Raw genomic sequence first — 119,523 nt, forward strand, 5'->3', positions numbered from 1 at the left:
CCGACACACCTTCCCCGATCCCAACTTTTTGCCTTCTTTTACCCCTCATTCTGAGGCAGCCGCAGCGGCGGTCCGGTTTCCCCAGAGTTTTGGTCTCGATTTCGTTACGTTCCCTCGTTCCCCAGCCCTCTCGCCTTTTTTGTGTTTTCTTTTTTACTTCGTTGCTCTCGTTCTCTTGCGGGTACAGGCAGCGGGGGTGACGGCGTTGCCTATCGACATGAGAGGAGAAAGTTCTTTTTTTCTCTCTCTCGCAAGGGACATTTTTTTTTTCTTTTTAGGTGCTCTCTAAGCGCTGATGAACGTGCCGCAACACGCTGCAGAGGCGAGCATCGATGACGAGCCACTGCCGGCGGACGAACAACATCATCAGTACAGCGCTCACTGTTTGCATTGAAGCACATTGCGCGAAGTCATGTACGTAGCGTGCACGCGATTAATTGCGTCATGCTCGTTTGTTTTTCGAGCTCCTGTAGGATAAACTGCGACACGAACACGGGTCGATAAGCCTCGACGAACTCATCAAGAAGTTCCAGGTAGAGAAAGATGTGTTTGTCTGACAATGACTCCGCACCACGCCTCTATAAATGATCGCTGCGAAGATGGAATAATTCTCCCAGAAGAATGCTTTACTAAAGCGTAGATCAGAGTGTTCTACGGGCCACGATGACAAGTAACGCCCAAGCCATCAAAAAAAGTAGGCACGTCTAGAGTCTATCAGAACCATAGGCTCATGGCCGAGAGGCTTCTGGAAGTCCCGGTGCTGTGATGTCACAGGAACGGACACCTGGGATCGGGCTAACGTGGACACATCTGAGACGGAGTGTTGTGCTGGCGGCGAAAATCCCCGCACCGAGTGATTCGTCTGCATTCGCGAAAAGAAGACGTTCTGTGAGTGTTCACGAGCAGCGGATGCAGTGATTCCCCTCCACTGAAGATGCGGGACGCTTCGGAAGCGTCGCCGCGACTACTGGATGCACTGTCGAGCACGCTAAGGTGAGTGCGAGGAAACACCGCCATTTATACTATGAGGCCGTGGTCCTCAGCTGTGGATGTGTCGGGGACCACTTTTGAACTGATGGATGCGATAGAGACATTTGCAGTGAGAGATTAAGGAACGGAGGGTATAAACTCACGCAACGCCCAGCGTGCCTTTTAATGTTACTTTGCAAAGTGCCACGTCAATTCACTACCGTCAGCTTGTGGATAAGTTGTGCAGTTTTCTGCTATAATCAACCTAATCCCATTTATGATTCCTTTACAATTTCACAGGCCATGAAAAAGTATACTAGCGTACATATATCGCAGAAAACTGCAAGAAACTTAACAGCCATCTGATGGCGGGGAAACAAACGTCAGCTCCACTGCAACGTAAGAGTGTAACACGGTAAGCATACCGAAACCCCAGAGGAGATTGTTGTCACGAGACATGTTGATGTTCGAAGGAACAAGCAAAGAAACGCGTTTTTAAATGCGAAGCATTTCTTAGCGAACTTCAGCGATTTTGAGCGTATCTATCTATCTATCTATCTATCTATCTATCTATCTATCTATCTATCTATCTATCTATCTATCTATCTATCTATCTATCTATCTATCTATCTATCTATCTATCTATCTATCTATCTATCTATCTATCTATCTATCTATCTATCTATCTATCTATCTATCTATCTATCTATCTATCTATCTATCTATCTATCTATCTATCTATCTATCTATCCGCCTACGACTTTTAGCTCTGCTGGCCACTTCGATAATAGTATCAATACCAAACTTGGTATGGCATAACATGACTATATGAAGCACATATTTGACTAGTCATAACATAAAAATCATGACATATATGTCATGAATGTCATGATTCACATTTCATAGTCCTGCCGCTCTTGCGGTGGTTTCGTTTACATGGCATGTTGGAAAACCGGTATGGTATGACATGATTGCATGCCGAACACGAGCGAACGACCTAACATAAAAATCATGACGTGCGTGTCATGTAACAACATGACTACATGACACGTTCATGGTGCGCTCGCGGCCATTTCACTAGCGTCAGATACACCAAATTTGGTATTACGGTGTGTGAATGGATGACGATGGTATGTGATTGGTGCAAACACGATAATCATGAGATGCGTGTCATGTAACAACATGACCACATGCCATGCTCATGATGCTATGGCGACTGTTTCGCTAGCTTCACTTATACCAAATTAGGTATTACGGGACGTGAATGGATGATGGAGGTATGATACTGGTGCAAACATGATAAACATGATATGCGTGTCATGTAACAACATGGCTACATGCTACGCTCATGATGCGCTCGCAGCCGTTTCGCTAGCTTCACATGTACCAAACTCGGTATTACGTGACGCGAATGGACGACATAGGTAAATCACACATCTAAACATGATAGTCATGACTTGTGTGTCATGTAACAACATGACTACATTTAACACACTTGATGCGCTAGCGGTCGTTTCTCTAGCTTCACATATGCCGAATTTGGTATTATGTGACATCAATGGATGACGAAGGTATGTGAGTGGTGGAAACATAATACATATGAGATTCGTGTCATGTGAGAACCTGACTACATGACACAGTCAAGGCGCCAATACTTTTCGACTTGACGTCAACGCTACATCGAAGTGTATTGGGCCGTTCATGATGTGCTCTTAGCCATTTTGCTAGCTCCACATATACCAAATATTGTATTACGTGATGTCACTGGTTGATGAAATATAGGACTGGTGCAAACGTGATAATCCTGACACGCCTGCCATTTAACAAAATATCATACCACAGTCATATAGCGTGCCCGCGGCCGTTTCGCTAGCTCCACATATACAAAAATTGGTATCACGTGACGTGAATAGATGACAAAGATAAACGTCACACCCAAACATGTTAATCATGACACGGAATTCATGTACGGCATCATTTACCTCCACCTCGTAACATTGTGCTGATTTTAAAGTGACATATCAACCCTTCTCATTCGTGCTTCGCATATCATCGATGCCCACTGTACGGGATCTGCCACATTTTGTTGTTGTTGTGAGGCAGGGAATTAGTGGACACCAATATGTCCTCTAGAAGGCTCTGCTGTCTCCGGACACCCCTATGAGAGCTCGCCACAGATTTAGAAAATCAGGGTGACGACGTTTAGTTGCGTACGAATGTTGGGATGGTTTCCCGGGATCCTAATTAGGTGGATGAAGGAATGAATTCGCTTAGCAGGGCCCAATATTATGCCACTGTTTTTTTTTTCTCGCCACTTTCTTATCGACCTGTCATGACATTAACGCACGAGTGGTGAGCTGGTCCCACAACCACAACGTCAAGCCTGAAAAAAAAATATAGGAAGAGAGAAACGTAAAAGGATCGCTACACAAAAAAATATAGGAAGAGAGAAACGTAAAAGGATCGCTTCTATTTTGTTTTGTTTGATTAACACCCGCCCCGCCGTGGTGGTCTAGTGGCTAAGGTACTCGGCTGCTGACCCGCAGGTCGAGGGATAGAATCCCGGTTGCGGCGGCTGCATTTTCGATGGAGGCGGAAATGTTGTAGGCCCGTGTGCTCAGATTTGGGGGCACGTTAAAGAACCCCAGGTGGTCGAAATTTCCAGAGCCCTCCACTACGGCGTCTCTCATAACCATATGGTGGTTTTGGGACGTTGAACCCCACAATTAAATAAATATATCGTGGTTAACACCCTTTTTGATAACCTTTTTGTTATTAACGAATGTTTGGGTTTCTACGTCTGGTGTTGACGCCAGGCGGCGGTTTATGGGCGGACAGACATTCTGCGGTCCTAAGGTGCCTCCCCGTTATTGGCCTCGGGGACATACCGTGGCGCCTTCTACGCGATGACGTCACTTATAGGATGCCGGGTTGACTCTTTCTGGTAGAACACCGCCTTTCCTGTGCTTTTGCTGTGGACACCATGCGTGCTGCCTTTTGTTTTGAAACTAAGTACTTAAAGAAGCGGTAAGACCTGATAATACGAGCAAGCAAACTACAAATCGGTGATTCTGGTGGTACTATCGTGTCTAATTTGCATCGTAAAATTGCGACTAAGAACCGGTGCAGCCATGGGGGATGATGCAAGTGGTGTCGCGAAAGCAAAGATGCCGCATTTCACAACTACGCATCCTATCCGTGACGTCAAAACGATCGCAGCGCTGGCCTCTCTAGTGGAGACCCTCGCGGCCTATAACAGTTGATTGCCAGCGTTGTGTACTGTGTGTCACATGCATTCGCACTTAGCCATGCTCAACTTCGGGGAAATGCTTGGGAGTGTTTGTCCACCGCCGTGCTTGAATATAATCGGTGCCTAAGAAGAGCGTTAGAAAATAGCCCGCTGATTTTCTACATTTTCCTTCCCGTATTGGAGAAAATATATTCGAATAAATGTTCTTTTCAGTTACATAAAATATTTACAAGAATCCCTTGAATTTTATGCACGTTCTTTTTATGTGAAAAATAGTAGAAGACTTTCCCCATTCTTAAAGAAACGTGAAAATGTCCTTTCAGTTTCGACTTTAGAAGCTGGTAAATGAGGTGACCGGAAGTTTTGTTGGGGCACAACGCTTGCAATCTTAAAACTGTCTGACCGCAAGATCGAGCAGGGTCGCCACCTTGCGGCAACTGGCCGAAGTGGCGAAGTGTGGATTGCTCCGTTCGCGGTCTGCTAGCCACGTCATGTTTTTATGTGCACGTACGTCATGAACGTTCTCAAAGTGTGGTTTGTACAGTCATGTCAGCGCCAGTCAAACTGTTTCTACGTATGCTTGAAACTACGTACGAAAGCATTTGGTCTTGCTCGACTTATAATGCATTTTAATAAGATCGGCGAGTTCAACTTTCCAGAGTGCTGTTTATTGTCGTCATATATCCTCCATTCTCCATAATAGTTTCAGAGTAGGTGCCACTTTCTGTTTCAATCACATGGCAAAATGCTGTTGGCATCCTTCCAAACATGCGGACTATTAAGTGGTGTTTCAATGCAGCGTTCTATAGCGACTCGGTTGTAAAAAAAAAGGCTCTAGGTCATTCACATACGCGTTGTTGGTAGGTGTACATACGGCACTGTAGTTTACCGACCATGTGAGGAGCCATCTGGCCGTCCTACTACTTAGAAATATTACTATCACATAAACTTGGACACATCATCAACATCATCATCATCGTCAGCCTGACTACGTGCACTGCAGGACAAAGGCCTCTCCCATGTTCTGCCAGTTAAACCGGTCTTGTGCTTGTTGCTGCCAATACCCGCAAACTTCTTAATCTCATCTGCCCACCTAACTTTCTGTCTCCCCTTAACCTGCTTGCCTTCTCTGGGAATCCAGTTAGTTACACTTAATGACCAGCGGTTATCCTGTCTACGCGCTACATGCCCGGATACGTCCATTTCCTCTTTCTGATTTCAACTATGATATTCTCAACCCCCGTTTGCTCCCTAATCCATTCTACTCTCTTCTTCTGTCTTAAGGTTACACCTACTATTTTTCTTTCCACATCTCGCTGCGTCGTCCTCAATTTAAGCTGAACCCTCTTTGTAAGTCTCCAGGTTTCTGCTCCGTAGCTAAGTACCGGCAAGATACAGCTGTTATATAGCTTAATCTTGAGTGATAGTGGCAATCTACCTGTCATAATTTGAGAGTGCTTGCCAAATGTGCTGCACCCCTTTCTTATTCTTCAATTACTTCAATCTCGTGGTTCGGCTTCACAGTTATTACCTGCCCTAAGTAGACATAGTCTTTTACAACTTGAAGTGCTTTATTACCTATCTCGAAGGGCTGCTCTCTTCCGAGGTTGTACATTACTTTTGTTTTCTGCAGATTAATTTTCAGACCCACCATTCTGCTCTCCTTGTCTAACTCCATAATCATGAGTTGCAATTTGTCGTCTGAGTTACTCAGCAATGCAATGTCATCGGCGAAGCTCAGGTTACTAAGGTACTCTCCATTAACTGTCATTCCTAACTGTTCCCATTCTAGGCTTCAGAAAACCTCCTGTAAGCACGCGGTAAATAGCATTGGGGAGATTGTGTCCTCCTGCATTACACTCTTCTTGATTGGTATTCTGTTGCTTTCTTTATCAAGCACTATGGTAGCAGCTGATCCCCTGTAGATTTCTTACAGGATGTTTATATATACTTTATCAACGCTTTGATTACGCAGTGTCTGCATGATGGTTGACATTTCTACTGAATCAAACGCCTTCTCGTAATCTATGAAGGCTATGTATGATGGTTGGTTATATTCTGAGCATTTTTTTATTAGCTGATTGATAGTATGAATGTGGTCGATTGTTGAGTAGCCTGTTCAAAATCCTGCTTGTTCCTGTGGTTGATTGAATTCTAATGTTTTCTGTACTCTGTTAGCAATTACCTTTGTAAATAGCTTACATACTACAGAGAGCAAGCTGATCGGCCTGTAATTCTTCAAGTTCTTGTCATCTCTTTTCTTATGTATTAAGATGATGTTAGCATTTTTCCAAGACTCTGGTACTGTTCCCGCCAGGAGACACCTCGTAAACCGGGTGGCTAGTTTTTCTAACACAATCTGTCCTCCATCTTTCAGCAGATGTGATGTTACCTGATCCTCACCAGCAGCTTTGCCTCTTTGCGTGCTCTCCAAAGCTTTTCTGACTTCTTCTATCATTACTTGTGGGGTGTCATCTGGGTTACTGCTAGTTCTTATAGTATTAAGATCGTGGTTGTCCCGGCTACTGTACAGATCTCTGTAAAACTCTTCTGCTATTTTAACTATCCTATCCATATTGGTAGTTATTTTGCCTTCTTTGTCCTTTAGTGCATACATCCAATTTTTTGCCTATACCAAGTTTCCTCTTCACTGCTTTGACGCTTCCTCCGTTTTTCAACTCTCCTGGGCGTGCCAATGCAGCAGCCAATAACCCAACAGATGGCGACCAGGTAACTGCAAGGGAAGCCATGGACACGGACGATCAAGATTTGAGCACAGAACTGGGCTCTGCAGAAGATTTCGTCAAATACTCCCCATCGTCTGACGAGGCGATACAAGTGGAGTCAGCCAGCGGCGACGCGAGCGAACACCATGAAGCATCAAAGGGAGCTGACGACGAGGCGAAAGACGGTCAGTGGCAGCTTGCTCTTTCATTACGCGAACGTAAGAGACTAAGGAAGCAAGCGCGGGCCACGGAAGATCCCATGCAAGTTGGTGATTTTCAGCAAACTTCACTAAATCTTACAAAAAGAACAACTAATGACTTAGCGTCTCTGGCAGACAGCAGCTTCAGAGACAGCGAGAGGAACACGGGTGGAAGTTACGGAACGCCTGAGCGGGCGCACAGGAGTAGACTCGACGCGTCGAGTGCCATGAGAGGCCGCCGACGCTCACGTGCGACGCCTCTACCCAAGAATGATATGAAAATTATTATACGACCCAAACCAGGGCTCGTGGTGAGAGACTTAAAAACATATGAAGTGGCACGAGCGATTGCACGTGCATGTGGAGACGCGGAAATAGGCAGAGGTGACAAATTCCTGCTGCGCCTCCAGAATGGATCCAACATTATCATTGCAAGTACTCTGCACGAGCACGTCGCCGAGCAAATTTTGAAAATCAAGGCGCTCGACCTCAAGAACACCAGACATCTCGTGAATACCTACATTTCTACACCCGAGGGGTTTCTCAAGGGAGTTGTGCACGGACTGGAACGTGAAACACCGGAAGAAGAACTTCTCAACAACCTTATAGTACGCACACCGGGCGTCACAATCGTGCAAGCACGCATGTTGGGAAAATCTGAGACGGCATTGATAACCTTTGATGGACCCATTGTGCCGCGTTTTGTGTATTTCTTTGGCGGTGAGATGCCATGTCTACCATACCAACCCACAAGACAGTACTGTAAACTGTGTAAAAGCCAAGGCCACAGGACGGACGTCTGTCCAACACCCACTGTGAATGTGTGTGGCGGCTGCAGGCTTAAAGACCCTCCAAACGACCACGAGTGCGTTCCCAAGTGTGCACTATGTGGCGAGGATCATCCAACGGCGGCAAAAGAATGCACTAAAAGGCTTAAGAAAGTCCCCCAACGGGGAAAAGAACGGGTACAACAGCTTAGATACGAAAATGGACAACGATCTCCAGGAATACTGAAGCGTCGGTGGTTCAGCACCGAAAGGCAGGATATGGATTTAACGGAGGGGTCCGACGCGGGATCACGCTCCGGATCTCGATCCAGTTCCCGCTCGAGATCAAGGTCCAGATCGAATTCCCGAGACCACTTCAGCCCCAAAGGCAATCGGCAAGAAGAAAGCAAGACGAATAAGAACAAGAAGCTCAAGAAGACATCGCAGCAACAGCAGCAGCACCACCACCAACAGCAGCAGCAGCAGCAGCAGCAGCAGCAGCAGCAGCAGCAGCAGCAGCAGCAGCAGCAGCAGCAGCAGCAGCAGCAGCAGCAGCAGCAGCAGCAGCAGCAGCAGCAGCAGCAGCAGCAACAACAACAACAACAACAACAGCAGCAGCAGCAGCAGCAGCAGCACCACCACCACCACCACCACCAGAAATTAGGGTAAGCTGGGCAGCGGCAGCCTCCCAACCTCCTCCAAACCAAGCGCAATCAACACACACACAGCTCGCGCGACTCGAGCGAGAACTAGAGTTAATGCGTGTAAGAATGGGGGATTTAGAAAGAGAAAATAGGCAACTTAGAAGCCAACAAAAGCAGCAGCAGCAACAACCACAAGAGAAACCCACTCAATCTTCCTTGGCAGGACAGCAGCAGCAACAGCAACAAAGCGTATCAATATTGAACAGCGACACTGTGGTGACGATAGCTATTCTGAAAGAAGCCGTAAAAGAAATAGTTCCCTCCATCGTTGAACAGGTCATGGGGCAGGTAGACAGAAAACTCGACGTGTTGGAAAGAAAAATTCAAGCGCAACAGATAGAACTCACGAAGACGTTGAGAAAGCATACCAATGGCAGCCACATAAGGGAAAAAGCAGATAAGGCATACAACAGGCCGGGCCTACTTAATATGACACAAGAAGATACTGACAATGCATAAGCGACTAAGAAAAACTAAGGAAGAGTGTGACATATGGCAGTGGAAGTGCCGGGGATTCCGACGAAAAAAGGAACCGCTTTCACAGCTGGTGGCCATGCAGCCGAGGCCACCTGCTGTGATAGCTCTCCAAGAGGTGGGAATAAGGCCAAGCATGCAGAGTTACGACACTCATGGTGAAGCTGTGAATAATAACAACGAATGGAGAGTGGCGACATTAGTCCACAAATCCATAGCCGCAATAGAGCATAAACCAATAGAAAGAATCGAAATCCCACATATCATTACGGAAATCCTATATAAAGAGAATAAAAAGAAAAGCATTTTCATCCTGAACATTTATAGCCCACCTCGACAAAGAAAGGCAACTTTCGACAAACTATTTGAAGATTCAGCAAAACTAGCGAAGCAGAACACGCTCATAGTGGTGGGGGACTTCAATGCAAAAGACCCAAGCTGGGGATACCTCACTCAGTATGCCAAGGGCAGAAACATAGCCCAGAAAATTGAAATTACAGGTATGACACTCCTGACGGATCCAGCAATGCCAACAAGACTAGGAAACAGTAACTCCAGAGACACGACACCGGATCTAACTATGTGCAAAAATTGTCAAGAGGTGGAATGGCACAACACTCTAGAAAATCTAGGCAGTGATCATTACATATTATGCACCACTATACACACAGATCAGATACGTAAAAATATTGGCGTTGCCAAAATAACTAATTGGCATGCGTTCAGAAAATCACTGGAACAAAGGTTGACTGCCTCAGATATAACAAACTTGAGGGATTGGTGGGACGAAATAAGGCGTCAAAAAGAAAGGTACAGTAAAGAAATTACGCGATCAAGCAATGCCCCTGAGGTCGGCTCACACCTACTACATCTTTGGGAAGCAAGAAGAAGCCTTACGAAAAGATGGAAAAGACAGAAACGTAACCGTGAATTGAAAGAAAAAATCAAAAATATCACCCAGCGCGCAGAGGATTACGCCAATCAATTAGCTACAACTAATTGGGCCAATTTCTGTGATTCACTCAATGGAACGCTGAATACGGCCAAAACATGGAACATACTGAAAGCCATGATAGACCCCACGAAGACAAAAAATGAAAACAGTAAAGCCGTTGAACGATTGCTGCACTTATACCCAGGTACAAGAGAGGACCTCATTCAAGCCATGCATAAAAAATGCTTTGGGGGAGACGGAGCGACGCCTTCATACCAAGGAAGGTATAAAGAATCACCGCAACCTGATTTAGACAAGCCTTTTATGGACGCTGAGATAAGAGCAGCCATATTTAGTAACAAGAAGAACACAGCCACGGGTGCAGATAAAATCACCAATGGTATGATCAGGAACCTAAATGACGAAGCCATTCGAAGCTCTCACTAAATACATAAACAAACATTGGCTGGCTGGAACTGTCCCACCAGAATGGAAACATGCGATTGTGTTCATGGTGCCTAAACCAGGAAAAAAACTTGCCATTGAGAACATGAGACCTATCTCGCTCACGTCCTGCTTAGGAAAAATCTTTGAAAAACTGGTGAACACCAGGCTCCTCAACTACCTCGAGAAGAACAACCTCATGCCTGAAACTATGTTTGGCTTTCGCTCACACCTTTCTACGCAAGATGTTCTACTACTTTTAAAAGAACAAGTATTAATGGACATCTCTAAGGTTGGGGAAAACGTCGTTATGGCAGTTGACATGAAGGGAGCCTTTGATAACATCAGTCACAAAGCAATACTAGAAGGTCTGGAGGAAGCTAACTGTGGAGAACGAATGTTCGACTACGTCAAAAGTTTTCTTAGTAACAGGACTGCAACAATCAAGCTGGGAGATTACGAATCCGACATCATTAAACCTCCAAACAAAGGAACACCACAAGGAGCGATCATTTCACCGACACTTTTTAATGTCGCCATGACAGGCCTTGCAGGAAAACTCAAAGATATTGCCGGTTTACAACATTCGATATATGCAGACGATATTACGGTATGGACAACCACAGTCAGCCCAGCAGAGAAAGAAGATAGGTTACAACAGGCAGCTAACACCATAGAAGAGTACGCAAGGATACGGGGTCTTCAGTGCTCAGCCAAAAAATCAGAGCTCATTCGCTTCACGAAGAGAAAAGCACGGAGGATCGACCCGAATCTAAAATAAAGCTGGAAGTCAAGCTCGACGGAAATGTCATTCCGGAGAAAGATACCGTACGCATACTAGGAATGTGGCTTCAAGCTAATCAGAGATGTCTTCACACTAAATCAACTCAAAACATCAGTACAGCAGATCTCACGCATGATCTCGCGAATAACAAACAACCATAAAGGCATGAGAGAACAAGATACCCTAAAATTGGTCAAAAGCCTCGTCATCAGTCGCATTGCATACTCGCTTCCATAAAATTGGTCAAAAGCCTCGTCATCAGTCGCATTGCATACTCGCTTCCATATCAAATTATGAACAGGGAAGAGAAGGAAAAAGCAAACCAAATAATTAGAATGGCCCACAAGACAGCCCTGAGATTACCGCGGAATACTTCAAACGACAAGCTGCTGGCGCTTGGTCTTCATAACACAATTGAAGAATTATCCGAGGCCCAGTTACTAGCGCAAGAAAATCGCCTTCTCCAGACCCCAACGGGCAGAGCAGTCCTAACAAAACTAGGGCGCGATACTTTACTACAAACACACCAAGAAACTAAAGAAGTACCAAGCGAATTCAGAAAATGGTACACCGTATTGCCAATACCAAGCAACATGGATCCTACTCTGCATGCTGGAAGAAGAAAGGCAAGGGCTGACTACATAGAGAAAAAGACAAGATTTTCGAACACGGCCAGATTCACTGGCGCCGCGCCTTATCAGACCAATGCAAAGAGATATGTGTGTGTAGCCACCGACCATAGAGGGAAAATCACAGCCTGCGCTTCAATAGATCAGGCGTCGACAACACAAGCAGAAGAAGTTGCCATAGCACTCGCAATAAAAGAGGGATGGACGCGAAACGCTCCATTAACAATCATTTCAGATTCACAAAAAGCTTGCAGAAACTATCTAAAGGGCAAAATTGGAGCACAAGCGCTCCGTATATTGGTTGGGACGGGATGGGACCCCACAGTGAAATACGTACAGGCTGTGACTTGGGCACCGGGGCACGAGGGCGTGACAGGGAACCTGCGCGCGGATGAGGCGGCTCGAGGCTTCACAAATCACCGAGCCACTCAAGCCAATGCAAGTGATGACCCTACACCCGTGGACCCTTGCTTCGCAATAATTTTAAAGTACTATAGAGAAAATAGGTAGCTGTATCCACGTCCTCACAGCAAGCTCAGCGCTGCGGAGGCAACAGCGCTAAGAAAAATACAGACTAACACTTACATAAATCTGCACACTCTTCACCTGATCTACCCCACGGCGTACAGAGATATGTGCCCGTGGTGTGGAGCCACCCCAACACTGTTTCACATCACGTGGGAGTGTGCAGAGCACGACGAAGAGCACGACACCACTGGCACGTGGGAGGAATGGGAGGCGCGGCTGTCTAGCCCAGCCCTAGTGGATCAGCTACGACTGATCCAAAGAGCTGAACGGATGACTTGCGCCAGTGGGGCCCTGGAATAGGGGCACCACCCTGCCGGACAGACTTCGCTCTCCACCCCGTATATTCTTCGGGGCACTGGAGTTCAAGCCTGTCTGGATTATGTATATAATAAAGTTTTGTACTACTACTACTACAGAGCGTGTTCGATTCTCTCCTTGTTTTACTTTCTTACATCGCATACCTTACGCCTATTAATCAACTTCCAAAGTTTTGCCAGCTATATTTTGTCAGTTGTACTTGAGACTTTCATAATTTGACGCTTCCTAATGAGATTAATACTGGTACACATCGGTACTTAAACTGTACTTAAAACAGAGTTACCGTCAGCAATGGTGTGCTTGGATTTAGGAGAGCTTTAAAGTGCCCAGACGTTGAAAATAATTCAGACGGCATGTGTTATATATAACGTCGTAAGATTGCACTAAAAATTTTGTTTTTACATTGTGTACAGCGTTTGTGTGGCATTGTTAATGACCGGCGGAAAGCAGTGGTCATTTTTTTTTGTCTAAAAACACAAACATGGCAGATACCACGTACAGTGGAAATCGATTATATGCGAATCATGAGTTAGAAATGTTGACATATGTCACTTTAAAATCAGTACAGCGTTACGAGGTGGAGGTAAATGATGCCGTACATGACTTCCGTGTCATGATTATCATGTTTGGATGTGTTGTTTACCCTCGTCATCTGTTCACATCACGTGATATCAACACTAGTATATGTGGAGCTAGCGAAACAGCCACGACCCCACTATGAGCGTGATATGTTGTCATGTTCTTACATGACACGCGTGTCTGTATTATCAAGCTTGCATCAGTCATATATTTTGTGATCTTTTGACGTCATTTAACACCAAATTTGGTATATGTGGAGCTAGCGAAACAGCCGCGAGCACGCTACGAGCTTGGTATGTTGTCATGTTCTTACATGACACGCTTCTCAGGATTATCATGTTTGCATCAGTCATATATGTTGTCATTTATTGACGTCGCTTAACACCAAATTTCGTATATGCGGAGCTAGCAAAATGGCCGCGAGCGCATCATAAAGGGACGAATATACTGCAATGTAGCGTGGACACGCGCGCACGCTGGGCACAGCGACGCTACGTTAGCCAAACACGAGCACTCTACACTCGGACGCCAGGTGCGACTAGCGTTCGTCGGCGCGGCCCGACGGCAACCGGCGCGAAATGCGACATGCTGCATTTCGCGCCTACGCGTTACCCAGACAACACTGCGTCTTCCTGTTTTCGTGAGGGAGGGACGCGCTGATAGGCGCATGCGTCAAAGTAACGCAGCGCGGCGTGCGCCTGCAAATGTATGGCCGGACCACTGCCTGGTGTGGCAACGCCGGCGTGACGTGACGAAATGAACGCCGGTGAGCACGCGCACCACGTCACATCGAAACGTATCGGTGCATTGACTGTGGCATGTAGTAATGTTCTCACATGACATGCGTCTCATGGTTATCATGTTTGCATCAGTCACATACCTCCGTCATCCATTAGCGTCACGTAATACCAAATTTGGCATATGTGAAGCTAGCGAAACGGCCGTGAGCGCATCATCAGCGTAGCATGAAGTCATGTTTCACATGACACGCATATCACGATTATCATGTTTGGACCTGTCATTTACATTCGTCATCCATTCGCGTCACGTAATACCAGATTTGGTATATGTTGAACTAGTGAAACAACCGCGAGCGCAACATGAGCTAGCATGTAGTCAGGTTGTTTCATGACAGGCATCTAATGATTATCATGTTTGCACCAGTCACATACCTTCGTCATCAATTCACGTCACGTATTACCAAATTTGGTATAAGTGAAGCTAGCGAGACGGCCGCCAGCGCATCATCAGCGTGGCATGTAGTCATGTTGCTACATGACACGCATCTCATGATCATCATGTTCACTGGTCACTTACCTTTGCCATCCATTCACGTACTGTAATACTGAATTTGGTATATGTGACACTAGCGAAACAGCCGCGAGCGCCACATGAGCGTGGCATGTAGTCATGTTGTTACATGACACGCGTTTCGTGATTTCCATGTTAGGGTCTCTCGCTTGTGTTCGCCATGCAACCATGCCATACCAGACCACTTTTACAACATGTCATGTGCACGAAACCACCGCAAAAGCTGCAAGACCATGAAATATAAATCATGACATTCATGACATACATGTCATGATCTCTATGCTATGACCAGTCAAACATGTTCTTCATACACTCATGTTATGCCATACGAACTTTGGTACTGATACCATTATCGAAACGGCCAGGAGAGTTAAAAGTCGCATGCGGATAGATAGATAGATAGATAGATAGATAGATAGATAGATAGATAGATAAGCTGAAAGTCGCCGAAGTTTGCTAAGAAACGCTTTGCATTCAAAAAAATTTTCGCAGATCCCACGAATTTGGGAATGGACGTTTTGCGAAGCATGCGGAGGGAAGGTGACCGCGTTGCAATTTTTTTTTATTGAGCGACACGTCATGAAATGACGCTGAATATATGTACAAATTCTGCACGTACAGACATATGTTGAAGAGTTGCGGATTTTTATAAAACTTGTTGTCTGCACTTGCACAACAATTCCAACCAGAACATGCATATTAGCAACACCAGAAGCTGATATCAAGCGCTGATGCTCGCGATGATGCTGGCCCCCTGTACACTGTTACATAAGTGAACTTCAGCGCATGGCAACTAACCTCAACTGACGTGAACCCGATGTGACGGCTGTATAAAAAGAGTACATCATAATCATCATCATCATCATCATCATCATCATCATCATCATCATCAGCAGCAGCAGCAGCAGCAGCAGCAGCCGTAGCAGCTTGGCTACGTCCACTGCAGGACAAAGGCCTCTCCCATGTTCGGCCAGTTAACCCAGTCCTGTGCTTGGTGCTGTAAATTCATACCCGCATGCATCTTAATCTCATCTGCCCACCTAACCTTATGTCTCCCCCTAACCCGTTTGCCTTCTCTGGGAATCCAGTTAGTTACCCTTAATGAGCAGCGGTTATCGTGTCTACGCGCTACATGACCGGTCCAAATCCATTTCCTCTTCTTGATTTCAACTATGATATCCTTAACCTCCATTTGTTTCCTAATCCACTCTGCTCTCGTGTTGCCCCGCCGCGGTGGTTTAGTGGCTAAGGTACTCGGCTGCTGACCCGCCGGTCGCGGGTTCAAATCTCGTCTGTGGCGGCTGCATTTTCGATGGAGGCGGAATTGTCGTAGGCCCGTGTGCTCCGATTTGGGTGCACGTTAAAGAACCCCAGGTGGTCAAAATTTTTGGAGCGCTTCACTACGGCATACCTCATATTCATATGGCAGTTTTGGGACGTTAAACGCCACAAATCAATCCATCAATCAATCTGCTTTCTTCTTGTCTCTTAAGGTTACACCTACAATTTTTTTTCCATTGCTCGCTGCGTCGTCCTCAATTTAAGCTGAACCCTCTTTGTAAGTCTCCAGGTTTCCGTACGTAGTTAAGTACCGGCAAGATACACCTGTTACATACCTTCCTCTTGAGGGATAGTGGCATTGCACCTGTCGTAATTTCAGAGTGCTTGCCAAATGTGCTCCACTCCATTCTTATTGGACTAGTTACTTCATACTAGTGGTTCGGCTCCACGGTTATTAACTGCCCTAAGTAGACATAGTCTTTCACAACTTGGTGTGCACTATTACCTCGAAGCGCTGCTCTCTTCCGAGGCTGTTCTATATTACTTTCGTTTTCTGCAGAATAATTTTCAGACCCACCTTTTTGTACTCATTGTCTAACTCCACAATTATGAGCTTCAATGCGTCCCCTGAGTTACGCAGCAATGCAATGTCATCGGCGAAGCGCAACTCTTAAAAGGAGTGCATATGTAATGTTTATAAAATTGGCTAGGCAGCACTGCAACCGCTATTGAAGTTTCACGAAGATTAGCGTCTATATGAAAAGTAGTTCCGAGACCTGGCGTAGCTCTGTGGTAAAATGCTTCATTGCCACGCAGAATGCTTGGGGTCGATTCCAGCTGGGACCTTGACATTTATTCTTTGCATTCGTCGGCTCAACGCTACGGATGTCGGGTACTTTGAAACGCTCGCGTGTTAAAATTGTCCAGATGTGTTCTCGTCGTTCCTGGGTGGACACTAAGTGTCAATCACCAGTGGCACATACCCGCATACAAGCGGCACATACCCGCATACAAGCGGCACATACCCGCCCGTGGGTATGTGCCAATGTCTGGCGGCTAGTATTTGACGACGTACGCGACGGTATTGTGACATTAGTCGTGTCTCGATCAGTGCGTCATATTCGTCAATCCATACCCTCCCATGCTAATTTTGGTTCGTGGCAAGTTAAGGGGGTTACCACGAGTGCACCCACAGGTAAGCGGCTAGATAGATAGATAGATAGATAGATAGATAGATAGATAGATAGATAGATAGATAGATAGATGGATAGATAGATAGATACGTTCAATGTCGCCAAAGTTTGCCAAGAAATGCTTCGCATTAAAAACAAACAAACATGTGTGTCCTATTAACCAGGCTTTTGTTGTAGCACTCTCGTGCACGTAATCTATCGATGACAGCTTTCTGCTGGACTCTTATATAGCTTTCTTTATATTCTTACTGGCGCAAGAAAATATGCGTACACGTGGTAAACGCAGTGTGGCGTAAGCGCCGTCCGCCATTACTTCTGACTAGACTCATCTACTGTCCCACATTTCATTGTGAACAAAATCAGAGAAAAAAAAAAAATCACGAGCGGGGAAGGTGTGAATGGCGGCGCTGAACTAATCGCACAGGCATTCAGACTTTCTACGATCCTTATTTCTCTCTTTTTTTGTAGTATTCAGATGGCCAACATGTAAACAAGTAGTTCAGTCATGCTACAGCAGTGCGTAACAGGTAGAACACAAGCTAACCACGTAAAAGCAACACAGCAAAGGCGTGACTTAGTGCGAAAGTGTGAAGAGAGTCACTCACGGCGAGCGTCCCTGTGAAAGGCAGAATGCACTTCGCTCGCGAGTAATGCTAACGTTGAATAGGCGTCGTGAAGCGATTCAGTAGTGAATAACGTAGATATTAACAGTGAACTGTAGTCAACGGATTTTATCCGCCGACAAGCGGCTCAGACCGCAAGCAATGAAGCGCCGCTGCGTGTATTTGTACACGCGCTGCCGACCAACTATCCACACTTTCGCGGTAGGGTGCTGCCACCTATAGCCCAGTCTTTCCACGAATAAGTAATTATACCGCCGCAGACGGTGACAAATACTGTGTTGGCAACGTTGTCTCGTTAGAGTAGCGCGTGCTGCTGGCTCCTTTGTGCGGGTACAGTGTCTAGAAATATACGGCAGTATATTTCTATAGACACTGTAGTGCGGATGATCGACGGCGCTTTCGTGGCGTGCGGAAGCGCCAGCCAGTCTAACAAGTTCGGCTAAAGCTAAAGTACAGTGTTCTAGAAGGGGGCAGTGGAGTGAACGAGATAGCCGCACCGTATCTCGGCTGATTCTCCGGCAGGTGACAGTAGTGGCGGCGCTGTAGTCTCATGGTACTGAAGATCTCAAAAGCATCTGCATTGGCAGCGCGCGCACTGAAGCCTGCGAAAGCGTTTCTGAGCGTTCAATGCGTTTCTGAGCCTTTATCAGAGTATGCACACATGCTAAACGCCATGGTGCACGAGTGAATATGCAAGCACGCCGAAATCGCGTTCAGACGTTCACTGTTCCAAGAGCCTGCCGAGTTACAATCGGAATTTTCACGGATCCGCCTAGCTTCTAACTCAAGCAGCATGTCGAGCTGCACTACATCGTAAGTGGCCACTGGTGAACTAAAAAGAGATAAGTATCAAAACCACGATTACATCATGGGCTCAATTTCTCGACAGTTTCTATATCAAGAGTACTGTTCCTCACAAGTCCACATGCGCTCGATTGTTTCATGAGAAACCCGAGTGTAAGTAACGTTGTCACAACATTTATATAGGTGACGACTCATTTATATCATGCCAGTTTTGCGGAAGATAATAATTGATGCTTTCTGAAAGGCTTTCTTGTTTTAAACGCGTGCTTTCGCGCTCACTTTGCTTCTTTTATGCAAGCTCGAAGAGTCTGAGCCAGGGAGCCGAGCTAAAGGAACGTGTGTATCTCCTCGACAAGAACTTTATGCGAAAGGGTTACCTTAAATATAATATAAAGTGCCAGTTGTATATATATAGCCCGTTTGTTAATTTGCGCAAATTCACTGAAACCAGTTCTCATTTTCTGTCGACAGCTTAATATGTGCTGCTATCCACCTATTCTATTGGCGTAACACCATCGCATGTCAGCAAATTTATGACGATGTTTAGTATTATAGGTTTAGTTCTCATTAAGTGTCAAAAGTGTAGGCAGGCAGTGGTTCATTTTGCTTGGGGAAATTCAAGTTGTATATGTACACACACACACACACACACACACACAAACACACACACACACACACACACACACACACACACACACACACACACACACACACACACACACACACACACACACACACACACACACACACACACACACACACACACACACACACACACACACACACACACACACACACACACACACACACACACACACACACACACACACACGCACACACACACACACACACACACACACACACACGAGAAATGCACCGCGTGAAAATTGCGGCTGTTCTATGTTCTATGAGCGTTCAATATATATATATATATATATATATATATATATATATATATATATATATATATATATATATATATATATATATATATATATATATATATATATATATATATATATATATATATATATATATATATATATATATATATATATATATATATATATATATATATATATATATATATATATATATATATATATATATATATATATATATATATATATATATATATATATATATATATATATATATATATATATATATATATATATATATATATATATATATATATATATATATATATATATATATATATGATCACAGAACAGCCTCTATTTTTACGCGGTGCATTTCTCGTCCGACTACGTAAGACTGGAACTAGTTTTGAGCCCTCATACTGTCGAAAAGGTGAAATTTACGGTGTGCATTTGTACAGAGGCACGCTATATTAGGCTTCGCCAACTGTAAGCGTTCGGTGCAGGGCTACCCAGGATCTTTTTTTCAGGAGGGGGTTGCAGCAAGCCGACTAACTTTGACAATTGGTGGTCGCTGTGAAGAAGTATAAGTATTTTAATATACCCTGAAAATTAAATTACGAAAAAATTTTGTTGTGTAGGGGCTTCAGATTCCCTTCCTCTTCCATCTTTAATTACGGCCTCCTGGTTCTCCGTGCGTCTGACATGGTATATCTTTTTTTAAATTTCACAGCTTTCTGAGCACAGCTAACTTCCAATAAGTCGGCTCAGTTATTTTTAATATTGTAGACACCTGCCCAACAAAGAAACAGTTGACACAGAAGAAATCATAATAAAACACGCCATTTCCAGATAATTTTCGATCTCTCACAAGAGATTTTATGGGGCTCAAATTCACCAGATTGGCGTGTCATACTTCAACATTATGACATCATGTGCTAGGCATGAATGATGGGCAGGTGCGAAGAAATCTGCATCTAAAAAGCGCACCGGAGAAGCTGAAGCGCATAACAGTTCCTGCGCGCGGCGCGTGGCTCTTTCAGTACTATTCGACTGCAGCGCCGCCGCTTCGGGCAACGCAGAAGGTATCAGGCGGCGAGGCACGGTCACGCCACTCAACACTTCTAGTACACTCTAGCTAAAGCACAAGCTTGGGATTCGCTCGCAGGATTTCAAGCCGGACGGTCGTGCTCTCGCGATCTCCGACGCCAGCGTAGCTCCCGCAGACTTCGCCCTCCGCGGTCTCCTGACGCCGTGCAGCTCTCGCATTGTGGTGCCCCGCCCTTAGACTGCTTCGACCGCATCCCCACTTTGCTATCTCCTACTATTTTTTGTCGCTTGCCTCTCTATTTCTTCATCTATTTCCTTCTATTCTTTTTATACCCCCTCCCATATAAGGCACTGCGCCGTGTCGCCTATAGGCAGACAGAAATTAGGTGCCTTCTTCATTTTCCTTATGAAGCACTAACCAAGCAAGCTTGTGACAGAAGTTTCTTCTCAAGCAGTTTTGCGGCAGTGTTCCTGTCCGTTACTCCTTAAAGCACACAGGAGGGGTACATGTTGGCGCATATATAGCCATCTCTGGAAATAACCTTGAGGCACTATCCACGCAATCTACTTCCCAAAGGTAGCTGCAACTCTTTTTCCTGTGGCTCAATGAGCCTTTGGACACTCAGTAAAACTGGATGTCTAGGCAAGATAGACACACGGCTCAAGAAGACATCACTTTTTTCGTGAACAGATGAAATCAAGGCAAGAAAAGCTCCTGGAGAACGAGCATTGTAGCTTTTTCCTCGTGCGTTTATTTCTCTCGATGTCTGCTTGTTCGCGCGGAATTGTTTCTAACTCGTTAACGACGTCGCGTATGGTATGGTCACGTCATTAGAGTGTTCGAGATGCGTTTCGTCGCGTAGTTTGATCAACTCCTCCGTTGATATGAACAGTGGTGGCAATTTTTTCACAACGTGCAGTGCCTCGTCTGTTCGAGTTACCTTTGGTGCCGCTGCTGGTTGCAAGGTGACTGTGCCACGCGGAAAGGAGGATAAAGAAAAGAGTGGGGCAGCGCTTTCAAGGCTCACGTCCCAGGCATGAATATTTCCAGGAGGCATTGCTTACACATAACTACATGAAGTCAGGATTCTGTAAATCATTGGGTTGTATTTTCGAAGGCGCAAAATACATTCGACCAATGTCGTCTTGGCCAACGCTGTCCTGGCCTAAAAACAAATGTCTCGGCCCAATCGAGCGTTACTCGCAATTCACGTGGCGTGATCGTTAACACTTTGAACCAACCAGCTGGCTGTATCATGGCGTCGCTATGGTAAGGGGAGAGGGAAAGCTTGAAGGGTGGTCAATCAATGCTATAGATTGGAAGCTATCTCTACGAGGCATGTGCCAATATTGGGAAATTTTGAACACCGAATTAAACAGCAATGTATTCCAGTCGCTACTTGAAGGAAATATTGCATATTTGAAACTATTGCTAATACCGAATATTTTTTAACAGTTTTTGAATAATCAATCAGCACCAATGGGAACACTTCCAAAGAAACCTTCTTGCAACAGCTGAACGCTATTTTTCTTTTCTTTTTTTTAATACCTAATGTGATCTGTACGCAGAGCAACCTTTTACGAGACTACCGATGCTTTATGGATTGCCGCATGAACGTGTTTCTTCTGAAACTCCCCCTGTTGCTCACTTTTCACCATGCAGAAGCTGTATCACGTTAATCAGCCCCTGTCGTCATTCTGTAATTACTGAAAGCGTGGACTATGACTGAATGCAGTTTCATGACTAACAATCGATACAAATGCTACGTAAACCGTAGTGCCTAGTGTATTGTAGTGCTACGATACACTATGTAAATTGTCCTTGCACGCATAGATATGAACGCCGATATTTTCATACTTTCGGTGCGCAGGCTGGGTTGTGGGGACAAGTTTACCCGTTTCATTACATATTTTGCTCTATTCACGGCGTTTGGTTGAAAATCGTTGAGATTCTGTGTCACAATTTCATTTAAAATCAGGCGAAGAAGTCTCGAATTCGTTACGTAAGTAAATGCTGTATTTGAACCTATAATTTCTAAATATCATGAAGCCTCGAGTGCCTGCTGCATATGAGGTTACCTTGTTTTCCAAATTGTAGTATTTTTGAGTCGAATAGAGCTAACCTTTATGTTCTCAGCAGAAAATTTGTTAATATTTGTTTCACATAAAAAGTGGCACCCTTGTAAATAAGTTTTCAAAACACTTGACTTACTATTCGAAAACAATTCCAACGGTATTCGATTACTATATGTATTCGATCATCTATTATCAATATTTTACTAAGCCTGCAGGGCAGGCTTTTCAGTATGGCTCATTTGAATACCAATGATAGCGCAAGGTAACGAGACCCAAGAACAACACGGAGGCTCGCACACAGCACAACACTTTCAACAAGTGGTTTATTTTTGGGCACCACGTGGTTCTCATACACTTCTAACAGGATAGCGTTAATGAGCTTGTTTCACAGGGGTTCCGGCGTCAGTGTCGGCTTCATTCATTTTTAGCGAAAAATCATCATCTTGTCCGGGACGGAAAATTTGAGGATGATGCAAATAAATTAGGCAATGAATATTTCGGGGTTCGAGGGAGCATCAAATCCAAGCCGTTCGCGAGGCAAGCAGTTGTTCAACCTCACAGCCATGAGTCTGTTCGAAAATAGAATGAAAATAACTTGCTCTGGCTAATAAATTCAGTGCGAATAACTGTCGTGCTTTAGAAACACGTCCTTGATGCAAGCTTCACAATAAAATACGCAATACCGCATTAATATTGCGCTGCATCAGCGTACCTTACCTCGGGCGTCGGAACGTGTGATTTCGTCCTGAAGGATCTTTGCCGTCTCCACGTGGTGGCACGTGACATCCCCAGTGCCTGCACTGGCTGATAATTGTTTCACTCACTCACTCACTCACTCACTCACATGTGATTATCATAGCGTCTTTGTTGTTTAAACCAGGCCACCCATTACAAAAGGCACCCACGTCACTGCGCGTATTCTTTTAGGACCATGTAGAGGTCATAGCAAGTTCAAAAAAATGCCAGTAGGTGACATAGGTACAGCCTGCCACCTATTGCACATAATGCAGGCATGTGCGAAAGCTTCACTGACACAAGCCACTTTAAACTTTATCGGTTACACTGTAGTAATCACGAATTGCAATTTCTCGGGTAACAGCATGCAATACGAACCAAGCACTGAATGGTTGAAGTACGCATTAGGGACAGAATATTGCTACCGCGTTAAGCTTTTAAAGGCTAAGCTTAAGAATCCCCAAATTATTTTCACAGTCTTTGCAATACGTCCAATACATTGAGATAGTTGAGCGTATTAGGGGACACGCTGTCACGCAAATGTCGGGGGTATGAAAGTAGCAATAAATAAATTCTGTAGCGGATATAATCATTTACTTAGTTGCTTCCTCTCCCACCTCGGCGTTCGTGTGCACGGGTGTATTCCATGGACTAAAGTTGCATTTCCTCGCGCAGCGGAAGTTGATCACAGAGGCCACGCAGAGCGCTCAGTCGAGACCTGCTCCACCAGCGGCCGTTACGATCCAGCTCCATTCGCTCCTTCGATTAACTCATTCTAATAATCATAATTATCTCTTCAGTTAACCGACGCATGTATTAAGTAGTCTTGTACTCTGATATCATGCGTATCTCTCGCCGCTTAACTTCAACTAGAACAATCGATTTCGTGCCTGTTTATGATTCAGAATACTTTTTACGAATATTAGCCAAACAGGAAACAAGTGCTCGACCGGAAGTGCTCTGATAAAAAGCGTGAGTGTCATTCTCTGTTCGTGCCACTGAAGGAAATTATAACAGCTTGCCAAAGGATGGGATGTGCCAATCTTTACGGAAGAACGGAGCTAGGTGGCTTTCCTTGTTTCTCCTTGCGTTATTTATTTATTTCTTCCTTTTATTTGTCTTTTTTTTCTGTTTCTTGAACATTTTATGTATCCGTTTATTCATTCTATATTTTTCTACTCTCTCTATTATTTTTTTCCCTTTTTCTCGCTCTTCATAGCTTTCTTTCTGCCACTTTTTTTTCTCGGTCTTTGTTTCCCTGCATTTCCCTCTCTCTGTTTTTATATCTTCTTGGCTGTCTTTTGCTATGTCTTTTTAGTGCGTGTATCTATCTCTTTCTCTTTCTGTCCATTCATTTCTTTACTAATCTTTCCTTTTGTCTTTCTCTCTTCACGTGCTCCATTTGGACAAGTAGAGCTTTCGTTTGATGCTCACCCCTGCAGTACATAGTAGGGGCGCATGCCCAGTTTATGTGGTGCGTGAGTAGTGTTGTTCAGCGGAAGTTCAATTCACCGGCGCCCTGAAGAGCTTCGCTCACAATCGTCTAGTCTTAGGGTCTCTTTGCGACTCCGTCTCCAACCACATAGAATTTAAGTGAGGCTCTATGAGGGGGAAACTGGAGCGGACAGTGACGAGGCCCGTGTGCTTTGATGACTTGCAGGGTGTCGTTCTAAACACTGTCAAATTCCGTCATCTCGTAAGATTTTCTAATGGCGGTATTGTAAGCCAATCTGAGAGGTCACAGTAGCCCTCCGGCCCAATCAGAGTTGACCAGTAGCGAAATTTGAAAATATGGCGCAATCAGATCGGAACACAGGTTCAGAAAAACTTGAGGAGGGCGCTCGAGCTTCGCTTTGCAGAGTGGCAGATGATAGCGTAATCGGGCCTCTTCGCATCGCTTTCTCAGTAGCTATTGCATGCGTTGGTTCTCTGCGCATGCGCAACCATGGCGCAAGGAAACGAATATTTGTGCGCGTAAGATTGGCTGTTCGATTCATACAACCCTGGAATGGATGATGTGAGTACAGTTGCGGTGGTGGTAGTGGTTACAAGGAAGAGGAAAAAGGCACCTAATTTCTGTCTGCCTTCAGGCGACACGGCGCATTGCCTTATAGGGGTGGGGGGAAGGAGGGATAAAAAGAATAGAAGGAAAATAGACGAAGAAGACAGGCAAGCGACAAAAAATAGTAGGAGATAGCAAAGTGGGGATGCGGTCGAAGCAGTCTAAGGGCGGGGCACCACAATGCGAGAGCTGCACGGCGTCAGGAGACCGCGGAGGGCGAACCAGTCGGCGGGAGCTACGCTGGCGTCGGAGATCGCGAGGGCACAACCGTCTAGCTTGAAATCCTGCGAGCGAATCCCGTAGAGTTGCGCAGGGCCCAATACGCCGTAATTCTACCTTTTGCGTATCAGCGAAGGGTCATCCAGGCGTCCGTAAGGCAACTTGCGTACCTACGCATCTGCTTACCGTGTTGATGCTTTTGTAGCTGACGACGTTTAAATATGTCTAATCGCTTTGTAATGGGAGGGTCATTAAAAAAAAGACACTTGTTGCACTATTCAAATGTTTTGTCACGTGACGCGGCTCTTCCTTCTATGCAATATTGATTTGTGGGGTTTAACATCCCGAAACCACCATAGGATTATGAGAGACACCGTAGTGAAGGGCTCCGAAAATTTTGACCACTTGGGGTTCTTTAACGTTCACCCAAATCTGAGCACACGGGCCTACTACATTTCTGTCTCTATCGGAAATGCAGCCGCCGTCGCCAGGATTCGATCCCGGGACCTGCGGGTCGGCAGCCGAGTACCTTAGCCTCTAGACCACCGCGGCGGGGCTCCTTCTACGCATTATTACATGGCTTAAGGAGACTCCTGCGACAACATAATAATCATGTGGAATTTTTTTTTCGAGGTTGTTTACAAGCAATAGCGTGGCTGGTCGAACACTTGCTTGTGGCACAAAGTCCGGGTTGGATTCTCACTTGAACCGAATATTTTTTACTTTGATTTATTTTCATCTTTCTAGATTTTTTGGTCATGGATAAGATGATGATTTTGCGCTCACAACCAACGATGCCGACGCTGACATCATAATTTTTGCAAAACATTCTCAATAACGCTATTACATCGACAGCACCCTGGATCTCTTAGACAACAAGTGTATAACGAGCGAGCTCCCGATGAAGTTATGAGTTCCCGTGCATCATTCATTTATTGCAACATATCCTTCAGAGCGGTGACACAATTAGCAGGTGGGCCCGTTAAAGAACACCAGGTGGTCGAAATTTTCGGAGTCCTCCACTACAGTGTCTCTCATAATCATATGGTGGTTTCAGGATGTTAAATACCACATATTATTAATTAATCAATTAATTAATATATAATTATTTATTCAATCAATCAATCAATCAATCAATAAACACTATCAACAGGCGAATCCCAAAGGACACGAAATGGTCATCTAGGGCGCCTCTGACACGACTTTCACGTCATCTCTTTAATGCATTAGGTGTAAACCGGCAGCACCATGACTAAATCACCATGTAACAGGAACTCCAAGAACAACGCTTTATTGAAGAAGTTCTGACGAATATTATATTTTTTTGTGTACTTCGAACATCTTAAATAATGTTCTGCCCAGAAAAGGTTGAGGGTACTACTACTACTACTACTACTACTACTACTACTACTACTACTACTCATAATAATAATAATAATAATAATAATAATAATAATAATAATAATAATAATAATAATAATAATAATAATAATAATAATAATAATAATAATAATAATAATAATAATAATAATAATAATAATAATAATAATAATATTAACAATAATATTAATAATAATAATTATTATTATTATTACCCGGAAACAGCACAAATAACTTTAACCAGACTTGACAGTAATACAAGTACAGTAACGAACTTACTGTAATGAAACTACTCTTTGCTGTAACGAATAACGTAATATATTATTTTGTGGGCTGGTAATTGAGTAATGTAATGAATCATTTGAGCTTGAAGATCATCTAAAAAGTTGCTCATTATCTTTTATTAATTCCTAATAAAATATAGTATGTTCACTTTTATTATCGCGTGAAAGTTCGAGCGACAAGGGAGAGATATGTAACGCGGAAAAGTTGCTCAGAATTCGAGGCCTCAAGCATGGAAACGAGGTAGAAACACGGAAATGTCACCTAGCATCTGAACTAACAGGCATGAATTACGTGGCTTGAATAGCGTTTGTTAAAATAACTTCGAAGGAACTTCCTGATTTGTCATAAGAACTAAATATGTGGTATCATTCTTTTCATCATCATCATCATCATCATCATCATCATCATCATCAGCCTGACTACGTCCACTGCAGGACAAAGGCCTCTCCCATGTTCCGCCAGTTAACCCGGTCCTGTGCTTGCTGCTGCCAATTTATACCCGCAAACTTCTTAAGCCCACCTAACCTTCTGTCTCCCCCTAACCCGCTTCCCTTCTCTGGGAATCCAGTTAGTTACCCTTAATGACCAGCGGTTATCCTGTCTACGCGCTACATGCCCGGCCCATGTCCATTTCTTCTTCTTGATTTCAGCTATGATATCCTTAACCCCCGTTTGTTCCCTAATCCACTCTGCTCTCTTCTTGTCTCTTAAGGTTACATCGACCATTTTTCTTTCCATTGCTCGTTGCGTCGTCCTGAATTTAAGCTGAACCCTCTTTGTAAGTCTCCAGGTTTCTGCTCCGTAGCTAAGTACCGGCAAGATACAGCTGTTATATACCTTCCTCTTGAGGGATAGTGGTAATCTACCTGTCATAATTTGAAAGTTCTTCCCGAGTGTGCTCCACCCCATTCTTATTCTTCTAGTTACTTCAATCACGTGGTTCGGTTCTGCGGTTATTACCTGCCCTAAGTAGACATAGTCTTTTACAACTTCAAGTGCACTATTACCTATCTCGAAGCGCTGCTCCTTGCCGAGGTTGTTGTACATTACTTTCATTTTCTGCAGATTAATTTTAAGACCCACCTTTCTGCTCTCCTTGTCTAACTCCGTAATCATGAGTTGCAATTCGTCCCCTGAGTTACTCAGCAATGCAATGTCATCGGCGAAGCGCAGGTTACTAAGGTATTCTCTATTAACTCTTATCCCTAACTGTTCCCATTCTAGGCTTCTGAAAACCTCCTGTAAGCACGCGGTAAATAGCATTGGAGAGATTGTGTCCCCCTGCCTTACACCCTTCTTGATTGGTATTCTGTTGCTTTCTTTATGAAGCACTATGGTAGCAGTTGATCCCCTGTAAATTTCTTCGAGAATGTTTATATATACTTCATCTACGTCCTGATTCCGCAGTGTCTGCATGACGGCTGATATTTCTACTGAATCAAACGCCTTCTCGTAATCTATAAAGGCTATGTATAGTGGTTGGTTATACTCTGAGCATTTCTCTATTACCTGATTGATAGTATGAATGTGGTCAATTGTTGAGTAGCCTGTTCGAAATCCTGCTTGTTCCTTTGTTCGATTGAATTCTAATGTTTTCTTGACTCTGTTAGCAATTACCTTTGTAAATAGCTTGTATACTACAGAGAGCAAGCTGATCGGCCTGTAATTCTTCAAGTCCTTGGCATCTCCTTTCTTATGTATTAAGATGATGTTAGCGTTCTTTCAAGACTCTGGTACCCTTCCCGTCAGGAGACACCTCGTAAACAGGGTGGCTAGTTTTTCTAACACAATCTGTCCCCCATCTTTCAGCAGATCTGATGTTACCTGATCCTCACCAGCAGCTTTGCCTCTTTGCATGCTCTCCAAAGCTTTTCTGACTTCTTCTATCATTACTGGTGGGGTGTCATCTAGGTTACTGCTAGTTCTTATAGTATTAAGGTCGTGCTTGTCTCGGCTACTGTACAGATCTTTGTAAAACTCCTCCGCAATTTTAACTATCCTATCCATATTGGTAGTTATTTTGCCTTCTTTGTTCCTTAGTGCATACATCCGCCTTTTGCCTATCCCAAGTTTCCTCTTCACTGCTTTGACGCTTCCTCCATTTTTCAGAGCGTGTTCAATTCTCTCCATGTTATAATTTCTTACATCGCATACTTTACGTCTATTAATCAACTTCGAAAGCTCTGCCAGTTCTATTTTGTCTGTTGTACTTGACACTTTCATGATTTGACGCTTCTTAATTAGGTTCTTCGTTTCCTGGGAAAGCTTGCCAGTGTCCTGTCTAACTACCCTGCCTCCAACTTCCACTGCACTCTCCGTAATGATACTCGTCAGATTATCATTCATTGTATCTACGCTAAGGTTGGTTTCCTCACTAAGAGCCGAGTACCTGTTTTGCAGCGACACTCTGAATTCCTGAACTTTCCCTCTCAGTGCTAGCTCATTGATTGGCTTCTTGCGTATCAGTTTCTGTCGTTCCTTCTTCAAGTCTAGGCGAATTCGAGACCGTACCATTCTATGGTCACTGCATAGTACCTTGCCAACCACTTCCACATCCTGCACGATTCCGGGGATGTCGTGCAGGATGTGATCACTATGTAATAAATACTAGACAAGCAACAAGCAATGAAATTGAAGTATCTCCAAGCAGTAAATCTGCAACCTCTGAATAGAACACCAAATCCGAAGCCTCCACGATGTGTGTCTTGAACAGCTGTGTCTTCGAGAACCTCAGGAAACATTTTAAAATCTTCTATTGCGGAGAAGAGGAAATAGGTGAAAGTATTTTCCCGAGATCTAGCGGTGCTTTGGAAGTTGATCATGTATTACTTTGGAGAGAAGTTATCACGTTACTGTAGGCGTGGCACTAAAACAAAATATATTCCACTGATTCTGATGCACCGCTAAATTGTCAGAGAGAGAGAGATAAAGATGCAAGGAAAGGCAGGGAGGTTAACCAGACGCACATCCGGTTTGCTACCCTGCACTGGGGAAGGGATAAAGGGGAGAAAAGAGGTCACAGAGAGAATTGTCAGGTAACTCACAATCATTAGGCTGTGACACTCACTCACCATGGCCAATCTATTTTTTTTAATTTCTTCCGCATTTGATTGCCTGCCCCGCCAATCTCTCTTACGTCCTCTCTTTCTCCTGAATCTCCTATCCCTATACAGAGTAGCATGTAGGCGTCATTGTATATGCCCGCATAATTATCTGTTTTTAATTAAAGATATAATTATTATACAAAGGAATTAAAGCACGAAGGAACGGACTGACAGGCAGACAAATGAACGCAAACATGGACGGACAGACAGAAGCATCGATGCACGGACGGACTAACCGATGGATGGATGCATGGATAGATTGATGGACACACGGACGGACGCATGGACGCTTCTTCCACTCATCCTCATTCACTCCGTGGATACGCTGTGAAAAACACTCACGCCATCATTCCCAAGGACATATACACACAACGCCATCTATTGATCAAATCATAAACAAGAGGCGGCTAGATACTGCTACTACGACTACAAAGGAGGTTCTTTCCCTCCTTGTAGTCGTAGTAGCAGTATCTAGCCGCCTATATATATATATATATATATATATATATATATATATATATATATATATATATATATATATATATATATATATATATATATATATATATATATATATATATATATATATATATATATATATATATATATAGATATATATATATATATCGAATATTTAAGCAGTTAACGGCTCCATAAATGGTGATAGGCGAGACACGTGACCCCTTGGAGTTAATGATGGTAGCTGTGTTTCGATCCCTGCAATCCTTTCATTTAGGACGCTTTTTTGTTTGAATAATGCCAACGTATGGCTCCGGCGCCGACGCAGCTGTTCGTGCTGCGATGATCGACGAATTCTTCCGGCTCCATTTATCGCGCCGGAGCGTTACTTGCATATTTATGCGAGTGCGTGGAGATAGGAGAGACCTCGGTATTTTTTTCTTCCTTCTTATTTTGCAATAGCCGCACGGCTCTCGGAGTACACATACATTAGCGTCTCTTATCTCGAACTTGACCACATGCTCACGTTTGCCTGAAAAGCGTGAAGCGCAGGAACAGGAAACAGTGTAGCGAGCGTGCCATGATAAACGGATTCATATTTAAAGCTTCGTCGAAACTGAAAACTCATTCAGTGCGGTGCTGCGATATGAGTTTCTTCTTTCATTTTGAATCGTTTTCAAAAGTGGCAGAATCCAAGGTAAACAAAAGCTTCACCCTATACTATGTGACTTATTCTCACGCACAGCAGATTGTGAACTGATGGGGGTTAGAAAACAGTGGGTAACAATTTAGAGTACATGTAGGGTACTCTACTATGGGCGAGCTTAAAGCCGTCCTGTGGGCCTCAGAAAACTGAAGCTACTCAGTTGAAGCTCGTTCACACGTCGACCTAAATTGTACAAACAAACGCAGTTCATCTACGTTTAGTGCTTAGTTAATAATATTGTAAACTGGCCCTACGCTCTGACAGCCATTCGGTCTTTTCTTTAGGAGGTGACCGTCCGTCTGGCTTCGAAGATATAGCGAATTTTCTTAGCGGTAATCCCCCCCCTTTTCTCTTTCTTTCTTTCTTTTTTCTCTCTTTCCACCTTAACCGCGTACCACATGCTATATGTTTCTTTTGACTTTGCTTTCACTTTCTGTCTATTTTTTATTTGAGACATTTAATGAGACGTTCGTACCACTGTGTGGCGCTGGATACAATTCTCTTCTCTGGCGCAGTAAACGCTGTCCGTTAAGTTGTGGACAACCACAAAACAATACAAGTATGCATATGCGTTAACCCTGACGCAGGTAGTCCCAGTATTTCTATACAAAAAATATTCGCTCAGTTAAGTTTTCTAAACGCATAGAATATAAACTCCACACCACATCACATCCATCATATAAACGTCCGCTAATGTGTTACCACAGCAGATCAATAGATACTTGCAAATAATCAGTCGACTGACGCATACCTTAACTGCAACTCATGTTGAAAAAACCCGCAAAAATGCTTTACAAACACGAGAACACAGCAAACACGCCGTCAAATAATGGTACCTCTTAATATCAATAATGCGATAAATACTTTTTATCTGATTTTGTCCGCCTTGTCCACGTTTTGATGTTACCATATTTTTCGTGTATCTGCCGCAACCAAGATCACAGAGGGTCGAGGACCCTTCCATGAAATAAGAGCTTTCAAATGTACCAGGATATTGTGCTTCTGTTTTGAACACAAACATTTTGCCTTCAGGCATCTTCTGGCCTCGGATGCGGTATTGGTGCAGTTTTCCAAGAACTAGGCGAAACTGAAGCTGTAGCTATTAGCTTTCCTTTCACGTCAAACAGCCAGTGGTGTATCAGGATTATTCAACGTGCAAAGAGTACATAGAGAAAAAGAGAGAAAGAAAGAAAATTGATAAATAAAAAAGGAAGAAAGTGATAGCCAGTGATACGGGTGCGTTAGTCTGAGCGGCTGTTATTGTAGAGCAGGGGCGATACACTGGTGGCGGCGGCCTACTGCGAAATACATGAAGGGCGTATGTAGTTCGACAGGATAGGAGAGGTTGGGGGGGGGGGGGGGTGCCATGCATGCGCGGCCAAGCGATGCGATGGAGCGTATCCACCCGGGTCACGTATGCCTCCTGGTAACACAGAAAGGGAAGGCTGAAACAGTGCCAGGAAGACACGGTGACGCCAACCCGTGGTCGTCCAAAGGGAGGGTCGCCGATGCGCCTTCGATCACACCACCACTCTGTGGGGTAGTGGAATAGGGAAAAAAGGGGAAAAAAGGTGGGCCGACCCCGTTCCTATAGTATTGTTGTACGCCGATCGATGCGTCAGTCTGTGTCATGTCCAGACGTGGCGGCCTATTCGGCTACCGGTGATTGGCATCTCCTTTCTGTCGGCTCCTGGAGCGCTTAATTGGCTGTCTGTCGTTGGAGGAGGGCGGACGCTACGCGGCCGCCACGCAGCGATGGCGTATATGCGGAATCGGGAGTGTCGGTTTCTGTCTTTCTCGTCGACGACGCAAAACATTACGATTCCCTACATGTGATTTAAATGTTTCTCTTCGATTCACCTGGTTCACTAAGAAATAATGGTACGCGTTTTCGCTTTCCTGCGGGCAAGTTGATGCTTGCCCTTCGATTCGACTGTAAATTGGATCTAAATGCGTGTGTCTGCTCTTTCGAACGAAGCTATGCGCTTTCTTTGCCCATCTATGTTTCGCGATACAGGCTACATCTCTGAATCACGCTTTTGGACATATAATTCTCCAAGGTTCCAGCGCGTACTAATCTCCCTAAAATGGCTGTTGTTGTAGATGACGGCTCTGTACTGATCAAAAGAACTAGAAGAATTAAGAGATAATTAGACCAACGGCGTCGTTGCAGTGTGTAAACTTTCTAGAAGTCATTACATTAGGGCGACAGCCTTAGATGCTTCATCAAGTGCGAGAATTGACCGCTGATATCGGCGGTGTCAACAAGAGTGCGAAAGTATGATAACGTCATAGCGCCATCAAGTGACGTCAATATGACGTCACAAATTGCAAACTTCGTGACGTCACTAAGATATCACGTTAGTTGATGTCACATGACGATGTTATCACATGTCACTATCACTGTGTCAAAGTTGATTCTATCACGGAGGATAGCAAAAGCTGGTTGGAGCACACAAAACTCTCAATGCCTCCGATACTCAAGGCCAAGAGTCACAAACACACCATCCGTGCCCAGACATGTTTTCGTGCAATATCCTATATGACTTTGGGAGTGAACTTTTCTCACTCTCTGACCCGCAGGCAGCGGGATCGAATCTCGGCTGCGGCGGCTACGTTTTCAATGAAGGTGAAAATTCTGTAGGCCCGTGTGCTCAAATTTGGGCGTACGTTAAAGAACACCATATGGTCAAAATTCCTGGAGCCCTCCACTACGGCATCTCTGATTATCGTATGGTGGTTTTGGAACGTAAACCCCCCATATCAATCAATCAATCAATCAATCAATCAATCAATCAATCAATCAATCAATCAATCAATCAATCAATCAATCAATCAATCAATGTTGTGGCTCTTTGCCACACTGTACTTACGTTTTTTTCTCGTCTATTCAGATTGACAACGCTTCGTTTGGATATGCCACGCTGACGTATACTGGTCTAAAATGTATTCTATACTTTTTCGTTAGGCACCCCATCCGGTGGGAAAAAAATTAAGTTTCGGAATCGGTGTTCTGATTTTACTCATTGTGCAGATCGACATCTTGTTCGAATCCTTTGATGCCAAACACCCTTACGATATGACCCTTATAGGAGATATGGAATGGCAACTACTAGCCATTTACAGTGAAACCTGCTATGAGATCACAACAAGGAACGCGTGTGCCGTACCTGTGCGCCGCCGCCACCGGTGTCCGTAGCCATTATCGCACGAAATAAGGAAAAAAAATGGACACGAATATGCACGTTACACTGCCAATGTCGTCGAAAGACGATAGTCTTGCGTCTGGAGAGAGGGAATAAAACGTTTATTTATTGTTCAGCGCAAGAAAATTGGTGAATAGCATTCTGGAGGCGCTGCGTTAGAGTGCCTCGAGTGTAGTGGAGGTGAACGAGCGCATCTAGGCCCGTTCGACACGAGCGACATCTGGCAGTTACCTTCGAAAACGAAGGCGTGCGTTCCCGCGGAGAAAGATGCGCGCCTGTCTCAGAGGTGATAACGTGTAAAACGCAAAGCGATGGGCAGGTGCCACCGCCGTGTCGTCGTACCAAAGCGTTGGAAACACTTACCTTTTTGAGCATCGCGTTGCACTGTCAGCGCAGCGCGATAAGCGATACAGTCCTTAGAGTTACTTGTGTGTGCCTCTTTTAGTGTAAAGGCAGACATACAAAACATCGACGTGTTGTTATGGCGTCTCAGATATGTGCAACAATTGCTTTTTGATTGCCCATCACCCAGCTATGAACGCTAAACCTTGAGCAATATTGGTGGGCGCTGCTGATGAAGTCGGCCGTTTAATGCCGTTTGAAGTAACGTTAAGGGCGGACAAACAAACAGACAAGACAAGACAAGACAAGACAAGACAAGACAAGACAAGACAGACAGACAAACAGACAGACAGACAGACAGACAGACCAAAATGTTTCGGTCGAAGGTCCCCAAGAAAGACTATCGTCTTTAAAAAAGAAGAAAAAAACGCCAGGCCTACGCCGGGTCCCATGCCAGCCAGTCGAGTATTTTACCGCTGAACCACGTCGGTGCTTGTCACTCTGGTCCGAACTGACCTCGAGAGGTTTGATATCAAGAAAGTAATCGCGTTAAAATGAGTAATATAGCGTTTTAGAACAGCAAAGGAACATCCAGGCGTCGCACAATGCGAATTGCGCAACGAGTGGATCGTCAAATGCACCGACCTTTAACAAAAGCCTCAGGCACAATTCTTTATCGTCATCAGCTGCAGATTTTAAAAACTTACTCAAAATTTCTTGCGAGTGTGTAGCGGGCACCACGCATCTCTGAAGAATGACAAAAGATGGCATAATAAATGCCTCCCTAATACACAAAAAGTGCGATGACTTATGACGTAGTCAGTGCCCTGCAAGTGTGCTTGTAGCAGTTACCCACAGTACAGAGTGTTAAAAAAGGCTCGGAAAGGGCGCTCTTCTAACTTTCGCTATGACTGTGCTGCGCGTTCCGCGCAGGCCTGGTGTTTTTTTTAATTGTTTGGCTCAACCGTACCCCCCCCCCCCCCCCCCCCCGCATGTCCTACTTACTGCGATCGACTTCGATGTCTCGGAACTAGCCATCCTCTGCCACATCATGTGGGGCGGGTGTAACAGTGCTGTGAACAATGGGCATGGGCAGTGCCAGGACGCCACGTATTCCGAAGAGGTGGGAGCATGGATACGCTCCGAAGACTGAACGACGCAACGAAGGGCCATCCAGCGGCTTGAGGAGGCCCTGGCAAAGCAGAGGAGAAAGGGAGCCGATGCCCCGGACAACAGGAGCAGAGGAGCCCGAGTATCCAACGCCTAGCCAGAGCACAACGTCCTCAAGATCTAGGCCCTGGGACTATAGGACTCTATTAGCTATAGTCTTCAGATAGGGAATACCCGCGCCCTGCGTGGCCGGTGACTTCCCGCACGCCGGATGCGTGAATAAATGTTGTTTCTCTCTCTCTCTCTCGGTGTTATTTACAAGACCACGTCCAGCTCTCTGAGTTGAGTTGTCGAGTTTGTGCAATACCAATACCTGCTGCGCAATACCAATACCTGCTGTAGGCAGCGCAATACCACGTTAGATCCAAATATTTTTACAGGGGGGCGGTAAGTAGAATGGAGTTATAGAATAGAATAGATTTTATTTCCAGAATTACAAGGGTTCTGGAGGATACCATTGGCTAAAGGTTGTTGGCAAACAGCTTGACTGGGCCGATTCACGTGGTGGTAGTAACAAAAAAAAAAAAAAAATAGCAACATTGGTAGAAACTAAAAAAGGTAAATATTCACAGAAATGTACAAAACAAGATCTAAATAATATAAGAATAATGAAAACAAATTAGATGCAGAAGAAAAGAAAAATATATGTAAAAGTTACAAGAAACTATACACAATTGGCTGTGACATGTGAAACATTGAGAACAATAATTACAAAAGTAGGTCTGACGTTCCATGATCACATATTAACGAAGTGAATCCAAAGTTTATTCACTGAAAAGCAGTTGACATCTTTGTATCGATTTAAAATATGTGGCAAGTTGTGCTGTAATGATTGTAGGCTATATTTATTACGAACTCTAGGAACATACTACTCGTTATTACGTCTGATATTGGCGGAAGTGACACTAGGTGTCAATGATGCAATAGACGCACGAAATTTTTTGAAGGCCATTTTATGAAAACAGAATGATTGAAGCAGGTGAAAAGTGTATAGGTATTCTACTTTAAAAATTTTATGACTTAGGAAAGGTGGCCGTGTTGTCTCCACAAAACCCATATTGTCAATGTGCCCCATCATCTTTTGCAATGAAAAAATTTCATAATATTTGCTACCATAGTAGTCGCCCACAGGAAGCTACAACTTAAATGGGAAGAAAATAAAACTAAATATATTAAGTGCTGTGATGGTCACTATATCGACTAAGAAGTTAAGAAAAAAAAAAAAGATGACTGAGCCTTTGGGTTGTCTCAAGTAAATGTACAAGGGACCGTCTGAGTTTTTTGTGCTTTTTTTCTGGAGATAGACAAGATATCGAATGCTAAGAAGAGTTGTACTGGCCTTTTCATTTTCCTTGATTCATTCGTTCGCCTTTATGTCGTGATTGCTATCTTTCAACTAATAACCACAAATATTGCACCGCATGCTTTACTCGCCTGTATTGATTGTAGGCTTTGGTAGTTACTATCCGGGCTGTTCACACAAATTTAACTTCACTGCCAAACTGCAGTCCATACCAGAAAGAGAAATAATCAAACAGAATTACCCTCCAAACATTCATTTGTAGAACGTGCCGCTCTTTGTAACGTCTTTATATTTTACCCCGTTCTAAGGCAGTGGGAGTCACACCTTGATCTTTAGGATGAGAGGAAAGTATTGTTTTTCTATCGGTACACCTTTTCCCCTCCAGTTGAGTGGCTACGAAATTGCGGATTTCAACAGGAACAAGAACTAGAAGGCGAGATGAACCATAGCACCGTAGCGGGCATCGCGATAGAAATAGGGACGACTAGGTAAGCGCTACATTTACCATCCGATCAAACTGCCTCATTCTGGGCTACAATTTGTCACGATGGCGAACAAACGGTAGAATCCGAACTGCGACAGATACGAACGCATGACGCTGCCGTTTACACTAGCGCGCCTGCTCTGCCTCTGCCCGTACATTGCTTCACGCATAATCAACGACGCGGCAGAGAGCGCGCGCGAACATAGGCGCAAAACAATGAGTGATCATGACAAAACGACCGCGCTGCCTTGCAGTAGACACTCTATGCGCACTATTGCTTCACAGACGCCGTTGGTGGCACGGTCGTACGTTTACGCAGTGCAGAAGAGATCCGCTACGGCGAACGCGATGGAGAACTTTGCGCCCTTGCTGGTGTTGCAGGTGGTGCGCACGATGGGCTGCGGGGTGAGCAAAGTGCACGCGGCCGCCGATCCTTCGTCCCAGCAGCCCAAGCGAGGCTTCGCCGCCCAGGTACGCTGGTCACAAGACGGCTCCAAGCGATCCACTCCGACGGCAGTCGCCGAGAGGCTGGTAGACGCCCAGGTGCAGGTGAGTGGCCCGCCGTGGTACAAGTGTCCATTGTAGAGCTATAGTTCAGTGGTTACTAGTCCAATGGAAGTGTTGAGGAACGCGTCGCAGCGAAAGAAAAAAGATGTGGGTGGGAAGGGGGTGCCACAAATTAAAGCATAATGCAGCACGCAACAGGTGCCCTTTATGACCATTCTTTGCCAGGTGCCCTGGCAATGAATGGTCACCTCAAAGGTTCACGCCGATTCGATCTCAACAGCTTGTCAATGAGTGGTGCGGCCTGCAGCTACAATCAACGTTTTAAGTGCGAATCACTTTTGGGGACCTGGGATCTCGTATGGTGTGGCCGCTTGGGGTAACGCAGTGAGACATCCTATAAAAATAGCAAAAAAAAGAAGACGCAAGCGCGGAATAGAGAGAGAGAAAAAGGGAAAAAAATAGGAAGACAGAAAGAGCTTCTCTTACTTCTTATCTCTACAAGAGGAAGAAAAAGAGAGAAATTGATAAGAAAACCGGACCAAATAAATAGAAAAAAAGGACGAAAAAAGACAGAAGAAGACAGGAAAATAGAAAAAGAGATAGTAGGAAACAAAACAAAGCCGAAAAGAAAAACAAAGGTGGCTGTCTAGTTCCATACTGCTTTCGAGTGGAACCCGTTATTGCGAAGCTGCCCAAATTTTCTTTTCCTTTGTATGCTTGCTCTACAAATAAGCAAGCCTAGAAAATGTGTACTGGCATGCCCAGGTTGCAGAAACTTGCAACAAAAGCTTCACAACCAGCTCATGAGGAAGGAAAGCATAAGCCAACTCTGCCGCAATGCAAAACTGTTATGCAGTGATCCATACAAAAACTCGGAAGGCCCGGGTCATTGTTACGAAACACGATGTGCCTCAAAAAAGAAAAAAAAAACGCCTTTATTTTCTTTCTTTGTTATTCGTGAATGGGTTGCACGGATCCACCAAATAGGCTTCTCGGACTTCCCGGTGTCAGTGGACTCACATTTGAGGGCCGCTGGGCTGGTCGGTGTCACGTTCCATCGTTAAAGGACACAACTATAGTCGGCTACAACTTAACAAACAAAAATGGTAGCTTTTTCCATGTACTTCCCACAGGAAAAGTTCATAAATGTTCTATTCAATAGAGCTCACGCGTTTTTGCTACGACAGGCACCTCTTGAGTGTTTCAGACAGCGCCTTTCCCACACCATTTGCGCCACTCGTTTTAGGTCGGGAAGATGACTATGTTGGCCGGTTTTGATACCCATTAAAGCGTGATGTTTTGGCTTTTACCAATGAGCCTCCAGCTTTTACACTCTTAATATGAACAGTGTTTGTGTTAGTTAAGAAAAATCACTTTTGGTTCCAGCGGAAACCAGCTAGCCCGACTGTCTTGCACAAATGAAAGGCAGGCACAGCACGGGTCTGTGGGTGGAGCCTAAAGGAACCAACAGCTGGTCAGAACGTGTGATTAGATCCTAGTTTGGCTAACCTTCCTGTCCTTCCTCATTTATTCCTCCTCGTCCTAGTAGAAATGAAAAGCCCAGGAAATATAGGGACAAACTCCAGCATCCTTTTCGTGCTGACAGTATAATTCATATATTGAAGTCGTGTTTATAAGTAACAAAAACTAGAGCAACTGTATATGCTCCCTACTGGATAAGAGCAGCGCATAGCTCCGCCACCTTGCCTGGTTAGCAACCATAGTTGCGCGGCGAAGCTGCGCTCTGTCTATTCAGGCGATTCGCTTAAGCCTGTCGCCGATCGGTGAAGCGTGCCGTTGATCGCCAGTCATGTCAATGGCGAATAAAGAAGACACACCTATTTCCGGAACTGTTTCAAAAGCATTTTTAGTCGCTCCGTTCACGAATATAGCGCAAAGGCGTAGCGTGGTCCCAAATAACATGCACCGCCGCTTCCGCACGTTACTGTGGCGCCAGCTATAGAAGATAAGCAACAACTCACAAACACAAAATATAGATCCTCGGAGATTCATAGAGCACCTCACAATGCCTAGGACATTGCTTATTTCAGCATGTTTTTTTTTTTTTGGAAATGGTGCTGAATACCCGCAAATAGTTTGTTGTCGCAGCTTAAGGGGATAAATGCTAAGCAATTAAAAACATCAGTTTCTAGCTAACGGGCTACAAAGCACACGACGGTCACGTGATCGATTGCAATGGGTGACCGGCGACCGGGTGTGGCCTGTGCACCAGCTTCTCCGCAGTGCATGGCTGCTAGCGTCTTTAGAAAACAAATGCGCAACTCTGCTACCTAAAGGTGGCATGTTGAGTTACTCTAACAAAAACCGGTATGTCGCGCAGCCTAGTGGGATAGGCTTGGGGCTAAAATTATGGAATCGATCTCTTTGCTGTACGTATCCACGTATAGCTTGGTGCTGTGATGCGCGCCATAATTATTTCTGAAAATTAGTATGTACATCATTATCTATCCCCACTCCATCTCGAGCTGCTTAGAAGTAAAATGAATGGCGACGATGAGAATTAAGCGACGCTGCTTTCGCGGTAGACAGTGCTCGCAGTCGACCACCATTCTAGAACACACGAAACGTTATCGCACTCACTATTTGCAGCGTTGGTTGTCACCTGTGTTCACACCTAGCAATTTCGCGAGTAAGAAAAAAATTGATTACATTTATTTCATAATGTTTGCCATGTTATCGTTTCGCGGTTAGGCTCCCCCCGGTAACCTTGCCGTTGCACAGAAAGAAATGGCACCATAACTATATATAGGTTGTTGATCCTTCCAAAATTTTTCATAAATTTAATTGAAGAGAAAACACACAGGCCTAAGTTTAAACACGCGTTCATTAAAGAACCTCAGGAGATCGAAATTATTCAGGAGTCGCTCACTATGGCATGTCTCATGTAATAGAATTGACTCGAGTGGCAGCTTCGGCTTATTGAAAACTTATGACACTATACACTTCAGCGCCAGGACAAACGGACAGCGTGTCGTCTGCTTTATTGTCCTGTGTCCTCGTGCTGTCACATTAATAGCGTAGTTTTGGCACGCTATTAGAACTTTGGGAACTCCACTAATTATCGTTAGGTAGCCGCACACGGATTGTAGGGATGCTGTTGAACATGTCTGCTTATTAGATGTGCTTACTCGGTCAATGAGCTGGTCGTTGTGGGCGTGAACGTCTTATACAATCAATGTAACATTATTGTGCGTAGTCCAAACAAAGCAAAAAACAAACATATGATTACTAGAGACGCCGTAGTGGAGGACTCCCTAAATTGTGACCATCTGGTGTTCTTTAACGTCCGCTGACATAGTATAGTATACGGGCTTCCATCATTTTACCGGCATCGAAATGCGACCGCCACGACCGAGATCGAGCTCGCTACTTGCTTGGGTACTTGCTTCGGTTGAGCAGCCGGATACCCAAGCAATGAATTCACCCTATACTCAAATTTGTATTGGTGCCATATTACTACCACGCAGTAATAATCGTCATCTTGCGTTCTTGTGTTTCCTTTATAAAAAACTGTGCACTCACTATTTTACAATTAAGAATACTATGCCTAGAGTTACTCTATATGCTATAGGTAGCCTATACAATAACGCTAGCCATGTGAAGCCCACAGCGCCCCCATGGTTCGTGACCGAGAAGTACCCCGAAAACGGGAAGCTTCCAGTTGCAGCAGTTGAACTCCAGCGGTTGTGGTTGCACGTTCTTTGTGTGTGCGTTCATGTGCGTGCTTGTGTGTGCGTGCGTGCATGTTTGTGTGCACGTGTGTGTGAGTGTGCGGATGTGTGAGGGTGTGTGCGTGCGTGCGTGTGCGTGTGTCTTGCACACTGTTTGATCAATACCATGGCGCACAGACAAGCTTATCAGTGCATAATGAGTAACCTATAATTCAATCCTCATCTTCCTGGTCGAAGCATTGCTTGATACAAGATAGACAGTGTAGAAATCGTGAACACTTTGTATAACGCGCAATCTTCCCTTCATTTTTTTTGTCTAAGTTATGAGCTCTGAAACCGCATTGCGCAGACGTTCCCGTATTTCGCCACGTCAGACATATGTGCACTTCCGAAATTCAGAGACGAGATTGGTTCTCAGAGACTTGTTTTTTTGCCTCACGGAGTTCACATTTCTTTCTCGTCCTTCGAGGTGCGTGAGTACACGTAGTATGCACGTTGCTTCTGTACAGTGCCAGATGTCACGCGATCGTGAGATTATTACGGCAGCAATGGCGATCGATGCCGCTCTAGAGAAAGCAAAAAAAGAAGATTGGGGCACGAATCTTCACGCTTCCGCTTTCGCCACTGCGTGCCGAGTTGCAGTATTGCATAATGATATACCTAACGATGCTTGATAATCTCGCACGTAATGGAACGAACGACGCACTATGCTACACAACATTGAGCTTACGAGTTAGGACATTAAGCGATCATTGAGCGTGAGTTGTTCGCGTCCATCACGATGCTTTCGCCTTTGTTATTAAAGGGGCCCTGCAACACCTTTTCAGCAAGGCCAGAAAACACTGTCGATCGGTAGTCGAGGCTCCCGACAACACGCGAGTCAAATATTAACGCGCAAATCAAATCAAATCAAATCAAAAATCTTTTATTTTCACCATTTCATACAAAGGTGCAAAAGGGAGAAATGGAGAAAAAGCCGATAGTTCTTCGGCTTGACAAAGCTCCGGTCCCCCAGGCAGACAGTGGTGAAGTTTGTTTCGCGGCCTGAAATTCACAATAAATTATAAAATTGGGCTATAAATTGCTTTTTTTTTCTCGACAAATGACGGAAGGCGCTCAAAAATAACTCGTAGAAAGCCATTTATCAGCAATTGGCTAATTGGAACATGGCGCGCTCGGTTGTTACAGCGATCACCACGGGAGGCCGCTACTTGTCCACGCGTCCGCGCGCGATCACACTTAGAAAGCGGCACTTTAGAGTAAAAAAAGAAAAGTGCCCAAAGACGTGAGGCGCCCGTGACGTATTTTCTTTGCCCCTGCCATCTCTCCCTGCTTAGCTTCCAGCGCTTTCGTCGAGACAAGGGCAGGGAGAATGCGATTGCAGCGTGCGACGAACCTTTGTCATCCGCTCGTAGTGGATGGATTCTTAAAATTTTTGCAGCGTGGAATTAGTCAGGTAATAAGCTCTTCCAGTGAATTCATTCCATGGCTACTTAAAAAGTGTTCTAGGGCCCTTTTAAGAACGTATACAAAAAACTAACAATAACTTGAGGCACTTTCGCACTCTCCTGATGAGTGCTTTTGCGTTGTTCAGTGGAACAGCTCTGAAAAAGAAAGAAAGTTGGCAATGTCAAATCGTAATACGTTTCCTTTACAAATGAACGCACCGAATAGCTTAAGTAAGCCTTTTTTCTTCTTTAATTTACTTCAAGAGAATAAAACTCACACTTCAAAAACCTGACGTTTCGCTCACTGCCTGCGTGAGAATTTAGATTGCGTAATGTGCTCTTCTTAGGGACATTACTGCTAAACGCAACCTCTTGTATCACAAAGGCTTACGTTGTCATAGTTGTGTTTCGCTAGCTATGCCAAAGGCAGAAGATTTTCGCTGCTTAAGTGGGCACAAGCATAACTCTGTGGAATGCCCGAAATCAGGAGTGGACGTTTGTGTAAGTTGTGGCTGTATCCAGTGCCAATGTCAAAAAAAAAAGAAGAGAGGGAGGGTGAAAAATGTGTTATAATTTGTGATAGATTGACGTTAATTCAATAGATCAATGTGAACGGGTCATCGTGGAAAAACGATTCTCACAGGCCACTTACGGAGAACCATTTTTTTTTGTAATTTAGCCTCTTACGCCTCCACTTACTATTTTCTCAGTGCAGAGTACCAAGCTGGATATTTATCTTCAGGTTAATCTCGCTGTATTCCTAGTGACATTTGACTCCCTTTTCTTTAAGGACAGCTATTGACCTGGAGGACATAGCATGGCGCCGCCTATGTCATGACGTCACTCATGGGATGCCAGGTTGTGTCGTCTGCTGTTACCCCGCATTTCCTGAGCTTTTGCCACTGCGTGCTTCTGTTGTGTGCACCGTGCGTGCTTCGCGCTTGTCATAAAGCTCATTTTTTTAAAAGATGGGGTATGACCTGATAACAGAGCCAGTGGTTACGTATTCATTCTGAAAAACGCGAACACGGACACAGGAAGGAAGTCGCCTGTGTCCTGTCGTTGGACGTAACCACCACGCCCTGTCTTTCAAAATGAAAGTCCTGATGATTCGGACAAAGAAACCGCGCACGAGCGAGTGTCTTCCGGTGGTACTCATTTGTAGCACACTACGATCCCTGCGCAGCAGATGCCAAAGTGAACGACGCAAGTTATGTCGCGAAAGCTAGGCTGCTATTACGTTATAAATATTTTACCCGAAAGAATTCCGCAGAACAGTAATAACACCCGTCCGTGCGGTCCAAATGAACAGCTGTCAACGAACACTGATGAATGGTGAACGGGGAGAATCGACCAGCATTCTTAGAAGTGCTCGTGGGATCAGCAAGGCCAATTTTCTTGCCCTCCATTGCTCTTTTCAGTTGTGGTTTAATAAGACTAACCGTAATCGGCGTGTCGTTTTTTTTACTTCATCTACTTTTCGCCTTGGCTTATACTTGTCGTTAACAAATGCATGTTAATTTTCAGCGCCTTCGATGTGATGGTAAATGTGACAAAATGTTTGTTTCATAACAATCTCTATTGGTCTTCCTTTTACTTATTTTGTTAATTTGCAGTGAGCCTGTTGATTTCAATCATCAATAAACTAATCAGCAAACGCACGCAATGAGCTGCCAGGAGCCTTCGTGAGCACACGTCAGCTCAGCTGTTACTGAACATCTCAGCAACGGTGGCGTACGCGAAATATTCATCACGAAAGTGCTTTCTGCGGACCCGCGAATAAGCGTTGGCGTCTTATCCCCTTTTCAGCTTTGCCAGTCAATTGTAGCGCATTTCTTCGCAGTTCGGGCAATGAATAAAGGTTACTGGGAGATCTGTCGCACACGTCTGACACTGAGACATAACAGTAGACCAACAAGCTAAAGCTGCTTGCTGGCCGTCGTGGTGGTGTGCCAGTTATACGGTGCTCGGCTTCTGACGTCGCGGGTTCGAACCCAGCCGCGGTGGTCACATTTAAATTGAGGCAACATTGTGCAGGTCCACGCACAATAAAGAACACCAAATGGCCCATATTTCTGGGGCCCTCCACAACAGCGTCGCTCATAATCATATCGTGGTTCTTGAGCGTAAAAACTCAGTTATTATCAAAGGATTCTTGTAAGCAACCTAGCACTGCTTACATCGCAATCATATGTCCAGCAGACCAAATTAAGCTTTACACGCTACGAAACGAATGCCGCCCACCGCAATCTCACCCGAACGTTGTGTTCCACAACGACTAAGCAGCAAGGCGAGCAGAAACATGCTATCTGTGACGTCAAAACGATCGCAGCGCCGGCCACTCCAGTGGAGGCCCTCGCGGCCAATATGCGTACACTGTAACAAAACTGTCCTTTGTGCCAAGGACGGAACATAGGAGAGAGAGGATTAGCATGAACGTTAACCATTTTACTGCCACCCCGGAGAAAGGGATGTAGGAGTTTAAAAGTTACAAGGCAGTATTTTATCGCTTTGACATAAATGTTCACACACAAAAAAAAAAAACAGGACGTAAAAAGCACGAATGATGAGTGGTAGCGTGCGTTTTTTTATCCTTTTCTGTTTTATGTACGCTATGCGCTGTTGTACGTTCAAACTAAGGCCGGTACAGACTACGGGCTTAGCCAGAAATTTTCATGGGGGAAGAGGGGGTGTAAGCAGACTTTATGTTGGTGCGTGCGTTTGTATGTAGGCGTGTATTTATACACAAGCCAAATTAAAATTTCTCAGAGGGGAATGTCACCCCCCCTCTTTCTGTTTATGCCTCCAGCACAGCCTTGCAGTCAGCAGTGCCACAAAAAAAAATGCGCCGTGAGTCTGATCTATTAACTACATGTCTTCACTTTCGCAGGTGGAGAACAAGTACGAGCAGCGTGACCGTGACACCCAGACCGACATCCACTACAACATGACGCGCGGAAATTACGACGAAGACGACCTAGACTTCGACGAGGATGACCTGTCGTCGTTCGGCGACGACTACACAGACGAAGGTGTCGTCGAGAACGGGGCTTCACCCGGAGGCTCGCAGGAGGGCATCCGCTTCGCCGACCCGAGGCTGGTGGCTACCACGGACGGCAACTTGATGAACCGAGGTGGCACACCGGTCACCGTTAACGCGAAGGCGTTCAAGCAGCAGATGCTCATGATGGACGCCGAGCAGAGTATACTGATGCTCAGCAAGCGCATCCACCTCGACATCGACATGACGCCCCGTAGTGTGGCCACAAGCGACGTTGGAGTGCAGGCGGGAAGCGGCCGCAGCAACAGGTCAGTCAAGCTGGGCTTCTGAGTTACAGACACTCTTATCTGCATCAATGAAACTTCTGCTAGACCTAGTTGTTACACAGCATTTTATGTGAAAACTTCAGAGTAAACCAGGACGAACCACACAAGGTACGTGTCGCTTCTATACATTGTCTAACCGTCTTCTTTTGCGCTGAAGATTTCACCTTAATTAATGACGTCATCCACATAATACAAAGCAGACAGGTTCGGGTGAAGTACTCCTAATAAGCTGCTAAGATGATCCGGTATCTTATTCTTTCTTTTTCGTATTATTTTAGAGCGCAATTCGTAGATGCATGGTTCTGCGTTGAGCAGAGTCACCGTCACTGCCCGTGGCGTTACCGATAGACATGAACACACAAAATTATATGTAAGTGCCCACGATCAAATGGAATTTGAACCCGGGCTTTCTGGGGGAGTGAGTAAGTGACAACTTTTATTCATAGAAGGGGTGAGGGATGAGAGAGGCTAAGCCAAGTCTAGGCTGCCAGGCCATGCATTTCGAGTAATTATACCACAAAGCCACGATATCGCTGGAAAGTCTTTTGCAAAAAGACGATATACAGGCGTCATGCCTGCCACTCAAAGAATAGCGGTAACCTATGTAATGAAGCGTGGCGGAAAAGTAAAATAACAATCAATTATCGCACAATGCTAAATTGGCAACTAGTGTATGGCCTAATGATTCCCAAGTGCTGCGAAATAACCAGCCGAAATTCTTCCTCCTCATCAGACAAATGCAGAATACACAAAGCGCACGTAATACCTTGCGAATGTTTAGCGGGCACCTCACTTATCCGCAGAAAAAAAAAACGAGTAGTTCTGCTTCACAAAAGTTATGATACATGGCGTGCTCCATACCTTGAGGAAAGCCAAGACTTCCAACACAGTCAGCCTTGGACCAACACGAAGCTGTGCTCAAAATTCACATTAGGTGTCGTAGTCATGGGAAAACTTTTCGTGGAAGTGCAGTTGTGTAGCGGACAAAAAGAGAGAGGGTGTGACAGGGCAACAAGGCTCGTTTATAGGCTTTCGCATCAGAGTGCATGCTGCGGTCACACTCCAGAAGCAAGTTCGTTTTCCAGCGAGAAACATGTCAGCTCGAGGTCAAAAAAGTAAGAGGCATAGGAGCCCTCGTCTTTCGGCCTCATCTGTTTCGCTCTGGAACAAACTTGCTTGAAAATAAGTACTAAGTACTAAAGTGCACCTCGGTCCCGCTGTGCCGTCATACCCTTCCCTGGGGCCGTTGCCACCTGAACGACTTCCGCAAGAACTGCGAACGTTGCGTGAGCAGTTTACGTAGGAACATTTAGCAAATGTGGTTCATTAGTTGAAACGTCACACACACACACACACACACACACACACACACACACACACACACACACACACACACACACACACACACACACACACACACACACACACACACACACACACACACACACGCACACACACACACACACACACACACACACACACACACACACACACACACACACGCGCGCGCGCGCGCGCGCGCACACACGTGCACAATAGCGATCACTATTTCTCACTTATATGCAGATTCCAGCCGTGCGTCGCCCTAGAGCAATTTCCTTGCGAGGAAGAACAACGGCATGAGGAAAGGAAATCAAGACTCGGTTGATTTCCCGTAAACAATAGGGCTTGTTACACAGGCGATGGTGGTCAACCCACTGGATCACCTGACAAACACTGTGACAAATTGAACGAGCATCCGCTACCCAAACCCAAAAGTGAACATTATATCTCAAACGTGACATTTTCTTCAACGTTCTCCTTTCCGATTACCACATCTTTTTTTCTCTGGGCGCTTTTCCTGGAAGGCAAAAAAAAAAGTATTGCCACTGCGTGCATCGGACTACACCGACCCCTGTCCGTCACTCTTTCCTGAGCACAGGCTGTTGCGTTTTGCTGCGGTCACGCCAAGTACAACACGCGCCAGCCGGTAAACGTTAACGCTGACCAACCTCAAAGAATACCAAAGAGGGCTGTGCGCTGCCTCAATCGAAAGGCGGTAATGAAGAGGCGCCTCTCGGACGTCGGGCGCGCGCGCGCGCCATGAAAACGCGTCTCACGTAGTGCGGTCAGCGTAATCGCTGGTCGGCCCTCTTTCGCCGCTAATTGTATCGGCGCCGCTGCTGGAGGGACGTACCACGTTGGGCTAGGCCACTGGTGAGCGCGCGCTTACATCACATTGTTTCCAGAAGGCTTCTTTGTACGGAGCCAAGCAATCGATTCGTGCTTTGTCGGCGCCGCCAGGTGAAGTTGGAGCCACGAAACAAGGTTAATCGGTATCAAAGTTCCTCGAAAGCCGGGCTTTGAAGTAGGCTTAGACTGCGAAGTTGGGCACACACGAGAGATAAGTTTTCACTAGAGATATGTGCTTGGAAATGTAGAGAGCATAACCAGAAACTTTCACTAAAGCGTTTTAAATATAACGCGATCGGGTAATTCCTTGGAGTACGAGTCTCGCAATGCGCGTAGAATGATGTGGCGTACATGCGATTTCATGAAGATCTTAGTTTTCCGAAATGGTTGTGCCACTGTCTAGCCTGGCTTCGGTTGCCGTAGAATTAAGGGAAAATAAATATACGCTTCTAAAAAACTGTTTATTGGTGACGTTTCGACCAGAGACCGATCCTCATCAGACACTGATGAAGATAGGTCTCTGATCGAAACGTCACCAATAAACAGTTTTTCAAAAGCGTATATTTATGCTATATATAATTTGTTATGTATATTGTTATGTTGTGTAGTTTGTTATTCATGTGTTTATGTGATATATATATATATATATATATATATACATATATATATATATATATATATATATATATATATATACATATATATATATATATGAGATATAACAGACAGTAATGCCAAGGAATGTACAGGGGAAGTTATTAACATTAATGGAATGTAAATAAGAAGAAAGAAAAGTGGATGAAAAAATTACCAACTGTAAGCAGGAATCGAACCTACGACCTTCGAATTACGCGTTCGATGCTCTAACCACTGAGCTATTACAGCGGCACTCCCTCCATCCACTTTTTTGGGTTTATCTGTGAATTTAGAAGTAGGAGCGACAGTCAGCGCCATCTATAAGCCAAACAACGAGTGTGAAAACACTCTTATGCGCATGTAATAGCTCAGTGGTTAGAGCATCAAACGCGTAATTCGAAGGTCGTAGGTTCGATTCCTGCTTACAGTTGGTAATTTTTTCATCCACTTTTCTTTCTTCTTATTTACATTCCATTTATGTTAATAACTTCCCCTGTACATTCCTTGGCATTACTGTCTGTTATATCTCATTATTATTGTGTTAAAAACACGGAAAAACGAGCCCTTAGGTATACACTTCTTTCCCTTATATATATATATATATATATATATATATATATATATATATATATATATATATATATATATATATATATATATATATATATATATATATATATATATATATATATGTGTGTGTGTGTGTGTGTGTGTGTGTGTGTGTGTGTGTGTTAATATAGCCATTAAGAGTCGTTGGTACGTTTCCTGATATTGGCTTACAAAAGCATGTGTAAGAATTTAGGCAATGCCAGCAATAGTACTAGAGCCTTAGGATAGCCATCGAGAGTTACGCAGGTCAGCGAAGCAAGGTTCTACAGCATTTCGAATGACTTTCTTTAAGGTAGAAACTTTTTTTGCTTCAAAAACTGAAGTGCGTAATGAAGTAATTATGGTACATGTCACTCTTTCCCGTTAACTAATCAGCTTCTAGGTTACATTTTCATATAAGCAAATATTACGAATAGTGGCCTCTTCAAAACATGCACTTAAGGCATGGAGGGGTCTGGCAATGGCAACTGCTACATGCTGTATCCGGCATCGTGCACTGTAGCTTTTAGCTCATCATGCAGAGACAGTTTTCTGCATTTCTGTGGAAATAAGCATACATACATACATACATACATACATACATACATACATACATACATACATACATACATACATACATACATACATACATACATACATACATACATACATACATACATTCATTCATTCATTCATTCATTCATTCATTCAATTGCTCCTTCGAGCAATGGCAAAGATACTTCACACATACCATGCAGTAAAAACACCCCATCTCTATAGCTACCTTCTGGTCTCTCAAGGTCTCAGATGATCGGTCGGTTACTAAGCGAAGACAGCTAGCAGTGTACAATTAAGAAGTACTCTACCACAGGGGTTATTTGTCTTGTAGTTTCACAAACAGTGCTAACAGGGCACATGAAGATGTTGCCACTAACATAGCAAAAGCGGATATAGACTCTGGTACCTTCTTATCCGATGTAGGTAGGTATAACATGGAGAAAAATGAACACGCTCTGAAGAACGGAGAAAGCATCAGAGCAGTGAAGAGGAAACTTGTAATAGGCAAAATCCAGATGTATGCACTAAGAGACAAGGAATGCAAAATAACTACCATTATTTATTTATTTATTATTTATTAAGTACCTGCTTCGCCATAAGGCATTATAGCAGAGAGGGTACAGTACACATAATCAAACACATAAAAACATTCATAAAGCATGAAAAAAATCATCACTCGAATCAATACAGGTTATTTCCGGTGACAGAGTGTTTCATTCTCTTATAGTGCGGACAAAGAAAAAGTAGCGAAAAGCATCACCCCCCAAAAGAATCTCGCGTATTTGTAAGTGATGATCACGTCTTTGAGAAACATAGTTGGGTGGTTGAAAATACAATTGCCCAATGATCCCTGTTCTCGAATGATAAATGCTATGAAAGAATTTTAATCTTAGCTTTTGATCATTGTTTTTAAGAAGATCCTAATTTGATGTTTTTCTAATCTCTGTCACACGAAGCATTCTGTCGTAATTTCCAAGGACAAATCGAATTGCTTTATTCTGCACTTTTTCGAATTTATCTGTAAGTTCCTTAGTATATGCTGGGTCCCAGCAGACGCACGCATACTCCAGTATACTGTGGACGTGTGTAAAATAAAGCTGCTCTCTAAGTTTTGGGGGTAAACTACTGAAGTTACGCTTCAGAAAACTTAATGTTCCTACCGCCTTGTTCTTAACGTAAGCGACATGTTTATTGCACCTCAAATCAGCAGTAAAAAATACGCCTAGATATTTATATTTTGTGGCACGTTGAAGATTAGCGTTATTGATCGTGTAATGATTTCTGCAGTGCGAGAGTTTCCTGGTAAAGGTGACGTGGACGCTTTTTTTTCACATTCAACGACTTTTTACATTTATCACACCATGTGGCAATTCAATCTAAATTGTTTTGCAGTGCTTGTTTGTCAAGGTCACTATTGATGTCCCTATATACTATACAGTCATCTTCAAACCTTCTAAATGAAGATGGGATACCAAAAATGATGTCACTTATGAATAACAAAAATGAAAGCGGACCTAAGACTGATCCCTGTGGTACACCGGAAGTCACAGCAACATATGTAGAGGAACAACCGTTCAGAGCCACAGACATCGGCCTTGAGCGAAGATACTCAGCTAATCAAGCAATAACCCTATCATCCCATTTGTAATATCGAAGTTTAGCGATCAAAAGATTATGCGTAAAGACGTCAAAAGCTTTTCTGAAATCCACAAATATACAGTCAACACTTTGCTGCTTGTCGACAGCTGAGGCAAGGTCATGGGTAAATTCTACAAATTGCGTCGTACAAGAAAAGCCCTGCCGGAACCCATGCTGACTAGGATGAAGAAGGTTATTGGCAACAAGGTGAGACATGATGCTGCTATAAATCACATGTTCCATAACTTTGCATACAATACTAGTTAACGACACTGGTCTATAATTATTAACTCTGTCCCTCTGTCCACTTTTATGAAGCGGTACCACGCGGGCCAACTTCCAGTCCCCAGGAACAATGCCGTCATTTAAGAAATTTTGAAATAAACGACAAAATATAAACACAGAGTGCCCGAACAGTAATAAGAAACAATGCCGGGATATCATCCGGACCACTCGCTTTCGTGCGTTTCAAGCCTTAAATAATCTCTCGACTCCCGTCGCACTAAACGCAACCTCAGACATTTTGTCGACTTCGACAGAAAAATCAACAATTGTAACTGCACTAGCATCTGAAAAGTCACACTGAAATGCCGGTGAAAAGAAATTAACAAAAATGTTGACCTTACACGGGTCATCAATAAAAATTCTGTCAGACCATGCAGTGCAATAATGGAACAGAAGTGTCCTTACCGTTTCTTTTAACGTATTTCCAAAATTCCTTCGGATCGCCTACCAGCCTCTGGCCTATGTTAGCGAAGTATGTTCGTTTGGCTAATCCAGCGAACTTTCTAAAACTACGTTTTAACTCTGCTAACTGTATGTAGCGACTATCCGATTTCTGAGTCTTGCTAAGTCGATAGATTCTTCAGATTGTTCCTAATAAAGAACTGCGTTGCCTGTTAAACCATGGTTTACCTTTTGAACTTTTGGAGGAGAACGTTCAAACGGGAACAAATTTAGCATGTAGTTCAAAAAGCTTTTCTTTAAGTACTACTCATAACCCTTCCCGTTTAATTCATCTGCCGATGTGTCAAAAGTGGGAAAGTAAGATTCAAGAGCTACATTTAGTGCAGCGTAGTTAGCCTTGTTATATGCGTACACTGTTCTAGGGGCTTTTTTCGATGCACACACGTTTCGATATGTAGCGTCCGCTACAATAACCTTATGATCACTTATGCCGGGCAAAGCAGATATGTCTGAAATAATGTTCGGCGCATCACAAAGTAACAAATCAAGCACGTTACCAGTGTCATCATTACGCGAAGGAGCTCTTACCAACTGATGCAGACTGCTTTCATGCATAAATCCAAAGATGGCTTTAAACCACCTGTTGTGCCACCTGCCAGACAATTACTCGACTCGCAATCTAAACCGGGAAGATTAAAATCACCTCCCAGTCTGAACCGTCTAAAAAAGTAGTCAATTGAGCAAACTGCTGACAAGAGGCACCAGGTGGTCGATAATAAGAACCAATGACAAAACGCTGACCATTATCAGCCCGCAACTTGCAAAATACAGATTCACATTCCAAAACACAATCGACTCGAACACAAGGGAAGTCTGATCGTACAAGAATAAATACACCACCACCCCTAGATTTACGGTGCCGCCTGAAACAGTGATAACCAACGGGGAACAATTCTCTGTCAAGGATAGTGGCATCGAGCCAGATTCAGTGCCTAATAATACTGCAGGCTGAAGAGAACTTAACAGCAAGTGAAAGTCATCAACCTTATTTCTAAGACTTTTGCAATTGATGATGAGTAGTCTTAGTTGATACGTCACAGAAGATTGCAACGGTGGTCACATTTGAATTACGTCACCTGTAGTGCTGTCAATCCGATATTGCTTATCAGCCAGATATGGGGTATCAAATCTTAAAACGAATTCCTCGCCTTCCTTCCTACTATATTTTGCGTATGCTCAAAGCTTCTTTCTTTTTTTCACGTACTGTGCGTGAAAAATCTTCAGGCATGCCGTATGAAGTCTCCCTTAAGTTATACTCTTTTGTCAAGACTTGCTGACGCGTTTTAAAGGAAGCAAATCTGACTATTACTGGTCGTGTTTTATTGGCATTGAATGACCCTATTCTATGGGCATGCTCTATGTTCACAGAAGTAAGCCCAGGTTTCGTGTGGCACAGATTACGGATTAGCTCTTCAGCCTGAGCATTAGTCTCGCCTGCCACGAAGTTCTCTATCCCGTATAAGTGCAAATTCTCACGCCTTTGCCGATATTCAAAGTCTTCTACCTTCCGGACAAGAAATGACTTCGCACCTTGCTCCTCTTTCTGTTTTTCCTTTATGTAATCTATTGCTATTTCTAATTCGTCTAGGTTCGGGACATTTTCTCTAACGAAGCCAGGCGTGTTTTCAAATCAGTTATATCAGCATTGGTTTGTTTTTGGTTTTCCTCAATTGCTGACAATTTGGAAATAATTTCAGCCTGTTCTTCGAGTAAGCGCTCCATCTGTGCATTTGAAGGCCCTGGGTTTCGTTCGACGTCGCCCCCGCCCAATAACAAGATTAACAAATAAAAGGCAGCGCTCCGGAACATCAAGAACTGCCATCTGCGAATCACTCTGCGTGACATCTCACGATGCGAGCACTTCAATGGCAAAGAATACTGGGGTGGAACCGGCACAACAAAATGACACAAACCACAAAGGTGGTGCGAAAAAACAACCCGCGTGAGCAGCAAGAACGAGATTAAGGGCACTGCCATGTCACCGGTTCCATGCCCCGTCGAAGATTTTCCGCTGCAGTCTATTTGTAGGCATGCACTCTAAAAAAAAAAGGGAGCGAGAATGGAGAAACGGGCTCCGTTCCTCCTTCGGCGCAGCGACTTCCTCCCTTTCGGGCGCTTTACCCGTCGCGCCCTCTCGCGACAAGGACCAAAGGAGCAACGTTCCTCCTTCAGCGTTCAAGTTACTCCTCAATCACGGGGGTCTTGCTCGCGCGCATGCGCACGCCAAGCCTATAGCCACCCGCGGCCAGTCGCGAGCGATTGCTTTAACCTAAGATTGTTGTAAGCAATGCAGCTTTTGTTTTATTAGTATAGAGTAAAAGCCTCTCTTTTTTTTTATCGTCAGGCACTCGCACGATGCTCCGCACACTTCCATGTGTGTCTCGTGTTGTTTCATACTACCAATTTGTCACGAATACAAGGAGCTCTGCTTCCCAAGCAGTCTTGCTTTATCGATTACCTTAGAGTGTAAAAAAAAAAATAATGATTTTTTTCGGTGTCGACATGGTTGGTAAGCCCACGCATTTTTAGTTTCGCACGGCACCAACAGCACTCATGAATTCAACGAGGCGCGTAAAAAAGCATCACACTTATTTTTTCAATAGTGTAGGAAACCTGATACCACTCTACAGTCCATGCGTGAAAGTACGATCATATACAATTGATAGAGTTATACGTGCCACTACCACCATATGGATGTTCTTTGCAGTTTACCCCCATTCGAATACGGCCGCCGTGGCCGGAAGCCGTACCTGCGTCCATCAGCATAGTCACACGACACCCAATAAGGCTATGCTACCCCGGCAGGTGAAAGCACAAAGGGAAACAGGCTGCGAAGTTTCACCGAGCGTTTATTCGCCAGACTAGATTACAACCATCAGAAACTTTTTAAACATCATCATAACTAAACTTTTGTGAAAAGTGAACCAATGACTTCTGTAGGTTAAACCAAATTCTCAATCGCATTCGTTTTGAATTGCCCATGCCAGCACTGAGAAGTAGGAAGGAATTATGCACGCGAGCAGTATGTCTTTCTCGTCCATGATTCTCCTTTGTCGTGAGAAACTCAACACAAAATGCACTTCTAGTAGCAGCTGTGCACAGCAAGTAAGTACTAACGCTCACTCACCTTTGTGAAAAGAGTATTCCGAATCCAGAGTAATAACCACCACAGCCACAGCGCTAACAACAAAATTGTGGCACGCACTATTATTGCAAGTTAACACGCGAGGCGAATCGCGAGAGGCATCTGAAGCGGAAAAGTATGCGGGCACAACATTCTATAAAGTTATAGTAAACTTGCGCACTGCAGCGATAGTTCCTCCACTCAAGTATGAGAGCTCCCGCAACGCCAGCAGCCACTGTCATGGCTCACGAAAAAATACCATCGGATGCGAGGTCATCGCTTATTCATCTCGCAAGACCCGCGTTGTAACGTACGTATACACTGCTAGGACGGTCGTTACCGCATTAAAACATTGTCATTGAAGGGCTAGTGGTGTAATATATCCATGGCTAACGGCCACACTTGTGGTACGCACGTAAAAAGAATATAAGCAAACGTTAAGACGAAACAACTAAACGAGGTCGACGTGACCACAGAACACCTACCACGACGGCGACAAAGTTTGGTCTGCATGCTGCGCCCTCTCCAAGTAAGAAAAAAAAAAAAAACGTGACCTCCGAAATGGCTAACGCGTGGCAAGTGTTTGCACTCTCAGAGGCTTCAAGAAAAAAAAAGTAACTGTGGCAGTGGTCGACAGATGGCGCAGTGTTCGAATTGCCGTGGGCATTCTAAGCACGGTTTGGGGCATCCGCCTTCGTGAAAACCTGATAAGCTCTAGTAATTATTCCGTTCATTACTGTGCAACCATTGATTAACTAAGGTTTACCTAAGCATCAGATACAATATATTTACGTGTGCGCATGTTGTGGTATTGATAAAAAACGTGAAAAAAAGTGTAAGAAAACCTACTTGTAACCTGTGCCACTCAGGTCAGTTGAAATTCATCGCTATATAAGCTGGCGCGCTTTCACAGTAGAGTGTGAGTAAATACGTCGAGGTGTGAGCCGTTAACTTTGAATGGTTGTTTGTGCTCTTGTTGCGTACTTGTTAGAGTATACGCTAGTGTACTTGTTGCGTACTATTTGTGTACTATGTGACCATGTGTGCATGTGTAGCTATATAGATTGCATCAGCACATAATAGGCTTTCGGTGTCCGTAAGTGGTCTTGAATGGGTTGATGCGTAAAATATCCACAAGGGAGCCGTGATAGTGGGTAATAAAACAAACGTCGCGGCAGTCAACTTTTTTTTTTAACTTTGATCAATCCCTCCAGATGGCGCCACCTACCACCTACTTCATTGCTTTGACGCTCTCACACCTCCAGCCATTTATATATCGTTGAACATCTATCTATCAAAGCTGCACTACGGATTCGGAATGGTTTCGCTGCGATCGAGTGTACGGTTTGGAGGCACATCTCGTGACCTGCGGACCCGTAAGCGCATGGATAACGTCGCTACACTATGTGAATCTGCGAGAAATAAATACAGCAAGCCTAGCATGCACTCTTCAGGTGAGGGCTCTGCAGAAACCGTGTCTTTCGGAGTGAACGTGGCTTCGCTGACCAAACAAAACGTACTTGCTCCATCGTTCTCTTTCGCGATGTGTTCACCGCCACAGGTTCGTCTGCTTGTTTTTATAATAATTTCGTTCAATATCAAGCTCAGCGGAACCGTTTTTTGTAACTTTCAGTGCCGTGTACTCCTTACCAGTCGAGAATCGTTGCATTTGCTAAGCCTACTCGCTTCGCCGGGGGGCAGCCATGTTGATTTTCATAAGGAGGAACGTGTTTCTCCGTGGATGAGGGAGCAACGTTTCTCTATTTGAAGACGAACATTGGGGACATCGCCGTTCCTCCCTAAATGGAGAGTACGTCACTCCATTTTTTTTTTAAGAGTGTGTATTCCAGCCACGCCGGCACCGCCCAGTGTCCATGGTTTGTTAATAGATAGGGTAGTTAAATTAGTGGAGGAGCTTTACAGAGATCTGTATAGTAGCCGGGAAAACCATGACCTTACTACAGGAACTAGCAGTTCCCCCGATGGCATCCCACTAGTAATGATAGAAGTAAGAAAAGCCTTGGAGGGAATGAAAAGAAGCAAAGCTGCTGGGGAGGATCAGATTACATCAAACCTGCTGAAAGAGGGTGGACATATTGTGTTAGAAAAACTAGCTGCTTTGTTTACAAAGCGTCTCCTGACTTGAAGAGTACCAGAATCTTGGAAGAATGCTAACATCATATTATTACATAAGAAAGGAGATGACAAGCTTGCTCTCCATCGTAGACAAGCCATTTACAAATGTTATTGGTAACAAAATTAGGAGAACGTTAGAATTCAATCAAACACAGGAACCAGCATGATTTCGGACAGGCTACTCAACAATTGAACTTATTCATACTATTAATCAGGTAATAGAGAATTGCTCAGAAAGTATATATAAACATTCAGGAAGAAATCTACAGAGAATCAACTGCCACCATAGTGCTTCATAAAGAAAACGACAAGATACCAATCAAGAAGCGTGTAAATTAGGGGATACAATCTTCCCAATGCTACTTACCGCGTGCTTACAGGAGTCTTTCAAAGACCTAGAATGGGAAAAGTTAAGAATAAGAGTTAATGGAGAGTACCTTAGTAGCCTCCGTTTCGCCGGTGGCCAGGTTGCTAAATACTTCCATGCACAAGATTGGACAAGGTAGGATGCATGCACTTGTATTAAAAATAATGCTAAGTGGGCGCACTATCTTTAAGCTTGTTGGTGCACCTTGAACTTCGGGTCAACTTTACGTAGACGGGATCAGGAAGGAAGGAAGGAGACAGGCAAACACAAGCGCTAGTACTTGTATTTCGCCTTCTTTCTTTTTGTCTAGATATCGCACCGGGCCTCCAAAGCACCGGCCTTCTTTGAAAGAGTTCTTCATTATACTACCTGAGCACATAGGACAGCCTATGATCACATAACCTCTACCCCCACACACTTTTGTCCTTGCTCACTTGTTGCCAGGACATCTCTCTTCCCGATGGCTGTTTGCTATGCTCTCAGAAGAATTATAGAAAAAAGAGTGGCACCTTCTTGTTAAAGAACATAATGGGGTGTTCGGGGTTCGGGGTGTTCGCGCTGTTTACCTTACTAATATGAATGCCATGTTGGAGTCCTCGAAAGCAGCATATGTTGGTGATGAGAACAGGCATAATATTATTGCAGGTGGACGCAGACTGAGCGTTGTTCAGCGGCGGCGCGAGGGGGCGCCCTGCAGCATCCGCCGATGGGGCTACCTCCCGATGCAAGCGGGTCTGCGCGACTCTCGCGCACCACGGACATCGAGTCGCAGACCGATCCAGTGAGCAGGGCGCCCGCAGCTAACGCTGCCGGAGGAGGACAGAACGAAGTGCGTATACACATCACTCAAACACACGTGACTTTGTTTCTGGGGAATAGCTGCTCACACATTTTGCGCGAAAGTAGCACCCGCAGTCTGGCAATATCATGCACGACAACACTTAGCCACTCATCAGACAAGATGGTTAGAATAATCACCGAGGCTGCACACGTAGAAAAAATACAGCAAGGTTCATGTGTAACCATGTCGTCGCTTGCACTGACCGATAAAGTAAAGCGTTTTTTAGGTTTGTATAATTAGATGAGTAAGCGATTGTTATGAGCGGATGAAAAGTATAAGATATTAACGAACAGTGTTTGTTTTCCCTGTGTATGCTATATATTTCATGCACTGTGGCAAATAAAAATCAGCTACGAGTCAGTGCTCGTGTGCGTGCTCCTTCCTTCCCTGTATTCTTGCGCTGTTCTTTTCCTTACGAGGGTTCCAAAAGTCCCGTGACTTAGTGGTGGCATCCCTTAATCACCTGCTCAGGTGATATTACCACTTGAACAACACATAGTTTGAAATTGTGTGAGGCGCCAAGTTTTAGGAAAAGAAGTGGTGACAATGTAAATGACTCACAACGGTAGTAATTTAACTATCGTCCCATGAGAGCACGCGATTTTAAGGCAAAAACGTTAAAGAGCTCGTTGTGCTCTCACCGGCTTATGCTGGGGTCAAATATCTTTTTCGTAATTTTCACAAAGTTCGCAAAGGAAAAAAAAATTAGGGGACCCTTAAGATTCGCCTCTAATAGTTGAACGCGACAGCGACATCCTGTTTCTTGTGTGTCATCATAATCATCATCAGCCTGACTACGCCCACGGCAGAGCAAATGTCTCTTTTATGCTATACGCCCATCAACCCAGTCCTGTGCTTTCCGTTGCCACGTTATACCTGGAAACGTTTTAATCTCACCGGCCCACCTGACGTTGTCTCCCTTCCGTGCCTTCTTAGGAATCCAGTAAGTCGCCCTTAATGACCAGTGGTTATCCTGCCTACGTGCTATGTGCCCGGCCATTGTCTATTTCTCTTTCTTGATTTCAACTTTGATATCATTAACCCCAGTTTGTTCCCCGGCTTTGTTCTCTTTTTGACTCTGAAACTTAGACCTATCATTTTGCTCTCCACCGCTCGCTGCGTCGTCCTCCGTCGGCTCTGGCGACATTCTGTCATTCTGTGCTCACAATTTATTCACCTATGCGTTGATTGGCCATAGATGTTTTATTAGAGAACGTTGCGTCTCTCTCTCTCTCTCTCTCTCTCTCTATCTATCTATCTATCTATCTATCTATCTATCTATCTATCTATCTATCTATCTATCTATCTATCTATCTATCTATCTATCTATCTATCTATCTATCTATCTATCTATCTATCTATCTATCTATCTATCTATCTATCTATCTATCTATCTATCTATCTATCTATCTATCTATCTATCTATCTATCTATCTATCTATCTATATCTCATTGCTTCAAATGTATACGGTTCGAAACAGTCTCTGTCGGACGAGGAGCTGTCCTCGCCGTTGACGCACATAGAGAAGATGTTCGGGACCGCGGAGAACGGATGCCTGAGCGATGCCGTCGCTCAGATCCTCGAGGACATGGATGCGGAGCCTCGGCCCGCGACGCGGCCGCGCACGCGCCGCACGGCGACTGGCATCACGGTTCGAGCCGCGAGCCGGCGGGACACCGGAGTGCAGACCGTCAACGACCCGGTCACCGATGAGGCGCCCGAGTACGCCGCGCGACCACCGCCCTGCAAGAAGCGCGAGATGATCCCTTCCATGGCCGTCTTCCAGGAGGTCGACAGGATTGCCCTCAAGGTAGGCGGTGACTTCATTCATTCATTCATTAGTTATTTCTCTCTATACGAGAACGCAAAATAGAGGAAAAACGAAACGCTCACTCAAGGTCTTTGCTTTAAAAGCAGTGAGATACGCAGGCCATCATCAACAATTCCCAACTATGAATAGAAATGAGAAGTAAATAGGAAAGGTGCATTGACAGAATAATGCAATGCATATGGTAACAATAACAATAAAGTGATATTAGTAACACACAACATATATATATATTGTAGCGATGCTGAGGCCGACAGGTTAAAAAAACAAGCGTCTTTATTAGGGCGAACTTGTGCCCACAATTCTAAAAACTGGGGTGTTTAAGCCCGAGTAGCCGAGTGGCACAGATACAACTAACTTCCTCTTCCTCGTCGTTGGGGCGCACGAACGCGTGGCGCATGCCAGTCGGGTCTTGCTGGTGCTCTTGCCATGATGATTGCGGCGGCTACTTGAACATGGCCAACCTGTCGCAGCATTATCCCCCTCCTCAGACGCATCGTCCCGATGCTTGAGAGAGTGAAATGATACATGCGCCCTCTCACTCGTTTTCCGACGATCTGTCATGATAGGGCTTCATGCGGACTACATGTACCACTTCCGTGGTATTGTGGCGTCTTGAGCTCACGTGTCCCGCGGATCTGACTTCATAAGTGACGTCGCTGATACGGTTGAGTACTTCATAAGGGCCGAAGTATCGACAAAGAAGCTTTTCAGAGGGTCCGCGGCGGCGCACTGGGATCCATATCCACACTTTGTCACCGGGATGATAAAGTGCGTCACTGCGTCGCTTGTTGTACCGACTAGAGTCGACGCGCTGTTGACGGCGTATTCGGTATCTTGCCATTTGTCGTGCTTCTTCGGCTCTTTGCAAGAAGTCATCTAAGTCAGGTGGATAGCTGTTTTCGTCCTGTAGTGGTAACATGGCATCTAGTGGGGTGGTCACTTTTCGACCGAATACTAGTTCGAAAGGGGCAACGTGGGTTGTTTCTTGAACGGCTGTATTATATGCGAATGTTACGTAGGGTAATATTTCATCCCACTGTTTATGTTCAACATCGACATACATTGATAGCATGTCGGTCAGAGTTCTGTTGAGGTGTTCGGTTAAGCCATTTGACTGAGGGTGATACGCCGTTGTTCTTCTGTGATCGGTATTTGTCATGCGCATCAGGCCTTGCATAAGGTCTGCAGTAAATTCGGTGCCCCGATCCGTAATAACGACGATGGGCGCACCATGTCTGAGCACTATGTTGTTCACAAAGAACTTGGCGACTTGGGCAGCTGTCGCACTGTACAGAGAGTCAGTCTCAGCATAACGGGTCAGATAGTCTGTAGCTACGACAATCCATTTCTTGCCTGCACATGATGTCGGGAAAGGTCCTAAGAAGTCCATGCCGACTTGTTGGAATGGGGCATCCGGAGGGTCTATTGGATAGAGAAGGCTGGCTGGTTTTACGGCTGGAGTTTTGCGCCGTTGACTTTGACAACAAGTTTTCACGTAGCGCTGCACTGATGCGAGCAACTTAGGCCAATAGTACTTCAGGCGAATCCTGGCGAATGTTCAGCTCACACCCATGTGGCCGGATGTTGGCTCGTCGTGGCATGAATGCAGAATTTCCCGTCGCATGGCTGTGGGCACGACTAGTAAAAACGTTTCGCCATGAGGTTCAAAGTTCCTCCTGTAAAGGACACTTCCTCGAAGGCAGAACGTGGAGAGCCCTCTGGAGAATATGCGAGGAACTTGAACGTCGAGACCGTGCAGGTGTTGTATAAGCGCCAGCAAATCCGGGTCATCTCGTTGTTGTTGAGCGATTTCGGATGCGTCGACAACGCCTAGAAACGGGAAGTCTTCCTCTTCAAGTACACTTGGATCGACGGGAGAGCGTGACAGGCAGTCGGCATCACTGTGTTTCCTTCCAGATTTGTATACGACTGTAGTGTCATACTCCTGCAGCCTAAGGCTCCATCTGGCTAGTCGACCTGACGGATCCTTGAGATTTGCTAGCCAGCATAGAGCATGGTGGTCACTGACAGCTCTGAACGGTCTACCATAAAGGTAGGGTCGAAACTTATTTATTGCCCAGATGACTGCGAGGCACTCTTTTTCAGTAGCAGAGTAGTTTGCCTCAGATTTTGAGAGTTTGCGGCTGGCATAGGCTAACACTTTCTGTTGACCATTTTGCCACTGGACCAGGATGGCGCCGAGGCCGACATTGCTGGCATCGGTATGGACTTCAGTGTCAGCTGTCTCATCAAAATGGGCAAGTATTGGTGAACCCTGTAGCCGTTTTCTTAATTCATCAAAAGCTTTCTGTCGTTTGATTTCACATGTGAAGGGCACGTCTTCTTTTGTCAGTTTTGTAAGAGGATGCGCAATCTGAGAAATTTTCAACAAATCGCCTATAGTAGGCTCATAAACCCAAAAATTGACGCACTGACTTTTTGTCTTTGGGTGTAGGGAACCTCTGAACAGCGGCTGTCTTTTCTGGATCAGGACGAACACCGTCAGAACTAATGACATGTCCAAGAAATCGCAGCTCTTCGTAGCCGAGGTGGCATTTTTCAGGTTTGATTGTCAAGATTGCTGGCCGAATGGCTTGTCATACTGTGCGCAGTCGCTCTAGATGTTTGTAAAACGTTGCAGAGAATACCACCACGTCATCTAAATACACTAGGCATGACTGCCATTTTAATTCCGTGAGGACAGTGTCCATCATTCGCTGGAACGTCGCTGGCGCGGAACAGAGACCTAATGGAAGCGCTTTGAATTCGTAGAGGCCTTTTGGTATTACGAATGCCGTTTTTTCACGGTCCCGCACGTCTAGCTACCTCTGTTTGCCAATATCCGCTTTTCAGATCCAAGGAGGAGAAAAACTTTGCGGATCGCAGCCGATCTAGTGTATCGTCAATACGTGGAAAGGGGTAGACATCTCGTTTAGTTACACTGTTGAGTTTTCGGTAGTCGACACAGAATCTAAGCGTGTTGTCTTTCTTCTTAACGAGCACTACGGGGGACGCCCATTGACTATTCGAAGGCTGGATGACATCATCCGAAAGCATTTCCTCCACTTGCTTCTTAATGATTTCCCGTTCTTTCTGTGACACTCGATATGGATGCTGGCATATAGGCCTCGTGTCGTCTTGCGTTATAATTCTGTGTTTTGTAATTGACGTGCGCTGGACCTTCGAGGCAATTAAAAAGCAATCAGAGAATTCTTTTACTAAGGCGTAAATCTGTTTCTTTTGACTGTCCGGAAGGCTCTGGTTGACGGTCACAGATGTGTCGATGTTGCAGGCCACTGGTCGAGTGGTTGACGTGGTTAAGCTGCATGGTTCTGTCGCCATACAGAAGTCGTGTAAATAGGCAATAGCCGTGCCTTGAGCGATATGTTGAAGTTCATTGGAGAAATTCGTAAGTAGGACATCTGCATGGCCATTCGTCAAGTGAACAAGACCCCGAGCTACGCAGACACCTTTTTTGAAAATGTACAGAGGATTCATGGTTTACCAGGTTTACCTCCGGAGCTTCGCCCACTCATCATCATTCACTTCGTGGATATGGCGGAATTTTTTTATATGGGCTCACCATCATGCAAAATATTACTTCACAGCCCGAGAGTAACGGTGCTGGCCCTCGCAGAAACCAGCATCACTGAAACCGAAAATTTCTTGCTACGTAGAATTTTCAAGTTCGTGCAAGACTTGAAAGCACACGAAGGTTACACAAACAGAGCAGCCGAGAAACTATAATAATTTGGTCGTATTGCAGGAGGTCCGGTTCACCTGGTCGTCCAACCACACTGGGTAGACAACGCATAATTTAGTTAACTCGGCCGGATCACTAATTTGTGCACACAGTGCGCAAATGCTTCTGACCTATTAAGTACAATTTCTTTTCGATAGAGGGCGCAAGCACTGCTGCGGTTGGGGGTAGCTGCTTGTTGCTGTACCGAATTGTTTGGAGGCCGTCCATGCGCGCCACGTGCAGCTTCGGCTCAAACCAATGCTTCTGTTCAGCCGTTATGTACAGGTATACGGCGCCGTGAGAAGAAAAGAAATTGAACGCATGGTACGTTGCCAATCAATAACCGTCGCCCCTAGTAGACGGGGCGTGGCTTTGCTCTTGTAGAGCCGGAAAAATAACTGTAGCTGTAAAAAAATAATAGAGAGAAAGAGAACATAGAAAGTACGTATAGCCTGAACTCTGACTCTTGAGGAACGCTGGGAGTCCAATTTTTTTTGACCGGCTATTTAAAACTGATCAATAACGCATGCTTTGAAGCTCCTGTAGAGAAACATAGCTCTATGAAATAAAAAAAATAGAGGTGGTGTTGGGGGAGGGGGTGGATGAAGGCGATGGCGCGAACATCTTGCGTTCTTCCGTTATGAATTTTCGGGGAAGAAAAATGAGCCTTCGATGAACCTCCCTCCCCTCCTTTATTTCTAAAAAAGAGAAGAAAAAATGAATTAACGATAGGAAGAAAGAAAGAAAGAAGAAAAAAGAACGAAATGACAAAAGAAAAAAGAAAGAAAGAACGAAGGAAAAAAGAAAGATAGAAGGCGAAATGAAAGCTTAGATTGCGAGTCACGCATAGCTAAGTCCACGGCGAGGTTAAGCGTTTGTACCTTACTTTGCGCTGTTCTCGTTTTGTTGTGTAGAACTTGTGCTGCCGCTTCCGGCCTGATGACTCTCACCGACGTGCTTTTCGAAGATAAAAAGCGTATTGCAATCAGAATAATCGCTCTCAGCTCGAGGGAAGTTTAATGGATTAGGATAACTTTCAAGTACAAGTAATGATAAAGAGAATCTTGGTAGATTGATCGAAATTTGTAGTTCCCTATGTAGTATACGCCACTCAATTTATTTAATTATAGAACACGCAACTTTCGAGGGCACTGTCAAGATTTGGGCTGTTTTCTCAAGCAGCTTGTAGGTTGTTTGTATGAACATGTTGCGACGTTTGAAGAACACTGGCTCTTTTTTACCAGGCGATTAAAGCAGCATTCATGGCCCTCGCGAAAATAATGGGAGAAGGAATTTGAGAAAAGTTTTCTGCGCAATCTACGATCAAGGAACACCTCTCAGGGAACCCCTTTGAATCAACGGGCTTACTTTGAACCTCTTTGAATCAAGAAACCATCTTTGAATTGAAACAGTTCTACTGTTTTATTCAGAGAAAAAAATTCTCCAGAAATCCACCGAAAAAACAAATTCCGGCAAATTAGTCACAATTTGTTTCTTTTTGTGTCCTTTATATATATGGTTAATTAAAAATTCCTTTGTCAGAAGCCGGGTGACAGGTACAGTTGGTTCCCCTTATCTGAATATGAAACGTTTGATCAAATAATGTGTTGTGTCATCGTGATATTTAGAAGTAACTTTCACGTGTTTCAAAAGCATCATAGTTTCGGACACAGCATTTTTAGGGACATTTTTATGAATAATATGAGCGTTTCTTCGGGGAAGGCACAATTAGAGGGGTATGATTTAATCCTGATGATCGTTGTTATAAAGCTGAGTGAGACGTCAGTATATGTGGTAATGTTATTTATAGCATGTATGTGTGCAGTATAATTATCCCGTAATCGTCATCATAGTCGTTATCATGAATAATAATGAGAAGGCTTTCTTACTTGGTTTTTCTGGGATGAATACAAGATCTGTACAAACTGATGACGCTGGGCACAGTATAAAGTCTCATACTGTACGTATTCCAGTTTGTCCGACAGCTCTGTTAAACGCTTTGGCCATGCCTGGAAGGTCTGTTAAAAAATAATTGCGCTTCCTGCGAAAGCGGCAAGTTAGAGAGCTACTCCAAAGTTGCAACGTTATAGAGAGCGACCGTCACCCGTCCCTCTCCCCGTCATATGATTGGGCACACGTTTTCTGCCATTACAGTGAGTACCACACATTTTTCGTGCCAGTTTACTGCGCTGTGTTGCTTCTTCCAAACCTTAGTATGGCTTCTGTGCCATAAAAATTGAAACCTCCAAGAAATGTGGTTCTGTCATTTACACGTCGTCTACACAAGCTGTTCTGATGCCTGAATGACCGAGAAGTCTTTTTCTTTGCGTTTTTTGTGTAAAACAATCTGGGACATAAACGTACTGCATTTAAATAACAATGCAAAAGTCGTCATCATGCAGAAGTTGTGGGAATATCTTAGTGAACTCATTGCAAACAGTTCAATGCCAATACTTCCGTAAAAAAAAAAGCACATGCCTTGGAAAATCTTGAGGTCCGTATTCCGTAGCACTCTCTTTTATCAGACACGTTGCATTGATTACCTATACTGTCTACCCCGAACGTCCCCACGGCTTGAATCATGTTGTGTCGCTTTGTCGTGAGGTTGGGCCTCGGAAAGTCTCAAGTTCCACCCATCGCCGGTCAGGGGCGAATAAATCTAATAAGAAACCATACCTAAACATTATGCTAAAATGCCAAGCAAAAAAGAAACCATAGTGGCTCCGTTCAAGTCTGCCCTAGGGGACGCCGAAAAATCCGCTAAGGGTACTATAGTAAGCTCAAAATTTGAAGCGAATAGAGCCACCATTTTTGCGAAAAAGTGCTGTTTTCTATATATTTGAAGGGTAACATCTGCATTCCGCTTCGTGCGTAGTACTTCTGAGCACGAAATTTGTTTAGCGATCGCCGTGCCATGTGGGTTCTACTATTGATTCCCTTATCGGTGACAGTGACGAAGCGGAAAACATGCGCTGCCGCTCATCGACGAGGGCAGCCGACACGCATATGCGCAGTTAGTTTTCATCCGATGATTAGCGTGGTTCTCGGCATTTCGTTTTCTTTTAGCACGTTTTTATTAGCTTCGGTAAGACACTGCAGTTATAGTAGGCATAGTCGCTGTATTGCTGTAAGATGCCGCAGGAACTGTTTTACGGCGAAGGCACCAATTTCTGCAAGTTCCGCGGCGATGACAGGTAGAATATTTTTGCCAATGCGCTCATATTTGTTCTTTTTTTGTCGGGGATTTCACTCTCAGACCTTGTTATCACTGTCAGTGTTGTGTTTTTGTGCAATGCGTTTATTTTCACTGATCCTACACGTGTTCAAATGCTTGTGCTTCTCTCGACTTTCGCTCTACCGCGATTTCCTTGCGAAAAACCAAACCTCCTTGGGTCATCAGCCTGACCGCACTATGTCGTAATGCAATAAAAAGGGTGGGTGTTAAGCCGTGCTCGGCGAAAGCAGAAGCTGTAATTCGAAGCTGTTGCTGAAGTACCTCATGCTGATTTTACGACTATTTTGTAATGATAGTTCTTACTAAGGAGACACGCTTTTCTGTTCGTTTTGCCTCTGAAAACGAAGGCTTGCCGTTTACAAACTCGCGATAATGCTTCAAACAAGATAGATTTTTTTTTTGTTTCCATTGAAACATGATTGCTGGTCTGCTGTCAATAAATAATGTTGCCCGTACTCAATCGTGAATTGTTTTTATTGGTGCCAGCAGCGCCCCGCCGCGGTGGTCTAGTGGCTAAGGTACTCGGCTGCTGATCCGCAGGTTGCGGGATCAAATCCCGGCTGGGGTGGCTGCATTTTCGATGGAGGCGGAAATCTTGTAGGCCCAAGTGTTCAGATTTGGGTGCACGTAAAAGAACTTTAGGAGGTCAGAATTTCCGGAGCCCTCCACTACGTCGTCTCTCGTAATCATATGGTGGTTTTGCGACGTTAAACTCCACATATCAATAAATCTGGTGCCAGCTGCCAATGAATGCCTTTCGATTCTATGTAACCTCTGTACGCACAGGTACTGTGTTCTGAAGGGCGCCTTAGTGTGCTTAAAACAAAAGGGCGAAAGATGACGAGACATCCGTAGACCTACACGAGTCCTAGTCTCTTTAGTCCACCTCTGTTTAGAAATGATAGCAATAGGTGAACAATCAGCCGAGGTGACCGCGTAGGGGCATACGCACCCGGTACAAAATAAAAAGGGTTACCATTTGTTTTTTTCTACCTAAAGAACAACAAATTTTGTTTTCCGTTTCCTGTTTACTCAGTGCCATCTCTTGGTCGCCCCCAGCTGTTCCCTGGGCCACCGCTGCTTATCTTGCGTACTGTTGTCTAGGCTACAGTTTACCTTCTCTAAATTGGTTTTTTATTTTGTGGTGAGATTTTTAGTGTGAGGCCCACTGGATGGCTTTCAGCGCTCAAAGTAAAGTAGCCGGTACTCTGAATTATTGCCAACTTTTTCTAAACACACAAACTGGCCCCCATGCTACAACTATATTCACGATATTTAATGAAACTCTTTGCAGCAAGGTGCTAATGGTATGCGTAGAAAAGCCCTGCATGAAACTAGATTGCTTTTTTCATAGAAGTTCTCATCATAGCAATGAACGCAAAGTGGAGGTTAAAGTGCAGTGTATTGAATACGGGTCGGTGCTGAATGGCCCTTGGTAGATTTAAGTAGTCCTTATCAGTCTAATGATGCGTAAGAATGATCAATTCAGGACGTTTTAGTAGGTTGCTATAAAAATTGAATTAAGTCTCAAGTGTTCACTGATCCTGCATTTATGTGAAACTTTGTACATATAACTCGAGATCTGCAGCAAAATCACGATTCCGAGATCAGGCTTTTATTTCAACGCCCTGCGATCACAGGCGCGTTAAAAGTTTGATCCGTGATTTTTGTTTGTTATTTGCTCTCTGCCACGCAGGTTCCTAACACTGCCAAATCCACCCTGCAAACCCTGGTCTATCACCTGATTTCTTACTGTAGGAACGACCTGCAGAAGATTCGCATGTTTTTCCGCTGGATTGCTGAAAACATAACGTAAGTAAAATGTTTAACTGTCGTAGCTACCCTTGTCCCTTTGTCTAAGCTAAAACTGTAAGTTTGAGAAGATTTCGTATTGTTCGCCTGTTTTTCCTATATCTATTCTGCAGTAATTAGACAATATTTGAGCTCAGTGGTGTGTTTAATGCGAACAGCACCCCTTGTTGCTTAAATATATAGAATAAATTCTGAATGATTTTGAGCACTATGCAATCTACTAGGGGAAAGAAGCAGAAGGATAGCAGCTAATAAATATCACCTTGTGCACTGTCCATCGCCAAAGCAGCTTGTTATGTTTGGAAATATTTTTGTCGATTTCGAGTAACATACGTACTCCGTCCCGAAAATAATGAGGAGCGCTTGGAAAGACGAGGACTATGTGTTTACAGCAAATGGGAACTGTTTGCGAACTATCTATAGCTTCTTAAATATTGTAAGGCAACGTTTCAGCTGCAAGACACTTCTTTTACTTGCCGAGCTTCTGTGCCACAACACAGGTCAGACTGATGATGATGAATATGTACCTATGATAAGATGACGCGCATGAATAATGCTCACACTTATTTTCCCCCGACGTGTGGGTGGCCAGACCAGACGCGTCTTAGACGGAAACAGAACATCGAACGAATGGCTTCAGACATGATACGTGGACGATCTCTGAACCACGACAGCGACGATCCGAAGAAAGGTTGGTGGGAGTGACACGATAGTTCACTGGTGACGTCTGTTCATTGATTGTATAGGGTCCAATGAAGCGCGACTGAAACTTGTCGCACAATCCTGGAGTACGAATGGGCGTCCAAAGCCCATTCATCCCCCGGACTGAAGAAGACGTCGCGATGAGAGCTTTGGTAGCGTTGCTTGCGATCTTGCTGATTGGCTTCTGTATCAAGTCAAGCCCGTTGCTGACATTCCTCGAGCCTTGTGTTTAACTGCTCTGATACGGTTGCCGAGGCGTCAGTTGGTACATTTAGGAAAGAAACGTCGATGGTGAATGTCAGTGAACGGTCGTACATGAGGTAGAAAAGCGAGTAGCCAGTAATTTTTTGAACAGCGGTGTTATGGGCAAACGTCACAAAAGGCAAAATTGTTTCCTAGTTGTCGTGGTTTGGTGCGATGTACATCGATAGCATGTCTGTTAGTGTCCGATGAAATCTCTCTGTCAGCCCATTAGTTTGGGGGTGATAGGCTGACGTCATCTTTTGTACTGTGCCACAGGTTCTGAGCAGGGTTCCGAATATGGTGGAAAGGAACGTCTTGCCGCGATCACTCAGGAGGACGCGAGGGGCACCGTGACGCAATACAATGGCGTTGAGAAAGAAGTCTGCGACGTCTGAAGCAGAACTTGTGCGAAGTGCAGCAGTCTTCGCATACTGTGTCAGGTGATCGACAGCAGTCACAATCCAACGATTACGTCCTGGCGTGATGGGGAGAGGTCCGAGTAGGTCTATCCCAACAATGGTGAAAGAAGTCGCGGGACACGGGATGGGTTGCAGAAGGCCAGCAGGAGGCGAAGTTGGTCGCTTCCGCTGTTGACACAGATGGCAAGATGCAACGTACTTGGCCACAAAGGTAGAGATGCCAGGCCAGAAGAAATGTTTCCTCATGCGGCCGCTAATTGAGAGGCTCGTGACACAACTTTTTTTTTTGGAGATAAGCATCGCCAGAATTTTTCTGGGGATGTGGAAAGAAAACGTTTTAAAGAAAAACTTTCATAATATTCCTTCGCCTGTACAATGTCGTGCTTTAGTTGGGCCCGCAGTTTAGATAGTGTTTCAGCATTCTGAGCAGATGGGCGTCGCCATTGCTGCATCCTTGCCCATTTTATTTTCCTTGCCAATTGAACAATATCTTTTGTTATCCAAGGGTTCATACCTTGCCACTGTTTTCGTTTACAAGGGTTGAAATTGTTCAATCAGTGCCAGACAGTTTCTTTAAAGAAACACCACAGGTCATTGACAGATATGCTACCCGATTCATACTGCGGTGTAAATGGAGAAAACGAACAGTCCAATGCATCTAATATATCAACGTCACTGGATTCTGCATAGAAAGGAATTAGCCCCCCTTTCTTTTGTTGCTCAAGGGCAGCGATAGCTGGTACAGTGAGGCATGCTATTTTATGATCCGATGTTCCTTCAAAAAGATGCGCTGTTGACTTTCGCCATAGCGGTCTATTGTTTACAACAAATAAATCTAAGACTGAGGCACTGTTTCTTCAATGTACGTAGGTAGCTTTACAAGTTGTGTTAACCCATGTAGCAGGACGATGTCCACAAAAGGTTCAGTGGAAGCGGAAAGCGCATCAGGGAGCTCGTTTATGCAGCTGGCATCTGGAACATTAAAATCTCCGACCACAAGTAAATTGTCCCTGCTGTTTCTATCTTCGCATAAAAATTCGTGAAGTTTCTCAAAGAAAACAATGGTTTAACTAGGTGGGCAATAAAGTGCCCCAACGAGAACGTGGAAATGCCCCATAACAAATCTCGCTATGACACATTCCAAATCCACTATATTGGGTAACCTCGTCACTGTCACAGATTCACGAAACATGACTGCTACACCACCGCCTCGAGAGCCCCTGTCTTTCCTGAGAATTCCATGCCCGATTGGTGTAGTTTCTGAGTCGTTAATGTCACAGTGCGGCTATGTTTCAGCCAATACTTTTATATCGGGATTATGAGTAACTACAATAGTGTCAAGGCTCACCATTTTATTCGCAACGCTACGCTCATTTATGTTTGACAACAAAACAAAGCTTTGTTGCAGTTTTCTCGTCATTTTGCCTGTGCTCGCCCCTGTCTGTGTCTGTGAATCGGGATGATTTTCACTTCAGCAGAGTTTCATTGGAACAGTTTTATTGTTTATTTTAACTTTGTCTTGAATGAGCCTGACTACTTTACATTCGCGTCTCGCGTCAGCGGTATTATCCCATAGGTGTTTCCTGAGTTGCCTGGTTTCCGCTGAAAAGTCTTCAGCAATGAATACACAGCTTCCTTTTAGCTTAAAACAATTTTTCAGCACCATCAACTTTTCACGGTGATCAAACAGCTTTATTTTATAGGCTATGTTGATAGTGCTCCGTCCGCACAGTGTCGCCAACCAATGTTTTGAAGATACCCTGTGCCAAGATAAAACCTGCACTTCTTTACCCTATAGAACTTCTTTTTATTATCTTAATTTCTATCTTATAAAAATAGCACCGTGTAACAATGATAAAGAACAGATAGCATACACACCACGATGCTCAGACGTATGGGGTGCCTCTGGAATCGGCCTGGTGAACAAGAGTTCTTGTCGGTGCTGTTCTTAGAAATTTGATTGATTTGTTATGTGGGGTTTAATGTCCTAAAACCAACATATGGTTATGAAAGACACCGTAGTGGAGGGCTCCGGAAATTTCGACCACCAGGGGTTCTTTAACGTGCGCCCAAATCTGAGCACACGGGCCTACAACATTTCCGCCTCCATCGAAAATGCAGCCGCCGCAGCCGGGATTCGATCCCGCAAGCTGCGGGTCAGCAGCCGAGTACTTTAGCCATTAGACCACCACGGCGGGGCACTCTTAGAAATTTGTCCACTGTTCGCGAGTTTGTACGATCCATGGCCTACCACGGAGTTCTAAGTTGAAACTGCTGCGCGAGGGCTCGTTGGCACGGGAGCGACGGGACGAACGACCTCAATGACGGCACAGCCAATGGATTATTTGATTGCGTACCACGCAAAGAAGGGCGTCACTAACGTCACTGTCAATTGCACGTGCGCTTGGGTGCGACGCAGAGATCGACGTCAGGGACAACGCAGCCAATGGAGACCACTCTCGAAACATGAGGTGACAACGGTTTTTCGTCTCATCAAGCCATATAAAGCTTTCACTGTAAAACGGCGACGGCGCGCGCATATAGCATCCATAAGCCAACTTTCTCGGACGCTGCTTCCACCCCCTCCCCCCCTCCCACATTCTTCTTATGTTGGGCTCGCTTACCAAGGTGCTCCTGTTTCATCTTTTTTTTTTTTTTATGGCCTGGCTTCAGAAATTTCGTGGGAGACTCCCTTGAATAGTTTTCTTGCTCGTCTTCCTTCATAGTGGCAACATTGTCAGGTCAGATACTGTACGTCTCTGTGTGTCTTGTTTTCCGAAATAAGCCTCGAAGCCTTGGTAAACTTATTCGAGATGATGTCGACGATACCCCCTATTTACAGCGAGAGACAACACCAAAAAAAGGAAGGCGCACAAGACATGGAGCGCTGACTGACTACTTATATTTTATTGAAACCAGCGAGTGTTTTTTTTTTTTTTCATGCCACTGGTGGCCTGACACGCTCTGTAGGCAGGGCGTGTTTCGCTTAGCAGAATAACCACTCGTCCTAAAAAGTAACTGACTGGATTCTATGAGAAGGCAAACGCGCGACGAGTATAGACGGAAAGTTAGGTGGAAAGATTAGGTTACGGCGTTGCTGGCATGTCGGGTCAGCAGCAAGTGCATGACAGGGTTCATTGGCGGATAATGAGAGATGCCTTTGCCCAGCAGTTGGTGTAGTTAGGTAGATGACGATGACGATGAGGCACCTTCATCGCAGGAAGCATTGGGGGGCGGGGAGGAAGCTTGAGGGTGGTCACGTGGTTTCGAAGTATTGCGGCCCGCGAAGGGCTAAGAAATAGTCTACTTTCTGTACGGTATAGTGACCCCAATTCTAACCAGCGTAACCGGCAACAAGGGAGAAAGGTTGAAACGATTCGGCGGCGGCGATTCGGCGGTGGCGACGAGAGGAGAAAGGACACGTCGCTCGGAAAAAAACCTTGACCGGCCTGCCGCTACAGCGTGGTGTCCTATCTCGCTGGGCCCGCATCGGAAACGGCAGCGACACGCTTTGCATAATGCATGAGCCCATCGCGCACGACTGCCCATCGAGGGGCGAGCGTGCGCTGTGCGGCTATATAAGAGCGTTGCATGCGGTGGCACCGACCACGTCGCCTTTTTCAGCGTGTATGTGTGGTTTTCCACGGCGTTTAAGTGTTTAGGCATTATGTTATGGGACAGAAGCTGTTGACAAAAAGGGCTTGCTTGCAAAGATAAGAAGGCAGCGCGCGCACTTGTAGCGTTTGTAGGTGCATCGACGAAGCAATGTGAAACCCGGACATTCTCGCGAAATAAGTACACGAGAAAAAAAAACATTTAAAAAGTGATACCTGAGGAGCGATTACCCAGCGAAGCAAGGAATATGGTCTTTAATAAACTCTTATTTCTTGCCACTAAAACCAACAGGCCGCTTCTGGGAGTGCTTGCGTCACATATACAAGAGGTTAATCCATAAAAAGGGCTTTTCACCATTTCTAATGCTACATTCATATGTGCAATATACAGTTTTTTTACGTGGCTTAGTATGAGTTCACAAAGCTGTTTTATGTTTTATCACAGGGCAGTTGTTGTGCTTATTAGTACACTGACTTATTTAGCAGCTGCTACTATATCTATATTGCATATACAATAGGCTGTGCATACTGGCGCAGCTGTTCTTTTGCTCAAGTTTAACAGTGCAAAAATGAATCATATGAAATTCATACTGATATTGAATCAGCCGAACACCTTCACCAGTGATATGCCCTGCGAGATTATCGGCTAAAATAGTCTTTAGAAGCACTATTTATCGTACGGAGGTTTTGTGGACACCAATGCAGCCGCTCCACGTAAATTATTCTAAATTTTTAAATATTGAAGCAGCCTTGCTACTGAACTGAACCCATTTAGTGTTAAAGTGAACCCATTTACCTCGCTTGCAATAACTAAGGATTACTTATTTACGGGTGAAGCTCCTAAAGCCGTGGGTCTGTGCACCTGCTTGTCTCTATTGGTAACGTGACCGCCTTGTACTATTACTCATTCAGCAGGTGCGGACAGATGGACGGACTAACAGACAGACAGACAGACAGACAGACAGACAGACAGACAGACAGACAGACGGACGGACAGACAGACAGACAGACAGACAGACAGACGGACGGAGAGACAGACGGACGGACGGACGGACATACATACAGACGGACGGACGGACGGACGGACGGACAGACAGACAGACGGACAGACAGACAGACGGACGGACGGACATACAGACAGACAGACGGACGGACGGACGGATGGACGGACAGACAGACAAACAGACGGACGGACAGACAGACAGACGGACGGACGGACGGACAGACACACGGACAGACACACGGACAGACAGACAGACAGACAGACAGACAGACAGACAGACAGACAGACAGACAGACAGACAGACAGACAGAGACACAGACAGAGCTTCATGGTTTAGCGAGAAAACCCTCTGAAGCATCGCCCCACTTGTGTTCATACACTGCGTGGTTATGCTGTGTTTTTTTCCTATCTCGCCTATTTACGCGATTTTCGATGATGATTAACTAGCACATATACGATAACTTGAGTGCAATGACAATGAGAAAATTATGCAACAGCCTGGTGAAATTTCCTATACGGCTCTCTGTTGCTTTTCACACGCTGCAGAAGCACTTTATCAAGCCTGTAAGGAAGCTTGTCAACATTAGAAAACGCAGCAGTGGTCTGTTGAGTATCCGCAGAGCTCTTTATACCTGTAATGTTACAACTAACTATTCAATGAGTACAGACAGGCCTGAAAGCTAAACAGCCGCTAAACGGTTTGATTGATTTTGATAGTGGACCATTACTCAAGATTCATGACGTCAGATAACCGGGCCTAGTCTTTGTTTTTTTCGGAAAGTGTTTTTTTTTCTTCTCGTTAGTGAATCAAAAAGTGGAGCTTTATTACGCGTTTTGAAATATTTTTCGCTCAAATAGTTGGGATGATGGCCTAAATTGCTGCCGTTCCGATACAGAATGATTTTGTTATCGGTTCTGTACAGACAGTTACTTTTAAAAATACATTTATCATCTCTGATATTAGTATACGGTCAGTTTTGTATTTTTCGAACACAGTTATTTAGAAGGGGGAAAATATTCGCGGCTGTTGAAGTGAAAGCGTATCATATACGTGTGCACGAAAGAACAGGAGTGTGTGCGAGCGCCTCATATAATGCCTTTGTGCATTGCGTTACGAACGTAAGGGTCTCGATAAGAGGGTGTAGGGAAAAAGGGGGCAGGGCTCTGGAGAAACGTCACGCACTTCGTCCTCCTCTCCCGTCCTCCCACTTTTTTTTTGGGGACCCTTGCACACGCTTAGGCTTCGCCAATCAAAAGTTTCGTTGGTCGTTCAAAAACGCCAAGCTATTGCTTCGTTGACAGACCACGCTCATTCTGCTCTCTGCGCCTACCGTTCTCACCAGTCTACACTTTCATTTAATTACGCATTGAGAGAGTATTTATGGCCCAACGTGAATTCATGGCACAAGGAAGTCATTTAAGTGAGCTTGCCGGCCGTGCGATGAGTGGTGACCAATTGGTTGCCACCACGGCTGCAGTCTTTTGCTGTAGGTGAAACGCTAGAGATTGATGTATATAGATTTAGGTACACGTTAAGGAACCGCAGGTTCTTTTTGTTGTTCCAGAAACATCATCATTCTGGTCCAAAGAACATGTAAGGGAGACCTCGCGTGATTCCTCTAGTCCCACATAACCCGGTGGAAAAGCCTCAGGTCGTCGAAATTCGCCAGAGTCCTTCACTAAGGCGTCTCTCATAATGACGTCGTGGTTTTTCGGCGTCAAGCCCCAAAATTTATTATTAGTAGGGGCTTTCCCCGAACATTTCGGCCCAGGTAATTACTTCTGCCGGAATATGGTTGTCAATATTCGACAGGAGTGAGTCGGACGCCTCGTGGCAGGAATGGCAGTATTGTCTATGAGGGTGGGTGTCCCTCGCGATTCCGAACAATGGGATGGAGTAACTTCCCGTTTTTTTTCTGCAATTATGCGACAAAGAGTGTGTGTAGCACTGATTTTGTCGCCAGCAACCAATCTCTGCTTCCTCACACCATTTAAGCCACATTACCTTGTATTCCGTCGTGCATCATCTCTAACAAGAATGACGTTTCCACAAAACGGCGTCAACAGTAGCTTTGCATTGCTTCTTCGATCAACGCCTTAAATAAATCTTGAGTCGTGAGGCACAGCGGTAAATAATATGACTTACGAGGCTTCTTTCTACCTGGCGCTTCTTTTCGTGTGACAGAGGGCGAACACCCTTACCCAGCAGGCTGATTGTCATAAATTATTAGGCAGTTATAGTATGCCGGGCTTAACGGGATTCTGGGGCGTACCGTGATACCGGGATGGAAGTGCGCATGTGCAGATACGTACGATACCAGTACCACTTAGCGCACGCGCGCTATTTTTACGATTTAACGTTACCGTGGTAGCGTAGTTGTACGTAGTGTACGTAGTGTACGTAAAACATGGCGGCGCTCTCGGACGCCCACTTCGAAGTGATTTCAGCGTAGTTGTTAAAAGGTTCATTTAGTCCGTAGCAAACGACTGTTTAAAATGGCTTCGCTTGCCTTCAATTAGCTTCGGCGACCGAGTATTATGGATAAGTTGGTGTAGTTTTTGAGATAGCTTCCAATTTCGAACGTGTCTAGGCCCAACTACAAGATCGATGTAAACAAATCGTCAACATAAATGTTTTTGCGTTGTGTGCGTGGTTCTTATTTATTTACTCTTGGTATGACTAAAAGAATCTTGTAACAATGCTTCGCATGGTGTCGCAGGCAGACACTCTCGTTTTCATTTGCTTTTCACTGTTCTTACTTCTCAGCCCTCTGATAGGTGGCGCCACAATCCCAGCTGGGGCACGTAAACTACGTAAACGCTATCTCGCTAAACTATAAGACGCTGTCCACAACGAACGTTTGCTGCACGGTAACGCCATTCCCTTAACCTCCGCTATTACGCTAACGGTAAACTATAACTGTCTATTAACGTTGTTCCGTTCCGCAAACATGTATGTATACGTTTCAGAGGTAACATGATCACCGATCGAGTATCGATCGATCATCGGTACGTGCGACCAGAAGCATTATTCAAATAAAGCAACAATGGTTGCAACAATAGAAAGTCCTGGAAACTCTCAGAGAGGCCTTTAAAAATCTAACAAACAAAACAAAAATATCAAGCTTGTTTAGTCACGGCTGGCCACAATCGAAAGCCTCTAACAGCGCTACTTTCATATAAAAGTCATATTACTTCAATCTACGTGCGGCGTTTGCATGTAGCTTGTGCACTGAGGTAACAAAATCCACTACGACTGATGTAATAACTAGGACAAGGTTGATTCCAATCGGTTGCTGGCAGTCTCATGCAAGCACGTGGATTGAATTGGAGAAAAAATATATTGGTGCACCAAAAATAGCCCCCAGTGCAATGCATCGAACATGTTGCAATCTATGAATAAATTAAATCAGTAACAACAACAAAAAAGAAGCAAGGTTCGGAGAAAATGGAAGCTTGAAGGTTAGAAAATTGTTAGAACAGGAAATGCCGCTGGATCCAAGGCTTCGACAAGTAGACTTGCCTTAGTAAGGGCAGCAAAGAGCATTGCTTCCGATCGAAGGATCGGCTTCAGTTTCAATTTCAATTTCAATTCTGATTAATAAACTTGAAACTAAATTGAGCAATTATCCTACTGAATGTAATTTGTGATAACCATGCGGCAAGTTGTGAACCACACATTCGAACTTCTAAATAGGCTAAATGCAATTGTCATTGCATTAGGTTTGTTAATGACTATGACATTGTTCGCAGCCGATAATCATATTTGAATGATCCATTCAAGGTGATGATATTCTGATAAAAGGGGAAATCTCGAAAACGTAGCTCGCAATGATAATATCTCGGCGAAACTGTCAAGTACGTTACAGGGTAGCATAATGACATAAATATGCATACAGTGATACATCACTGTACGAAAACATGTATGCGTTGTCTCTGTTATGGAATTTCTTTTGTGTATATTTACATCTTCTCTGTCATGAAAATATTAGGCATTTCACTATAATATAGGCACCAGTGATTCCTATTGTTCAGAGTCAGACGGCATCCTTTCAGGTACGACTGGAGGCACATGGAAACTAAGCAAACTCCAGAAGAGGTGTTTGTGTCGAGGCAAGGTGTGTGCAAGGACTACTGCCTTTTGCTAAGTGAGATGTGCAGGTGAGTGTTGGCTCTTAAGTATACCTTTCGTATTTGTGATCAGTACATTGTTCTGGAAAGAATTTTAAAAAAGAAATCTAGTGCTTTGCTAATTGTTTCAGTAGTGTGAAACCACGGCTTCGAGAAGTCAGCGTGCGTGTTAGACGCTCAAGCAAATATCTCAAAACATTATCGAAGTCAAGTTGGCGGTGGTCGGCTGAGTTTCCCTGTTGGAGCAATGTGCACAACATTATGGTATTGTCCAAAGCTAAATGTTCTATGTCATATGATTCCTAAACCAATTCAGCATAATCTCTTTTATAAACTTTGCCTACATAATACGTACATCAGATGCTTCTCGTAATCTTTATTAGAAAAAAAAGTAGTTGAATCTGAATTTCTAATATATTTCATGACGGTATCCTTCCTAGTCCTGAGATTTTTTCCGTGATCCGTACGTAATTAACTGGCTCTGATTTGCTTTCAAATTCATCGTGTGGCAAATAATGAATATGTTATCCTATGTTGTGAATGTTATTCACAACATAGAATAAAAAAAATAGAATAACATAGAAAAAAACAAAAAAATAGAATAACATAGAATGTTATTCTATGTTGTATTCTTTTTTCTCTTGAGATAACAACGTTACGCTGTGGTTTAGTGGCATGTTTCACGTGATTATTAGCATATATCTTGCACGTATACTTGTGCAGATTTCAGTTATGACGCACGAGTCGCTTTGAAAGTGTGGTGCAATGAATGCTCACTTGCATATGAATTATTTGTAGTTATCTATATTTCAAACTGTTATGCCTCAGTCCTGTTTAGTATTAACTATGTTAAGTAACAATATTGTTAACGGGGCACATTTTTTAAACACTCGGCTATGGTGTGTTTCAAAGTTTTGTGGTTTGCGAATTTGGGCAATGTCACATGAGGTTGTGGTTGCTGGCTAGCATGTTAAGAAATCTGGAATTTATCTCGGCGTTTGCAAAATTTTATGAAACTTCTGCGTTCTGTGTTAGAATATTGATCGTTTATGTGGGCGTATTGGTGGTACTGGTGAATCAATTTAAACAGCGAATTACTTCGAATCTAATAACGCATGTGTTGCATGGAGCAAACTCCTACGCCAAGTGAAAAAAAAAAAAAGCTGCTGGGTCACTTCCCTTCAGCATTGCCTCAAACAGAAAATCCTTTCGGTTTCGCTAGTGTGACGCGGCATATTTGTTGTAAAGCTTTGTTGTAGCATTAATTTCTATCGTTTGGGTGTGCAGTGATTTACGCTGTATCAAACACTTGCACGTGCACACTTTTTGACAAGACAGATGTCGTTTGTGTACGACCATTGTGACCTTAAACTAAGTGCCAAAAAAGTTCACCAATTGATTTTTTTTGCAAAAATAGAATCACCGGACCTATTTGTGTTATAATGTTATGATATGAATTTATAGACAATGTTGAATGGCAAATACCTTGGTTCTATTGCTGAATTGCTAACACAAAGTCCATGACGCTGTTTCTCGTCCTGTAGACGATTTTACGTATGGGTTTATATGGTGGTCTGTTAACCTTGTCGTTTTGAATCTTGAACAAGCAAAAGAACAGTGCTACCGAAGACGTATACGCAAGTAAACGATTAGTTTGGTGCATTCGATGCTTCACGACCTTGTCGATTCTCGTCGCGATATACAAAACTAAGAAAACATTTGCAAGGAGGCAGTGCCTATGTCTTACGTAAAATTGCCTAGGGGTGTGGTTCGTCCTTGTGGGCATACTGTTATTTCTTAAATTATCGAGGGGAGGGCGAGCACTTTTTATTCTTTGCATGTATGTTACATTTCTGTATAGGGTGTAAATGTAATTATTTACCTCCGGTTTATTGCTAAGATTTTTTATTATTTGAACTTTTGATATTCTGATTGAATGGGGTCCAGAGCGATGGTTCGCATGGCTGCCGTCACGCATATGACAGTGCTTGTAAATGTTTCACGATTTCTTCAGCCATTTCATCTATTTGAAACTTTCGTTCTGCGTCAAGTTCTGTCAGCTATTGAACATTTAAATTAATTAAACGCAGAAAATTGAGACTGTCTTTATGTGCGAGTGTCCGTGTTCCCGCTTGTGTCACGCCATTGAGGTGATTGGCGAAAGTCTAACCCTTTCTAAAGCGAACAGCCAACTTGATTTGTTTTTTGCGTTGATACGTGTTGACATTCTCAATCAAAAAGAAATAGTGCATATATTTTAGTAAACCATCAGTACGGGGTTATTATGTAGTGTGTTACTTCATTTCTAAAGTGCATAGATACGCAAATATAGAGGCCGCAGTGCTTAATACACGGCGATGGCATTGCGACGCTATGACTGAAACACGAATGTTTCCCAATGTTTACTAAATCAACATGGTGCTTTCATCTACCAGTGGCTTTGCGTTTTAGAGAAAGTTTGTTTCTTCAAATCACGGCTAGATGGCGCCCATATTTAACGCAGCAGCCATTCGCCAATTTTCTCGCGCAGAACGTCCAATAAATATTTTATTCTCCCTCTCAAGACAGAAAAATATCGTCTTTCGACGACCGTTGCCAGCTAAGCATGCTGATACGCCGTCAACTTTTTTTCTTCTTGTTCTTCGACCAACGTCTTTGTTTTTGCTTTTTGTCAACACAGCTGAGATACACGTCAGGAGACACAACTTTTTTTTTCCTTTTCAGTGAACTTTCTAGTGTTCGTCTTATCAGGATATCTGCGCACCACTTTTAATGTCGCTACGGTTGTAGTTTGTATAATAGCAGCGAATTGGCTGTCTCGCCTTCAATATACTTGTACATAATTTATTGCGGATGCTCGCTTTCGATCACTGCACCATAGACATTCCTTAGTCATCCCGTTCAGTGCGCTGCCAGAAATGTAATATGAAGCATTGCCTCTGTTGTTCGTCCATTCGCATTGTCGATCTGCGCTGGTGCTGGTTGCAGTGGTCGTCACAAATTTCGCACGTCAGTCGTGTTCGTACAGTGTGTTTACGTTGCGAACGTAGCAGCGAGGACACGCAGCGCCTGCTGCAGCAGCGTTGTACGTCGAAGGTGACGTCGTTTGTCATTCTCCGTTCAGTTGTCCGAAGATTACTCAAAATCGTCGTCTCAGTGGAAAGTCGTACGTGCACACAATGGGAGCGATAGAGTTTTGGTGCCCCGGTCATTTTCGTAGTTTAGCAATTGTGTCCGCGTTATTATGAACCAGCGCGAACGCGCGTATCGCCACCATGTTACAGCAGTAATGTTTCGATTCCACAGGTAGTGTATTACTTCGGAAATTTTCCTCCCGTTAACAATTGAGGATTGGAATCGGCTTCCAGATGCAATAGCCAACGAACCAAATACTTTGAAGTTTAAAACCTTACTAGAAACTCATTTTACAACCGCACCGTCATAATATCTGTGTAGACGGTTGCCTTTCTCTCATTTTTTAAATCACGCTATTAGTTGTATAACGCGTTCTGTTTTTATTATTGTCCTGTAATTCGAATTCTTGAATTTTAACCTACTTTATGTTCTCGGTCTGGAATTGCCTTTGTGTATCCTTGTTCGACCCCCCCCCCCTCCCCCTTATGTAATACCCCGTCAGGGGCCCTTAAGGAAAAATAAATGATGATGAAAACGCTAATCACGTGAAGGTACACGGTTTGCTACAACATGTATAGCCCGCAGGCAGCGCTCTTTGAAGGCAGTGGTCACGCTACACTACCAATTACTTTGTGCAGCGTGCCACTGTTTGTTTGCGTGCGTGAACGTAGTGAGACGTCACGCGATTCCGTTATACATGGGAATTAACAATGCGGGCGCAGCGCGTTTAGGAAGAGCATTGCGGCTTGGGTTTTACTTCTTCGTTAAGTGACGGTACTACACCCGACGGTACTACATGAATGAGAGACGTCGTAGCCACGTGATGAAACATACGCAGTTCGTGTCCCGAGAGAACGCAGGAAATTACCTATGTGTGCCGCAAGGAACGTACATCGGCGTACCTGCTATACGCAGACCACGTGTATCGAAGAGTGGGCATGTACGGAAGGGTGTTTCAGCTAAACCAACATTAAACCTCGGATGGGGCGAACCATGCAGTGTGTGCCCGTGTTTCCTAGAACAAAGTCTCAACTCTTTGCTGCTTTCAGTGATGCCAACCTGAGTGACTGTTTTATCCCTAGGTTGACCCTCCAAAATACCTTAGATTGCAAAAAAATCTCTAGCTTGACTTTTTAAAGTCATCATTAAATTAATTCACATTTGACGAAGTAAAATACTATTTATTCTTAGTCAATTCATCTGAATATTATTAGAAGTAAAAAGCATGATACCAATAGCCACTGAAGGCTTTTTTGGTGCTTCTTGTTCGGAGGAATTGCACATCAAATGTTTACGGATGACGCAATATCTCCTAATACAAACAAATTCAACCATTTTCACTTTGCCCACCTATTGAAAAAACGGGTGAGATCGTACGGGCCAATCGCAAGTCTGTAGCCCTTCTCGTATACTTGCAGCATGCAGTGTGGCCGTCGATTCATTTTCCACACTTGCTCTCCGCGTTGTATAATGCGTAGGACATACAGGATTCCCTTCCTTTAGTTAGTGGCTGATTGCCATCGTGTGTACTTTTGATCTTCTTTCCGTATGACAAAATATTTTTGTCACCACATTCCTTCTGATAAAAAGGGCACCAGAGAGAGACTGAAAACACTAACAGTTTTAGTGGCTCCCTCCTTTTGCTGTGGTATAGTGCATATTCCCGGCACCATAGCTGGGGGGGGGGGGGGTTGTCACTCGTCGTTGCGCCGGTGTTATGGTGTATACGCTCGTATTCATTACTCCCGCCAAAGGCGCAGCTATGCTCTTCGTTTTTAGAGCGCTCACTAGATGGCCCACCATCGCTGCAGGCGATGCTCGCTCGCATCAGAGCTATTCTATGCACACCACACGAATCAAGTCATGCGCCTCGCGATCACTAAAACGGGACGGAAAACACTATCAGAACTAGGCATTGAAGCCCCCATTGAGAGAAGGGTAAAACAACGTGTCCCACATGAATGAAGGGAGGACTTCATCATCAAACAACTTCCACGCAACATGCATCCTCAATTCCACGAACATCGACGTCGGGCACGGGCAAAAGTTCATGACAACTACTCATATATGTATACTGAGGGCGCCTTCTTTGTCGATGCAGCTGGACCAGTGAACGGGAAATATACAGCGCGTCATTCATTGTGGAAAACAGGTTGATTGTATATCAGCCCAGGACACAGACACAACCAGTATGGAAGAAGCAGAAATCGCCCTCACCCTACGAAACCCAAGGTCCACTTTCGTTCTAACAGATTTTTGTAAAGGCTACATTGGCCCCATTGCGCATCGACTTCTTACACAACTCTCGTCTTCACGCTCAGAGGGTGAATGGAAACAGCTGATATGGATATCCGGCCGTTGTGTAGTTAGAAGAAATGAGCTCACCCATGCCTCGGCCCGAGAATTACTCTTCCGGACCTCCGACCTCGGCATATCGCACCCACCCTCGGCTATGCGTATGGACCCGTTCCTAACATACACAGATATTCTAGAACATCAAAGACTTGAAAGACGGAAACTTCCGCTCCCGGGGCGAAAGTTCAGTAAAGAATCTCAGGTAGCGTGGCGTCGCCTGCAGACCTTGTCTTACCCCAATCCACACATACTGTCCAAGATAGATCTCGACACATACGCACCACAGTGCAGGTTCTGCGTCACTAAAACAGCCGCCCTGTACCACATGGTATGAGAATGCCCACACAGTCCACCTCTACAACCCAGAGCACAGCACAACACTGTAGGGTGGCAGGCAGCTCTGTCCAGCTCGGATCCGAAGACCCAAGGGGCCCTCGTGAGACGAGCGAGGACAGCGGTCCGTGCCAATGGTATCCCGTACTAAGGAGCCCACTCACCGACACTCTTTCCTCGGTCGCAAATAAATGTTTTATTCTCTCTCTCGCTCGCATGAGTGCAGCGGGCGAGGCTCCATGCTGGCTCCACGCAGAGGGCGAGGACCACAATGAGCAGCGAGCAAGAGACGCGTGTTCGAAATGCTGGTGGTGGAAGTAGTGTGAACGCCATGATCGACGCCGCTCCAGGCCTCGCGCGTCGCAGCTTCTTGAGTGCCGACAATGGCGTGTCTGCCGACAGCCCAATGTGTGTTCTACACAGACGACGAGTCGCGCGCTATGCATATAATCGGCCCACTGTAAAATGGCGACAAGGCGATGGATGCGTAGAGAATAGCTGTCCAAGACAGCGGATAGTATCATGCTTGTGGCCTGGCACCATGCAGGGCGTGTGGCATGTCTCTTCAAAAAAAAAAGAAGAAAACATTGCGTATATAACGTGTATATACAATCGCACCACAACAGCTCCCGTGTCACGTCTTTATATTACGATGATTGAACATATGTACAGAGGATTTACGGTTTACCGGATTTAACCTCTCGACCAAACTCCTTCTCCATCATTCATTTCGTGGATATTTGCGAATATGTTTTCTCTCTTTCCACCACGCGTTTTTATAAATTCATAGATCAGACATACTTTCGCTCTTTTTCTCTCAAGGTTTCCTGGTCCAGGAATCATTAGAAATTTACACTTTGCATGGCGTCGATAGAGAGAGAGAGAGAGAGACAGAGAGAAATAACATTATTGGGTTAAAAAGGCAGGGGTTTAGGAGCTAGGGGGGTGGGGCCCTCGGTCCAATGCTTCACTGGCTTGCGCCGCCAGCCGGACTTGGTCCAGAAAAGCTAACTGCACCTCCAGGTTCAAGCTAGCGAGGAGTCACTTCCACTGCTCCAAAGAGTTTTCTATTCTATACATACGATATAAGCTGTAAGCGATTGACTTCATTTGGCCCTTTAACATATAGCTCGACGAGATATGGTAGAAGGTCAGTGGGGAGTCGCAACACTACGGATATTACCGCCCATACAAAGTCCCAAAGTTGGATGAATTTTGTGCAGTCTTAATAATTTGAATGAACTCCGTTCGCGGCGAGTGTAAACGTGGCACATAATCGCGCGCGCTACTAGACAAAGCTTCTTTTTCAGAAAGCAGGAATCATACAGGACGCTGATGATGATACTTGCGTGCATGCTAGACTTTTACAACGACAAAGTTTCACTTGTGCCCCGTATTCAGTATATATTTTCGCTTTGCAGAACTGCGCTCGCCTTCCCTTGACCCAAGAGAACTCCAAAGCTCGAATACATGGAAGCAACAACAAGCGAAAATCGCAGTTTTCATACCAGTTCCAGTTTAAGAAATTGGATTACTCACTGGTGTCTTTCACTGGACTACATTATGTACCATTTTCAGAGCTTTACCGAAATCTCTAGATACAGTTACAAGACAGCCATTCCTTGAGAGATAGAGCGAATTCCTGGGATTGGCATTATTGACTCCACACTGCCCCACTACCGCACCACTCTTTTGCAGATATGTTTTAGGCAGTGGTGCTTGAAATAGATTACTGTACCGTGGAGATGCATGTTTGTGTCTCTGGTTTTAGAAAAGCAACTTTAGCGCATTGGTAAATTTCATCGGGGATTACAACACAGCTGCCAAGCTAAACATAATGTAATAGGCAGTAACGATGAACCTTTAACTCATCATATGCACGCTATGGTCCGGTGGCAAGCAGTGGAATTTGCCCAATTTCTGAGGCGCACACCCGTTCACGGCCGACCGGGACGACGGCATCACACGCCGACAAATCTAGATGCAAAGGTGCTTCGTCCCCTAAGACTGCCATTATTTTATGCAGGCTAGCAGGCATCAGAGAAAAAACCCTGCAAGGCTTCGCCAAGGGTTTCGACTACCGTCCAGGTCACCAGTTCCATCCTGGAGAAGATGTCACACATGCCTGGAACGCCGTCTTCATCCTAGGCGCATGGAGGCTTATCGACGCCACTTGGGGAACAGGTATATATTTTATACCAGTCACTGCACAAAATGTAGTACGGCATTCGGCTGTGCAAAAGGCTATAGAATCACATCAAACTCAGATACGTGCGCAAGATGTGCCAATACCAGCGGCCAGTGGAGCACAAAGGTCATTCGGTGAAATAATGGCATAAACATCACACACACCTATCACATACTGTATTCGACACACCCTGCTATGACAAGTGCTCTCAGAGACTTCTCAGTGGTGTTATTCTGATTAGAAAGCAAGTTTAATGACAATTAATGGTCTTTGACGTCCTAAAACCACCATATGGTTATTAAAGACGGCATAGTGAAGGGGTCCGGAAATTCCGACCCCCTGGGTTTTTTTAACGCGCACTCAAATCTGAGCACACGGGCCTCAAGCATTCTCACCTCCATCGATAATGAGGCCACCGTGACCGGGATTCAATCCCACGACCTGTGGGATTGAATTCCGCAAGTTAAAGTATACGGGTATAGTGACCTTTATCACTGCACATACTTATGACATTCGGGTAGTTTCCAACAGCATGTGTGAGCTTAACACAAAGTGATGAATTATGCTTTGCACAAGTCAAGTGCAGCTCAGTTTGAATGCACTGATGAAGTGTCACGGAGCACACGTGTGGACTGTGCACAGTTTTACACTTTACATTGTAGACCATGCACTCACTTTTTACTTAATTGCACTTTGTGCACTTTAGGGCGTAGTGTGGAACTACCACTTTTACGCATGCCGGAGTGGGAAGCCTGCTGACTAACCAACTGTTTGTGACTGAAACTGCCGTGTGCGCACCAAAACGTCATTTCCTCCAATTCTTCGTAAGATCAGCGACAATATCTGTAATTGCTATGAGATGAATCAACCTGGCCAGACGGTATTTTGTTTGTACCATTGACTATAATATTCCGAAGGATGTTCGCGCAATACGTGCCATTGATATAATGTTTCAGTTTTTTACATAGAGGATGTTTAGAAAATCGTTACTTGTGAGTCGATCGCTGAAAATTACCATAGTCCTAATGGGAATGCGGCAATGTGCGGCTTGCCAGAAAATATCATCATCATCAACGCGTATGTCCAACAGAAATCAGATCCATCCCTCTACTCACGAATAGTCCATTAAAAGTGAGGAGGCAGCAGTTCACCCAATAAAGGGCTAACGTGGGTACGTAGAACGAGATAATACGAGGTAACGGCCAAGAAGGGGAAGAGTAAACTTGGCCGGCAGCATGTTAATTTTTCGTCCACTTTTATTCCTTCAGATTTACATTACACTTCCTTCTAATAATTTAACCTTTACTTTCGTTGGCGTTATTGTCTGCTAGTTCTCGTTGATATTACGTCTCCCTCTGTAAGTGAGGAGATGCACTACAAATAGACAACTACAAACGCGAAACGAGGAGCCCCCCCCCCCCCCCCTTTATCGTGAAAATGGGTGTCTGTCATACGACTTCTCTTGTCTTCTTCTCTCTATATCTGTTTCTCCTACTTTCATCACTCTTTCTCTTTATCGCACTGTGCAATGCTCCCTCCTTTCTTTTTCTTCCATGCCGAGATTTAAACCGCCGTGGTGGTGTATCGGTTCGGGTGCTCGGCTGCTGATCCGAAGGTCGTGAGTTCGTTCCCGGCCACGACGGTCCAACTTCAATGGAGGCGATAGAGTACAGGTCCTGTGTACTGTGCGATGTCTGTGCACTTTAAAGAAAACCAGATGCCCGAAGCCTTTCCCTACCGAGTGCCTCGTAGGTTCATAGAGGCTCTGACATGTAAAACACCCAAAACGTGCTTAGCAAGCACAACACTTTGGTCGCTACAGGAAAGAACGACAGTCACGCATTCATACGCAGGCAACAGTAAAATGGGGCAACGTGAAATGAAAACAGAACTTGGTAACCGAATCAGGTTGCCATATCAGAAACGCCTGATCACCGAGAAGCATCAATTACTTGAAAACGATGCATTGTTTGTGACCGGCGACCATTCGAGGGCTACATTTACGCCCGCATTTCTAGTCACTCGCCAGAGCCGGGTTTTTTGCGTACACTCTTAGCAAGTCCTATCTTTTATTCGAGTCCTGACTTGCTAGCTTGCTACAGTATGCAACTCTGTTTAAAGAGTCACGTTAACTCTTTTTTGTATCACACGAGTCTCCGAAGAGAGTGTAATGACCTCCATAGAGAGTTCACGTGTGCCTTTCGAGGGAGCCGTGTATACGGAGAGTCTGTGGGCTCTCAAAAACAACCAGAGGGCTCTCTTTTTCGTATCTTGGACTGTACGATGCCGCAACTGGCACCGGGATTTGCAATTCATGGAAACATTGCCTAATTACTTCCTTATCCACGCTAATTTTCGAACCTACCTCTCGAAGGTCAAGTGCGTTAATCACTCGGCTAAGTTCCCACGCTTGCTGACCGTCAATATATCTGAACCATAGTCAAAAGTTCGACTGAAAACTCGTTCGGCGAGAAAATAACGTGGTGAAAACGGACACAAAAACATGCTGAGAAGTAAAGGTAAAATGTACTAAAACAATGTGTGAGTTTCTTGGTCACAGTAAAGGCAAACGCAATCGATCTTGTTCAGATATCAGAAAAATGACGCAGCACACGCGCGTAGTTCCAGCAGATTTTCAACATGTCCTGTTTTTTTCGTGTTGCGCCGTCTGAATGTATATGGTGATACCAAGAATAACCGTTTAGGCAGCACTTTTTCCTCGGCGATAGTTGCGGCCGAGTCCCAGTGTAGGCAATGTCCCGTGGTCTCGTCAGAACATCAAGATACCACGGGCTTCGGGGTACTATACGAGGCCCGTCCTGGCTGCTTATAAGTATGTGAATACTAATGATGACTGAACAAACGCTAATGATGTCGACTGTAGAATCGAGGCAGGAGGCACACCACCAAGATGTCCTAAGCGCTGCAGCCGGTGCTTTAGTGGCTCAAATAGTCCCGCTCATGTTCTGCACTCTCTAATGTGTCCCGCTCAAAGTGCCGGCTATAGCCAAGAAACCGTACATTTTTTGTCTCGTTTTCTGGATGTGCAGCATTAAAACAGTGCCTGAGTAAGAGTTGGCCACATACACTATCGGCAGGATCCCCAGTCATCCGACACATGATGTTTTTTCAAGTATGTACCAACAGGCCCAGCAACAAATTTTCCTGATGTCAGTGTAAGAGTGTGCACTCAAAGGAGTAGGTGCGTACACGCATGCTACCTTTGAAGCAAAAAATGTCGCTGCCTTTTAAGGTTGCACCCTAATATAGGGTTGCTATATGCCATTTCAGGAAAATAATGGCAAGTTATGCATACATACTGTCGGAAAATTCAACTGTATGGAACGTATTGTGAACGCCAAGTGAAACGTTATTAGTGTCAAGCATTAGCAATGGTATAGTGCCCACCGTCCAGTCATCGCTATTGACATTAGGGAGCTTATGTGACCGGCCGTAATGTGGGCTCTCTAATTGACAGGCGGCAGGCAGGTAGCACTGCGCGTGTCCTTGCCGATGAGTGGACGACGGGGACCATACCAGCTAATGCTTGCCGCTGTTCGTGTTTCATTGGACGACGATAGCACGCCCGACTTTCGTTTCTAAACACCAATTATGTAGGTAGTTGATGGGTGGTGGCAAGTGCCGTTCCAGTGGCTGACAAAGTCCCGAAGGAAGAGACAGGCGGGCGCCTGCAGGCTGCCTAGGCAGAATCGTGACACAGAGTTGTCACCGATCATGGCCTATGCATGCGATGGCCTCTGGTTGCACGCCGTCGCACTGCCGGAGCAGATCACAGATGCCACGCACTGACCACTGAAGAATTGTCCCGGGACACAAAGCTCCCATACGAAAGCACGATCGTTTCACAGAATAGATGGCGTTTGAGGGCGAAGGTTCGCTTGCACGATAATAAAACGCAGGCTGTTCTTTCTAATGCAACCGAAAAAGACGAAAATGGGATCAGTTCAAGAATATTGCTCAGAAAAAAAAACACATGTCGTGCTTTTGTTTATGGAGGACAGAGCCAGAAGCTAATACGTATACGTGCACGTTTTAAACAGATGGAAATACAAATAGGTTTTCGCTTGCGCCGAGTAAACAGCTCGCGGGTGGGGGGCAAGTGATTTCCAAAGTAATATACATGAAATAAACGAAAAAGGGCTCCCCGAAACTGCTTCTTTCAGTGGAGGACACCTCAGCAGTAGTGCGTATTGAAAGGGATGGGTGATTCAAGGAGAGTAGACAGAAAAGACCGCGAATAATTAGAGGGGATCGCGGACTATGAACTCTCAAACGCGAGCGCCTCAGAGTGTCTCCAAGTGAGAAGTTAACTACTAATGATGTGTATGCAGTGTTCGTAGTCCTTCGCTTCAGTGGGCTCACTCGTATAATAGTGTTCTTGCCATAGCATACCAATGAAGTTCGTTTAGTTTCTTTCAAGGCTAGTATCAAAATGTACTGTATCGTCTATGTGACTACCCTGTCCAGTGTGGTGAAAAGAGCCGACCTGGATACCATAGTACACGCTGTACAGTTTCTGTACAAGCCCCAGCTATTTTTCACAGTTTTTCTCGTTCACCTACAACAGCTTTTATTTTTGTTGAGTCATGTGAGCCGACGTGGTGCACATGTAAGTATACAGCAGCACCATATTTCTTCCAAACTGCAGTGAGGGATTCTATCAGCCGATACCAAACGCAGAAGTGAGCAGTAGCAATTCTTTAGCAGTGAAAAGAAGCAGTGCATTATATTTGTTTCTTTTCTTGTTTTTTGGTATTGCGCTCATGATATCGACGTTCGAAATGTGTCATGTTCACTGCCGTTGCAGACCTAAATACAAGAGGGGTAACATGAGGTGTCATAAAAGGGCTCGCCCCGACCCTGGCAATCTCATCGCCGTTGTTTATTGAAAGCATCTGTTTTGTGTACTGACTATACCATTGGGTACTGATTAGAACAGAGTTAAGCTTAAATTATTCAGTGAGTGAGCACTATATACGAACGACAATTTTCCAGACGTGAGTTATATGGTCCCTTCGCTACGTCATCCTCAGAAAATAACTGGATTATCACAAAGACACAGGGACGCAGGCACAAAACAGGGCGTTTACTTTTGGTACCAAAGGCCAAAAGCACGAACACAAGAGCACGTACCCACAGAACTATACACCTCGTTATCCTCCTCAGAGGCTGGCCACTATAGTTGCCATCCTACCTCGCGTCAATATTCTGACAAAGCGAACTCGTTCCTTCGGAGACCGTATCTTTTTGAAATCAAGTCACTTTTCCTCGTCTCTTTCCCAGGATACACAGATCACACGGGGAAATTTATAAGGAAAATCAACGAACACTTCTTCGTCACCGACCCTGAGGTGCTCATATGGACGCACTTTCCTTACGACGAGATGGAGAAGAATTACTCAAGGTGAACCACGCTTTGATGTCTTTGTTCTACTTCCTTCATTACCACCTCACCTTTGCTCTAAACGTACATCTCGCGTGACAAAGTTTCATTAGAAAGTCACTACGTTCTCTTATTTCTTGTGGCATTCCATAGCCGAAATGGATCTTGCGGTTTGTTGTCATCTCAACAGATCTTCGTAAAAGGCGCAGCTATAAGGGGATTTATTGACTTCTTTCATTTATTACTTCTATTCATCGTGCAAGTCGGTTCAAGTATGTTTGTTGTAGCAATAAACAAGTTGTGGCACCGTGCATGACGCACTCTCACGTGTCAGAGAGCACTGCTTAGAATTGAAAAAAAAAACATTACTTGAAAAATGACGAAGTATATTCATTACGCTCATCGTTTCTAATCGCACTTCTAAGAAACGGGCGGGCAGATGTTAAACGAGGGATCACCTTATTGCACCGTTGTTCGTCAATTAGATATAGAGTCAAGTGTATTTTTCTGGTTAAATTTGTAAGTAGAAGCGATGCCTGCCAAGATTACCAAGAGTGTATTTAAGGGCTTTCGTGTCTTCTTCTATACGTCAGCTGATATCTAAAGCGCTGATTTCTTGATGGAGAATTACGACGCCATTGAAATTATTTATTCTCATAATATGAAATATCTTACAATGAAACAATTCATCAACTGATTTCAGGATATGAGCATTGGATAAAATAGAACCGCCACACTTAAACGCAAAAGATTGACGTTATAAATAACAACGTGCAAGCGCATTGGTGTCAAACAAGTAAATGCAACAAAACCTGCGTTAGAGATACAACAACAACAAAAAATAGTTCGTCTCTCTCATTATTATATTTGACGCACAATACTTGTGTTGTTCTCGGGAAGGGGACTTTTGGCAGAGGATATGCCATCGAAGGAAACCTATATACGAAAAATATATTACCATGTTGACCATATCAGATAATTTAAAAGCAAATTAGTCTCTTTTCCTGAGCCTGCCACAGTAGCCCTTTTGTTTGAGACCTTGTATTATGCGTCAGTAATCTCACACTACACAATAATGCTGTTTACAACACTTACCTGCAGTGAACTGAACAAAGTTGAATCAGTGTTTTTTTTTATTTGCGCATTCACACGTCGCTGTTTCCAGCCATAAAGATAGTGCAAATCGATGACGAATGTCATTGTGTCTCCTTTTACGCCCTCCAGGTGGCAGCTACTGGACAAGCCCCTGACTCTCGAAGAGTTCAACTCGCTTCCAAAGGTGACACCGCACTTCTTCCAGCTCAACATGCGGTTGCGAACGCGGCCGCAGAATCCCATCGTGTTCAAGGTGCGCACCGAGCTGCGAATCGCCTCGCACGAGCCTATGCGCTACAAGTTCAAGCTCTTCCCGTCAGACGAGACGGAGAACGCGGCGCTCAACAACTACGTCTTCTGCCACCTACTGGAAGACCGGAGCGTGGCCTGCTTCGGCGTGACGCCACCAACGGAAGGACGTTACATCCTCAAGATCTACGCCAACCGTGAACGCGACATGCGGGCAGCTGCCGAAGGCAGCACGGCTGCCGCTGGCGTCAGCCTGCAGAACATTGGCGTCTTCCTGCTGGAATGCCTCCGTGCCAAGAAGTACCTCGTGCCATACCCACTCAACGAGGTCCCGTGGGGTCCCACACAAACTTTTTACGACTATAACATGCGGCTCGTCGATCAGTCGGGGCCCGTCATTGTGTCGTGGGGCGCCAAGCGAAAGCTCACCATTGACCTGTCCGAGGCGATGCTCGTCAGCCATCAGCTTCTCGATGCGGATGGCGTCGAGATGGAGCTCAAGGGCATGATAACCCGCGAAGACAAGGACCGTCGCGTCACGTTCCAGATAGTGCCGCAGCGTGTGGGCATGTTCAAGCTCGTCATCTTTGCCATGCCGAAGCCCAAGTTGAAGGGCAAGTGGCGGCTTCCCCTTGTTGCCACTTTTCTTATTGACTGCAAACTCACCAGGTTGCAGCTGGATGAAGAGCTGCGGTTGGCGCACCACAGGCCACCGCTCCCAGAGGACGACAAAGAAAAAGACAACGAGAAAGAGAAAGGCAAGAGGGTACGAACATCCACAGGGCGGTAAAATATTTACGGCGATGGTGCGATTACTTCCAAGACTTACCAGCAGGCGAGAATAACCTGTGCGAGCATCCATCGGATGTACACACCAGGCACAAATTCTCAGGAAAAAAAAGGCGATGAAATGAGGTCTGCGTCCATTTTTCCTAGGATGTTCCACAACATGCGGACAGTTGAACTGTTAGCCAACTATGGTACAGGAGCTGTTCCCTTTCTGCCAAGAAAATGCCACTTGAAGTCTGTCATCTCCTTCATATGGAGCTGTGCCTTGATCTCCTTGGCCACCCCAACAACAGGATGAAGTTTTTCCATTGCCAGGACGACGCGTATTGAGCCATTCTACACTGGTTTCCTAATGTAACGATGCTTTTCAAGCAGTATTACAACGAGTGACTGTTATTACACACAAAATATATATAGTGATTGTGGCTCTTCCGGGAACAAAGAAGAATGCACGACACGCATTACTGAATGATTCTTCCAAGCCTTCGTGACAGATGTGTGTACCAGTGGGACATTTTTCTGGGCTGTTTTCTGGTACAAAGCTAGGGTCTGCTTCTTTGAAGGAGGCCATGCTTGCACTTCCTTGCTCGTCTCCTCAGAGTGTCGTTAGAGAGCCGATGGGCTTTTGTCTGAGGTTCCCGGACTACCTCGTATCGAAGGTTGGTTCTTAGGCCTCTCCTTCTTACTATTACAGGCCAGCAGCAGATATCCGTATGCTGGTGGCGTATGGTATCTCTTTTTGCTGGAAGTCAGTTTCTAGTCTTCGTGCAAGCAATAGATCTTAGTTTCATGTGTAATGCTAGTGTCTAATGAGGTCTATTATGTATAATGAGGTCATGTATAATGTATATTGATCTATCATGTGCAATGTATAATGAGGTCTACCACTCTAATATTGCTATAGTGGTTGCCCTGTGGCAATGAAGTACGACCACTCCAAGAAAAGCGGACATTTATTGAAAGTGAGACACCAATGACGTGGACTTCCGCTGATAGCTATTATAGCAACCAACATATATTTGAACTATATAACGACACATTAACTATTAAAGCATATTTTACTAAAACAGTAAATACGGAGAAAACACTGTCATTGCTCTGTGCATGCTTTTATTCTCAATCTAGAAATAGCGCGAATGATTCGCAATAACCCTGTACTTACTTAGTCAGTACCTACAGGACATTCTGGCCATGCGACGCTGTAAATTTGTCGCTTTAACTGCCGAAACACATCCATATTCATTCAACTCTCACCATTGAGGACTGATTGGATGACTCCAGAAAGGCCTCGTTCCCCGCAACGTATCCTCGTTTACATGCGTTCCGCGCATCTGGCCGGCAACAGTACTGTCCAAGTGCCTTCTGGTAGCGCGGTAATCGTCGTATCTGGACGCTGAGATGTGCTTATTGCACAAAACCTAAAACAATATTCAGCGGGAAGGAATACTGAGCACCTCATTGTGACACAGGGATGCAGCGATTTTTACATTGCTTTTGCACCATTGTAAATGATTCACTTGAAAATAAACTGTTCTTGTTGAGTATAAGAAGTGTCATTCTGGGTCGAAGTGTCGCCATGGAGTCCAATTCAAAAAGGGGAGCAGCAGCCAAGCAACTCAATGATAAAGATGCAGCCATTGTTGCGGTTGAACGCCCCAAAACTACGACGTGAATTTGAAGGATGCCGCAGTGGAGGGTTCCGGAAATTCAGACCACCTGGTGTTCTTCGACATGCATCAAAATCCAGGTACACGGGCTTCTTGCATTCCGCTCTATAAAAATGCGGGCGTGGTGGACGGGATTCAATCTCGCGATCACCATGACCACCATGGTGGGGGAACTCATGAATGGTTGTGTCTTGCTGAAGAAGAGATAACATGAGGGCGAGAATCAATATTTACTCCACTTCATACTTCATAGAACCTTAGGGGAAAAATAGTGCTGGGGTGAGGTGTTAGTCTTTCGAGAAATATTACTATCAGAGTTTAATCTCGTATCTATCGCTTACAGGATAATATGAAGGATACAGGACGCATGGTATTCTGTACATAGAGCAAGATGAATGGAAAGAAAAAAAAACCGAGGTAATTTTAGGGGGTGACAGCCTAACAATAATTATTAGATCCACCTACAAGGCCACATTACCCATATTTTCTATGCCTTCGCGCTACAAAGGAAGTAGTTCCTAAACTTTGGCAATAATTTTTACGCATATAAACGGTATAATGCAATACTTTATTTGTATTGAAATAAGGAACCAAAGGCTAGATAATGAAACTTGTGAAGTCATGAATTTTAGCGCCAGTTACACAATATATATGTCGTTTATATCCCACCACCCGCCACGGGAATCCCGGAGTTTATGAAGAAAGAATGTGCATCTCAAAAGCGATGTTTCTGCGCTGCATCAAATGTGATACTAAAAAAAAAAACGCTATGTCACGTGTAATGTAAAAGCTAAAGGAATGGCTCTTTTATGGCTTCACCAAACAAACAGCGACATTGATCACATTTAATGCGGCATTTGTTTATTTTTCTTCTACAAAAAACTTCCGCTGCTTGGTTTTTTTCATGTCTGCAGAAACCATGGTAACTGTGACTCAAATCGAAGAATGGCGAAGTGATCCGAGATTACCGTCGTGAATTTCGGTTGTTGTGCTGCCATGAATACTGCATTTTCTGCTCGAAACCACCGTGCTTGCAATCGCGTTTTAGGTAAACGCTAATGTTTTATTTGACGTCTTCTTTCAATGAAAAAAAAATCTGGCTTCGTATCTCCATGTTATACTGTAAATGTCGTTGATGGACGATAGTCTTGCGTCTGGAGAGAGTGAACAGAACGTTTATTTGATAATCTGCGCAACAAAATCAGTGAATGGTGTTCTGAAGGCACTGCGTTAGAGTGCCTTGAATCTAGCGTTCGAAACACTTGCCTTTTCGTGCAAGCATTGCGTCGTCAGCGCAGCGTGATAAGCGCTACGGTCCTTAGAAGTACTTGTGTATGCCGTTTCTTGTAAAACGACACACATACAGAATATTGACGTGTTGTTATGGTGCCTCCGATATGCGAAATAATTGCTTTTTAATTGACAATCGCACAAGTATGAACGCAAAACCTCGAGCAATATTGGTGGGCGCTGCGAATGGGGTCGGCCGTTTGGAGTATTGTTTGGTGCCGTTAAGGGTATCGTTCAAGACAGACAGACAGACAGACAGACAGACAGACAGACAGACAGACAGACAGACAGACAGACAGACAGACAGACAGACAGACAGACAGACAGACAGACAGACTGAACGACAGTTGGACGGACAGACAGACAGACAGACAGACAGACAGACAGACAGACAGACAGACAGACAGACAGACAGACAGACAGACAGACAAAAAACTTTTGGGTCAAAAGTTCCCCAAGAAAAACTATCGTCTTTAATAAGAGCGTGAAACGCACACGGTGTTTAACTGTGGAGGTCACTGCACACGTTGCCATTACGTTCATGTCAAGGACGTGTATGCGGCTGAAGTGACGGCGACTGAAAAGTTTACAAGAATTCTTTTCCTGATTCTACGACATACACTGGTGTTGCCGCGACCCCTTCAGGCTCTGAATGTGCAACTTCTGAAAGCGGATCAAGTTTTCTGTAACCGTGGCCCCCTAATTTGCACTGATGAACGCGTATCGGCGAATGCGTCTGTGCGATTGCTATAGTGAAAACGGTTTTCCCTTTCTCCCTGCCTTACGCCGGGCCAAAATATCACCTCTCTATATATTGGACAGGCGTGAAAGTTTCCGGGTACACCAGTGCGCTCTACATGAAAACCTATGTGGAGATTATTCGTGGCCACGTTGTTTCTCTCCGGGCATCAATGTGACGCGTATATTTAAATGTGACGAGGATGGGCTGCTTTGAAAGCTGTTTCTCCACAACAGGCCGTGGCACGGGGTGCTGGTTTTCAGAGGTGGTCTATTGTCCATCTGAAAGTTCCCATCGTGGCACGTTGGGTATGCAAAGCTTGTGCTATAGCCGAAATTCACTTGAGACATACACATCACTGCGTATTCTCCACACCTGGTTCGTTTACTTTTGCTCATGTGTCAGGCCGATGGTTTATGTTGGTCGGTTTCTCTCAATCGCACTTCGTCTACACGTACGTACCACGAAAGATCACCAAGCACAGCGCATATCGCAAAACATCACGAAGATTTCCACGTTGCGACTTCGAACACACGCAGGTGCGGAAATTCCTACGTCATGGCCTTTTGAGGGCGGTAACGTACACAGACGCGCATGTTCCGACCTCACTTCCACAATAGAGTTTCCTCAATATACACTAGAGGGAACGCTGGCGCAAGTGTCTATGGGAGGTGCAACGCATGGCGCTTCAGCGAGCGTGGGAATCATGGGTATGACATGGATTTGCCTAGTTTTGGTACTTTATGTTCGCTGTGGCTTCGCATGGCTTAAAACTGTTTTGTCACGAAACAGCAATCGGCAAATGTTCGGCAGGTAGGCTTCATCCCTAATCTTCTAGACTTACCACTTCAAGTTGTGTCATGAAGTGAAAAATGCTTTGTTCTTTCGAAAAAATAAAATCAAAACACAGTAATGAACGAAGCCACAAGTTTGTCCGCCACCCGCAAGCACGAATTTCGGGCAAATTTATGGCATACCCATAATTCCCATGGTCGCTGAACGATCACAGCGCCTGAGTTCCCTCTATAGTTATTTTAGGAAACTCTACGACTTCCAGCTTCTGGCCCACCAACGAATAACCCTCCGGGGATGTGCTTGGTGCATCCAAGCGAAGGAAAAAACACCCCATTTCATTCTAACGAAGCGACAGAACGTGGTAAATTGCTGTAAAATACTCCAAGCTTCTGCCACTTTTAGGCGGACTTCAAGCACTGCACGATCACAATTATCTGCATCCAATGACGGCCGCCAAGAATGATGTTGAGTGTCAGACAGAGAACTTTGTTGTGGTCCTGAAGAACTGCTTTGTGACGCCCTTTTCGTGCAGAGAACAGTACGAAATTGGTTCATCTGGACGACACAAACACTACAGAAACCCCAAGTTGGCACCGCCCGGTCTCGGTGCAAAGGCACGTTGCCTCTCATCGCGAATGGCGCCATGTTCAGTTTTAGGGGTGAAACTTCTTGGGGCATAGGTCGTTCCCTCGTAGATATATGTTGTAGTAGCCACCGTTACTAGAATAAACTCAGTTTCAAAGCTCCGCTGGTGAGGCGGGCTGCGTGGCGGTGGCGAGAACTAGCGGAGCTGTAGTTAAATTTATTCCCACGGCCCGGGGAGCGCGTGTTGTGATCGGCGGCGGCGACGTGCAAGCGATTACCACGAATGGTACGCTGTATTCTCACGTCACTTCTCGGAGCATGTTTGGCTGTGCGTAGTTTCGTGTACGAAAACAGGTTCGCCATGTATAAAGCGCAGTGAGGAGGAGCAAATAGTTATCTTCAGTTATAGGTACACGTTGGCTTGCTTTGCGCCGGGCTCAATGAGCGGCAACTGCAATGACGGGCAAATTGTTTGTGTTTTTATTCATTATCTTTGTAAGCATGATTACACAGTGGCAATGGCTAAAATAAAACATGCTATACGAAGCTTGAGAAGCTCGTATATATGTATAGCCCCCGGTGTCTTTCGCCGCTTACGGGATATCAAACAGACGATTGTAAGAAAATTTACTCTGTAGCCTTGCCAGTTATCCTAGGGTTTATATTGTCGTGCAAATTAAAATTATCATTATAATATTAATATATTTACATGCGGCAGCAACTGGTGGATATGGCGGAGGTTACGCTGTTGGGAATGTATATTGTGTGACATCAATTGCATAACAGTTACAAACACAGCAATTACAAAATTTGAACGACGTTTGAGCTTGGCATTAAGTGTAGACTGCGGCAGCATAATCAGACCCTGTGCGAATCACCTTCTCAGCTACTAGCCTAGCTTTGGTCTCAATAAATGCCTTAAACGTACACGTGAGGAAACGAATGACTGTGAGAGCAGCACTGGCCGTTTCTAACTGTCATAGAGTGTCTACGGCAAGTAGAATTGGTGAGTGCCAACTACACCATAATTGTTCCTACTGCGTATCAGCGAGTGCCCCAATGCGCGTGCGTAAGGCCACCCGCGAACATGTATTTGACAGTGCTCTGTTGTAGGAGGGTCTTTCAAACACCCTCATTGCGTAATTCATATGTTTTGATGCTTTTCGTAATTCTATGCTTATGCTACGTATGCGTTCAATAGACTCCTTCTACAACATGAAGGAAAGAAGTGTAAACGTAAGGCCGTGTTATCTTGTTTAGATATAATATTATTGAGAACTTACACTGAGTGAGAATTTTGTTTTGTTTTTCCTAAACAATTTAGACCATTGGCATGCCTCTGTGGTAGAACATCTGATTGCCACATAAACAATCTGACCTCGATTCTAAATCGTACTGAAGTTTTAATTATCTATTTTATTGGTACGTTTTATTGTTTTTTTTTTGTCATGGACAAAACGTTTTCTCGCGCGCAGCCGGAGATGCTGGCACCGACACCGAAATTTCTGCAAAACGAACTCTTTAACGCTATCGCGTTCAAATTATACACAGTGCTTAAATAATAAAAGCAGGAGTAAAGGGGAAAGGCAGTCGTTTATCCAACATTTGAGAGCATTATCAAGGCACACGCTAGAAGGTAGTTTTATCATCCAACAAAAATAACCCCGGAGAGTGACCAGACGAGCGAAACAAGTTGAGATCATGCTAGTGTACTCGAAGCTTTATATCTGCCCTGGGGAACTGAAGCATTTGCTTGTCATAATTTGTTATTGACTGGGGTAGGAACCAATTAAATTTTTTTCGTTACATACCTCCGAAGAAATAGGACGCAATACAAGAAGGGGTAGAATGCTTTGCATCGCGAAGATAGAGAGCTCACTGCCAATCCCAAGTCCTATGATGTTCATTTTAAGAACGACATTGTATTGCACAACCGTCATGTTTTTCTGGACAAAACATTCTGATCTCACGCGTAAAGTGGGAGCTCTCGCCGGTATTCTTCCACGCGTGTTCGCAGCACTTCCCTGTATATATCGAATTCTTGGATATGTTCATATCTAAGGCACCTATCTCCTTCAAAGCGCATGACGCCCTTGAATGCCCAGTGCCCAATTTGGAGGAACCGCCAGAAATAGAACAATAAGATGAAAGGTACGCAACGAGCAACGCTGTCGATAATTGGAGAGTTACATCACATTGACATTCGATCAGTTATCAACTCCCACGTTATTTTCAAAGCAGTGTATATATTAGCTGTAATATATATATCTCTTATGAACCAGTATACAATCGTATCTAAGTGGTTATCTTTTACCAGTGGCCACATTTAGTTACATTTTCTTCATACTACAGCAATGGATATTCTGAACAATCGCAGTATTTTCAACCTTAGAGTAGTAACTGGGCGTTGCACATGTTGGTGTCACTTCTTCCAGGTGCAGTGTAGTGCACAATGATGGATGAACTGCACCACCAGTGTAATTCCTCTGTACGTAATGTTGCAGAAAATCTGAATATTTGACAACTTGCAAAGAGCACCTAGCATCTCTCACAAGTACCCCTGGGGCAGGCGGGGCCAAACCACACGAGAGAGCACTCGCTCTAATGAGTTCTTTTCAAGAATGGTGCTTACATCGGCCTTTAAGAGGCCTTCTTTCTACATTAAAAGCATTTGAGGGAGCTGCCTAGCATTTGACTAAAACCCCATAGTTGGTGACCTCTTTTGGATTGTGCTTGACAAGTTTTAGTGGTCGCCAGTGCATATTTAGAGTTATATAGTTCATGATGAGAACGTTATGACTATAAAGTGATGATGTTTTACATTTGATGACAATGTCCCCCCTCCCCCTTTTTTTCGAAAAAAAAAAACAATCTGGAGTTTTCTGATAAGGTGGAAACTGCTGAAATAAGGTGAGGTTGCAGTAACATTTTGCACTTTGCTTCCGAATAATAGTTGTTGCGAGGACTTGTCAGGTGAACAGCATGGGTACTGTTTTTTTTAAACGTCTGTTTTGTGACTAGATGAGAATAAGAGTGCTGTTTTTCTGGAGCATTTTTTCTTATTCCAATATTTCAAGTTGTTTGAGGCTTTTACAGAGGTCGTCCCTTGTCTAGGCAAGACGACTATGGTTAATACGGTAGCGGTCATCGTAAAAACTACCCTGAAAGTGGTCATTCAACTTACCATACTCTGGGGTTAAACGCAACGCAGACAGCTTAAATATAGGCAGGACGTCGATTCTTAACCAACTTGCTAAGAGCAACGCATCCGGGCCAATACAGGTGACCTTGCGCGCACCTGCATAACCAGTCCAGACATGCGACGCGAGACTGTCGACTGGAAGCATAATGAATGGTCATGTTTGATAATAGCCCACAAGAAAATCACCCCGAGCACAGCCAGGTGGACCGCCGTGGTATGCTGCCGTATAGCAGACGATGCGCCGAGGGTATAGCGCAATTTTAAAGCCCCTTACGCAAAATCAGACTGCCGCGCCGCTACATCTCGCGACCGCCGTTCGGCCCACCCTCCTCCGCTGGTGGTAATACGAAGCTTGGAAACCGAGTTTATTCTAGAAACGTTTGTAGTGGCCACTAGCTAGTTTTAAGAATGGCTCGCTTAACGGCATTGTGTGTATGTGTCCTTGTAAATAATATGACTAGATGGCGTTAGTGGTTTTCGTACAACACATCGAGGAAGGAATATACTGAGGAGAGGCCGTATCGTCATATTTGGGAAGCCGGAAGTAGGGAAGAGTACAGGACTCCACCTCGCAATGTTGGCCACGGTACCGGTACCACCTAGAAGAATATCTTGAGGCCTGCTCACTGCCGCCGGAACATCACTCGTTTTGCCCAAGTGAGCGCGCGTACAGAAGGCTCTGAATCCATTGCCACAATCGTCTCCCGTTAAATGATAAAAGCGTTCGCGGCGAGTTCTACATGCTTACCAGCTTTATTCTGCTTCTTGCGTCAGAAAAAGTGCTGGTTTAAGTGATACATTACACTTGAAAACCTTCAGTGGTTTATCTGTGAGCCATTTCTTCAACAAAAAAAAGGCAAATATTGTGTCCTCTTGAACGTGTGGTTGATCTAAAAGAGCAAAATTAGATGGACCACATAAGTTAAAAAAATAAGGTAAAGTTCATTCATTCATTATTTACAAACACACACGCGCACGCACACACACACACTGTCTAAAACATTCAGAGAAACCGTTCCCACTCATTTCCAATGTTTCTGCAGTTTTATTTGTATACGATTTGGAACGTGTCTTCATAGATAATAAGGGTTGGAGAATAGTGTGTGTTGCTGCTGCAATTATGTTATTCCACACAATATCAGGGTGACGACAATCGCAAGAGAAAACAAAATCGTTCGTTTCACAAAATTTTCTTTTGACAGACACAAGGAGTGGCGTTTCCTCTTTCGCTCTGGCCCTACTCGCCGTGGTGCGTGGTCTGTCACGTAACTTAGTGCTTGAGAAAAATGTTACTACTGAGTCAATATTAACCCGTGTAGCCCCTATGGGCACTTCTACTGCACTGCCGGTTCCTGGATCAGTAAACTTGGTAGGGGTTCCTAAATATTAACTTCAAGTAGAGCTCACACACTTGAAAACCGTAAAAGAAACCGCTTTGCAGTGTCTGCACTCATCTAAATTAAATAAAAGCAAATTTACGCTAAGAAGCTGAGGAGACTGGTGCAAAATTATAATACCGCGATAAATTGGTGGAGACATCAGAAAGAAAATACTGTGCAGAAAACCGACATACTAAGCAATGAAACAGCATTGCTTCCATTTTTCTCAACTAAGTAGACAGAGGTGATACAGGAAGTCCACGGCGCTAATTGCCAATAGTTAGATGTTTGCCGATTCTGAAGGAAAACGCCCGTTCTGAAAACGTACAGCCACGCGTGTTTATTCATTTATTGTCAAAGGTAACGACAACACGTCAGAAGCAAACGTGACCTCTATATTTTAGAGCAAGAACGGAAATTGTTGGCGATGGTGCCCTCTAAACTACTGAGAAATAAATAGTACCAGCACACGTACCTCCGCGTTGCGAAGACGGATTTTAACGTCAGTTTGACGAACGACATGCTCCCATTTTGTTCTTCAGTTGCTCTAAGGAAACGAGCACAGTAGCAACTTGGGTTCCTTTGCGGCGACAATTTGCCACGCAGCATCGCTCAACCGTTCGGATTTGCAGCCGTAGAAATCGCGAATATCCAGTGCACAAAGCGCATCACATATCTACGATGCAGTTCACGGACACAACTTGGTATTCTCGAGTCTACAACAAGCACACCAGCACGCCACGAAAACGTTCGTCAGGCTTGGCAATCCATGTCTGTTGAGCGACGAGAGCAAGCGTAGGCACGTCTGTGCAGCGAAACATGGTGGTCTAAATGGAGTGACGTCAGAGCCCGCGGCAGGTGACGTGAGCAGGCCTGAAGTTATCTAGGTGGCATTGCACAGTACGGCTGCTGGCGCATGACAACGGGTGCCAGAGAGAGGCAGTTGAGCCGCGCGAGCCGATTTAGGACGCATCGGGCGGCACCACCGCCGCCATCTGATAGACAAGCTGCAAAAACGAATCTTTGTTCCTGATTATGCGCAAACACGCTGCGATAGTAACTTGTATAACGCCTGCGTGACATTCGGAGCCTCATTATGGCTCATATTGTGAATTTACAATACACTGGCATCTTTGCAGTGTTAAATACGCTGTATGCAACAGAACAACGGCGTTAATCGGGCGGATAATCTCCACGACAGGCCGTTTCCTTCTGCGGACACATTACGTTTATTTATTGGTCTTGCTAATTACCCAGATGAAGCACCTACGAATCATTCTTCGCCATCTGTGCTACGATACGCGTGCACGAGTATCATTCGCGGCTGCGTGGATCGGCCAACAGCTACAATATCGAAAAAAAAAGCTTGACTAAATGTGACATCACCGCGTGAAAAACATAAACAGAAAGTGGTAATTTAAACAACAAATCACCTTGCTCTGTCAACCACGTCGAATCCTTGACTCGGCAAACGTCAGTGAGAACAGTGGGCCACGTACTCCTTTCCTATAGTTGTGACCGTCATACACAAGAACGCCTCACCACCGCGTATCGCGCTAAGCACCATAGACGCGGCTATTCTCGTCTAGAAATTGTAGGCTTCCTTCGCTGAGGCACACACAGTTGCGATGGGAAACAACGAAGCTGCAGCGCCAACCATTTTCGGAGAAATGATCGCGAGCTTCGAAGACGACCGATTTCGACCTAAAGCGATATAAACTAAGCTCACAGTCGTGAAGACCAGCGCTCACTGCAGGCTTTCAACATATTTCATTATCTTTGAAGCACAACAGCTGCATAAAAATGAACGTTCAGAAGTCCAGCCAGCTATCAACAACGCGGTGATACGAGTTGTGATGCAGACGACACGAAACGCCATCGTACCCAATGAATTAATTCCACAACCCCACTGGAAAAGCACGTGACTTCCACCACACTTTTCACTCTGAAGCTCAGATTGCGAAAGCCTCTCCTTAGCGTTCTTTCCTCCATGTTATAATGAGCAATTCAAAGCATGTTCATGGAGTGAATGATGATGAGGGGGGAAGCGTTCGTCCACCCGTCCGTCCTATGCGTACTCTAGTGGGATGGGAGTGGACGGACGACCGGACGGACAGACAGACAGACAGACAGACAGACAGACAGACAGACAGACAGACAGACAGACAGACAGACAGACAGACAGACAGACAGACAGACAGACAGACAGACAGACAGACAGACAGACAGACAGACAGACAGATGAAAGGACACTTCACAAAACTCATCATCATTCACTCCATAGACATGCGGTGAATTTTTTGCATGGGTTCGTGGTAACCATTAGGTCTCGTAAAGAGCCGCCTAAGTTTGACGCGCATAATTCAAATGCACCGTGGTACACAATACTTGTTTCTTATGTTCCCACCGATTACAGTTATAGTGCCCAATCCACTGCGTTCCCACCGCACCTTCTTTAAATATGTTTTGCTGTCGTGGTGTCATTTGTCACTTTGTTTTCAACCAACTCATCGAGCAACCAATTTTACAGAAAGAAGGTCAGATTCATTCAGTTGAAAAGTTGGATGCAAACACAAAACCTCAAAACAGTTGGTGCCATTCGTAGCTCTGGTCAGTGAACAATACGACTAGTGAATGCATTGCCTCCACGGATGTCTGGATATCCTGGCAAATACATTTCTCTTCCATGTTCAACTATATCAATGAAGGAAGTCCACAGAGCGCACAGTTTTCATCGCAGCCTGCGATTTGAACGAACAATTTTACTGCCTTGGCCAAGCCAGATGTGCATGAGATATTCACGCCGTCGTTTTAAAGCTCTAGACATTTCCAGCAATTTCACGAATGCCATGTAAATGCAAAACTATGCCCAGTCAATAATATACCCGATTTACAATGCTGATATTGTCATGCTTTGGCGCCCTTTAACAATGACTGCTCACTGCGCAATTAAGCACGGCAATTTTCAATACCTAATGCTGATGACAAAACAGAGATATCGCTTTTATACCCAATGGTCATCTGATAAAGCAGTGAAGAACGTTGATAGCCCTGCCGGCACACTCACAATCTACCATCCACTCAGTAAACTTTTTTTTTCTATAGCATACAGACAGAAGTGCTCCCGATGAAAAAGACACCATATAATGTTGCATAAATTCACTGCTACTTCGTAGTGAAATAAGGCGGAAAATTCTTACATGAAACACGTTGAATAACCGTAGTGAACAATTATTCATTTACGTTCATAATCACAAGGATTACATAAATTAACAAAAAGCAGCCCCCAAGTAAATAAATGTTAGTGTGATCGACAAAAATAACAACAGAGAAACGTCCAACAAAGAGTGCTCTCAGAGTTCGTGTGGCGGCTCTGTATGTGGCGGGTCGTAATCCAGAACGTAGATATCAAGGAAGAAGGTGCAGTCCTGGAAGTCACTGGCGTAGGTGGCGAAATACAGGAGGTAGCAGAAGACAAACACCCATTCTGCGGCGATGGAGAAGGAGGCGTTGGGTGGATACTGGGCATCGAACGAGAGGAAAGAACAAAACAGAACTCGTGTAACGCACGCCTAGCTGGCGGAGCTTCCTCTGTACGTTGCACAAAGACAGTTCTATCAGATTAAGAACAAAACAAGATACCTGTGACGCGTGCTTTTCGCTTGACTCATCTGAGTCCCTTGTTAATTTAGGTGGAAACCACTTTAGACGTTCGTCTTGTCGGCGCCTCCTGTCGTCATGAAGTGCCACGAACCCACAGCCCACCATGAAGTTTACTTCGCTTGAGAACGTCATTCTGGCATGGCATCATGATGACAGACAGCTGTTGTTGACGCAGTGGCGTTCTTATCAGGACGTGACGAAGTGCTTTAGCAACTGTGTTTTAATGTTGTCTCGCGGTTCGTGATGTAGTCAGTCTATCTTAATGAGTATGCGCCAGAAAAATTAGGCAAACCTCACTACTCGCCACCGGTCCACTAAAAAACGCCAGGCCTGCGTGGAAGGTGCAGCACAGTCACAGCGAAAGCTAGAAGAGCGGCCTTTGAGAGCCTTTTCTAAACGCTCATTAGGTAATTGATGCAAGCACATGTACTTGCTGGGTACAAACTATGGCATCAATAATAAACACTTTGGGCCGGCATTCGCTTTGCTATTTTTCATCATTTTTCTAAGAAGCGTGGTATCCGCTAAACACTTTGTCTGAGTGAAAGAACTTTAATATTAATCCGGCATAAAGGGGGAAGAGGTAGGGGAAAAAGTAAGACTCTAGTGTACTCGGACGTCCTGGAGCAGCAACCTACTCGCGTCTAACCCGTGGGGGTGCCGCTTTCAGCCGCTGGCATTCCAGGATGCCAAGCACGTGCTTGACCACGTCTCTTTGAGTGCCTGGCTCTTGGCTCATGATATTGCTACTGATGTTGGCATTTCTTCTTGGTTACCCGGCGGCGGCGCACAGCCCCAGAGGGGATGTCTCTGTGTGGCTCGCGCCTTCTTGCGGAGTTATTAGGTGAACAAGGACAAGCTTTTGTAATGGGGTGTAGCATTATATGAGCCACTAGTTACGCTATTCGCATTGTGTGACGACTCGTTGTTCTTTCGCTGTTTTATAACAATTTAGAAGCCATATCAACGCGATTGATTTCCCGATATCAAGCCTGCCAAGGGAAGTCTTCCAAGAAATCCCAAGCACCGGTGTGGCTCAGTGGTAGAATACTGGGCTGGCACCCAGCGGGCCCGGGTTCAAGCCCTACTGTGTCATTGGTGCTAGTTTTAGGGGCGAAGTTCCTTATGGCGTGGCTTGTGCGTCCCTCGTAGTACGTAACCACAAGTGGCACATACCCGAATTAGGTGTAACATTTGACCTCCAAGGTGGTGCCGGTGAGAGATTTCTTCTGTGCGTTGTTTAACAATAAAAAATAGTGCTCAATGTACATGCCAATGGCTGCTAATGGGGAATGAGAGACAGGAGCATTCGGCTTTTAGTCAACGCGCACGCTGCGATCCCCATTAGCAGCCATTGGCATGTACATTGAGCACTATCGGACAAGAAAGGGTTGCTACATTATACTCGCTGGGTGTAACCTCCTTAGTTTTAGAAAGGTTTAGCGAGCGTTGAGCCGCAGGGCCATGATTACAATGAACTAGTATAAACCATGAATGAATTCGAGGTGGTTAAAGGGGGGAAGCAGATACGAAGCGCAAGCCGTAAGAAATTAAAAGCTGAATCCTCCTGTCTCTCATTTCCCATTAGCAGCCATTGGCATGTACATTGAGCACTATCTGACAGGAAAAGGTTGCTACGTTATACTCGCTGGGCGTAACCTCCTTGGTTTTAGAAAGGTTTAGCGAGCATTGGGCCGCAGTGCCATGGATACAGTGAACTAGTATATACCATGAACTCGAGGTGGTTAAAGGTGGGAAGTAGACACGGAGTGCAAGCCGTAAGAAAGTGTGCGTGTGCCACCTCTCGTTTAGTCCTTGGAATGTCCACTGAATGGCGGTGCTTCTATATGGGGAATATATGATAAAAAGATGCGAGATGGTGGTACTTGGAGTGTTGAATAGATGGACGAACGGACACACAGACAGATGCATGGATGGACGCATGAACGGACGCAGGGGCGGATGCAAGAACGAACGCAGGGACGGGCGCACGAACAGACGCATGGACGGTCACACGGACGGCCGCATGGACAGACGAATGCTTCGCCCCACTCTCCATCATTCACTCCGTGGATATGCTGCCATTTTTTTCTTTCTAATTGCGTGCGATGTGGTTATGAACACAGGCGGTGGCGGCGGACAACTGCGCGTGACTTGAGTTGTGATCTCATAACTGCTTTCGCTGTAAAATGAAGGCACTAATTAGCCCAACAATTAGCGATTCAGGCCTGTGGATTGCGTACTGAGTCAGATCTATCCATGCCAAATGACGTGTGAAACGACGGATGCCCAAATCACAGTTGCGATCAACGAAGAGAAATGATGAAATTCTTGTTTGTAGCGAAAATTCTCTCATGGGATATGAATGCTGACTGCGAAGGGGTCCGAATTACGTCATTTGTCACGTGACTGATTCGTCCTCAATCACGTTCATCGTATCAATACACCTTTGAATGTGGCAACCTAGTTCTCGATGCTACAGCATTATTTATATTGCAATGATGGAAGGGGTTTACAATGTCATGACGTCTAATAAAAAAATGTTTGCAGTCACTTATACAGAATTGCATACTTACATTGCGAGCGTACTGTGCGAAGAGACTTTGGTTGACGTATTCCGGAGGGAGGGCGTCGAAAAAACGCGAACCCGTACTTCTGAAATAGTACACTGGTTCACCGAATGGGCCACGTTTTCCCTAAACAAAAAAAGAAATGGGTGGGTGGCTTCGTGAACAAACACCATCATAGGCATGAATGTTATATACCAATGACTAAAACAGCTCTTACGGTTCTTCAAAATTTTAACGCATTGTACACTGTCATACACGGCACATCTACTTCAAAATGTGCCAGCATGTTTTTAATAAATCATATTGGTGGCAGGGTTTTCTTAGTATGCAAGTTAGCGGTTGCTAACAGCCGTAGACACAGAACACCGACAGGAAAGCTATACAATTGAATTAAAGTAAAAAATAAATTTTCAGCTGTTCATTTATTGCAACTTTCATATAAAGTTGCAGATAACTGAATGAACAGCCGGAAAAATTGGTTTTGATTCATAAAGAATTGAAATGTACTGCGCGAAATACGAGACGAAGGGCGTAGAAGGACTGTCCGTGTGCGCTTCGTTGTTCATCTCGTATTTATCGCTGCAGGATTCACATCATATAGAGCGCATGCATAGACCTTCAGCAAATATGGTTTTAAAAGAAATGTGAAACAGTCAATTTATGACCATAAAATCAATGCGCAGTAACACGTTTCTTGTAAATCTGTATGCATGTTATCATCGGTGAATGTCTTTTCTGAAAACAAAATTCCAATCAAAATTCGTGCTCAAGTTCAAAATCGAAGCACAGTGCTCAAATACCTGAATACATCTTACATTTTAGCAGCATAAGAAGAGCAGATACAAACAACCGAAAGCATGTGCTAGTCAATATATATATAAGTGCGTGAGACATAACTTGTCATTATCTTTTAACACACTTTTATTATACCAAATTGTAATGTAATTGTGAAGAAAGAACTTTCCCTATACTTACATTGGCATTATGGTCTGTTAGATTTGAATATATATATATATATATATATATATATATATATATATATATATATATATATATATATATATATATATATATATATATATATATATATATATATATATATATATCGAACGCAGAGCATCGAACGCGTTATTCGAAGGTCGTAGGTTCGATTCCTGCTCACAGCTGGTAATTTTTTCTTCCACTTTTCTTTCTTCTTTCTTCTTATTTACATTCCATTGGTTCTAATAACTTCCCCTGTACATTCCTTGGCATTACTGTCTGTTATATCTCATTAATATTGTGTTAAAACACGGAAATACGAGCCCTTAGGTATACACTTCTCTCCCTTATTTATATATATATATATATATATATAATTACTCGCGTTCTTATCTGCAGGTCTACTATGAGGGACCCAGACATTTAGGAATCATTATACCGCGAAAGTGAAACGTGCCTTCACAGCGGCAGTTAAGTGTGTTGCGTGCATTGATTCGCCAGAAGGGGAATGAATGATACATCAACAAAGTTTAATGCCACGTGAAGAATGTCAAGCAGCTAGAAACTTGCAGCGCGCACCTCAAGCAGAAAGCACGCCCGAAAGGAACATACAAGGGCCAAGCACGGACGAGCAACTGTCTCGGCTCGACTTCTTCGTGTGTAAGCAACGCGCTCCTTTTGTAAACGCAGCTGTGGCAGCGAGAGGAATGACCCTCGTGCTCGTGAAAGCAAACATGCAGTGGAAGCTTAGTGGAAGCACAAGACGTAGGAAACACTCGAATCAGATAAGCGCGTGCTCACGAGACCACACCCTGGGGAGGCGCGCGCGCATCGCAGTGCGTGTGTTGACAATCTATAGAAGGCGCCCAACCAATGCCATCTAGAAAAATATTTTCAGGCCTGCTTAGTGCGGCTGTGACGTCACTCGTTTTTAAAGACGATAGTCTTTCTTGGGGACCTTCGACGCAAAAAAGTCTTTCTTGGGGACCTTCGACGCAAAAATATTGGTCTGTCTGTCAATCTGTCTGTCTGTCTGTCTGTGTGTCTGTCTGTCTGTACATTTGTCTGTTTGTCCACTTTTAACGGCACCGGGCCCTTGAAACGGCCGACCCCATCCGCAGCGCCCACCAATGTTGCTCAAGATTTAGCGTTCATACTTGTGCAATTGCCAATTTAAAAGCAATCATTGCGCATGTCTGGGGTATCATAACAACACGTATATAATCTGCATGTGCGTCTTTTGTCTAGAAAAGGCATACATAAGTACTTTTAAGGACCATAGCGCTTATGACGTTGCGCTGACCATGCAACGCTTGCACGAAAAGACAAGTACGCGTTTCCACCGCTTTGCTAAAGCAAGACGGTGGTGCCACCTACCCGTCGCCTTGCGTTCTACACCCCATCACCTCTGAGACGGGCGCGCACACCAGTCTCACAGCCACGTGCTTTGTTTTCCAAGAAAACTACCAGATGGCACTCATGTCTCACGTGTGACATGACTTGATGCGCTCGTTCGCCTCCACTGCAGGCTCGGGGCACTCTAACGCAGCGCCTCTAGAATACAATTCACCGCTTTTCTTGCACAGAACATCAAATAAATGTTTTGTTCACTCTCTCCACACGCAAGAGTATCGTATTTCGGCGACATTTGCAGATTAACATGCAGATACAGGGCAAATTTTTTCCCGAGTGATCGCGCGTATGGTAGCTTGTGAATCTATAACCACCGTCGCCTCGAGTCGAAAGATAAAGCATTCGCGGTGAGTTTTGTATGCATAACAGCTTTATTCTGCCTTTTGCGTCAAAAAAGGCGCTGCTCTATATTAAGTAATATGCTTGAAAACAGTTGCAGATTTACCTGCGAGCCATTTGTTTCACAAAAAAAAAAGATTGTGCACTATCAAACGTGTGGGCAATCTATAAGACCTAAATCTGATAGCCCTGCAAAGTGGCAAAATAAATAAGGTAAATTTCATTCATGCTTTATTTATTTACACCCAGACACGCAAACGCACAAACACGTTATCTAAAACGTGCAGGAAAACTATTCATACTCATTCACAGCAAAGTTCTTGCCATTCTATTTGTACTCTTTCGAAAACCTGTCTTCGTACACACGTATTTATTGAGAATAGTGTGTGTGCTGCTGTCGCAACTTTGTTGTTCAGCCCAACATCAGCGTGATGACCATTGCAAGAAAAAGCAAAGTGTTTCGTTTTACAAAAATCTCTTGTGACCGACACAAGAGTGGTATTTCCTATTTTGCTCACGCTCCTCTCACACTGGTGCATAGTCACTCATATAAATTATGGCATAGAAAAAATGTTAGTACTGGGTCTTTATTAAATCGTGTAGCCCCCGTGGGCACTTCTATGGCACTACCGATTCTTGGATCGGTATATCCAGTAGAGATTAAAAATTCTAGCTTCAAGTAGAGCTCACGCACCTAAAAACCTATTAGGAACACGTACCTTCAAGCCAAGAAAGAAAAAAACAAATGCCGACGTCAGGTCAGCGAATGACACGCTCCTATTTTGTTCTTCGATTGTCCTTAGGAAGTGAGAACACTCGCAAGTTCAATACATTTGCCGCGACAATTTGCCATGCGCAGCATCACCCAACCGTCCGGCTTTGCAGCCGTGCACTTTGCGAATATCCAGTGCACAAAATGCATCACTTATTTACGCTGCAGTTCACCGACACTAAAAAACACGGTCTTCTCGAGTCACCCACCAACAGGCACACCAGCACGTCACGAAAACATTTTTTGGGCTTGGTAATCTATGTCGGTCGAGTGACGAGATCAAGCGCGGGCACGTCTGGCAGCAAGACACGGTTGTCTAAACGGAGGGACCTCAGAGCCCGCGAAAGAAGCAGTGAGCAGACCTTAAGTTATCTAGGTGGCATTGGCCCAACGCGCACCTGTCGTGCCAATATCACTACTGATGACAGAAATGCGCTGAAGTTGCTGTGCTCTGATGACCAGCTGTACGTGGTGTGCAGTGTCAATTTTTATGATAGGGAACACGGTGACGCGTGACCTGCGCGCTCTTGCGGCTGCTGGCAGCGCGCTCAAGCGGAAGCGAGAGCAACCACAGTTTATTTTCGCGTCATCTCGCGGCCAGGAAAACAACCATTCGTTGCTGATATGGAACCAGCGGCAAGACTGCGACCCCCTCCACCTTGAAGGCGATTACGAGAGAGCTAGTAATCGCCTTGAAGGGGGGAGAGTTGCAATCTTGCCGTTCTATATCAGCAACAAATGGCTGTTTTGCTCGCCACGAGACAACGCGAAAATAAACTGTGGTTGCTCTCGCTTCCGCTTGAACGCGCTGCCAGCAGCCGCAAGAGCGCGCAGGCCACGCGTCACCGTGTTCCCTATCATAAAAATTGACACTGTACATTAATAGCTTGCCGTAAGGATGCTGGACAACGTACGCACAGTGGATTAGTGATTTAGCACCAGTTGTCACTGAGTGAGAGGTCGTAGGTTCAACGCCCGGCAACGGAACTTTTTCTTCTCATTTTTGTCTTTGCAATCTACTAGTATGTATTTCCTAACGACATATTTGAGACGGAAATATGGCAGCGCAGTCGTGGTGAACCTCCGTAATAAACACTTTCATGTTAAAAAATAAGGTTCGTGGTAGACAGCGCAGTTTATCACTTCACTTAGTGACAGCTCTCCTATTAACTGTAAAATCACCCACCTTGATGTAGAAGTCCTCGTCGAATGGTGCAAACATAACCACTGAAAGAGTGTTATTGAGGATCTCTACAAAATCTCAGAAGACTCTTAGAAGCTCAAGCTGCGGAAGACTCTTAGAAGCAGATATAGGGACGTGTTTTTAGGGTGAGCAGGAATGCCCTGACTCGTCTTATTGAGCAGCTAATCACCTTAACGCACTGTGCGTGCCAGCTTTTTCTACACGGATTCACTAAAGGATTCTGAGAATGTAGACGTAAAGGATACTGAACACGACGCAGACGCTAGCGATGCCAGTGAGCAGAGTCTTGACTCCAGCCGTTCCAGTGCTGGAGGGGCCACCACCGGACGCTTTGGCCAGCGTGTACATGAGCCTCGTCTGCGCCAACATGTGCACAAAGGCCGTCACGAAGAACAGGATGGCGCCGATCAAGTGCGGCACGAACACGGGCCATGTCTGTTGGAAATGAAAAATATTAGTGGCCGAAGCATCAAAACAGGAATTTGAATTCACAAAAGCCACGCTAGACTGTAGGCAGTAGGAGACACTTCAGCAAATCTTGACAGTGCATCTAGCATTAGCAATGGTGTCCGGCTAAAAAAGTAGGAATTACATCCGACAAGCCCCGGAAGTTCCACCCCCAAGAAGAACACTATAAATATTACACCATCTACCACTAAAGAGAACCATGATTAGCATGTGAAGCAGTACATGGCTCGACTGAAAGTTACGTTCGTCAAGCTCACCTTGTCCGATTTAAACGCTCCTTGCAAGTGGAGCACCCTGCAGTTTCTGTTGCTGTCACTCCCCCCGAACTATCGTTGAAGCACACCACCCCGACGCCATCACGTTATTGCTGAGAGAGTCTTAGGGAGTGAGGCCACAGCTTCTTGCCCAGCCCCTTACAGAGGCCGGAACGCGCTAGTACTTGGGCAGCTGTTGCGCATGCCCAGTAAAGATGGTCACGCCGAACACTTACGGTTCGTACTCCACCATAAGTTTATTCGCATCTAAAAAAAATGGGTAGCTCCCACGTTCAGTGGGACATCCGTGATCAATACGTGGTGTTCAACGTCCCATATGATTATGAGAACCGCCGATTATGAGACTCCGTAAATTTCGGTTACCTGGGGTTCTTTAACGCGCACCCAAATCTGAGCACAGAGGCCTAGAGCATTTTCGCCTCCATCGAAAGTGCAGCCGCCGTAGCCGGGATACGATCCCGCGACCTGCGGGTCAACAGCCGAGCACCTTAACCACTACACCATCGCGGCGGGATACGTGGAGTGGGAATCGATGATATGCGAAGCGCGAATGAGGAAGGTTGATATGGCACTTTCAACTCAGAGTAGCGTTACGACGCTGATGCAAATTATGCCGTACATGACTTCCTTTTCATGATTATCATGTCTGCGCCTGGCATTTGTGTTGGTCGTCCAATCACCTAACGTAATACCAAATTTGATATATGCGAAGCTAGCGAAACGGCCACGAGCACGCTATGAGCACAGTATGTAGTCATGTTTCATGTGACACGCACGTTATGATTATCGTGTTTGGACGCGTCATTTACTTTGTCATGCATTCACGTCACGTAATACCAAATTTGGCATATAGAAGCTAATGAATTGGCTACGAGCGCATCATGAGTATGGCACATAGTCACGTTCTTACATGAAACGCATGTCATGGTTATCATCCTTGCACGAGTCATATACCTTCCTCATTAATTCACTTCACGTAACACCAAATTAAGTATATGTTAAGCTAGCGGAACAGCCGCGAGCGCACTATGAGCATGCACGAAGTCATCTTTTACATGACAAGCACGTCATGATTATGATGTTTCGATGCATCATTTACCTTCGGGGAGTGTTAGCGTCACGTAATACCAAATTTGCTATATGTGACGAAACGGCCGCGAGCATATCATGACGCTGTCACATAGCCTTGTACTTGCATGACACGCAAGTCATGATTATCATGATTGCACCAGTCATATACTTTCCCCATTCATTCACGTCACGTAATACTGAATTTGGAATATGTGAAGCTAGCGAAACAAGCGCGAGCATACCATGAGTTTAGTCATGACTTGAATAACATGCATGTCATGATTTCTACGTTAGGACCTGTACTTATTTTCGCCATGCGGTCATCTCATACCATATCAGTTTGGCAATATGTCATCTGAACGAAACCACCGCTGAGGAGCAAGACCATTACATGTGTGTCATGACATCCATGACATACATTCTACTATTTCGTGTTATGACTAAAAACCTATGCTCATCATAGAGTCATGTTATGCTATACCAATTTTGGTACCGATCCCATTATCTAAACTGCCAGGAGAGCTAAAAGTAGTAGGCGGATACGGCCAAAGTCGCCGAAGTTCGCTGAGAATTACTTCGCATTTAAAAATTGCTTGAGAGGAAGTTGTTGCTCAGGAGTGTAGTCGTGCCCATCGAAACGGCTTTAGCGGCCACCATCTGTATTTAAAAAAATTTTTAACGATTTAGAGTACTTGGTACTACACTATGGGAGAGCATAAACCCATGCCGCGGGTCTCACACTTCATGAGGCCGTGTTGACAAAAAAATCCATGATTGAGTTCACGACGACGGACATGCCTATTGCGTGTTCAGAAGTATTTAGTGATTTAGAGTACTTGGCACCTCCTATATACAAAGAGCGTTTTGCCCAAGTGCCCGACAACTGATAATGAAATTTTGTGAGGTCAAAGATTGGTCCAAGTCTGTCATTGTCTTACTAGTTTTCATCAGCAATCTTCAAATTTAGACACACTATACTGAAGATCAAGTTATCAATACTCACATTTATGTGCTACTTTCGCAGGAGACATCAAATCCTTATTTTAAATTATAGTAGCGATCACAACA

The 119,523-nt window shown here is 44.6% G+C and overlaps 1 protein-coding gene across 2 annotated transcripts; it reads left to right on the plus strand.

Moving 5' to 3' along the window:
• The first annotated feature begins 362 nt into the window (after positions 1-362).
• Positions 363-97,592, plus strand: LOC119169699 (uncharacterized). Of its 2 annotated transcripts, XM_075886936.1 has the most exons (10): positions 363-993; positions 38,362-38,529; positions 46,518-46,936; positions 59,566-59,749; positions 61,243-61,572; positions 70,267-70,382; positions 80,420-80,524; positions 88,344-88,501; positions 93,810-93,930; positions 95,134-97,592. In XM_075886936.1, the coding sequence occupies exons 2-10, from the start codon at positions 38,374-38,376 to the stop codon at positions 96,041-96,043; spliced, it is 2,499 nt and encodes an 832-aa protein (XP_075743051.1). In that variant the 5' UTR covers positions 363-993; positions 38,362-38,373; the 3' UTR covers positions 96,044-97,592. The 2 variants fall into 2 exon arrangements, with proteins under 2 accessions (XP_075743051.1, XP_037276625.2); XM_037420728.2 differs by lacking the exon at positions 363-993 and having other exon boundaries at positions 38,240-38,529.
• The last annotated feature ends 21,931 nt before the right edge of the window (positions 97,593-119,523 follow it).

The sequence above is a fragment of the Rhipicephalus microplus genome, chromosome 2 (assembly GCF_043290135.1).
Source record: "Rhipicephalus microplus isolate Deutch F79 chromosome 2, USDA_Rmic, whole genome shotgun sequence".
Taxonomy (NCBI): domain Eukaryota; kingdom Metazoa; phylum Arthropoda; class Arachnida; order Ixodida; family Ixodidae; genus Rhipicephalus; species Rhipicephalus microplus.

What these genes read in the sequence shown, in the direction of transcription:
- LOC119169699 (XM_037420728.2), top strand. Translation starts at nt 38,245, where the DNA reads ATGCGCACTATTGCTTCACAGACGCCGTTGGTGGCACGGTCGTACGTT. An exon ending in GGAAGCGGCCGCAGCAACAG is followed by an intron (nt 46,937 to 59,565) that starts GTCAGTCAAGCT and finishes ATATTATTGCAG; the next exon opens with GTGGACGCAGACTGAGCGTT. An exon ending in ATGGAGAAGAATTACTCAAG is followed by an intron (nt 93,931 to 95,133) that starts GTGAACCACGCT and finishes TACGCCCTCCAG; the next exon opens with GTGGCAGCTACTGGACAAGC.